Here is a 144179-nt window from a genome sequence, read left to right as displayed (position 1 = left end):
TCTAAAAGGATTTCCAAAAGTTTGTTGTGTACTAAGCACCATGATATGAAATAATGGACACTGGAGTCCCATAAAGTCTGACAATTTCACGAAGATACAATTTGGCATAGTCCTTCGCTGAATCTGTGGTCTTAACTGGTAAAAAGTGTGCTGACTTCGTAAGTCTGTCCACAATCACCGAAATTGAATCATGCCTCCTAGCTGAATGAGGTAGACCTATTATGAAGTCCATATTTATCATCTCCCACTTCCAAACGGGAATATCAATATTCTGAGCCAAGCCACCAGGCCTCTGGTGTTTGGCTTTCACTTACTGATAATTTGGACACTTAGCCACAAAATCAGCAACATTCTTTTTCATATCATTCCACCAAAAATTTCCTTAAGTTCATGATACATTTTTATGGAACTTGGGTGAATGAAATACCTGGAATAGTAAGCTTCTAACATGATCCGCTCCCTGAGTCCATCTACATCTAGGACACATAATCTGGCTTGGTATCTCAAGGTACCGTCATCTCCCCCTTATTCAAAATCCATCATCTTATGCTTGCGAATCCCCTCTTTCAGCTACAACAAGTAGGGATCCTTATACTGCTTCTCTTTAACTTCAACGACTAAGGAGGAAATAGACCTATTCTGAATAACCATAACGCCATCCTCGAAGTCCAAAAGTCAAACTCCACGACTGGATAAACGATGAACTTCCTTGGTCATGACTCTCTTGTCTGCATCAATATGAGCTAAACTTCCAATTGAACTCCGACTAAAAGCATCGGCCACTACATTCGCCTTCACTGGATGTTAGAGAATATCTACATCATAGTCCTCAAGCAATTCAAGCCATCTTCTCTGCCTAAGATTCAACTCTCTTTGCTTGAAAATATACTACAGGCTTTTATGATGGGTGAAAATATCCACATGCACTCCATACAAGTAGTGACGCCATATCTTAAGTGCAAAAACCACAGCTGCTAATTCTAGATCATGAGTCGGATAATTCTTTTTATGAGCCTTAAGCTATCTAGATGGATAAGCAAAAAACTTTACCATGCTACATTAAAACACAGCCAAGGCCAACTCCTGAAGTATCACAATAAACTAACAACCCCTCAGTTCCTTCTGGTTGCATCAAAACTAGAGCAGAAGTCAATCTCTTCTTCAACTCTTCGAAACTCTGTTCCCATGCATCTGACCACTGAAACTTAACCTTTTTCTGAGTCAACTTCGCTAATGGAGCTGAAATAGAGGAAAAACCCTCCACGAACCACTTATAATAACCTGCCAAACCCAAGAAACTTCTGATATCTAATGCTGATATAGGCCTGGGCCAATTCTTAACAGCATCGATTTTCTGAAAGTCCACTTTAACACCTTCGCCTGAAATTACATGGCCTAAGAATGCCGCTGACTTTAGCCAAAACTCACACTTTGAGAATTTTACATAAAGCTCACGATCCTTGAGTGTCTACAATACTATTCTGAGGTGCTCTGCATGCTTAGCCTCAATACGAGAATACACCAATATGTCATCAATAAACATAATGACGAATAAGTCAAAATAAGTCTTGAAGACTCTGTTTATAAGATCCATAAAAGTTGTTGGTGCATTCGTCAACCCAAACGACATGACAACAACTTCAAAATTACCATAACGGGTTCTGAAAGCGATTTTCGGAATATCAACCTCCTTAACCTTCAACTGATGGTATCCTGATTCGAGGTCAACCTTGGAATAACACTGAGCACCCTGAAGTTGATCAAATAAGTCATCGATTCTGGGAAGAGGATACTTGTTCTTAATGGTGACCTTGTTCAACTGGTGGTAGTCTATACACATACGCAAGAACCCATCCTTCTTTCGTACAAACAAGACTGATGCACCCCAAGGTAAGACACTTGGCCTTATAAATCCCTTGTCAAAAAGATCCTTTAACTGAACTTTTAACTCCTTCAGTTCTGCTGGGGCCATTCTATACGGCGGAATAGATATCGGCTTAGTGCCGGAAAGTAAATAAATTCCAAAGTCAATTTTCCTATCAGGAGAAACTCCAGGTAGATCATCAGGAAAGACTTTTGGAAATTCACTGATAACTGGAACTGACTAGAGAGTCGAAGTCTGGGCATCTGCATCCCTCACTCGGACTAGGTGGTAAATATACCCCTTGGAAATCATCTTTCTAGCTCTAAGATAGGAAATAAATCTGCCCCTGGGTGCTACTAAATTACCTCTCCATTATATGAGTTCATCAAGAAAATCAAAGGTTACTATTTTGGCTCTATAACCTACTGAAGCATAACAAGACTTTAACCAATCCCTACTCATGATTACATCAAAGTCTATCATTTCTAATTCTACCAAGTCTAATATGGTTTTGCGATGATAGACTAAGACTGGACAGCCCCTATAAATACGTCTAGCTATAACTGACTCCCCAACTGGTATGACTACTTCAAAGGGTTCACGCAACTGTTTGGGTTCTATTCCAAACTTCTTAGCAATATAAGAAGTTACATAAGATTGAGTGGATCCTGGGTCCATAAAAGCAAAAACATCAAAGGTGAAGACTCTTAGCATACTTGTGACAACATCTCCATGGGCTTATGTATCTTGACGTCCTGATAGTGCATACACACGGTTCTGACCAGCACCCGTATTTCCAGAATTTGCTGCCCCACGCTCCTGTGGCTTAGGAATTTTGAGAAGCTGCTAAATTAGTGGACTAAGCTATATTACTGTTATCTCCGGTATTCTATCTTGCTGATGGACAATCTCACAGAAAATGACCTCGCTAACCATACCCAAAACAACTATCCATGCCCGAATGGCATGCTCCGGAGTACTTCTTACCACAAGTGTTGCAAGTAGGGTGTTGGAAGCCACGGTTGGTCACGCTGGCCTGTGACTTTGAGTCTGTTGTTCCGAGTTTCGGCCTTTTTTATTAAACTTGGACCTCTGAGATGGGGCATTAGTTGTAGAGAGAGCAGGTCCTGATGACCTATTCTTAATGAACTGACAGTTCCCACCTCCTTGAGATCCTCTCTGACTGAAATTACCAACAGATTTAGCCCTCTTGTTGAACTCTCTATCCTTCCACTTCTTTAGGGCTTCTTCTTCCTTCAACCTAGTCTCGTTACCTTGCACGAATGCCAATATCTTCAAAATAGTCATCTTGTCATTTTGAGCAGCCGTATTGGCATCCCTGTGCTGCTTGGGTTTAAGCCAAAGTACGAACCTCTTAACCGTGGCCCTCATATCAGGAACCATGTGAGGGGCATGTTTGGACAATGACACAAACTTGAGATAATAGTCCCGAATTGTCATGTCATTCTTCCTTAGATTCTCAAACTCAGTAGCCTTGTATCTGACTTCGATTGGTATGAAGTGCTCAATGAAAGTGTCTGCAAATTCGTCCTAAGTAGCAGAAGGTGCATCCTCCCCTTGGGACTGTTCCCATGTCTTATACCAAATATGGGCCACATCTTCCAGTTGGAAAGCTCCATATTCCGCTGCCTTTGTATCAATAGCATGCATCACACGAAATACCTTCTGGAGTCCATCAATGTAATTCTGCAGGCCCTTATCCTTCTTTGACCCTGTGAACACTGGCGACTTCATCTACATAAACTCCTAAGTCCTAGAATTGTTTGACCCATTACTAGCACCTGAGCTAGGAGCTGTTTCTTGTCTCTAGGCCTGGCTTGCCAAAGTCTAAGTGATCAATTGAATAGCTCCTCTAACATCCGCGTCTGAAGCATTGGGAGGTGTAGCTGTAGCATTAGCTATGGGGGCTGTCTAAGCCTGAGTGTTCTCTTATGTTGTTGTATCAACGGTAGCCCCCTGGCTAGTAGCTGTATTCCTCTTGTTGTACTTTCTTTTCAGAGCCATTTCTGAAATAGGTAATTCACACGAGTTAGAAAAATTTCCAAAAGTACTGCATGAACTAAAGTATGAAAGAAGTGAAACAAATCTTGAATGTCCTGGTGGTCCATTTTTTATATGTGTGGGGCCCTCACATATATAAAGGCGACCACACTAGACACGGCTTCATAGACTCCCTAAGACACTTGAACCTAGTGCTCTGATAACAGGTTCTGTTATGCCCCGAACCATGGCCTGAGCGTAACACGGCACTCGGTGCCTAACTATATATGACGGAGCGAACCCATAGGCTGGCTGAATCAACATGTGATATCAAAACATACAATAACAAGGAAATAAAACCAACACATACTGATCCACTAAAAGGTTTGACTAAAAATATATATAAATGCGGACATACTGATTAAGTCTGAACATCTGAATAAGTAGCCCATAAGGCTAAAACATAAAAAACTGCTAAAATCTAACTAACTAGACTATATCTATGAAGCCTCTAAAGATAACTATCTAAATGCTGGAAAGACTGAAGCAAGATAACACCCCGACGGAACTGGGGCTCACCAATAGCTGATACGAGTGGGTCCTAGCTAGCTGGATCGTCAACCTGTATATGTAGGCCCCCAAGTAATGAAAGGGACATCAACACATTTGAATTGTACTAGTATGTAAAGCAACTGAAACAAAGAATATAAGTACTGAAACTGAACTAAAAAGGGAAGCAAGAGTCTGAAGTACTCCCGGTTCTGAATGAAGAATCTTATGTAAAATTGTACATATAACTGTGGCCTAGATCCCAAATAATGTGCACAAAACTGTGGCCTAGGGCCCAAATAATGTGCACAAAATTGTGGCCTCAGGCCCAAGCAATACGTATGCATAAACTGTGGGCTAGGGCCCAAAAATACAGATACATGTGTTTAACATTAAACAATTTACAAGACTAAGACTAGCTATAGCTGATAGCATGATAACTGCTTTTATTATGGAACTACTGATTATACACTGACTGAGACACATGTGATGTCAATACACAAGTCTATAATGATTACGTACTGAGTTCATGATATTCAAAATGATCACCATGAACGAATTATGAAACTATAACCCTAAAAGACAGCAGGTCTACAAGTGTTCAAGAAACTAGGCCTAAACTGTATTTTGAGTCAAAACACTAATAAGCATGTAGAATGAGGCGTAGGGATAATCATAATCATTTCCTCATGTAGAAATTTAGGCTCAAATACATGTATATGCTCCAAGTCTTGTAACTACTAGTCTGAAATTGAGAAGAATCCCAAAAGTCTAAATCTTGAACCATTAGGTGGGTTTTCTTGAAAACCCTAGGTTAAGAACAATGATTCCCTAATTAGGTTATATTAACACGTGATTTAATCCACTTGGAATAAGCTAGGATAGCTTACCTTAGTATTATTGATGGTGGAGGAAAAGAGCAGGTCGTTCTAGGGTTTAGGGACTTGTAAAAAAAAGTAGAACTGAATCAGGTATTTATAGGTTCTGGTGCGGGTTGGGAAATACAAACCAAAATACAGTTCGTATTCCAAATTACGGTCCATATTCTGGACCGTAATTTATCATGTTCCAACAACAGAAGCACTGCCTTAATCCTTTCCTCAAATAAGATCGAAATTACGATCCGTAAACCAAATTACGGTCAGTAATTAACAATATAATTTCCCAAGCAAAATTCCAAAATGTACAGTGAATTCGGATGACGTTTTACGATTTGAAATATGGGCCGCATTCTGAAATACGGTTCGTAAATTCGGGGCGTAAATTCCCATCTGATAACTATAGAGAATTTTCCAATTCCAACATTCTCTATTTGATTATGTAGGTCTAAAATTATGGTCAAAGATTAAGTTAAAGGTTTGAGGTGTTACACTAGGATACCGTACTACGGACAGAACTTCAATAGAAGCAGCTCCATACCTGCTGGTTTATGGTACTGAAGCAGTTATACCTGCTAAGGTTGAGATATCTTCCTTAAGGATCATCCAAGAAGCAGTATTGGACAATGCTGAAGGGGTCCGAGCTCGATATGAGTAATTGGCATTAATTGACGAGAAAAGAATGGTTGACGTATGTCACTGTCAAGTATACCGACAAAGGATGGGAAGAGCCTTCACCAAGCGAGTCAGGACTCGGTTTTTCCAATTGGGCAGCTGGTGCTCAAAAGAATTTTCCCACCTCAAGATGAATACAAAAAGAAATTCGCTCCCAACTGGAAAGGTCCTTATGTGGTCCGCAAAGTACTCTACGTAGGAGCGGTAGTACTGGCAAAAATAAATCTACAAAAGTAGCCCAAGCCGACCAACTCAGACGCAATCAAGCGCTACTATGCACAAAGACGAGTTTCTCAGTTTGTGATAGTACCTTTTACTTGTAATAGTTATGTTATTTACTTGTATTAGCTATTTTGTTTTGCTTGTAATCATTTTGTAATGGATAGGAAAAACAAAACAACTTTTGTAATATGAACTACGCAATGACCTGACTTCCCCACAGTGGGATACGTAGGCAGTCCGTTTGGGACTCGATCGCATTATTAGTAAAATCCAAAAATTCATTCACTTTTAATCCGAACTGCATTTGAATTGATTCCTGCTACGACCGGATATGTAGGCGCTCTTTTATCTCAATCGCACCAAAAGAGAAACCCAAGAACCCCTAGGAAGCCTCAGAGATAAGACTGCATGAAGGACGCAATGCTTGCCACACGTCCAACTGGAATAGAATGTTGAGAAGATCTCAAAAATTCGCTCCATCAATCCATTACAAAGAGTCAGCTAACCCAGAGTTTTAAAATGGGGCAGAAATTTTAAGAAGATCTCAAAATTTCTCATTTATTCAATACTGTAAACTAGGGCAGAAATTTGAAGGGACCTCAAAATTTCCTGCAACTCAGAAGATTCGGCACGAGAGTTCATCGATCAAGATTTAAACTAGGGCAGAATTTTTTGAGAAAAGGTCTCAAAAATCCCGCGTAAAGAATAAAAGAACCCTAGTCATAGAAGAAGGGATATCCTTCATTAAAAGCACCTGTCATGACAATTAACCTTACAGTTTTCAAAACAATGCATTTTATTTCCCTACAAATAGATATCTTTATGGAAACTTTACAAAAATGATTTTTCGCATAAAGAAAATAAATTCATCTTTCGAATACCGGAGCCGAAGGGGTTTCGAGTCCAAAAAGCCAAAGATGCGACAGCGTCGGCAACGCGAATCAACTTTAAATAGGAAAAAATTAACCCCTTTCTGATGCAGGTCTCCAGGACGTTGGAGGATAATCCTTTTCTAACTTTGCTTCATGTGCAGGAAATGGTTCGCTAAAAGAAGGTCAAGACCGATGCTGAGGTCAGGCTTTCAGAAAAAAATATCCAGTCATGAAGGCTATGAAGTATCTGAATGCCGCAAGGGAAAATACCTAGCCATAAAAGCTACAAAGAGATTTGAATGCCACAAAGGTAAATATCCAGCCACGAGGGCTATAAAGATGTAATGTCACATAGGGCAAATATCTAGCCACAAGGGCTACAGAAGGACGAAAACGCCTTGAGGGCAAACACCTGGCCATAAGGGCCTACACAAAACAAAAGGCCATAATGGCCAAATCACTGATCAATGGGGTCATAGAAAAACAACACGGCACACCTGACCAATAGGGTCACAACCGGCATAAAGGATGAAAGAACGACGGTTTAGCCGAAAGGGCCATATTTGTCATTCCCATCACTTTTTCTTACTTGTCATGAGGGCCATTGCATATCTATTTTTTGTTGCCGAAAGGGCCATCACTTCTTTGTATTTTCCATGAGGGCCATTCGATATCTATTTTCCTGTTGCCGAGAGGGCCATCACTTCTTATTATTTGCCATGAGGGCCATTGTATATCTATTTTTCTGCTACCAAGGGGGCCATCACTTCTTCTTATTTTCCATGAGGGCTATTGCATATCTATTTTCCTACTGCCAAGAGGTCCATTCATACAAACATGCCGAGAGGGCCATTCATACAAACATGTCGAGAGGGCCATTCATACAAACATACCAAGAGGGTCATTCATACAAACATGTCGAGAGGGCTATTAATATTGTTACACCTCGGAAAATTTTTCGTTCATGAACAGTGGATAGATTGACTAAGAGTACGACTTATGCGATGTTTTGATAAGTAAGAAATAGCATTTGACGATCCTAATCGAAATTCTAAAGACATTGGAGGTGAGGGGAGAAAGTTGTCAAGGAAGCCAAGACATACGTTGTGTACCGGAAAGAATTATGAGTAACGAGTTAATGATGATTTAATGATGCTTTGGAGAAGAGTAATAACGTCCCTTAGATTGGTATTGAAGTGTCAAACAAGTTTTTAGAAGGTTCCAAAAGGATTGGAGATCAAACGAGTCGACGAGAACGAAATCGGAACAGGTGGGCATTATACGGCCCAACATACTGGCCGTATAAATTATACTGGTCGTATGTTAGGCCGTATATTTAGCCAATAGGGGAAAAGTTTACTGGACCAAACATACGGCCATACATACGGCCCGTATAAAAGATACGAACCGTATGTTGGTCCGTATATCCTTGTCGGGACAGATTTCATGATTTATATAAGGGACCCAAGTTCATTTTATTTCATTTCCCATTTCACTCCCCTTCTCTATAGAACACTCTAGAGTTCTCTCCATTGTTCATCTACAATAATCCAAGGGAAATCCATGATCAACTACATCAAAACCACAAAATCAAGTGTATGAAACCTATTAAAAGTTCATCTACATCAAGAAATCCCAAAGGAAGTGAGCTAGAGTTTTGGTGCAAGAAGAGAAGTTTCACTCAAGGGTTGTTCGTCCATCATCTAAGGTGAGTTTTATGGTCATTCTTGGTTGTTTAAGGTGTTGAAAGTTAAAAACACTTGGATTGTAGAAAGATATAGGAAATGGGTCATAAATGTGGGAATAGTGACATTGTAGGGTGAAGGTTTGGATTGAATTATGAATATTGGTATGTTGTGGTTGTAAGTATGTTGTGAATTACATTTAGACCATGGAATAAGTATTATATATGAGAAAACGCGATAGTGAACTATAACCACAATTATGGAGAAATTGAAAAGGAATTGTGAAATGCGGATAATGTAGATGAATGATAATTGTTGTCTATTATATTGTGAATGTTGTTATGAATGTTTGGGAGTTGATATAGAATATGGGGAAAGTAATAGAAACAAAGGAAATGCTGCCCAATTTTCCCTAGAAATAGTAACACGTTCTTATAGTCGATTAACTAATGTTGATGCGAATTCTCTTGAAGGTAGAAACGTGGGCATCAAAGGAGAACAAGCAAGCGATAGATTAGTTAAACGTAAAAGGTATGTGAGACTAGTCCTTTCTTTCCATGGCATGAATCCTATGGTATGATTTTTCTTCTTCTCCATCAATCCTCTATATCTTGGAAAACTAATAGCCTATGTTCATGAATAGCCATATGAGATGAGAGATATATTATGAGTTCAATAAATGATGATGATGATGAGTTAAGTATAAAGATTCTAGAGTTCATGATATTATGTTCCTATAACGCCAATGATGTCATTTATCGTATACACTCAACTTATATATTATTTCCTTCAAGGTGAGGCAGAATACCATTAAGTTAATGATGTCATTTATTGTATACACTCGCCTTATATACTATTTCCTTCAAGGTGAGGCAGAATACTTATAAATGTTCTATAATGAAATCGGGGGTTCACGACCTTATGTCACCTCGATAAAGTATAGCTATCTTTGAGTTATTATACATGCATTATGATGAGTATATGTTGATGATATTAGACCGTGCCTATATGGCACGGGTAGACACACCGCTGCAGTGGGCAGCTTATACCCCGAACGCGGAAGGCCTGGACGCAGATTATTGATTATCACACCGTACCTATATGGACGGGCAGCTTATACATTTATGCATACATGATATGATGATGACTATGAAGTAAGCCGGCATACATTATTTCTTTTATAATTGACAGTCAGATGCAGTTGCTCCTTATTTGATGCTTTCTTTATCTCATTGATGTATTATTATCATTTATGCCTCTCATACTCAGTACAATGTTCGTATTGACGTCCGTTTTCTTTGGACGCTGTGATCATGCCCACAGGTAGACAGGGAGATGATCTTGATCCAGACTCGTAGGAGCTAGTAGCTGATTTGAGAGCACTCCATTGTTCTGGAGGTGCCTTTGATTATTCTTTTGTGCACACATGTATATTTTGGGCACGGCGGGGTCCTGTCCCATCTCTATGTCTAGCACTCTAGTAGAGGCTCGTAGATACGCATGTGTGGGTTATATGGTCTCACAAAGTTGCTATTGTACATATATATATATATATATATATATATATATAATAATTTTGATAGTCGAAAGGCTTATGTATATAAAAGTATTTATGTTTCCAAATGAAAAATGATTTGAGTATGAACTTGATAAAAGAACGTTTAATGAGTATGATGAGTAGTAGAACGAGTGGTACTCGGTGGTTAGCCACGGGTACCCGTCACGGCCCCTAGTCGGATCGTGACAAATACAAACATGGTGAGAGGGCCATATGTGTAGGAAATGTCGAGAGGGCCATTCATACAAGCTATGAGGCATAATTAAGAAGGAAAGGCGGTGTAAATCCTATGAGACAACCGCAGTATTCGCTCCAAAGATTAAAGGCGATGTAAATATGGTTAGATGGTCGTAGTATTCACTCCAAAGATTAAAGGCGATGTACACCTGATCAGATGATCGCAGTATTCGTCATCAGAATCAACTAACGTTACTCAGCAGGTGGAAGCAGATTCACAGCAGTCAGATGGAGTTGGCTGATCAAATCAGATCCAGACATATACAGAGCAAACGTGGAATTTTTTTTACGCAACCGGTTGAGATAGGGTGCCCATGAGAGTCAAGTTGTCCGGCCATGACTTGGAAGATCACTTCTCACCACTCAGCCATATAAGAATGCTTATTTGCTCATATGCTTTGTTTGTTTTTCATTTATTCTGCAACCGGTTGGACACACACTGGCACACACACAAAGGCATTCCCGCATAAGGGATACCCTTTTCCTCTGATTGAGTCGAACTACAAGTGACTTGATTCCCAAAAAATAAGAATATGTAGGCGGACTTAGTACCAGAGCGTCAGTCACACTCCGATCAATCAACCCGGACTTCCCAGTTTGATAATCGGGAAATTCGAGATTTACTCAAATTTTCATTTAGAAGTCATAATCGAGTCGAACTACAAACGACTTGAATTCTCATGAAACTGGAGATATGTAGGAAATCCAGAAATCAGGGTCCAGCCACGTATTTGAAAATCGTATAAAATGAGAGGTAATATTAGTTAGGTCAGTCAAAAATTAGGGTTAGTCAAATTTCATTACTCAGAGATGGTCCCACCATCCTCGAAAACCGAAAGAGAAATTGTTGACACCTAATTTTTGACCTCCCATATTTAATTTTAATTCCCCAGAGTCCTTGAATATTAAACAGAGTGAAATATGTATTTTTAGAAATCAAAATGATTTTATAAAAATTATTTAGATAATATTTTACCATTCTTATTTAGTAAAATAATTTCCATAATGTTATAAATCATTTGGAAATTAATTTGCAACAATTATGACATATTTGCTAAATAAAATCAAGGAAATACTTTAAAATAATTATTTAGTAATTGTTTGAATTATTAGAAATCAATTGGCAAATATTTTACCCTGCTTAGTTCAAGGAATCTGATCAATCAAATGAATTAATCATTCTACCCCTCAATTCTTAATTTGGTATTTAGTTGTGATTAATTCTATAAATCATTTACTATATGGAAAATAATGGTTACAATTGATATAATCAGTTGTTAATCTAATTCTGACCTTATTCAAAATAGCCTAATTCGTGGCTAAAGTTTAACTAAGGTCATTTTTTTTCAAATTAGCTTTAATTAATTAATTAGTCATGCTTGACCATGATTAAGGGTCTAAAATAATTATCCTTTGCTTAATTATGATTATTTATTAAAACGAGCGTCAAAACCCAACACACTCTCTCTCTCTCTCTCTCTCTCTCACACACACACACACACATATATATATATATATATATATATATATATATATATGCACGGATATGCATGTGATATACATGTATATCACGTGTATACATGTATAAGTATTGGGACTATCTCTTAATTCTTTAAATTGGGACCGAGCCCAGCCCAACCAAGGCTAGACCTGACCCAACGATGCATTAAGAGGGGCAAAACCCATAAACTGCCTCATTGTTTTTTCATTTCAGAGCCTAAACGACCCCTTACTCTCCCATTTCCCTTTTCCCTTTGTGAAAAAACCCTAGATGCTTCTATGTGATCTCGCTCTCTCTCCTACGTCACCTATGCCATTTTTGGAAAAGTTTCACAGAGCTTTTGCTTTTTCCAAGCATGTATGGCCTTAAAGAGTAAGATAATTAATGCTCTCAATTATTTCCACTACAAATCAACCAAACAAGGTATTACTATTGCTCGTTTTTTATTTTCTTTCATGTTTTTCTGGAAATCAAACGATCAACACTGTATTTTTTTAATTGTTCTTGTTTGTTTTCGATTTTGAATGTTTCGTTATTATTGGTTCTTGAAGAACTTTTGAGATCGATTTATGTAGGTCAAAATCTGAGGAGGAAATCCCTAAATTGGGATTTATCCCACATAGGCTGAACTTAGGGTTTGGGGTTTTGGGGATTTCTATATAAAGGACCCTAAATGTTTTATTTATAGAGACCAAATATCATTGCATATTCAAAAACTCACAATACTTAAGTTTTAAGGGTATTTTTCTTTTAAAAACTTTAATAGTTTGAGTTAAGTTAAAAAAAAAAATAAGTTATTTTCTGCTCTTGCGTGGGTTCTGCGTGATTCTGAGCATTTGGGGGAACAACCCAAGTCTTCAAGTTCAAATCTCTTCATGGCTACAAACAAAAGAGGTATTTCCCCTTTCTTTTTTTATATTGTTATGCATTTTTAGTTATTAGGTGTTAATTTAGTTGTTGTTCTACTTGCGTGGTAGATAATATTTTTGTTTAGTTCTGTTTAATAGCATGCTTTAGATGCTTGTTAAGTTTAGTTAAGTATGTTTGCCATAGTTTAAGCTTTTGCAGTTAAGTATTAGCTTAGTTGATTTGAATATGTTTTGGTTACATGTTGTTTAAGTCTACTGCCTATGTATGCTAGTTTGTCATTTCCTTTTGTGATTGAGGAATGTTAACTAATGTGATATAGTCCAGTCCATATACATTTGCTTATTAATCAGAGCTAGTTAGTTTAAATGTGTCAGTCTGGCTAAGCATGTTTCTATGTGATTTATCCCATTCGGTTAAGTATGACTATGTATTAATTACGTCAGTCTGCTCTTGTGTTAACTCATTAACCTGCTCAACATGATTAACTGGTGGATTAGCTTAATTTTATGTCAAGATTAGGCATAGCTATGTGAAATCAAGGTCTCTTATTATGTGGTCAGCATGTATCTAGTTGTGGCATATGGATATGGCTTTGTTTACAGCATTGTTAAACCCCACTATGTTAGGTGCTAGTTGTGTTTTCATGGTAAACATTTGAAGAGGATATTAAAGTGTAACGACCTGTTTGGTCATTATAGTCTCTTCGGCATTTTTGCCCGTTCCCGAGCATTGATTAGCTCACTTTTGACCCAGGGAACCGTTGACACGCTTCCCGAGATGTCTAGACCGGATTCGAGCAACTTTGGTGAAAATTGGGCTTAAAGCGAAAAAGGGTTGACTCAAAGTTGACTTTTGGGCAAATGGACCTTTTACGAAATTCCATCGATTTCGAGAGGTTCGGATGATCGTTTAGAGGTTGTGTGTGTGTTTGGTTTGGTTCCCAATGCACTTGAATGCATTTCAGGACATGGGATGGGAAACTATAATTAAAGCACTGGGGTTTAACTCGGTCAATGAGACCTCCGTTGGGAATTCCGAGGCCACAGGCATGTTTGTAGCGTGTTTTTATATGGGACTATGTGTCTGGTATGTGAGTAGATGGCCTGGGGAATTAGTCAGAAAATCGGATTGAAAGGAGAACTTGGGCTAAGTTTCTGGTGTCTGGTGCTCGTTTTGGCGGCACCAGCACCACAGAAGAGGCACCGCTGGGGCGGTAGCCCTGTCGCTGAAGTGGTCCGAGCCATTTAGGCTTGACCACTGAAGTGGCCAGGTGGTCGCTAGGGCGGTCCCAGTACTGCTACAGCGGGTGACGGGCAGTTACTAATATTAATAAAGTGTTAAAATCCCTAGACCCTCATTTTACCCCATATCGATATTTGAGCTTGAAGAAACTACTCTTGAGGATATTTGGAGGAAAACCTTGGAGGTAATTCCTACTAATTTCTTCATTCTTCCTTTAAACCATAATCATGTTAGATTCCCCCTTTTCCCTTAATAAACCCATGATAGTAAGAGTTGAAAGAGGGTTTGGAAGAACATTGTTCCTAGGATTATTAATGAATAAATAGGTGATTTTTTTTGTCAGATATTGACTAATCTAGGCTTATTAATCATAGATCTTCCAATTTTACCATTGAATTTTGAAATTAAAGACTTAAGGTTTATACCCAATTTGGGGGTTTTGCTTGAAATCTGAAATTAGACTAATCCTTGAGCTAAATCAACAATTAATGGTTGGATTATGATTTCCTAGTACTTAATTTGGTATTTTTCCTGCGAATTTTCCGTTTTGCCCTTGTGGGCCCGTTTCCCTAATTCTAGGGTCAAAATAGACCGAATTGAAATAGTAGCAACATTAGTATCATTCTTCATGATTTCTAATATAGAATTCAATTATGCTTAGACTACTTTGGTTCCGAGGTTCAGCAGAAGGGCAAAGCAAAGGAGTGAGTTGTTGGTGTTGCGGTTCGGCCATCCAAGTAGGTTATGATTTACCTTTGGTGAGACTTCGTATAGTGAATCACATATTTATATTATAATGTCGGAGACAGCATGTGAACCTTCAGGTATGAAGTTAAGATAGATATGACCTTAGGTTGGGCCCTGATGTGTGTTGGGACTAGTCACCCCGTTATGTGTGCTTGATTGTTCAATTGTGTTGGCTGGATGCCATGTGTAGTTGGTAGATATCTAATTCTGTTTGACTTCTTTATTTGGATAGAATTGACATACCTGTTGTTGGTATTTGTGTTTGGATATATTGTTGGCGTACCCAATAGTGGTACTTGAGTTATTGATATATGTTGGCATACCCACTGTTGGTATTGTGATGCGATACGTTGTTGGCGTACCCCGTTGTGGTACTTGTGATAGTGAACTTGATCGACTTATATATGCATTGCACGCATTCTCTCATATTCATGATGCATGGCCGATACCCGGTAATGATCCGGTGTTGTTGATTGAGCGAAACTGATATTTTGATAAACTCTTTACTTGAGTGATTGTGAAAAGGCCGATGTCCGAAGATCCATTCCAGAATCGTTGATTATATGAAACTGATATTTTGATGAACTCTTTTACTTAAGTGACTTTGAGAAGGCCGATGTCCAAGGTTTAATTCCGGAATCGTTAATTGTGTGAAACTGATGTTTGACAGGCTCTTTTACTTGAGTGATTGTGAGATGGCCAATGTCCAATGTTCTATTCCATCATCATTGTTGCTTGGCTGATTCCGATGATATCCCGAAATCGTTGTTAGTGTATGGGCTCCGCGGGTCCCCCAGGGTGGTGCCGGTGAGACTCCCCATGTGAGCAATTAGCCAGGGTCCCGTCTATCTATTGGGCAAAGATTCGAGACTGGTGGCACTTAGACGTTACGAGTCACGCTGGGTTGTGCTGCAGAGACGACAATATTTCCGTCCGGAGTACATGTGTACACCTCATTTGCATGGCATGGCATTGCATTCATACCATTATTGCATAGCATTGTACCATGACTTGATTGAGATGTTTGGTGATTGGATTGTGATGATTGAATTGGATCGGATATACTCAGACTTGACATATTCGGGTCTAGATGCTTACATAGGTGATGACGGTTACTCGGTTGCGATTATATTGTCTCATGCTTGGTTGGTTTATTTGCTTATCTGCCTTATTATCTGAATTGTATTAACTATGCTTAGTCGGCCGATGATACCTACCAGTACTGTTGTTTGTATTGACCTGCATTTGCTGCATTGTTTTATGAATGCAGAGTACCAGGTCGGATCCACTTCTGTGACTCGTGGTTGATCGACACTTCAGCTTTTCTGGAGTTTCCAGGGTGACCATGGTGTCTGCCGACCTTGAAAACTTTTCTATCATGTGTCTTATTTTTACTTCAGAGACATAGACATTTATGTATTAGTATTCCAGACTGTATTATTCTCCTTAGATGCTCTTGTATTTTTCAGACTAGACCCTGGGGATGTTTACTGTCATCCGCACTTTCTACTACTTATATATAGATATATCGTGACACTAACGGATTTGTTCTATTCTGCTATTTAAATTCATTCTTCGTGTATTTGTTCATTGATGGGTTGAGGTTCGTTTATCGAGGTGGGAAGGTAAGTACCAGCATGGCCTAAAAAAATGGGTCATGACAAAGTTGGTATCAGAGCCCTAGGTTACCCGATCTTTAATACAAGAGCATGTCTAGTATAGTCTCGTGGATCGGTACGATGAGCTTCGTACTTATCTGCGGAAGGCTATAGGACATTTAGAAAATCTCGCTTTCTTTCTTTCCGTCATGCTACTTTATTCAAATTGGTATTAGAAAGATCAAATTGGTATCTGACTCTTATCTCTTCGCTCACAGATAGTGAGGATTCAAGCTACCACGGCCCGAGGTCAAGTGGCAGAGCCCACAGCTACGGCTAGCACTCAAGAGCGAGGGATAGCCCGAGGACGCGGTAGAGTGGGAGGCCATAGGGCTGCCCCAGCCAGGGGTAGAGCTTCTACGGTGGGCCAGCGACGAGAGAGGTCTCCATCTCCCGAGCTGGAGTATCAACCGGGTAGAGACCAGGCCGGAGAGGATGGCATGGTCCCAGTACGGACACAGCCTGAGGTTACTTCTGATCAGGCCATACATGATACTATGGCCATAGTATTGCTTTATCTCGATGCCCAGCAGGCGGTCGCCAGCGTTACTACAACCGAGGGGGGTTCACAGGCTAGGGTTGGGGTGCAAACCCCTGAGCAGGGACCTATGCAAGTAGCACATCCCGCCGCAGCTATGGCTCATCGCATTGATGCTATACCCGCCCCTGGTGAGGATATTAGGCCCATGGATGGTGCCGTTATGACTGCTAGTGATCAGGACTGGTGGGGAGATTCAGGAAGTTAGAGACACCGAGATTCTCTGGTACTTCGTCTGAGGATGCCTATGAGTTTATTCTTGATATGCATGAGTTGCTGCATCGTATGGGGATAGTGGAGACCCACGACGTTGATTATATGTCCTACCAGTTTCGCGGCGACGCGAAGACGTAGTGGAGTTATTTCATGGTGTGCAGACCTGAGGGTTCTCCTCCTTTTACTTGGACTTAGTTCTACCGGGCCTTCCTTGAGAAGTAGGTGTCCGATCTTTGAGAAAGGCTCGTAGGGAGAAGTTTTTACACCTTGAGCAGAGGGGCATGTCCTTAGAGTCCTATGTGACCCGTTTCCTCTATTCGCATGTTACTCTACTCCGTTGATCCCTACCACGGCTGACAGGATAAGGCGCTTTGTTGGAGGACTGGTGGGCTCTCTACAGATTCCTTGTCTTCAGATGGAGTCTATTGAGGATTCCTTCCAGTCCATTATTGAGCATGCTTCTATGGTTGAGGGCGCTAAGGCCCGTGCTTTTAGTGGTGGTGACAAGAGGCTACGTCAGACTGAGTTTTGGGGGTTCTGGTACGAAAGGCGCCAGTCAGTTTTCGAGGCCACCTTAGCCCTATTCTGGTCGTCCCATGCATTCAGCATTACCGGCTTTCTTTAGTGAGCCACCTAGGTCGAGAGTTTTCGAGAGTTCGTTCTCCAGACCAGTAGACAGGGCTGCTTCATCCGGGTCTTTAGCTTCCGTGTTTCAGCCCTCGACTCCTCTTACCTGTTTCTCTTGTGGAGAGGTTGGGCATGTTTCCAGGAGATGTCCCCGACCTAGGCGGGATTATCAGCCGCCGAGGACTCATGTACCATCCGGTGGGCGAGGTGGGACTTCTCAAAGAGGTGTTGCTCAGTCAGGCCGCGGTACTTCCTATAGTTTTAAAGGTGGGTCCTAACCATCTAGAGGTGGTACTCAGAGTACGAGAGGGGTATCCTAGACTGGGTATGGTGGAGCCTATTATTACTCGTTTCCTGGTAGGCCCGAGGCAGAGGCCTCAGATGCTGTGATCTCAGGTACCATTTCTGTCCGTCATAGAGCGGCATCTGTGTTATTTAATCTTGGATCCACTTATTCGTATATATCTGTATTTCATGCCGTTGGTTGGGATTTGCCTTGTGATAGCATAGATATACCTGTTCATGTGTCTACTCCGGTCGGACATTCTGTTGTTGTTGATCTAGTCTACCGGTCTTGTTTGGTTACATTTATCGGGTACGACACTTGGGTAGATTTGATGATTCTGGATATGATGGACTTTGATATTATACTAGGTATGTCCTGGCTTTCACCTTACTATGTGATTTTGGACTGTCACGCCAAGAAAGTCACTTTAGCCATGCCGAGCATTCCTAGGCTTGAGTGGAGAGGTACTCCTAGTCCCGCTCCGAAGAAGATCATTTTCTTCCTTCGGGCGAAGAAGTTAGTAAGTAAGGGGTGTTTAGCGTATTTGGCGCATGTTCGTGATACGACTGTTGCATCTCCATCCCTTGAGTCTACCCCTATTGTGAGTGAGTTCGCGGAAGTGTGTTTTCGTCAGATTTGCCGGGTATGCAACCCGATCGCGACATTGATTTCTGTATCGACGTGGACCCAGGCACTCATCCCATTTCTATCCCACCATATCGGATGGCACCTACCGAGCTAAGGGAGCTTAAGGAACAATTACAAAATTTATTGAGCAAGGGGTTCATTAGACGAAGCGTCTCCTCTTGGGGTGCTCCAATTTTATTCGTGAAAAAGAAAGATGAGACTATGAGGATGTGTATTGATTACTTCCAGTTGAACAAGGTCACTATGCAGAACAGTTGTCCTATGCCCCGTATTGATGATCTATTTGACCAACTTCAGGGTGCTTCGGTGTTTTCGAAGACTGATTTGCGTTCCGGCTATCACTAGTCAAAGATCAAGGCGGAGGATATTCCGAAAATAGCCTTTCGGACGAGATATGGCCACTATGAGTTTTTAGTGCTGTCTTTCGGGCTTAGCAATGCCTCGACAACATTTATGGCTTTGATGAATGGCATCTTTAGGTCATTCCTTGATTCCTTTGTGATCGTGTTTATTGATAAAATCTTGAAGTATTCCAAGAGTAGGGAGAAGAATGAGAGCCATTTTCATACCGTTCTTGGGTTGTTGAAGAAGCATAGCTTGTTTGCTAAATTTTCCAAGTGTGAGTTCTGGTTGGACTCTGTAGCATTCTTGGGCCATGTGGTGTCCAAGGAGGGATTATGGTTGATCCACAGAAGATTGAGGCTGTGAGGGGTTGGGCGAGGCCCACTACGGTTACTGAGATTCGTAATTTTGTGGGTTTGGCCAGTTATTACCGTCGCTTTGGCAAGGGTATTGCTGCCATTGCTTCATCTTTGACCAGATTGACTCAGAAAGATGTTTCTTTCCAATGGACGGATGATTGTGAGGAGAACTTCCAAAATCTCAAGCTACTTTTGACCACAGCCTCGATCCTAGCCTTACCCGTGAAAGGCAAGGACTTCGTTGTCCATTGTGATGCTTCCCGTATGGGTTTGGGTGCGGTGTTGATACAGGAGGGTAGAGTGATAGCTTATGCTTCCCGTCAGTTAAAAGTTCACGAGAAGAATTACCCTACCCATGATTTGGAGTTGTTGGCCGTAGTCTTCGCCTTGAAGCTTTGGTGGAATTACTTGTATGGTGTCCATTGTGAAGTTTTTACCTGTCACTGAAGCCTTCAGCATGTGTTTACCCAGAGAGATCTTAATTCCAAGCAGCGCTGATGAATGGAGCTCCTGAAGTACTATGACATCTCTATTCTATATCACCCTGGTAAAGCCAATGTGGTGGCTAACGCCTTGAGTTGCAAGGCAGTGAGTATGGAAGGTTTAGCTCGATTAATTGTTTCCGAGTGTACATTAGCCAAGGAGGTTCAGACTCTGGCCAACAGTTTCGTCCGTCTTGATATCTCAGCCCCGGGAAGGATCTTGGTTTGTATAGAGGCGAGTTCATCATTATTGGATCGGATCAATGCTCATTAGTTTGAGGATGCTCAGTTGAGCAAGTCCGAGGTAGGGTTTCGAGAGGGGAGGCCAAGGAAGCTGTGATTGATTCTGAGGGCATTTTGAGGATTAGAGGACGAGTGTGCGTTCCTCGTGTTGGTGATCTGATTCAGTTGATTTTATCTGAGGCCCATAGCTGTCACTATTCCATCCATTCGAGAGCGACTAAGATGTACCGTGACTTGAGACAACACTATTGGTGGCGTCGTATGAAGAGAGATATAGTTGATTTTGTGGCTAAGCATGGAAATTGTCAGTAGGTAAACTATGAGCACCAGTGGCCCGATGGGGTGCTTCAGAGGATGCCCATTCCCGAGTGGAAGTGGGAGAGGATTACCATAGATTTTGTCACAGATCTTCCAAAGACCCTTGGCAAGTTTGATTCTATTTGGGTGATAGTGGATCGGTTGACTAAGTCCGTTCACTTTGTTCTGGCTCAGGTTTTCTATACCGTGGAAAAATTAGCCAAGATGTATATTCGGGATATTGTGAGATTGCATGTGATCCCTATTTCTGTTGTATCTTATCAGGATACTATATTCACTTCCCGATTCTTGAGGACATTTCATGAGGAGTTGGGTACCCGATTGGACTTTAGTATAGCTTTCCATCCCCAGACAGATGGCCAGTCCGAGCAGACCATTCAGATGCTCAATGACATGTTGAGAGCGTGTGTTATTGACGTTGGTGGTCATTGGGATCAACACTTGCCCTTGGTATAGTTTGCATACAATAACAGTTATCATTCGAGTATTGTTATGGCGTTTTTTGAGGCCTTATATGGTAGGAGGTGTAGATCTCCGATTGGTTGGTTCGATGGTTTCGAGGCTCGAACTGGGAGCACGAATCTATTGAGAGAGTCCCTTGATAGAGTGAGAGTTATTCAGGCCAGGCTCGTGGTAGCTCAGAGTAGGCAGAAGATGTATGCGGACCGGAAGGTCCAAGATTTGAAGTTCGCGATTGGTGACTAGGTTCTATTTGAAGTTCGCTATTAGTGACCAGGTTCTATTGAAGGTTTCACCTGTAGAAGGTGTTATGAGGTTTGGTAAGAGGGGCAAGTTGAGCCCCAGGTACATTGGTCCGTTTGAGATAGTAGATTGTATCGGTGATGTAGCTTACGAGTTAGCATTGCCACCAGGCTTGGCAGGAGTTCATCTGGTCTTTCATGTTTCGATGCTGAAGAAATACCATGCCGACAGTACCTACATTGTCCATTGGGATTCTATATTGCTTGATGAGAATTTGACTTATGAGGAGGAGCATATCGCGATCTTGGATAGGCAGTTTCGAAAGTTGAGGTCAAAGGAGACTGCTTCTGTGAAGGTGCAATAGAAGCACCGTCCTGTTGAGGAGGCTACCTGGGAGACTGAGACCGATATGCGTAGCCGATATCCCCAGTTGTTCCATGATACAGGAATTTCCCTAATTTCCTTCTTTTCTTCACTCGAGGACGAGCAACGGTTTAATTGGTATCTGATGCAATGACCCATTTGGTCGTTATAGTCTCTTCAGCGTTTCCGCCCATTCTCAAGCATTGATTAGCTTACTTTGGACCCGAGGGGACCATTGACAGGCTTCCCGAGGTGTCTAGGTCGAATTCGGGCAACTTTGGTGCAAATTGGGCTTAAAGCGAAAAGGGGTTGACTCAAAGTTGATTTTTGAGCAAACAGACCTTTTTCGAAATTTCGTCAATTTCGAGAGGTCCGGATGGTCGTTTAGAACTTTTGTGTGTGTGTTTGGTTTGGTTCCCAATACACTTGGATGCATTTCGGGACTTGGATGGAAAATTAGAATTAAGGCATCGGGGTTTGACTCAGTCAACGAGACCTCCGTTGGTAATTTTGAGGCCACAAGCGCATTCGTAGCGTGTTTTTATGTGGGACTATGCATCTGGTATATGAGTAGATGGCCTCAGGAATTAGTAGGAAAATCGGATCGAACGGAGAACTTGGGCTAAGTTTCTGGTGTCTGGTGCCCGTTTTGGCGGCACCAGCACCGCTGGGGCGGTAGCCCTGCCGCTGAAGCGGTCTGAGCCATTTAGGCTTGACCCCTGAAGTGGCCAGGTGGTGGCTGGGGCAGCACCGCTGGGGCGGTCCCAGTATCGCTACAGCGGGTGACAGGCAGTTAATAATATTAATGAAGTGTTAAAAAGCCCTAGACCCTCATTTTACCCCATTTCGATATTTGAGCTTGAAGAAACTGCTCTTAAAGATATTTGGAGGAAAATCTTGGAGGTAATTCATATTCATTTTTTCATTCTTCCTTTAAACCATAATTATGTTATATTCCCCCTTTTCCCTTAATAAATCCATGGTGGTAAGAGTTGAAAGAGGGTTTCGAAGAACATTGTTCCTAGGATTATTAATAAATAAATTGGTGTTGTTTTTTTAGATATTGACTAATCTAGGCTCATTAATCATAGATCTTCCACTTTTAACATTGAATTTTGGAATTGAAGACTTAGGGTTTATACTCGGGTTTTGCTTGAAATCGAAAATTAGGCTAATCCTTGAGCTAAATCAACAATTAATGGTTGAATTATGATTTCCTAGTACTTAATTTGGTATTTTGCCTGCGAATTTCCCGTTTTTTACCCTTGTGGGCCCGTTTTCCCAATTTCTAGGGTCAAAATGGACTGAATTGAAATAGTAGCAATATTAGTATCATTTTTCATGATTTTTAATATAGAATTGGATTATGCTTAGACTACTTTAGTTCTGAGGTTCAGCAGAAGGGCAAAGCAAATGAGTGAGTTGTTGGTGTTGCGGTTCGGCCATCTAGGTAGGTTATGGTTTACCTTTGGTGAGACTTCATATTGTGAATAACATATTTAGAATATAATGTCATAGATAGCATATGAACCTTCGGGTATGAATTTGGGATGGATATTGCCTTAGGTTGGGCCCTGATATGTGGTTGGACTAGCCACCCCGTTATGTGTGCTTGATTGTTCAATTGTGTTAGTTGGATGCCATGTGTAGTTGGTAGATATCGAATTCTTTTTTGTCATCTTGATTTGGATAGAATTGATATACCCGTTGTTGGTATTTGTACTTGGATATATTGTTGGCGTACCTACTGGTGGTACTTGAGTTATTGATATATGTTGGCATACCCACTGTTGGTATTGTGATGTGATACGTTGTTGGCGTACCCTGTTGTGGTACTTGTGATATTGTACTTGATCAATTTACATATGCATTGCACGCATTCTCTCATATTTACGATACATGGCTGATACCTGGTGATGATCTGGTGTCATTGATTGAGCGAAACTAATATTTTGATAAAAAATTTACTTAAGTGATTGTGAAAAGGCCGATGTTAGAAGATCCATTCCGGAATCATTAATTATATAAAACTTATATTTTGATGAACTCTTTTACTTGAGTGATTGTGAGAAGACCGATGTCCGAACTTCAATTCCGGAATCGTTGATTGTGTGAAACTGACATTTGACAGACTCTTTTACTTAAGTCACTGTGAGATGGCTGATGTCCGATGATCTATTCCAGCATCGTTGTTGCATGACCGATTCCGATAATGTCCCGGAATCGTTGTTAGTGCATGGACTCTGCCTGTCCCCCAAGGTGGTGCCGATGAGACTCCCCTGTGCGCAATTAGCTAGAGTCCGGTTGGTCTGTTGGGAAAAGATCCGGGACGGGTGGCACTTAGACTTCGCGAGTCACGCTGGGTTGTGCTACCGCGACGACGATATTTCCGTCCAGAGTACATATGTACACCTCATTTGCATGGCATGGCATCGCATTCATATCATTATAGCACTTCATTGCATCATGACTTGATTGAGATGTTTGGTGATTGGATTGTGATGATTGGATTGTAATGTTTGAATTGGATCGGATATACTCAGACTTGACATATTTTGGTCTAAATGCTTACATAGGTGATGACGGATACTCGGTTACGATTGTATTGTCTCGTGCTTGGTTGGTTTATTTGCTTATCTGCCTTATTATCTGAATTGTGTTAACTATGATTAGTCAGCCGATGATGCCTAACAGTACTGTTTTTTGTACTAACCTGCACTTGCTGCATTCTTTTCTGAATGCAGAGTACCAGGTCGGATCCACTTCTGTGACCCGTGGCTGATCAACACTTCAGCTTCTCTCAAGTTTTCAGGGTGAGCATGGCGTCCGCTGACCTTGAAGACTTTTCTATCATATTTCTTATTTTTACTTCAGAAATATAGACATTTATGTATTAGTATTCCAGACCATATTATTCTCCTTAGATGCTCTTGTATTTTTCATACTAGACCCTGGGATGTTTATTGTCTTCCGCCCTTTCTACTACTGATATATAGATATATCGTAAGACTTACGTATTTATTCTATTCCGCTGTTTAAATTCATTCTTCGTGTATTTGTTCATTGATGGGTTGAGGGTTCTCTTATTGAGGTGGGAAGGTAAGTGTCCGCACGGCCTAAGAAAATGGGTCGTGACATAAAGGGATTCAGAGGAAGTACTAGCCTCTTGTGAGTCCTTTTATCACTTATGCAAAATGAATCCATGCCTAAGATGATTAAGTTGTTGCTTGCATGTCTTGGTTTTGATTAGTGATTAACATAGACCAATATTGACTCCTATCTGTGCCATGCCTATGCATCTAGAATCATGTCTAGCCTCATATTTGTTTGAATATGTCCTGTAGGAATCACTTCTATGTTCTATGTATGATCATGAACCTTTTTTTATGCATAAAATCATGATTGACATCTCTAGTTCTTTACTTGATTAATAAAAAGACTGAAATGCTTGGTGGCTTGATGTTTAAGGTTGTTCATACCCCCTATTTGTGATACATTATACTTGTTATTTCTCCATGATGATTTGTTCGAAGTTTGGTACTGTCCCTGTAGATGTATCGCAAGAATAGGATAAAAATGAAGCATTTCTGCCATTTAACTTGGAAACGGCTTCTGAAAGTTAGGAAGATTCCTTCCCCCCCCCCCCCCCCCCCTCCTCCCCGTTTGAAAACTGAACTTGTATATGACCCTATCCCAAGCTTTAAACTCTGTGACATGAATCCTATTGCTTGACACTACATCCTGAATCCTACTATGCATGTGGAAGTCTTCAAAGGCTTCCAAAAAAAATGTATGGCATCCATGATAACTGTCTAGGGTTTTACATTGATAAGTTATGTCAACTGCTCATCATGTGATCAATCCCTATCAAAATTGAACTTGTTTATGTCCTTAATGATACTGTGAGTCCTCTACAGTACAGTGTTGATCCCTTGTTTTGAACTGATAAGCAGGTTTTTAAGGTTTGCTTGTATATCCTGTTTGCTTGGTGCATATTCATGCGTGGGATGGTTATGTTCTTGCCTATTTAGCTAGACCTGTGTATACCATTGATGTTAGGCCAAATTTGCATATATTTAGCCATTGTTGCCTCACATATTAGTACTTTTGATTGTCTTTTAAGTATTAATTATATTGATTTGTGTTTAATATTATATTTTACTGTGTAGATATAAAGCGGTGTGACGATGAAGAGATTTGGAGCAAAATTGAATAAAAAATGGAAGAAAAAGAAAGTAGAGCCAATGGAAAAATAAGAAGCAGGTTACGTTGAGTTGAAAGAAGAAGAAAAGAAAAAGAAAGAGGAAAAAAGGAAAGAAGTGGGGAACATTATAATGGGCTGATGATTGGAGAAAGTAACTTATTACAAAGTTAGAAATTGAATTGAAGCAAAAAAGATACGTGGCAAAAGAGCATACGTGAATTCACAACTTCACGCACAGCTATCGCGAGCAGAGGCGGTCTCCGAATATTATTTGGAGTCCGCTATTTTTTTCCCCGTCCGGATTCGATTCAGTTATTTTATTTGGACTTTTTTTTTACACCTAAAAATATTTCATAAGCTATAATTCTTAGACATCTTTGGCATAAAACTCAAGTTTGGAGGCTAATGTTCCTACGTAAATATTCTTTCTTTTATTTGAACATTGTTTATGGAAATTTCTATGTGACAATTGATATTGATACTCTTGTTTTGATTATTTATTCATCGACATTATTTTTAAACAAGTAAGTTCTTGTTATTTTAATTATTCTTATTCTTCAACGTTTCTCAAGGGAGTAGCTAACCCTAGGACTTGCCTATTTATTTTGTTTGAAACTCGAAAGAGGAAGAACGGGGTTGGGATAGAATAATTAACATGAATTTGAGGCGTTAACTCTCATCTAATGGAAACTGACCTAGGAATAGGCGATACCACTTGTAGCCATATTCGGGTGTTCTTAATGCTCCTAATTGCTTGAGGGATCTTCAATTGGGTAGTCTAGTTAATCTTCAGGAGAAGTTAATTCAGAGTCATTATCCGAGGCTAAATAACATAAACTTGCTATTATTTATAATTCGTGAAATATATTGGATCGTTACTTGAGAAGTAGTTTCCTTTATTCCATTCTTGTGGCCATTGATCAATTTACTTGCTTTCTAGATTAGAATTTATATTTCCGTCTTTTATCAAAACCTTATCAAAAACCACCATTGATGCGTTTGGTCTAGCTATTGTTAGTGATAATTCCTAATTTCCTTAAATTGCCTACATATTGTTCTCTGTGAGATTTGATCCCAACCTTGTTGGGTTACTATATTTGATAACGTCCGCGTTATACCATTAATAGGTGTAATTTGAGCGTATCAACCATCCATGTCCTAAAATCCATTTGACATCTTATCCTCTTTCCGAACTTGTTGTTACTGGCAACTATGAAGTATGCATAGTCTGAAGTATATTCTCATTTTTTACCCTTCGCATGATTAGTTTGTGGCATATTGAGTGAATACGTTTGTGTATACGAGCTATATTTAGTCTCATATACACTTTAGTATATACGAGTCGATATATCCAACGTATATTTAATGTATCACTCTTTACTATGGGCTGCTGTTAAGAATTTGCCCTTTTATTTAAGTTTTGGACCTCCTTTCCTTCTTCCTATATTGAGCCTCTGCTTGCATAAGGGACTTAACTTGAAATCTGGCCCAATTTGTCTTTTAGTGTTGATTCTTTATTTGGGCCTTAAACTGTTATATTTAGTCAATTTTCGAACCTAATCTGCTTATTTGATTGTATGACTGTGTTTGAGTTTTTCCTTTCTTTAAATTGTGAACTTTTGCATTGTTAAGTACTTGAACCCTTACTAATCTTTAACATTTTTCTGTGCTTGCGTGAATCTGTCCTGGGCCACTTAGGCCTCCTTTTCCTTGCATTAAGTCTTGTTGGGCCAAAAGCCCAACACCAGTTCTTCATCGAGTCCGGTAATTTGAATGAAAGGGAACCTAATATATTGAAGGCCTAACCATGGGTGAAAATAGTGAAGACCCAACTATGGGTGAAAATAGTAACTAGTGGGCTTAGGTAGGCCCACCAACCTAAACTCTTCCTTCATTTCATTAGTTTGTGTAAAATATATTTGTAAAAACACTTGATAATTATTGGAACCCATTATGTGTGTTAGAACTTAGGAACAACACCTAGTAATTTAGGCAAGTTGCCAAAAATGATTTTGAAACTCGGTTAACAACCATTTTTAAGCTTAATCCCAATTTTAAGATCAAAAACTGTTTCTTTCAAAATGCTACGGCTAAGTGGAAAGGCGGAAAAAATGGGAATTTTTTATCAAGATGTAAGACGATTTCTCAAGTAAAAATTAATGAATTCTGGACTTTGAACCTGTGACAAAAGCTATGAGTTTCTTAATAAGTGTTGCTTTTAAAGTTTAAACTAAGCCTAAAAGTAAATTGAGAACTGCTTCCCTTTAAGATAATTTTCTAGAATTAAAATGGCCTTGCTAAAACAGAACAACTTGGACATTTTTTATGAGACGGACCTATGGACTTGGAAAATTTCAGAATATTGGGCTGAGAATGTTTTTAGGTCTGGAAACCCGTAATTCGGATGGACTAAAATAGAAGAACAATTTGATGGGCCCAGTTCAAGATTAAGATGGATTTGGACTTAGACTATGGACTGATTCTATGAGCTTAAATGATAGAATTGGACTTAGAATTAAATAATTGTATCTTTATACATATATAAGTATAAAAATCGGAGATATACTCCATATTTTGTCTATATACGTATAATAAACCCGTAAGCACTAAACTTATTTTATTAGGACCAGAATAGTTGTGACTCTACTTGGGAGAAATCCTGGGTGTGTCCTAGTCCGGCAATAAAGTGAGTTGAACACTTACGCGGATTTTCTAAAATAAAACCTTCCTTTTAAAAGGGGACTTTTTGCCAAAATTTTCTTAAAATTATGATACGAAGAGAATGACATTTTTGCGGAAAATTTAAACAAGTCTTAAGCAAATAATTATAAAATCATACATTGAAGCTCGTAGGTCAACCGTATTCTATGGATCCTTAATACTAGGGTGCAAACCTTCACTAGGGGATCACCAGAACCCTTACCTCAAACTCTTGTCCAAAAAGACTTTTTCTCTTGTTTTGAAAAACTCTTTTAATCCCGATTTTCCTAATTTTCCTTAAATAAATTAGGTGGCGACTCTAAAAATATTAAAATCCAATTACAGCACCAATAACCTTGTAGTAACTTTTATGCTCTAACCCGCGTCAAAGCAAACTGTAACAAGCTTCATTTTAGTTTTTTTCTTGTTTTGACAATGGGCTTTTTAACGTCTTCACTTGTGTGGACTGAGATATAGAGAACATCACAGATGATATCCCAAAGCTCTGAATCTTCGGCCATGATGAAATCATGTATTCTTGTCTTCCACCACCCATAATATTTTCCATTAAATCTAGGTGGCCTGGTGAAAAACTGTCCTTCTGCCATATTTGGTGGGGCTGCCATTTCAACGATACTTTCTAGGTGTTAACATTTTAGAAAGTACTTGCTCTGATACCAATTGATACAGGCGATGCGTCCACCAAACACAGCATGGAGGGACCTAATTGAGTACCAGTTCCCTTATGCAATGCAGTATGTAAAGGACACAGGATGTTATTGTGGAAAACTCCTTGCTCAAGGGATTAAAAACCACGACCTACTCCAGTAGGATTTTAACTCCACTACACGAGTAACTTCTAATTACAATCAATTATAAGCATATAATTAACTCTCGTAACCCGTCACCCTTGCAATGACTCTTTTGTAACCTAGGAACTAACCCCCGTAGTCGATTGCAAGAAACTCCACTTGACAAACTCTAGCCAAGGACAACTAATACACCTAGACTAACTCTAGCCTAATATACCACTAAAAAGCTGCTGGAAACACACTTCCAGCAAGTGCACTTTGAGACTTTTCAAAAAACCTACAAACAACTTCTTAACACAGAAGAGTAGGTTTAAAATTTAAGCACAAACAAACAAAGACTTACAACAACATAAATAACTTTAGACTAAATCTGTGTCTGGATCGGGTTCTTCAGTTTTGCCAGTGACTTGTTCTTGTGAGAACTTGAGAACTTGTTACGACAGGGATTTACTCTATTTTGATTAGGTTTTCAATTCTACCAAAAACGTTTCCATGATGTTGTATATATAGTGGGAGCATGTGGGGTGAAAAGAGACCACTCTTCAATTTTGACTTAAAGCATGGGCCAACTCACTGCTGTACTATGTGTACAGTGAGTGGCACAGCTTTATAGTTGTCTCTGCCGACAATGTAAGGTGCACAAAGAGCATATTACAGATCAGATCCCTATCTGGTTCTGAAACAGTCTGAAAACTATCAAAACACAAATACACTTGGAACTATCAGTTAATTCATCCATCAATAAGACAAATAGAAATAGGCTAAGGGTTGATACCTGGTGCAAGCCCATCAAGACCGGAAAGTGTTTTGAATCACCTCCCACTGTCCTACCCCGGGTCATAAAGACCATCACAAAGTAACGACATGAGTGCCAACTAAGGGTGGCAAGTGGGCCGGGCCAGCCCGGACCTGGCCCGGTAAACCCGGCCCACCACCGGCTCGGCCCAAGCCCACTAAGAGGTGTAAGGGGCTGGGCTAGGTGGGTTTTATTAGGGGGCTGGGCCGGACAAGGTGGACAGCCCACCAGCCCGGCCCACCAGCAGCCCGAGTAATGGCCCACCGGGGCACCGACCCGACCCACTTCAAATTAAAAAAAAAAAAAAGATAAGTACTACATTTATTACTAGGAATAAGTATTTTAAAAACATTGTATCCCAATAAAATAGTTGTAGCTATAATTGTGGGATTCTTAAAATTTTGGAAGCAAATATATGAAATATTTATTAATTTTTCAAACCATAGTTAGAATCTTACTTTAGTTAATTAAAACTTAAACCATTAATTTTAACTCATGTAATGTGTCTCTTATTCAAGTAAGAACTTGGGGGAAATGGAGACAATGAAAATGGAGAGGAGTCGGATCCGTTAATATTTAATTGCTACTAAATGAAAACTAATTAACTCTCCTTTTAAAAAAAAAAAATAGTTGTCACTGGTCAGCTGAGCCCCACAGAATTAATAAAGTGAGCATTGATAATTAAATTCAAAAAGTATTTCTTTCTTATTCCTCCTATTTACTTAGTTGGTGCTATATTAAATCCGTGTATTAAATATATTAATATGTCAGAATTGACCCGTATTATATATACTTCTTTAGGTATTAAAACTACTGAGGAACCATCCCTTCTTAAGGCTATGTGTGATGCAAATGATTGCGCACAACAATTATATAACCATTATTCTACATTACTTGATAATGCTACACCGACTTCTATCCCATGTGGTCCTTCTAACGAAACTTCATCTACTAAAAGACAGGCACAAAGTGTGCCTATCATGGGTGTTCCTAGATTATCTATTTGGTCTCAAATAACACCTCAACAAAGTAATACAAACTTTGATGAGCTTCAATTTTTTTTGAGACAACCATTAGAGCCTTTCGAAGATGGAGTTAATGCACTGGATTGGTGGAGGAACAATAGAAGACAATTTCCCGTTCTTTCAACAATGGCTAGAGATGTGCTAAATGTTCCAATGTCAACTGTTGCATCAGAAAGTGCATTTAGCTAAGGAAGGCAGCAGCGCGGAGACAACCGACACTCATTGGGCAGCAACGCAATGAATGTTTTAGTATGTTTCAGAGATTGGATTAGATCAGAGCGAAGAAATCAAGGAAGAGAACAAGATCCAAGAGAATACCAGCAACTTGAAGATATAATGTCACTTAGAGATCCATTGGTACAAACATCTCCAATGTATGAAGATGTCGATTATGAAAATTTTGAGCCAATTCCTCCTAATGTTAATATGGAAGAACTGAATAAAATGGTGAAAAATATGTAGATTTAAATTTGAAGAGTTGTCAAATTGAATTTTCTTTTTCTAGTTTAAGTTTACGAAATCAAAGAAAAGTAAATGTAAGTTTGTAAGCTTTAAAGTTTAAATTCGACTTTGCAATTATCGATTAATAAAACTAAAGGCTCACTGAGCCTTTGAATTTCTTTTCAAATTTGTGTTATAATTTTATTTACAAGAATAATAATCTGTACGCAGTCAAAATAGAACTATAAATGTAATTGTGTAAAACTAATCCTACACAAGCAGCAACTCCAAGATAAATTTCTGCAAGGAGGGATAAACATTGATCAGTGCCCAAAAGCAACAAGACATTATAAGAGGCTGACAAAATCAGTGAAATGACAAGCCTTTGAAATTGCTGATGCGTGAAATAAATCAAATACCCCTTTTAAGTTACTATCTTGTTGTTGGCTTACACAAGTTCAAAAATATTTCAATAGTTTATACAGTATATAATAATATAAACTATTAGTTATATATATATATATATATATATATATATATATATATATATATATATATATAATATATTAATAAAATCTTATTAGTTTCAAATATTTTATATGTAATAATAATTAAATATATTTTAGCATATTGAAATGTCTCCGCCGATGATGGAGGTGTGACAATCTGCACATGACATTAAGACTTAGGATCAGATGAGATAATTAAATTAAGAACTTTGGTTTAGTATCAAAACTCATGTGCATTGTTCCCATTTAGATGAGTAGGAAATTTAGAGAAAGAGGAGAGTAGGGAATTGTGAGATAATATGGAGAGGAATGAATGGTATTTATAGATTGAAAATACGGCCAAAGTATAATTTAAGGAACTTGATGGTTAAAATAAAGTTGACAACAACTAGATTTTAAAGTATCAAACTTAATAAATTTTAGTATTAGAATTTTTTTTAAAATAATTAAAATCCGGCTCGGCCCACTAACTAAAACCCGGCCCGACCCACTAACTAAAACCCAGCCCGACCCACTAACGGGCCCGGTTAGCCCGAGGTGTAGCCCCTATCCGAGGTGGGCTGGGTCGGACACCCTTTCCCTCTCCAAGCCCGGCCCCTTAACTTACGGCCCGGCCCCGACCCGGCCCCTTGTGGAGCACGTTAAAATGGCCCGGCCCGGCCCACTTGACACCCTTACTGCCAATGACCCATTTATATTTAAAGGTCAAGGGCACGCAAATTATAGTGATCATCAAATATTGATTTCTTGATGCTTTGTGACTTGCTTATAACAATAATTAAGGCAGTAAGAAAAAATAAATTGTAAATCAATAGAACAATAAAGTAACGAAATTCCTATTCAGTAGAGCCCCCACGAAGCTGTCTAGTAGTCTAGCTGGAAAAGTAAGTGCTTGCTATCTTTGTTACAAAGTATGAGCTTATCAGTAGTAGTGATGAAATCAGATGGGTCACAAGTGAATGGAAGGGATATACTTATAGTCTAAATCCTAAGTAACGTTTTGCATGTATTCAACTCTCATAATGATCATTGTATGTATGTTGAGGTTGTTAAGTATGTAGGTGTATATGCCGGAGTGAATTCCGAATTTTCTGAAATAAATTATTGGGTAAATCTTATCTTGGTCAGTCGCATATGACGTACCGGTCATATTATTCCAGATTGAGGAAAACTATCACTGTTGCATCGGGTCTAGGATGAACTAGAATCTTAACCCGGGTGTGACGATCTAGTATCTTATCTGGAGCCGTCTCTGCTGAGTTGAATCTGACTAGACTTTGACTGCCACGTGTCATCTTCTAATATGCTCATCTATGAATTTGTTTTGACCAATATAAATAGTCCCCTCACTTTTTGATTAGTCGCTGAGATCTGTTGGGGAAGTGAAAAAGTCTACCGTTTATCGGGAAAGGAGATGAAAAGATGTCTGACATATGTGAAGTGACATGCGCCTCCTTACATTAAATTCTCGGGACACGGGTCAAACAGTGATTGAACAAAAAAAATTCGCCAGTTATCGAGGTGATCATTGGTTTTTACTTTCCGAAACCAATAAATACCCTTCATCTTCTTCATCTCTTTCACTTTCTATTTTCAAACCTTTTGTCACTCCCCAAACCTAGGGAGGTGTGGCCAACACCCGGTGCCTCACTAGGCCCGAGCATACCAATTTTTAGCTCGTATAACCTGTGTCTCAAAAAATAGTTCAAGTCAATGCAGCTGATCTATGAGCGTGGTATCGTAACTTAGGCCGACAAAGCCATACAGTAAAATGTCTGTAAACAACAATCAACTTAACCAAAGAGGGATCATCCCGTCATATATAGCATAAGTATCGCTATGCGGGCCGACAAGGCCACCATACTAACACTACTAGACATATATGATACGTCTACAAGCCTCTAAAGAGTGACAATTGTACTATGGTTGCGACAGGACCCCGACCTACCTATCATCCGTATATACACAAAACTCTAGGTTGGGTAACTCTGAATGACATGGAGCTTACCACACTAGCTGGTACTGTAAATCTACTGAGGCGGTCTCTCCAGCTACCTATTGGAACCTGCGAGCATGAATACAGCATCCCCAGGCAAAGGTACGTCTGTCACGACCCAGCCCCATAGGCCGTGACTGACGCCCTAGTTGGGTACCCTGACGTATTTATTCTATCAAATCACACACAATAGCATATACGGCCAGAAATACTCTATGCCGTCTCAAACCATATCAAACTGTTCAAACACATCTCAACGCAACCGTATGCGGATATATATATATACACACCCCAACAATTAAACATGATACAAGAATTAATTCATCAATCCAACACCACACAACACACACACACTTCACACGGCCAACATACCAAACACACGACCCAACTTCAACATTCCATATTTCATGATTTTTATCCATTTTAGCATACTACAATATGCATACAACATTTATAACTCATAAAACAAGAGAAATTCTCACCTTTCCTCTTCAACTCCACAATGGGTTAGGGTTTGCAATCTCTTAAATGAATGACTTGATCGCTCCAACGATGTTTCCACATTACTTAGGGACCTCTAATTAGTTGATTTGTACCCAAGAAATATTTTTAGAGTGGCTTGAAATGGGACTTGGTTTTCCCAAGTCTTGGCCGTGAGTTTGGTGGAAATGGTGCTCTCCAATGACTTCTTATTTTTTCTAAGTGTTGAAGTGTGGAATGAAAGAAAGATGACTTGGTCTTCATCTTTTTAAGTCACCACAATATTTGTCCATGTGTCTTTGGCCCACACATGTGTTGGACCAATTAAAATTGGCCACAACAATGTGTGGGACCATTTCAAGACCACACGGCTAAGGCCCCTTTTTTCTTTGTGCAAGATTTTTAATTCCAAATTTATGAATTGTGGTCCCAATTTTTCCTAATTGTTCAATGCCCACAATTTCATATATAACTTATGTCTCAAAATAAAATCAAAGGTCAAAAGTCCTGACTTCAAATCCCGGAATAGTCTTGGCCTTAATTTATCATAGTTAATCCGAGTTGTCCCAATGTATAAAAATACGGGACGTAACATCCTCCCCCCCCCCTTAAGAACATTCGTCCTCGAATGTTGGATTTAATGGTCAGGATCTTACTCAAATTCGGGGGAGTTTCTTTTATAGTCATCATATACAATTCATTCACAACTCAACATAGGCAAACAAAGAACTTGGATTACTTGAAGGTGCCGGAAATAGGCGAGGATACTTTTTCTTCATCTGCTCCTCAGCCTCCCAGGTCATTTCTTCCCGGTTATTATTCTGCCACAACACCTTAACGGAAGCCACCTCTTTATTCCGCAACTTTCTTACCTGATGATCCAATATGGCTATAGGTTGCTCTTCATAAGATAGCTCCTCTGTAACCTGCACATCACTTGTAGGAAAGATTCTGGAAGGGTCACCAATACATTTACGAAGCATAGAAACATGGAATACCGGGTGAACCGCTCCCAAGTCAGCAGGCAGATCCAATTCATAGGCCACCTTGCCTATTCTACGAATAATCAGATAAGGCCCAATATAACTCGGACTGAGCTTTCCTTTCTTGCCAAATCGCATGACACCTTTCATAGGTGACACTTTCAGGGACACCCAATCGCCAATCTGAAACTCTAACGGTCGACGTCGTTTATCAGCATAAGATTTCTGTCGACTCTGGGCCGCTAATAGTCGCTCTCGAATCAGTTTCACTTTATCGACCGCCTGCTGGACCACATCTGGACCAATTAACTGAATCTCACCCACATCAAACCAACCGATCGGCGATATGCATTTCCTACCATACAAAGCCTCATAGGGTGCCATCTGAATACTGGAGTGGTAGCTGTTGTTATAAGAAAACTCAACAAGTGGCAAATGATCATCCCAGCTGCCTCTGAAATCAATAACACAGGCCCGCAACATATCTTCTAATGTCTGAATAGTGCGCTCGGCCTGTCCGTCGGACTGAGGGTGAAATGCGGTACTCAGACTCACCTGGGTCCCCAATCCCTCCTGAAATGATCTCCAGAATTTAGCTGTAAACTGGGCACCTCTGTCGGAGATAACAGACACTGGGACCCCGTGCAGTCTCACAATCTCCTTAATATATAGCCTGGCATAATCTTCAGCTGTGTATGTAGTCCGAACTGGAAGAAAGTGGGCTGATTTTGTCAGCCGATCGACGATAACCCAAATGGACTCGTACCTCCGTGGAGTGCGAGGCAAGCATACAATGAAATCCATATTAATTATCTCTCACTTCCACGTTGGTATCTCCATCTCCTGCAATAACCCACCGGGTTTCTGATGCTCAATCTTCACCTGCTGGCAATTTGGGCATTGGGCAACGAACTCTGCTATGTCCTTTTTCATACCGTCCCACCAATACAGACATCTAAGATCATGATACATCTTCGTCGACCCTGGATGAATAGAATATCTGGCATAATGTGCCTCACCCATAACCTGTCGCCGCAGTCCCGCAACGTCAAGTACACATAATCTGCCCCTGTATAATAATACTCCATCGGATGAAATCTCAAACGGGGTCTCTTCTTTGTCACGGACTGTGTCTCTGTACTGCATCAGAACAGGATCCTCATACTGACGCCGCTTTATCTCACCCAAAATAGAGGACTCGGCCACTCCTCGAACAGAAATCCCAGTATTTCCAGAATCGACTAAGCGGACTCCAAGACTGGCTAACTGATGAATATCACGAACTATTTCTTTCTTACCAGACTGTACATCGATCAAACTTCCCATGGACTTGCGGCTAAGCGCATCTGCTACGACATTAGCTTTCCCTGGATGGTATAGAATATCAACATCATAATCTTTCAGCAACTCTAACCACCGCCTCTGCTGCAAATTCAATTCTTTCTGTCTGAAAATATACTGGAGGCTCTTATGGTCCGTATAAATATCAACGTGGACCCCATATAAGTAATGCCGCCAAATCTTCAAAGCATGAATCACCGCGGCTAACTCCAGGTCGTGAGTGGGATAATTCTTCTCGTGCGGTCTGAGCTGCCGAGAAGCATAGGCTATGACTCGACCGTGCTGCATCAACACACAACCCAAACCCACACCAGGGGCATCACAATAAACCACATACCCATCTGACCCTTCTGGGAGAGCTAAAACTGGAGCTGTAATTAATTTTTCCTTCAACATCTGAAAACCGCGCTCACAGGCATCAGTCCACTGAAATTTCGCTGCCTTCTGAGTTAACTTTGTTAATGGCGCCGCAATAGAAGAAACATTCTCTACGAATCTTCTATAATAACCGGCCAAACCCAGAAAACTGCGTACCTCTGTAGGTGTAGTAGGCCTGGGCCAATTCTGTACAACTTCAATTTTCTGCGTATCAACCTGAATACCATCTGCTCTGACAATATGCCCCAAGAATGCCACAGAAGTCAACCAGAATTCACATTTAGAAAATTTATCATATAATTGCCGCTGCCGAAGAGTGCCCAGCACTGTTCTCAGATGATCCGAATGCTCCTCTGCTGATTGTGAATAAACCAATATATCATCAATAAACACAATCACGAACATATCAAGGAAAGGCCGAAATACCCGATTCATCAAATCCATTAATACCGCTGGAGCATTAGTCAGCCCGAACGACATAACTCTGAATTCATAATGCCCGTACCGGGTCCTGAAAGCAGTCTTCGGAATATCTGCCTCTCGTACCCGTACCCTGTGATACCCCGAACGCAGATCTATCTTCGAGAAATATTTGGCACCCTGCAACTGATCAAACAAATCATCAATCCGGGGGAGGGGATATTTATTCTTTATGGTCACCTTATTTAATTGCCTGTAGTCAATACACATCCGCAGTGACCCGTCTTTCTTTCTCACAAATAATACCGGCGCTCCCCAGGGCGATGTACTGGGTCTGATGAAGCCTTTATCTAATAAATCTTTCAACTGCTCCTTCAATTCTTTTAATTCTGCCGGTGCCATTCTGTACGGAGGAATAGATATTGGCTGCGTATCTGGCAACAAATCAATAGCAAAGTCTATCTCTCGCTCAGGCGGAAGACCCGGAAGCTCATCTGGGAATACATCTGAAAACTCATTGACAACCGGAACTGACTGCAAAGTAGGTGCCTCGGCTGTAGTATCGTGCACCCGGACCAAGTGATAAATATAACCCTTCTGAATCATCTTCTTAGCCTTGAGGTATGAAATAAACTTACCCCTCGGCGATGCTGTACACCCGGACCACTCTATAGCTGGTTCTCCTGGGAACTGGAAACGAACTACCTTCTTTTGGCAGTCAACATTAGCATAACAGGAAGCTAACCAGTCCATGCCCAAAATAACATCAAATTCCAGCATATTTAACTCTACCAAATCAGCTTTAGTGCAACGATCATATATAATAACAGAACAATCTCGATAAACCTGTCTGGCTATAACAGAATCCCCTACAGGTGTAGCTACCTCAAAAGGCTCTATCGGCTCAGATTCTATCCCAATTTCATTAGCAACAAGTGGAGAGATATATGATAAAGTAGAACCAGGATTAATCAGTGCATATACAGATCGGGAGAAAACCAATAAGGTACCTGTAACAACATTTGGCGAAGCCTCCTGATCCTGGCGGCTAGCCAATGCGTATATGCGGTTCGATGGACCGCTAGAACCTGAACCACTGCCACGGCCTCGACCGCGGCCCGCCTGTGCCGGTATACCTCGCCCTGCAGGGCGCATAGCTGAGGGAGTAGAAGACGAACCCGCGGCTGATCCTGTCGGCCGAACTGTACTGCCAGAACCACTCGCCATCGGACAATCACGCATAATATGGCCCTGACGGCCGCAAGAAAAACAGGCTCCTGTAGCTCGATAGCACTCCCCCTGGGTGCGATTTCCCGCAATAAGTACAACGGGGCCTGGGTGGTCTGGAGTGGCTGGAACCTCTGGCTGTCTGTGAACCTGATGCTCTGGAACTCTGACCGGCCCCAGATGGTCCTGCACTATCAAATCGTCTGCTGGCTGACTGTGTACCCCGGCCTGACGGAGGAAAATATCTGCCTGACGACTGCTGCTGAGGCTGTCCGCCCCGAGAATCTCCAGAATACCCCGCGGACCTGGCCCTCTTGGGCGGCCTCCTGTCACGATCTCTGCCCGACCGGTCCTCTCTGTGCCGGTCCTCCATACTCTGAGCATAGGCCTATAACCGGGCGATGTCCATATCAGTCTGCGATGCCACCGCCATGCAGCCGTCAACTAAATAACGGTCCAGCCCTATCACATACCGGTGCATCCGGTCAGCCATCTCAGCCACTATAGCAGGTGTATATCGAGCCAGAGAATCGAACTCCAAATTATACTCACGAATACTCCAACCTCCCTGCCGCAACTGTAAAAATCTATCAACCCGCGCCCGTCGTAACTCCGGGGGAAAAAAGTGGCGGAGAAAAGCGGCCACAAACTCATCCTAAGTAGCTGGGGAAGCACTCTCACCCCTGGACAGCTCCCAAGACTCATACCAATTGGCAGCAACATCTCGTAATATGTGCGAGGCCAACTCAACGGACTCGGTCTCTGAAGCCCTGACCAAATCTAATGAACGTCGCATCCCCCGAATAAAATCATGGGGGTCCTCCTCGGGCTTAGACCCGAAAAACTCTGGGGGACCGCAAGTCAGAAAGTCACGAACTCTCAGGCTATCTCGCCTGTCATCATCATCATCATCCCTCAGCCCGCGTCTGCGAGCCTGTCCCGCTACCAAAGTAGTCAATAACTGTACGACCTCCCTCAACGTCCTATCCTCCACCCCTGGCTGAGGAGCTGGAGGCGCGGCCGCTGTAGCCTCTGGAGCTAATGGTGAAGCCGCCCCCTGATCCATAGTGGCAGCGGCTGGTGCTCCAGACTCCTCCGATGATGAAGACGTAGCAGAGTCTGTTGGCCGGGGCGCAATATCACGCATCATCTGAACAAGGGTCCGAGTACCCTTCCGAGCCCGGCTAGTCTCTCCTACCACCGCCTTTTTCTTCTGGGCAGCCGTTGCCTTTTTCGGAGGCATCACTGAAAGAAAAACACAACAACTGATCAGAACAGAGTCATCCTAATAGCACAGCTCTATCGCACGATCTAAGATTCAAAGAAAGGAAACACCCTAAATGTCCTGTAGCTTCTTGTTTATAGATGTGGTGCACAACACGCCGATAAACAAGACTCTACTAGACACGGTCTGTAGACATTCCGAGGACAAACCGCTCTGATACCACTTCTGTCACGACCCAGCCCCGTAGGCCGTGACTGGCGCCCTAGTTGGGTACCCTGACGTATTTATTCTATCAAATCACACACAATAGCATATACGGCCATAAATACTCTATGCCGTCTCAAACCATATCAAACTGTTCAAACACATCTCAACGCAACCGTATACGGATATATATATATATATATATATATATATATATATATATATATATATATATATATATATATATATATATATATATATGTGTCAAAAAGCCGGCAAGGCTATCAAATGGCACAACGGCCCAAAACATATACAGAATGCACGCCGACAAGGCTGCCATAACCATATAGGATCATACAATCGCATATGGTGGGACAGGGCCCCGCCGTACCCCTGATCAAATATATACATACACAGCGAACAAAATATATATACCAAAATGTAGGCTCTGGAATGAGAAGAGCACTCCAAATAGCAGAAGAGGGTGTCCTAGACTGGTGGATCACCAAACTGTGCGTCTGTACCTGCGGGCATGAAACGCAGCCCCCGAAGAGAGGGGGTCAGTACGAAATATGTACTGAGTATGCAAAGCAGAATATACAGAAGAAAACCTGAGACATAAACGAAATAGTAGTACAAATCCAACGTATCAAAATGTTTACTTTAAAAATATGTAAGTCATGCAGAAGGTACAGAAGAATATGGTCGCCCGCCCGTCGATGGCGCCATAACACAGCATAACACCGGAAAGGTTTCTAACCTCCGAACCCCCGTCACATATCATAACACAGCATAACTCCATACACACCATAACATCATATATAAGTGGAACCCAATGACTTGGCCGTGAGTTTGGTGGAAATGGTGCTCTCCAATGACTTCTTATTTTTTCTAAGTGTTGAAGTGTGGAATGAAAGAAAGATGACTTAGTCTTCATCTTTTTAAGTCACCACAATAGTTGTCCATGTGTCTTTGGCCCACACATGTGTTGGACCAATTAAAATTGGCCACAACAATGTATGGGACCATTTCAAGACCACACGGCTAAGGCCCCTTTTTTCTTTGTGCAAGATTTTTAATTCCAAATTTATGAATTGTGGTCCCAATTTTTCCTAATTGTTCAATGCCTACAATTTCATATATAACTTATGTCTCAAAATAAAATCAAAGGTCAAAAGTCCCGACTTCAAATCCCGAAATAGTCTTGGCCTTAATTTATCATAGTTAATCCGGGTTGTCCCAATGTATAAAAATACGGAACGTAACAACGTCAGTACGAAATAATGTACCGAGTATGTAAGGTGAGTGAAACTAATATTGAAATGGAATATAAGATAACTGAACATAAACTGAAGAGTCAGCTGTACTTACCTGCCTCTGACGTCTATTAACTAACAACACGACATCAAACTACTTAGCCTTGTATAAGGCATCTAGACATGCTTGATTAGCCCCGAAGGCACTCAATGTAGCCTCGAAGGCAGTCTGTATGTACAGTCATAACCCCTAAGGCAAGCACACGTCTGTACAGGCCTGAAGGAATCTATATGGCCAATAGCCCTGAAGGCAAACATCACAGCCCCGAAGGCAACTATCATAGCCCCAAAGGCAAATATCACAGCCCCGAAGGCAACTACCATAGCCCCGAAGGCAAACAACATAGCCCCGAAGGCAAACATCATAGCCTGAAGACAACTATTATAACTCTATACGTTCAATAATCATGCTTTCTATCGTTCTAACTATTTAGCTAACTCGGCTAATCATAAGCTCATTCCAATAAAGGAGAAGTACTATAATAGGGCCATGTTAATCCAAGTATGACCATTACGAATAACACATCTTTGTGCGAATAGTTATAGGTAGCTTGATAAGGGATAATCATGCCAAAATGAGAAGAAGTGATAGCCTTTACATACATGTCACCTGCCCAGCAACTCAAGGAGCTCAACTCGAGCAGCACTTTAATCTTATTTGCTAAGAACTCCTCTTCTTCCACCTTAGTTCACTATGAAGTAGACTTCGATACGCTAAAAATAGGAAACGTTGCTGCACGTGAAATAACGTCCCTTGCTGCCATACATCGTGCTAGGTATACCTTTCCAAAAAAGAGTGGTGTTGTATATTGTCTTTATTTCTCGTGCAAAGAAGTGATTCCCAAATATTCAGTTTCCTCATTTCCTTTTTCTTGTCAGTTCTATACAAAGTGATTCCAATTATGTATTTCGCCACCTCTCCCCTATAATGAACTTGCTGCCTATATATATCTATTTGTTCTTTCATGAGAAGCTACCAAAAAGAATCTCAAACAAATCTTTCTTGGTAGACTGTGGGGTCCACCCCACTTATACACTTTACTACATGCTCCCTATGTTTCAATTTATGTGAACCTATTTTCTTTTTAGTCCGTACCAAAATAAATGACCTCTTTCCTAATTTGAAAACATATTCACTTTATGAAATGATTTACAGCCACACAAATATTCAAGACTTATTTTGAACCACAAGTTTCAAAAGTCATCACTCTTTCTTAAATGTCGTGCACAGTCAAATGAGTTCACATAAATTGAAACGGAGGGAGTACTAAGCATAATTGTCCCCAAAACGTGTCCACCCACCGGATCTTATATAGGATAGTCATGGGTTTCTTGACATGATAATTCTTAATCTCATCCACTTTGTTTCTTAACTACCTCACTTATCTCCCACTATAATTAGGCCCCGTTTGTCCATAGAAACAAAAAAAAAATCACTTTTTTTGGAATTTTGGAGTTAGAGTTGGAGTTGGAGTTGTGTTTGGCCATAGTTTTTGAAATTGTAGGTTTTGGTGAAATTTAGTTGTAAAAAAAGTGAAAAAAGTGAAAAAAATTTAAAAACAAGTTTTTGGAGTTTTTGGTATTCCGGAATACAACTTCAAGTTGTATTCATAATTCTTATGGCCAAATGCTGAAAAGTGAAAAAAGTGAAAAAAAATCCGGAATAAAGTGAATAATTCTTATGGCCAAACGCCTACTTAATAATTAATTCCTTGTTCCCAATTCACTCAAACATTTGTCACTTTTAACACATTCCATATACTCGTTGTCAAAATCATGTGATATAACACTAGTCCATAGCCTCTTTTGCCACACACAAGATATTATTTCCAACCATCATCGTCACACTTTAAGGTTGAAATCATTTCGGGACTCCATATTTTTATACACCAAGCTCTTTATTTGCATACTTGAATATGACCACGAAACTCCAAAGATCGAGTCTACTTACATACGTCGAGCAGTTCAACTCATAGCCCGAAAGCACGGGGTAATATATTGATGAAACTTATACTTTTCGATTCGCTTAACCTCTAACATCCAAGACACTTAATTATCACTTGTTAAGCATAGCATAAATACTTATAACCTCAAAAATAATCTTGTCCTTGAACTTATGTCGATTAACTTACGACAAACCCAACGTACAAAAGTACAGGATGTAACACCTTTGAACTTCTCCACAACTTTCAGTTTCTCCTTTCCAATTCTTTGAACTTTGTCAGAGCTCATCATCTTTCTCCGGCAGCTTCTCCGTACGTCTTTTGTTGTTCGAGCATGAGGCATGGAAAGATCAACCTTGCTTCTTCATTTGAAGATTTATCATTCGTTTTCGGTGGAGCCACCTCTGCCACCATAGTTTTGAGGACCTATCCCGCCATCGAGGAGGCAATTATGGAAGAAGCTCCATTGTTGTCCAAGAGGAAGTTGTCAAAGAAGGGTGAACAACGTGAGCGAATGACTATAGAGGTTTTCCCCATAAGTGGAACTTTATTTTTTACTGCACCCTTCACTCACAAATTGAACATCATGCGAGCAATCATAGTAAGCTGGGGGTTGACTATCAATCTGTCATGTGGCCTAAACACTTACAGGGTGTGCGAGAGGATTTTCACTAGGACAACTCCTTCCAATTATCCACCCCAGAAGAGCACGAAAAGATAACTAGTCAAACGATAAGATGAAATTCTGTCTACTCCAGAGGCAGAGCTACAGTGTAACATACAGTGGCGGAGCCAGGATTTATGCTAAGGGGGTTCAAAAATATAAAGAAGCCATAAATGAAGAAGCTAAGGGGGTTCAACGTCTACTATATATACATAAAAAATAATTTTCACCTTATATATACAGTGCAATTTTTCGCCGAAGGGGGTTCATCCGAACCCCCTAGGGTCTTACTAGGTCAGCCACTGGTAACATGGGGGTTCGGACGAACCCAGTAGCTTTTGCGTAGACCCTGTATTGTATTAGAAAATCCAGTAAATGTATATAATTATTTAAGTGCAAACACACTTACAAGGTTAACCTGATGGTTCAGTAGTAAGCAAGAAGGCAGACAAGCCTTCTGCGTCCGAGGGCTGGGTTCGAACCCTGCTCTCAACGTCCTTTTCGTTTTTTGCTAAGCACACATAAGTACATACACTTTTTCCCTTTGCTACACATTTTTCCCTTTCTGCTATTTATGCAGATTTTTTAAAAACATAAGATTGACAATTAAAAACGCAAAAAGAACGTTTCATTCTAAAATAAAAGAGGTCCTCCGTTTCATTCACAAACATCAAACCAAAAATCAGATTCTACAAAGACCCAAAACCTATTCGATCTGCTTCTTTTCGAACCCCCAAACCCCAAATCTCAAATCCAGGCTCCGCCTCTGATCTACGCTTAACCTTTTACTTTAGGTTTTGAACCACCCATTTATTAGGTGCCCTTTATTCTTAACCACCTGATTAGGCTATACGTCCCAAGGACTTTTAGGGTTGGTGTCTTTACTTTGTCTGGCCATGGTCAGAGAATTATTCTTACCAGCACCAACAATAACCATGACCGGGGCTGGATGGGGACGTTCGTGGTGGTGGCAACTGCCATCATTATTCCTCCAGCCAGCATGCCCTTTTCGACGATCTTTAATGATTCCTTTAAGTACTCATACCAACACATAGTGAATCTTTCCCCCTACGTCACGATACTAACTTTTCTGCACTTTCAACTGCGGCATGTGTTTACCCCAAAAACGGTACAGTTGAATTTGTTAGCGGTTTAAAGGACACGTGAATTGATTTGTTATAAATAAGAATAAGTAAATAACAATTGACAGTTCAATCAACTAAATATAAGGCAAGAAAATAGTAAAATAAGCTCGGGCCATATGAGCTCGGAGGGAATCTTTAAACCTTGATTCTTGGATGTAGACACATGATTTTTTACCATCTCCGGGGTGTCTCACCTTCTAGCGTCTAAATATTTCTTTTAATTTTAGTTTTGATGTGTCGATTTTTCTATTTTTATTTAGTAGGTTTACGGAAATGAAAAAAAAAACAAATCACTACATTTAGAGTACAAGTTTGTGTCTCAAAGAAAGAAAAATTACAAAAAAAGGTTTCTTTTATTCTAGTATTTTTAGTAAATTACTTTTGAGTTTTAATCAGTATAATTATTTAGGTTTTCTTATTTTTGATTTAAAAATAGTTGATTAATATATTTATCGTAGTATTTTTATTTATCCGTTTAATAAAAAAAAAGTAAAAATAGGAAAATCAATGGTGTTTTTTCACTTCGCAAAATTCCATCTTATCCACGTCAAAGAGCACAATATATTTGGAAAGAGAATATTCCATTCTCCTTTCCAAGATATTTTTATTCAAAAAGAATAGGTTGGAAATTTGACTACAAATATGTATGCTATAAATAGAAAGAGACCTAACCTATACTAAGGACAATGATCCACTACACAATGGACCTACCACACAAATCAGCCGTAAGCACCTGCATAAAGAAAAGCCTGAAGATTTTACACATGATAATCAGCCGCAAGAACACATTCACCTAAGGAATGGACACACTCTAACGTGCACACACCAGCACCCTTTTCCCTTCTGCTTTTTGGACATTTTCCTTTTGCTTTGTTTATTCTTCTTCTTTACCAGACACAATACACAACACACACATCCATGTCTAAGTCAAATCCCTCCACCACCAAACACCACGTGAGCTCCATCTTCTTCTCCATGAAACCATCACTGAAACAGCCCCTTTACCAACCAAAAACATCATAAAACCAGCTGAAATCGCAGCAGAAACTTTTTTTTTTAAAAAAAAAAACAGTCATTTTGGTCGAAGAATTTCAGAGGTGTTGATTTCAAGTTCCTTGACATAAAGGTCCAACTTTTGCCTTGTTCTTGTTCAATACGTGTAATTTGGTGTCCTACGTTGTGCAATTAATTGAAGTTTGAGTGAGATTTTATTTTAAATGGCTAAGTTAATGCTTATGATTATCATGTTTATCTAAGGTAATATGTTAAAGTGGAATGTTAAGCTGCTGATCTCCTATACGTTTTCTGTTTTTGTTTAACAGTGGCACATTTTCGTTAGTATTGTTATCATATTCGGTTGAACTTATGAGATATTTTTTTTCCTTCTAGATTTGATGTGTATGAATTGATCTGTAAACAAGTTTATAGTAGTAATATTGTGAGGGGTAAGTACTTGATAAGATTTTTTCTTTGAAAAATGGGTAGGTGGGTCGTGGTGTTGAACCGATTTTTCGCAGAAGTTTTGGCTCTTTACGTTAATGAGTATGATTATCATGTTTAGCTTGGGTTTGCTTCAGTTAATGTTGATTTTAAGTGTAACAATGGCTGAAGAGTTTAGAGGTAAAATTGGAAGAGATGCTAATACTAGGAGGATTCAAAGTTTGGTTAGGTGTTGAGAAATAAAAGGGGCTTTGCTGGGTTCCTACATTATGCTCGACTATTTTGGTTTTTGAATGTCATTTTATATTGGTATCAAAGTCTGCAAATTTTTAATATTGTCCTTTTGATTATTAAATTTCATTTAGAGTTTTAGATTAAAGTTTTTGTGGGTAATTGTTAAATTGTTAACACCATTTACTTTAGTTTAGTTATGTATTCCATTCAAGATCTTTTTTGTTATATCATTACAACGCTATATTTGGGTTATGGTAATTGGCTAGGATTCAAAAGTTTGACGGACAACGAGATAACATAATCTGGGGGCCTAAACCATTGTTTAAGGCCCCATTAATTAAGTGATTGAGATGAGCGAGACGAGATGCAAATTATTTCAAATTTCGTTGCTACTGAAAAGAAAAGAATGGTAAAATCAATTGGAAGGGAGCGAGATGGTCACAAATTTATTAAAAACTCGTTGTCGAAAGAGTGAAACTTAATAATAACCAAATAATATTAAGTCTCAGATTTTAGAGACAAATAATTGCTTTTAACACTAGATGAGCTTTAGGCACGTTTCAAGATGTTTGTTTCGATTAACAATGTGGTTACGCATCTTATTTCCAGACGCTTTAAACAACTCAAGGATGCGGTTACGCACCTTGGCCAATCTAGTTTTAATAATTAATCTTGTTTCGATTGAGAATGCGGTTATGCATCTTATTTTGAGACACTTAAAAGATCCGGAATGGGGTTACGCATCTGAGTTAAGACTAATAAAAGTTCAACAATAAAAAGTACGAGCAAATCAAGGCTCGAAAACATAATATATCCAAAATTGATTTAAGCTAAGTATAAGTCGATAAAGCGATTGTGCTACACCATGGGACTCGGGGAACGCCTAACACACCTTCTCCCCGGTCAACAGAATTCCTTACCCGGCCTTCTATTTTCGCGGACCATAATAAAAGTGTCATTTCCTTTTGATTAGGGATTCATAAGGTGATTTGGAAAACCAAAACTCAATTCCAAGTGGTGACTCTGTAAAATAAAATAATCCCTTTTCGAAATCGCCACTTCAATTGGAAAAACCTTTCAATAATAAAAACCTTTGTGTTTCTACGCGCGCGGATGGAAAAAGGAGTGTGCCATTGGGTTTTTAGTTTTCCCCAAAACTATTAATCTTTAAATCTTGACTCTTGGGTTTTTAAGTGTACCCAAAACTGTTAATCTTTAAATCTTGACTCTAGAATTTTTAGTTGTATCCTAAACTTTTCATTGAGTTTTGACTCGTGGGTTTTTAGTTGTACCCTATTTTTAGAGTTTTGACTCTTTTTTATTTTAATCGGGATAATTCATCCGACTTTAGTTTTTGAAGTATTCAGGGCCTGACCTTTATGCTTATGAAGAGGACGTCTCATGTTCATTTTAGGCACATATTTTGTTGGAATAATATTCTCAACTTTTAAGCTTTGGCATGATTTACACGACCAAGCATATTTTCACTGTTTAAAGACTTGTTCATCATGAGAGACACATATGAAGAAAAGAGTATGACATATTTGCCTTTTCATTCTTCGTAATTTTCCATAGAAAATGAATGTGATAGGGATGAATCAATTGTTACACCCCGCAATTTCAGAGCATGAGCATGCCAAGTACTTCACCATAGTGATGGAGTATCGGAGACGTCCCATGAAGTTTTGGAAGGTACAAACCATGGGAAGTACGTAACAATGAAGTAAAGGATGAATTACGATCTCGTAAGTCGTAACCAGGCAGGACAGCCTTGAAACACAAGAACGTGACTATTATCAAGTATAATAAATGGTAAATATCATGTAGGGGGAGTTTTGGAAGATTCCGGGACCAAGCAAATCGAAGAAAATAAGTTTGTCGAAAATTTGGAAAAAGTTGGCAGAATTAAGGACAGAATTTTGGGTCAACTTTGGAGGGGTATATCTCCAGGTATATTAGGAGTTTTAAGGTGTTTTAAAAGCCTAAAATGAATTTCGTTGAGTCTAGTTTCCAACGCAACAAACCGCCTATCGATACAACGTCGGAGTAGAGAATTATGGACATTAAAACTTAGGCGGGCAGAGCAGGGCGCACTGCTACAATGCTGCTACAGTGCTACTGCAGTGCTGCTACAGTGCCACCGACTATGGCACACTATATAAGGGTTAAAACCCCTCTTTTTTGTCATAATAATTCCCCAAAAAATTCAGCATCATATGAGAGCTTAGATATAACATAAAAGTGAGGATTTTGAGAGATTTCAAGTTACGGAGTATTAATCGAGGTCCGGACAACTTGTAGTCGCGCTTATAGTTTCGTTTTGCGTTGAAGTTGGCTTGGAATCAAAGTAAATATTGAAGATCTTCCTATTCTAGCAAAGATAAGGTATGAATTTCTCTTTATTAATATTGATTTAAGGATATTTACGAGAATAAGAGCTATGGATTGTGGTGTTGGTATTGTTGGCTTGTGGATTGAAGTTGAAGAAAGGATGCAATTATACATATTTATCTTGTAGAATCTTGATGATATTGTTGTTGGTATTGTTTGGGAGTTGTTTTGGTATTTGGAGGAGGTAAAGAATATAGGAGAAATGCTACCCAAATTTTCGTAAACCAAATTAGTCTTCAATAATTAGTGCTTATAAGTTGATGGAAATATGATAAAAGTATGATTAAAGATGTATTTTTCGATATATAGGTTCAGGTAAAGGGCAAACACCGAAGTAATGGATCCTTTGAGTGGTGGCTTGACGGATAAGGTATGTAAGGTGTTCGTTTCCCTCTTTCTTTGGCATGAATCCAACTAGGACATAAACACGAGTGTTCCATAACAAATCCACTCCATTCCTATGCTTTGTATTTCAACTCTTAATGTCTTGTTATTTGATTGAATCTTAAAATATTATTTTACTTATCATCATCGATTACTTCTTTGGACTCGAAACAAATTCCATAACTTATTCGAAGGCTACCGACCTTATGTCACTCCAAAAGGCCAAGGTCAGCTTATTGACTCCTCATGCTTTGTATACATATATATGTATGTATTGCACTATTTTACTACACCGTGCCGCGCTATAGTCGGCCGGGCATGGCGCGTAGATGCGCACACCACTGCAGTTGGCATGTTATGATATCGCCCCGGACGCGGGCTAATGATGATAACACCGAGCCTTAATGGCCAGGCATGATACTATACATATAAAACCGAGCCTTAATGGCCGGGCATGATACTATATATATAACACCGAGCCTTAACGGTCGGGCATGGATACTATTTATTATGTGCATATATATACATATACATACACACACTTATGCATAAAAATGATTTTTATCATGCATTGCTTTCGTACTACTTCCAGAGTTTCAGGTTTCGCTTATCCTTATTAATGTTACATTATATCTTACTTTGTTGTTGCTTCCCGCCTTACATACTCAGTACTTTTACCCGTACTGACATCCCATTGTACAGGACGCTGCATTTCGTGTTGCAGGTCCTGACATGATTATTGAGGAGCAACCGCAGTAGGACTTCCAGCTTCAGCGATGTTAGCAAGTGCCACTATTCCCGACTTGCTATCTTGTGGTACCTTTCTGCTTATGTAATATATGTTCATATGTACACTCTTAGAGGCTCATAGACATAGTGGGGTATGTAAGCATGGTATATGGTCATGTTGGCATTGTTTTTCGGTGATACTTTACTGTTAGTCTTACCGGCTTTTGATATACGTTATGTTGTGGCGACCTTGTCGGTCCGCACATGTACATATGTGCTGAATAATCGGATATTTCTACGTTAGGCCTTTTCGGCGTTCAGGTGCTCTTTAAGTTATGGTTTATAATGTTCAAAGTAACGGATAAGTCAGGTGGTTCCCGGCCTACGGGTTGGAGCCCGTTATACTCCTCACAAGGGTGTGACATCAACAAATCGTGTTGCCGATCATGTGGCTAATCGGTGATTTTGTACATAATTTTGGATATCATTTGTCCGGTGTCTTTCTTCTTCTTCTTCTTCTTCTTCTTCTTCTTCTTCTTCTTCTTCTTCTTCTTCTTCTCTGGTCTTCTTCGCGTGACAAACCCCGGTGTTTCAAGTTTTTAACTTTTACTTTTCTGACGACAGTTTATCTGGGATTGCTGACGGCAGTCCCCAGCATCTGGAGTTGTGATTATATTTATTTGTCTTCTTAACAGTAATAGCGCTTCAAATGGCTGATATTCTAATTATGGGGCAATATATTTTCATCGTTGTCTTCCAGCTTGTGCGAACCTTTACCACTTATTCCTATAACTCGGTAAGGGCCTTCTCGGTTTTGACATAGTTTTCCTGTGTCCAAGTCTTTTATGTTATTAATTACCTTCCAGAGAACTAAATCCCCATTGAAAAACGTCTAAGGTTCGTTCTCCACTTGTAGTATTTTTCTATCCTTTTTTTGAGCTGCCATTTTGATCAGTGCCATCTCCCGATGCTCCATTACCAAGTCTAACTTGATTGCCATAGCTTCGGCATTATCTTCTTCGTCGGTCCTGCTAACTCGTGGCCTAGGTTCACCTATTTCCATCAGGATTAAGGCCTTTGCTCCATACACTAATAAGAATGCAGGTTTCATCGGTGCTAGATTTCACAGTTGTTCAATATGCAAATAGGCCTTCGGGTAATACTTCTCGCCACTTTCCCTTAACTACATCTAGTCTTTTCGTTAAATTTTGTACTACCGTTTTATTTGTCGACTCGGCTTGCTCGTTGGCTTTGACGTGATTCTCTTCTTTATTCTTTGAACGTATATAAGTGTTTATAACTTTGAATATACGACGCTTTATAGAAAATGAACAAAAATACATTGCCCCTGTTAACTCATCCTCGAGCCTCTTTAGTACTATTTTGACCCATGGGAGCCGGTGGCACAGTTCCCTAGGCACTGTTTTGGGTTTTGGAATGACTTTTAGAAAATTTGGTCTTAAAGCGAAAATCATTTGACTCGAAGTTGACTTTTGGTTAAACGTGCTCGTAAGTGAATTCCGACAGTCCCATTAGGTCCGGAGGGTGATTTAAGATTTAGTGGTGTCATTGGTTTAGTTCCCGAAGGGTTCGATTGTGATTTGGGTCATTGGTTGAGAAACAGGTTAAGTTAGAATTGGAGTTGACCACAGTCAACACCGGGTCAAGATGATCTCGTGTCTATGTTTTGAAAGTTCCAATAAGTTTGTATGATAATTTTGAATATGTCCACAAAATTTGGTCAGATTCCGATGAGTTTTGGATAAGTTTGGGCTGTACGGTGATTGTTTTCGGTTTCGTCGTCGATTTGAGCATAAAGGGTGCCATATTGAGCAAATGGCATTTGATTCGTGTTTCGACTGAACCATTATATCTGTATTATAATTTTGGAACCATAGCAACTGCAATCATAAATCTTTGACATCGTATGAGATATGGTCATTTTACTAAGAATTGGGTTTCCAAAGTTTATTTCAGATTAATTACGAAATTGCCACTGAATTCGTATTTAAAAATCTGCACTATTCCAAATATTGAAACTTCCATATCTCCTTTATATAAGGTCAGATGGAGTGATTCAAAAGCCTAACTTAACTGGAATTTCACAAGGAATCCATTGGAGGTATCAAAAGCAAGTTTTGGGATCGTTTGGCATTATAAACGAGGCAGAATAGCTAGGCATTTTTGCTATTTAATGTTGTTTGGGTTTCTTCATCTTGAAAGCTTGGGTTTGGGAGAATTCAAGTATGTTATTCAAGTTTCTTCCATGGGGTAAGATCTAAATCATAATCTAAGTATTTCCCTTTAATTCATTCCCTTGGTTTAAGCTTTAATCCATCATTTCTAAAGTAGGAAATTGGGGGTTTTCATGAAGAAGGTTTAATGAGTCTTTCTTGAGAAGTTCATAAAATTGGTTAGACTTCCTAAGTTGCTTTAAATGATGAAATTGATTAGGTTTAGGCTAGAATATGATGTATCTAAGATTGTTAATCATATGTCTTCCATTATTAGTGATGAATTCTTGAATTTAAGAGTTATGGTTTACACCCAAAATTGGGGGTTTTGCTTGGATTTCGAAATTGAATGAATCCTTGAGTTAATTTAACAATTAGTTGATGGGTTTTGATCACCTAGTGTTTAATTGGATAATTTACCCCTCGAATTTCCTGTTTTGCCCTTGTGGCCCCGTTTTCCCAAATTTTAGGATTGGTTTTGACCCAATTTTAATGATAGTAATATAGGTATTGATCTTTATGATTTCTAATCTAGATTTGGAATATGACTAGACTTTCTTGATCTTGAGGCTCGAAGGAAAGGAAAGGCTAAGGAGTGATTGTTGGTGTATTGTTGTTCGGCCATCTAGGTAGGTTATAGCTTACCCTTGGTGAGACTTCGGGTAGCGAAGCATATATTTAGGTGATATTGTCGGAGACAACATGTAAACCTTCGGGTATGAAGTCGGGTTGGATATTGTTTAAGGTTGGGCCTTGTTGTGTGTTTGGGGTTAGCCATCCCGTTCTGTAGTGGCTTGATTGTTCTATTGTTGTTGGCTTGACGCCACGTGATGATAATAGATATTGGGAACTGTTGTTACATCTTGATTGTGATATTGATATATTGTTGGCGTACCCATGTTGGTACTTATGATATGGATATATTGTTGGCCTACCCATGTTGGTACATGTGATAATGATTTGATTTTTTATGTTGACACATGCATTGCATGCATTCTCATCCTTCATGATATACTGTTGAAACACTGTTGGTACTTGATGAGATACTGTGATAAGCTGGGCTCGATTTTTAAATGAGAGTGATGTGAGAGTCTGATACCCAATGTTAGCCTAGAATCATGAATTGAGTGAGTTCAAGGACTCTGCGGGTCCCCCAGGGTGGTGTCCGTGAGGACCCCTTGTGGGCAAAGATCCAGGTCTCGTCTGTCTGTTGGGCAAAGATCCGGGACGAGTGGCACTTAGACTTCACGAGTCACCTTGGGTTGTGCTACTGAGATGTCGATATTTTCGTCCGGAGTATATGTGTACAAAGTATTTGTATGGCATTGCATTGCATTCATACATTATTGCATTGCATTACACCATGGCTTATATTGAGATGATTTGGTGTTTCACTTGTGATGTTGGTTTCGGATTGGACATATTGAGACTTAACACATTTGGGATTAGATGCTCTACTTAGGTGATGATGTGTACTTGGTTCTGATTATGTTAGGCTTATACTTGTTGATTTATCTGCCTATTTACTTATTGTTTGAATTATGTTAGCTATACTTAGTTGGCCGATGGTACCTACCAGTACTGTGATTTTGTACTGACTTGCACTTGCTGCATTCTTTTATGAATGTAGAATTCCAGGCTGGGTCTACTTCTGTTTCTCGTAGCTGAAAGTCGCTCCGAGATTTGCTTGGAGTCTAAAGGGTGAGCAGGAGACATCCATCGCCTTGAAGATTCTTCTTATTTATGTCTTATTTCCTATTCCGAGACATATTCGGACTTGATGTATTATTGATATTCCAGACTTGTAGATTTTAGTTAGATGCTCTTGTATGACCAGACCAAATACTGGGGCGGATTTCATTTACTTCCCCATTTTGTTATTTATATTATAATTATGAGACTTTCGCTATTTTACTTCTTCCGCTATTTTCTATTATTTGTGAATGTTCAGTTAAAGGTTCGCCTACCGAGGTGGGAAAGGTAGGTGCCCGCATGACATAGTAAAATTGAGTCGTGACATTGGGTCTAACCGCTTCTTGACTTTGGTTCCTTGAGCATACACAAGTGTTTATAACTTTGCATATACGACAGTTTATAAGAAATGAACAAAAATACATTGCAATAGAATTGCGGCCGTACTGACATCTATTGGGTCTAGCCGCTTCTTGAATCTGGTTCCCTCTCTCTCTCTCTCTCTCTCTCTCTCTCTCTCTATATATATATATATATATATATATATATATATATATATATATATATATATATATATATATATATATATATATATATATATATATATATATATATATATTCTTAGGAGATGATCTGGCAGTCCCCAGTCTTTTTCTTTATTCCGAAGCCAGCTCGGGCTATCTCCAGTATCTTTTCCTAAGCACGAAGTATGAGGATTCAGGCATGGTGCCTTCAGACATAGGCTTTCCTTTAACTCCGTTTTGGAGCCATATTTATATGCTTCTAGTACTTATTGTTGTGGTTTCCGCTACTTTGATGCAACATTCCCCAGTGTTCATAGACACTATTGTTCTTCATCTAAGTTATTTTCTAGCGACTTGCTCAGAAGACGGTCCTACCTCCTGCCAGCCTGTGGTCCTGACAGGTATGGTTCAAATCAATGTCTAGAATGCCTCCGACCAAAGCTTAGTTGACCTTGATTCCGGGCTGTAGAAGATGCCGATATATCTACCTGATTATCTTCTATGCGAATCTTTGACTCAAACCTATTGTGAACATCTGATCAAGTTGTCGTGGGAAATTCCAACAAGTTTTCATTCAACTGCAATGAAACATTTGAGCTTTTTGGGTTTAAACCCTTAACGAAATCTTTTGTTGCCCATTCATTTGGTACTGAAGGCACCCGCATGCGTTCCTTCTGGAATCTTATCACGAATTCCCCCAATAGTTCTTTGTCCTGCTGGGCTACTTTGAATATATCTTCCTTTCTTGCTGACACCTTTTTTTTTGCCCCCGCATGTGCCATTCCATTGTCCCTTTGGACAATGTTTCCCCAAACTATTTTAACAAAACTGTTTCAATTTCGTCTGGTTGCATATCATTACCCTTCATGGTGCTAGTATATGACATCACGTGCTCTTGAAGATCTGTGGTTCCGTCATATTTGGGTAGATCTGGCATGTTGAACCTCTTAGTTATCAACTGCGGTGAAGCACGTGGTAGGAATGACAACTTGACATATCTTTTGCAATCTATCCCCTTTAACACCGATGGATCCCCCAAAATCCGATCTATTCAAATATTGAATGCCTTTAACTCTTTCTCTTTGAGATTCTGTCGGTTGGTTAACTCCATTTCATATTTCTTTGAACCGACTATATAAAGCTTGAAGATACTTCATGATTCCTAGTGCTTCATTGTTACTGGAACCACTTCCGCTACTTTCTCCTTGATCGTCAGCCCTAAATGTTGTGTTACCATTACCCAAGTCTGCACTGATTTCACCTTTCTTTTGTAGATTCACAATTGCCTTCTGTTGTGTTGTAATAAGTCCATGATTTTTGTTAAATTTGATCAATGGCCCTTATTTCACCTTCAGCGTCACCTTTTCTTCACAACAAAAATACTGCTGCAACATGAATGTGCCTCGATCATTTTCAAAATACTTACCAACTGAGATTTATTCTCTATGACGAAGAACTTTTGTCATCCTTCAAAACCTCGTCACCAATATCTATGTCGAAGTATCAACCTTGTTCATTAAGCACGAGTCATTTCTTATCAATTATTTAGCAAAAAATACCTCATAATTAGAGCAAGAATAAACCTCAAAATATAGTGATTCACAAGTGCAAATAATTTGCTCTAATAATTTGCGACAATTCATTAGTTCATAAATTGAACATGAATATTTTCTAGATATATATATACACCATTCTCTAAATACTCGTCAAGCCCTTTTCCTTTATTATGAAAGTTTACCAACTAGTTTTGAGTTCTTCTAAGCAACTTTTAAAGTTGACTTTATCACATTTTTCAATCTCTTTGGATGAGAATGAAATACTTCATGGTACCGCTAGATCACAATAACACAGGACACAAATATATCCTTGTAGAAATGTAATTGTTCTCAATTATATTGAAATATTAATGTATAATTTCAAGCTTAGATAAATCACCAAACTCAATTAATGTACATCTTTTTTGTCAAACACACAAAATACACAAAGTAAAGGTATATTGTGCTTCTCTCAAGAGACATCAATTTCACACTAAACACTTTCAAGTATAAATTTGAACTATCCAATTTATGTTCCTCCATAACTTGAAAGTAAATTCCACATAATTTTTACGTAATGGTCTAACAAATCACTATAAACATGTCAAATATGTTACTTCTAAATTTATCATGCATTTCAAGATCATCACAAAGTTGGTTATCTATCCCAATATTTATGAAACACACCTCCACAAAAATTAGAAACTCATAAATAAGAGAAGTTAAGAAAGTAGAACCTGCTTTTGTTACTACTTTATCCTTGAGTCATCACCTTAATGGTTGCTCTTACGGTGATTGGGCTACAACCTTTACATGTGAACAATACTTGTTAAAATGCTCCCATGGATTTTGTTTGTATCATTGGTTAGGAATCAAAACATAGGGCTCAAATTCCTTTTCTTTATTTGCTATCCAGATAATATAATTCGTTGATCACACCAAATATACTTACATCCTGAAGTGTCATATTACTGAACATATCTTTTAATTAAGAAAACGTTAGTCCCATCAAACAAATTTTAAAGAAATAAATCTTTCGTGAGCCAAAAATATAAAACATATTTTCATGATCTCAAGAATGTTTTCAAGTATTAATGTAAGTCTAATCCATGTCTTACAACCTTGAAAATAAAATTCCATATATTTCATGCATATATACTACCTAATGGTATATCAATAAACCAATTTCGTTTGGTAAAAGAATTAACTACCATACTAACTATAGTTAATCCAAATCACATTAGGCATATAAGACACAATGTATATATTACGAAATCAATCTATCTTATAATATTTATATATTGATTTCATAAACCATGAAGGATAGATAATTAAAAAAATTAGTAAAGAAAGTAGCACCCAATTTGCAGAGTAACTTTCTTCTTGATCCAGTGCTGTGAACTTGCCATCTTTTCGCACCTTTATAATTTGCCGAGAAGGCGCATGATCATTTCACAATTTGTACTGAAAAAATGTGTGATTTTCCCTTCAAGTCTCTTTTCGAGTTTGCTACTTTTAGTATATCCGTCAGCAGTGCTATATTTGTTTTTTTTTATTATTTATTTTTTTATTTTTTATATTCTCATAGTAAAAAGTGATAGACTATATATAAGTAGAGGATTTGGACAAATGGGTATAGAAAGACCCCGTAGTAACGTTCTGGTAGACAACCATAATAATGTTATTCAATTGCATGCTGTGAAAACTCCAATGGTGTAGAAGATTAATGCCAATATGATTAATGACAAAACCGAAGAGTCAATGCTTATGATGAGCAAAAGGGTCTGTTAATAATTCAAAAAGTAATATTGGAATTATTGAAATTATAAAATATATAGTAAAAACGCATTAAGAAATATAAGGAACCTAGACAAGAATATGAGTACTTCTTTTTGTGATATTTTAATTATTTTCAACAGTAACAAGGTATCTCGAAGCCAAACAAAGATCACAGAGCAAAATTCCAACATAGTATATAAGGAACAAGTTAAAAGAAAATTAAATACCTCTGTGCTGGCCATAGCTAGACCCAATATTTTATGCATCCGCACTCTAACCCGATATCTTTCCCTTTTAGTGTGATAGGATTTGAATCCATCATTTTACCCTTAACCAATGGTATAATAGGCCAGAATGTAATAGGACTCATCCTCAAACCTTTTAAAAATTACCACTTTGTGATTATAGACAAAAGTGAATTAAATTTTAACAAGACATGAAATACAACAAGTCGAATATGTTTTTTCTGTAAATTGCATTAGAGTTTTAAGTATTGGATCATAAAAAGAATGTCAATATAAAAATTCATGTACTCGTAGCCAGTCTTCTAGCAAAATTGGAGATTAAATAGTAAAGCTAAAAAGATAACAGTATCGATTATTATGAATACCCTTAATTGAACTACTGTCTAAACAGTGTTTTAAAAGGTATTTCTGGGGTGAGCCCCGGGGCGAGAAGTACCAAAAACGCACCGAGGCGTATAGGCAGGGCGTAAGCCACAACCTTCAGGGCGTTCGCCTAGGCGTAAGCCGCAACATTTGGGACGTTCATTTGGGGCGTAAGCCCCGGGAACTTTAACAAATTTGAGCCAAAATTGATTAATATATTTTTAAAAAATGTTAAATATCTAGTAATTAACCCACAGTAAATTCTCAAACTATCTCAAAAAGTCCAAAGTTTTTTTCCAATCGCTTATCCTAATTTCATTAGCTTTTCTCATTGTTGTTTACAGAGTAACATATATACTTTACGCCTTTGTATGCAAAGTAAACTACAGAGCAAAGAGTTTTGTCCTCCAATTCTTACTTTCTTCCATGTTTGCATTTTCCTTTTTTATGCTTTATTTTCTTCAAGATTTTTTTAGCATTCTTCAATTTATCTTTTTCAAGATAGTTTTCAGTTTTAGAATTTCTTTTGATATCACTCTAGTTTAAATAATGTTTTGAAGACTCTAGTGTAGCTATTTGTATTATAATGAGTATTAATTTGTATCTAGTTTTAGGTTTTAAAATAATAACTTTCTATTATTGTCAATTTTATCTTTGAATTATTAGGACAGAGTATCGTTTTGTCAACTCTAATTATGTTTCATCATAGTCATGTCATTGTGTAATGCATCTTTACATTCACTTTTTCAAGATATTTTTACTAATTCATGCATATGTTAGCATATTAATAATAATAATATACGTTTTTATACTAATTCTTTTATATTTATATAATTTTAATATATTTTTTACTTATATTTTTATTTTATTAATTTAGAAAATATTAAAATTAAATACTCGTGGGGCTTACGCCCCGTGCCTCGGGGCTTACGCCTGGGCGAGTCATATGTAAAATGTCTCGCCTTACGCCCGCACCTTTTAAAACATCTCCACGGGCAATTAGAGCGGAATGGTGATTTGTATGTTTATGAGCTAAATTTTACACTTTTAGTCAAAATGGACACATCAGGTGCAATTTTTGTTTCTCAAAATCAATTCAAGCTGAGGTAATGAGTCAAATGAAACCGCAGATGGAAAGTGTTAAACCAGTTCAAAGGGCACACATCAGAAAACTAAAATCAAGATATGTTTGTTTGAAGGGCAGTCCACATATGGGGCTATCAACTAACTGCCCAAATTTATGTGTGCAACTGGTTGAACATGACCAAGTCATAATCGAACAAAAAGTCGTCTGAGTCATCATACGTTCACTAAAAGGATTTGCAATAAGCAATTTAAAAGTAGAATGAAGTCCAAACATTAGGATTAGAGTCCATTTATGTGAATTAACAGGTAATGCATGTACCAATGAATAAAGATTGTATTCCAATTCCCACAGACATTTATCATACAAATACAATTTTTAGTACTTGTGCAATAATATTTAAGAAAATTAGATACTGCGCCTGAGCAAAATGAGTTGTTCAGGAAAGTAGCATTTTTCCTTATTAAATTTTAAAAAGAAATTATTTTTCATATGGAGAAAAATAAGTCTCCCAACATGAACTAGTAATATTGATTATGCACAACAAACGAAAAGGGGTCTAGATAATCCAATCACCTTAGGTGATAGGAAAGAAGCAAGAAGATGTAGCAAGAAGATGTAACACATTAATTTAAGACAGTAACATACCTCCTGATTTTAGCACTCAACCATCATCTTATATCATAGTCATTGTCATGTGTAGGTATTAGTAGAACTCTAGCAATATCAGTAGTTAGAAATATTTTTCAGAATAATATTACATAAACATGTTGAAAGAAGACCCTGTGACATACTGGTAAATAAAACTAGTTTGTACTGACTTAATAGACATATAACATACCATCACGCAAAAAGTCTGGAAGCCACATTAAATCATTCGTAGTGGCAGATTGCATAACCGAGCTCTTGAACTGATTTGCCACAATACCACAATCCTTAAGGGTAAAATATTTTCTTATCATATTTGGATTTTACCTTTTTTTGAAGGTAGGGCAAAGAGTTTACCATAATTGACTTTAATTTTCCTGAAATTATCTTCCATATTTGGCTAGTCCTTCTCTTGGAGGAACAGGTTTTGGACCTCTATATATTGAAGAATCCCTATCATACAATAATAACACAGAAAAACATCCACAATCTCGTCGTTTAAAGAGTCTTGTTTAGGGGGAGATTTTTCTCTCAATAGATTTTATGTTTATATATATTAGTTTTTCAATACGTAGGTCAATTGACCAAATTCATATCATATTATTAAAGTTTTTTTTATAGTTTTTATTTGTCATCTGATTTATCGTGTTTAAGGTTTGCGATTATTAGCTTCCGCATGATGCCCTGTTATTTCGATCCCAACAAGAGTATCCGAGTCAATGGTTCAGACAATGATTCAGCGACGTTCAGGATATGTTCAAGGCGGTTTCAAATCAAGAACAACCAATTTCATGATAATGAAAATTTTATCCAGCAGTACTACATGTGGAGATGAATTTTAGCCATCATTTCAACATCCTTGCTGCTGCATCTTTAAAAATAAAGCAAAATATTTTTAAACCAATTTTTAACCCATAATATTTTTAACCTTATTTTGAACAATGGCAAGCAACAGTGATGAAGATTACGAGAAGAAGGCGGATCAAATTTTGTCAAGAAAATCCACGCCAAAAGGAGAGATTTGTTAGGATTTTGCCCTGATTTTCTTATCGTATTTGGATTTTACCTTTTCTTGAAGGAAATGCAAAGAGTTTTACCATAATTGACTTTTATAATTGACTTTATTTTTCTTGAAAGGAAACTATAATTCTCTTTCATATTTGGCTAATCCTTTTCTTGGAGGAAAATGTTTTGAACCTCTATATATTGAAGAATCCCTCTCATATAACAAAAACACATAAAGTATCCATCATGTAGTCATTTAAAGAGTCTTGTTTAGGGAGTGATTTTTCTCTCAATAGATTTTATGTTTATTTATATTAGTTTTTCAAAATGTAGGTCAATTGACCAAACTCATATCATATTATTAAAGGCTTTTTTATAATTTTTTTTTGTCATCTCATTTATCGTGTTTAAGATTTACAATTATTAGCATTCGCATGACGCCTTGTATTTAGATCCCAACATCTTCAACTAGGAAAACAACCTGAATCCTCCTCCAAAATCTCTGAGGAAGTCTTTACAAGTCCCCAAAAAAAGAAGCAGAAGCTAAGAAAGATGAAAGAACAATCTGGCCTACGGGATGAATCCCTCAAAATTGTGGACCCAGTGGATGAGAAAGAAGCGGCTCCTACTAAAGTCGAAAGAAGATACTCTTGTTGAGGTCCAAGATAGGGACATCGGGGCCTTCGTACCTAGCCTCGAGAAACTTGAGGGTTTCTTTAGAGATGGTGGCTTTATGGATCTGATGACTCCAATTGTATCTGGTCATCGACCCTATATCCACTCGATTCTCGGGAACGTTGTCTTGGGTACTGTGTCGCCTTTGCCGTCTCCCCTATACAGGGTCCCATTTAGCCGCTTCATTTGGGCTCTCTAATGAGCTTAATACTCGGGTCGGAACCGTAATGATCTCGGGAAAGATATCAGTCACCATTGAGGTTTCCACCAATGTTAACGTTTTTCCTAGCCGATGTTGGGCTAACTAGCTCAAGGAATTGTTCGAGCCTAAGGACTAGGAGAAGATGGACAAAATTTCCACCACCTGAAGCAATGAATGTATTAGTAAAGGTAAGATAAAATTTATGTCCCATTCTTCCACATCTTAATAGTTCAAATGTGTATTCAGATTCAGACGTCTTAATCTTAATGAAAATAAAAGAGGTAATGTTTATCTTAACCAGGGATTGAAATATATTTATAACGAAGCAGATAATCAGCAACTATTAAAGTGATGGAGGGAGCGCAAAAGGCAATTTTCGATACTTTTAAGAATGGCTCAAGGTATAATAGGTATTCACAGAGGCAGATCTTGCCAAGGAGGGAGGGAGTGCCACGTCACCCCCACATCTCGATCCAAATGCTCCATATATATGTGAGTGTATATAGGAAATCATATAAATAGATAAAATGGCACTTGGACTCATGTATGGTTGGCTGGTGCCATTGGCATAGGGCTTAATCTTCTGCCCACAGCGCATGGGATCGAATCACGCTTATTCTACCTTTTTAGAACTATTTTGTTTTCTACGTTTAAGAAGCTTACACAGCAGATTCACTCTCCTTTTTTCTTTTCTTTTTGTGTTTTGCTTCTTCTTTACCCTCTTTTCCTTGTTTCTTCCTTTCCTTTTCTTTATTTCCTGTTGACTCTTTTTTGCTTATGAGTTACATATTGACTTTTAAAAATTTATTAATCATTGTTTCTGTTTAATTTTATTGTTCACAGTATTTATTTGTAGTGAGTTTATTTTGAGTATCTAAAATGCATCTACATTGAGTTCTATTTGAGTACTTTTGAGTTGGACTATAGCTCCGGAATATGAAAATTCGTCGGGGACAATTATAATGAATAAAATAGTTTGCTGATATTAATAATACTATTAAAGCTTTATGCTTTATTTAATATTGTCATAATTATTAAATTACTTTGTTCAATCAATTTGTCTAAATAAACCGAAAAGAGGAATAATCCGACCTAAAAGTTCAAAATAAATTAAGCCGAAGTCCATAATATAATAGTGTGACAATCAGTTTGTCTATATAAATCAAAAGACAAGTAACCTGAACCGAAGCTCAAAATAAATCAAGTTGAAACCCAAAATAGTGTAACAATCAGTTTGTCTATATAAACCGAAAGACGAGTTCGAATGGAGATTCAAAATAAATCAAGTCAAAGCCCAATGTGTGACAATCAGTTTGTCTATGCAAACTGAAAGACTAGTAACCCGAATCAAAACTCAAAATAAATCAAGTTGAAGCCAAAATAGTGTGGCAATTGGGTTGTCTATATTAATTGGTTGATGATTAACTTGAACCAAAGCCAAAAAAAAAAAAAAAAAAAAGTCAAATTGAAGCCCAAAATAGTGTGGCACCCGGAACCTCAAAATCCTGAATCCGCCTCTGGGTATTCAAGTATCTTCAGTAAATACAGGCAGCGCTTTTAGTGTGATAACATTTCAAATTGGAAAGCACCGTCATTAACTAGCGGAGAACAAGTTAGAGATTTTCATCTTATTCAGAGATTGGATCAATGTAGAAAGAAGAAATTTTGGCCAGCCAAAATTAACTGAAGAAGGAGACTAGGCCTATATGAGACTGATCAACAATGGAAGCGGATGACAACATGGAACTCATGGAACCATAAAAACAAGCATTGCCAATTTATTATCATAATATTATTTGATAAAATTGTTATAATTTACAACATGCTAATTGCAAATTTAAAAATTAAAGTAAAAAAAGGACTTGCAATTGTACAACTTTGTGAAATTTCAAATTCGAAGTTTGATTTAATAAACCTAAAGGCTTTAGCCTTGAACTTTTTCTTAAGAACTGTCCTAATTGTAGTCTTGTATCACACTTTCATCTTTTTCTAACTTTAGTGCTTAAATAATTGAATAATGACAAATTAAAAGAATTCCACTAAGGCCCCCATCACGTCTCGTCCCTACCCATCTCATAAGCTTAATGGGATGGGATGGGCCTACTATTTCGCCCCCCCCCCCATCCCGTCCCTCCCCGGTAACTCCTTAAGTCCATCCCTCATCCCGTCTCGTCCCACTTAAATTGTCTCGTTCCATCCCATCCCATCCTTTTGGACAGCCATAATCGCAAGTGAGAAAAATCAGAACTTTCTCTCATTTCTTCTTGGACCAGAAAAGAAATAGTCCCATTTCTTATATTTCGTCCAAATTGTTTAATCCAGAAAAATGATTTCACAAAAAGCACAATACTGATACTTGTATAAAAAGTTGGGAGCAAATTAGATTTCAAGAAAGTTTGTAACAACTTTTCGAAAACCCTAATCCCTTGCACCTCCTATATATAATGATTTTAATCAGTCCCTCTCATTCTCAAGGCAAGTCAACCTAATGCAGCTGATATGACGAGAGCTAACAACAATCAAGAGAACATCAATGACGATGATGATGGAATTTGGTTCCAGCAAGAATCTTCTTCATGAATTCTTCAGAGTTGAATCAATCAATCAACAAGATTGTAAGTTTTTCTCTTCATTTCCTTTCTTTATATGAGTTTATACTGTTCATTTATGACTTGCTGCTTGAATGAACTATCTCTTGCCAATACTCTAGTTCTTTTTAAAAATTCACACTTGATAAGAACACTCTAGTTTTAGTTGTATCTGATTTAACAGAAATTAAGTCATTTAAACTTAATTATCTTCTAATAAGATCTAAAAAGATTTTCTTGTCTGGAATAAGTGATTAATTCAGCATTGATTAAATGAGATATAATTTAGCTTCCAAATTTGCAAATTTAAAAGAAAAATCTGCGGTGGATGGTTCAATTTATTTTATCAGTTTAAGTATTCATATCTGGTAAGGTATATATTCTTAAACCATCTCAATCTACAATAGTGGAAATAGTAACACTAATACTTAATGAATAGGCTAAAGATACTTTTCAATTTAAAAAATGTATGGAAATTAATAAATGCATATTGAAGCAAGACTAAAATTATATAATGCATTGTATACAAGTGATAAAATATCCAAGTAGTTTAGGTTATGGTTCCTTATAGCATAAGAAGAACTTCTCTGACCTGTCTCTTGTGAAAATGTTTGGAAGAATTACAATTAATTTTTTTTTTAATTTAAACTTTAGGTAGGTTACTTCTGCACCTCTGAAGAAGTGCAAACATTTTCACCGTAAATAAGGTAATTATTCTCGCCGAGAAGTTTTGCCAGCCAAAAAGGATATGATTTATATGGTCACTAATAAAGACGGTTTCCACCATTTGGAGCCAATTAATGATGATATTCCAAGAAGAAATTAAAAAAAAAAATCCCTGAAATGGTTCGAAAATCATGTGAATCCTAAATATTTGCACGTGATAAACATTTTTATGTTAGTAATTAGTGCTTTTAGTTAATTTTGAAAGCTTACGTAGGTAGTCTCAACCTGTGACTTGATCCACGTATCTGGATCTATATAGTTTTTCTTCTTCCTTACGTGAATGGCCTTGAATAACTACATCTTGAGTAAGTTTCTTCTTATTTTTTTCCTACAAACGAATTAAGTTGAGTTAATTCAATTTAGTCCAATATAGTTAATTAAAAAAATATCGTTTTAAGACTTCGGAAAAACATCAATCTCCTCTTAACCGTCTGTATGCTGACAACACCCCCATTGTGCAAGGAGTCACCCATCTTAGATGCTTTCTCTTTCTTTGTCAGTTCACTCCTCTTCTTAAACTCCTCATCATAGTTCCAGTATCTGCATAGGTCTTCCCATATATTTGGTTGACACTACTTGGGCTTTGTACCTCACCTATGAGCAGTTGAATATAACTTGGATAGTCTACAACTTGCTTTCTATTTAAAGTTAAAAAACATTAAATTCCTCATTATTAACGAACAATTTAGAAATAATTCGAAAATCGTGTGAATCCTAAACATTTGCACTTGATAAACATGAATCCATTTTTATTTCATATCTATTTTTTAAGTTACACACCAAAGGATTTCATAATAAGCTTTTTGGTAACTTATTGATGATATATTTCTTTCATTAACACTAGTGAATAGAAATGTAAAAATATGTGTGTATTTTCTTTATGTAGGTGCTGATACTTTTGTTTTTGAAATGAATTAGATATAGATAGGTATACAATATTAATAAGTTTTATGTGACAAGTGAATTATTTGAAGGCCTTTTTAAACAAAAATTTAGTGGAAACGACTTATAAATTTCTTTTCAAAATTTTCTTTTGTTGTTTTAATAAAATCCATTCAAGTTACGGAGGATCTTGATAGACTATTTGATGCTTCAGCTATGTGATATGAAATGAATCCCTTTAAATTCAACAACAAAATTCTAACTTCATACGAATTATTTTCCTTTTGTGCACTAATAGAGGAAAATTCATGAATGTTTTCCTGAAGTATGAGACAGGATGGATCTGATGATGAGCACCAATATCATAGGGAGTTGGAGATTCATGGAGTTGAAACGGATCAGGATAATGTTAGGGAAAAATACAAATTGGGGAGTTGAAAAACTCCAAAAGAATACTGCGACAAAGAATAAGAGCACTTCCATTGTTGAGAAGCAGAAGATGAAAGATGAGATTTTGAGTAAGAAGCAAGGAAGGGAGGATAGAGATTTAGATAGAAGGAAACACAATATTGATGTGAAGATTATACCTGGTAAGGAGAAGAAGACTCAGAATGATAGCAAACTCATGGACACAAGAGTATAAATAGAACCTAAAGAAGATTCAGATAGTAAAAGTTATTTGATTCATGCCAAAAAGGTAGTTATAGAAGACAATGATCTTTATCCACAAGGTTTTTTTGCAGGAATCAAATAACTCTTACTATTAGAATCTTCTTTAGGCTCTATGTTTACTCCCGGGCCCATGAATTTGCTACCATTCCGAGTCTTCTGCTCCTATACCAGGTATATTCTTCACATCAACATTGTGCTTCCTTCTATCTAAATCTCTATCCTCCCTTTCTTGCTTCTTATTCAAAATCCCATCTTTCATCTGCTTCTCAACAATGGAAGTACTCCTATTCTTTCTCGCAGTATTCTTTAGATCCCCAATTTGTATTTTTCCCTAACATTATCCTAATCATTTTCAACTCCATGAATCTCCAACTCCCTTTCATATTGGTGCTCATCGTCAGATCCATCCTCTTTCTCATACTTTAGGAACACGTCCACGAATTTTCTTCTATTAGTACACAAGCGGAAAACAATTCATATGAAGTTAGAAATTTGTTGTTGAATTTAAAAGGACTCCTTTTATATCACATAGCTGAAGCATCAAATTGTCTGTCAAAACCATTCGTAACTTGAATAGATTTTACTAAAACAACAAAAGAAAATTTTGAAAAAAGAAATTTATAAGTTGTTTCCACTAAATTTTTGTTAAAAAAAGCCGCCAAATAATTTCACTTGTCACGCAAAATTATTAATATGGTATGCCTATCTATAATTCATTTCAAAAACAAAAGAAATTTGCATCTACATAGAGAAAATTCATACAGATTTTTACATTTTTATTTGCTAGTGTTAATGAAAGAAATAGATCGTCAATTAAGTTATCAACAAGCTTATATGAAATCTTTATGGTGTGTAACTTTAAAAAAATAGATCTGGAAAAAGAAATCAATTCATGTTCATCACGTCCAAATGTTTAGGATTCACGTGATTTTTGAATCATTTCTAAAATGTTCGTTAATAATGAGAATTTTAATATTTTTTAACTTTAAGAAGAAAGCAATTCGTAGACTATCCGCCTTGTATTCAGCTGCTCATAGGAGAGGTGCAAAGCCCAGGCAGTGTCAACCAAATATATGGGAAGAGCTATGCAGACACTGGAACAATCATGAGGAATTTAAGAAGAGGAGCGAACTGAGAAAGAAAAAGAAAGCATCAGAGAGGGTGGCTCCTTGCACACTGGGGTATTTTCAGCATACAGACAATTAAGAGGAGACTAGTATTTTTCTGAAGTCTTAAAATAATTTTTTTTTTTAATTAATGATATTTGACTAAATTGAGTTAACTCAATTTATTTCGTTTGCAAGGAAAAAATGAGAAGAAACTAACTGAATATGTAGTTATTCAAGGTCATTCACGTAAGGAAGAAGAAAAATAATATAGATCCAGATACGTGGATCAAGTCACGGGCTGAGACTATTTACGTAAGCCTCAATACTAACTTAAAGCACTAATTACTATTTTTTCTAATTTATATTCTAATTTTATCTTTTAAATTTAGTATTGATATCAAAGTTCCTTGGAGGAGTTCCTTCGGAGTCATTCAATCAGTGATTAGGGTGATCCAACACAAATTTCAGACGAGGATACTGAGAAAATTTGGTTGTAGACTATTGGTGGCCCAAGAAAGGGGAGAGCTTATGGCATTTCACTGTGAAATTTCACCGCTATCAGTCTAGGCTGCAAGGTATAGAAACTTCCTCATGGGTTGAGCGATGAATAAGGCAACCATAATGGTTATGGAGCAGAAGATAGCTAAAATATCTAGCCAACTTCAAGTGGAAGAACCTTAGAGAGATGTAGAGATAAGTAGGTAGAAGGGCTTAAGGTCAATTAGAAGTTTTACTTGCTAGTGGGGCATTTCGATTCCTCTGTGTACTGATGATGCTATCATCGAGTCTCAACCTCTACGTGATCGTTCTATCCGTTTTGCAGATGAGTATTCTTCTAATAGTTCAAATGATGTGGTGGAAAACACCCCTTCAGTTGTACTTCTTAAACTATATAGTATTGATGTTAGTTAGACTGACTATATGATATTTGTTAATGTAACGACCCGTTTGGTTATTATTGCATCTCCGACACTTTTAACCCTTTCGCGAGCTTGGTTAGCTCGCTTTTGACCAGAGGGGACCGTTGACGTGCTTCCTGAGGTGTTTAGATTTGATTCGGTTGACTTTTTGTGAAAATTGGGCTTAAAGCGAAAACCGATTGACTCAAAGTTGACTTTTCGGTAAACGAACCTTTTTCGAAAATCCGTCGATTCCGAGAGGTCAGGATGATCGTTTAGAACTTGTGTGTATATCTAGTTCGGTTCCCAATGCACTCGGATGCATTTTGGGACTTGGGTTGAGAAGTTGGTTATGAGGTATCAGGGGTTGATTCGGTCAACGAGACCATGAGTGCGTTCGTAGCGTATTTTTGTATAGGTTTAGGTGGTCGGATTATGAGCAGATGGCCTCAGGAATAACCCTAAAATTCGATGGAAGACTTAGGGAATTTGGGGGATTTTTGGTGTCTAGTGTCCGCAACGGCGACACCAGAGCCGCCCCGGCGGTAGCGCTGTAGCGGTGTAGTGACCGCTGGGGAGGTCATGAGTAAAGGGTCCTTCACCGCTGCAGCGGTGTCCCAAATGCCGCAGCGGCAATATCCTCGTCGTGGCGGTCACGGGCAGGGGAATTTCATTAAATGTGTCTTAAAATAAGACCTAGTCCCTCATTATGTCATAACTCGATATTGGAGCTTGGGGAGGATGTTCTTGAGGATAAATTGAGGAATTTCTTGGAGGTAAAGCTTTGTCTAATCACTTACTTCTCTTTAATCATTATCATCCTAGAATCATCCCTTCCCTTTTTAATCCCTTAGAAGTAGAATTTGAAGAAGGGTTTTGGGAGACTTCTCCCTAGGGTTATAATTGATAAAATTGATGATGCTAATACTAAAATGTGACGAATCTAAGCTTAGTAACCCCATATCTTCCACTTTTAATGTTGAATTTCAGATTTGGGGAATCAGGGTTCATATCCAATTTAGGGGTTTTACTAGAAATCAGATTTAGGGATAGTTCTTGAGCTAAATCAACAATAAATGATTGGGTTATGATTATCTAGGATTCAATTTGGTATTTTACCCGTGATATTTCCCATTTCGCCTTTGTGGGCCCATTTTCCCAATTTCTAGGGTTAAATTGGACCTAATTGATATCATAGCAATATTAGTACCACTATTCATGACTTCTAATTTAGAATTCGATTATGCTTAGACTACTTTGGTTCTGAGCTTCAGAGGAAGGGCAAGGCGATAGAGTGACTTGTTGGTGTTGCAGTTTGGCAGTCTATGTAGGTTACAGTTTACCTTTGTAGTGAGACTTCGACTAGCGAAGCGTATATTTAGATAATATTATCGGAGATTCATGTAAACCTTCGGGCATGAAGTTTGGGTTGGATGTTTCCTTAGGGTTTGGTATTGCTTGTGACAGATAGAGCTTGTGGCCTGTAGACTCCATAGGACCTTGTTTGGTATGTTGTCTATAAATTGGTAGATTGTTTGTGAATTCGGAGTCAAACGGAAGGACAAAATTTCTTGATATTGATACTAGTACTTAGTGTACGCCTTGTTATTGGTATAGCAATCTTGGGATATTTGATCCTTGTTGTTATGGAAATTGGAGATTCATTATGATTACTCTGTGGATCATTATTGATGATATTGGTGCGCTTTGTATGGCACGGTTGTATGTCATTTGTGATATTAGTGCGCTATGTTTGGCATGGCTTGAACTTGATATTGTTCACGGATTGTACTTGCATGGTTCCATATTCATACTCATATTCATGGCATATAGATTATTGAGTCATCCTAGGCTTGGGACACGGGATGACAGGTTATGTAGGCTGTGTGATACGGAATGACCAAGGTGGAAATACTTATACTAAATTGTTAGGCTTTGTGATTGCTACTGATCATAGAAATGAGAAGGAACCATTGATGACTATGATATTGTAAGACTTGATTATTAGTAGAATTGAGAGTTGTGACTCTATTGTGGTTTATCTTGTTGCCTTGATGATGATATTACTTGTGTGCCCCTGCGTGGCACGGTTGGTTGATATGATTCATTGATATTATACTTGCATCATATTCATACTGCATACATTATTGCATGGGATATTGAGTCATCTCTGGGCTGTGTGCAGAGTGACCGATATTTTCTGAGACATATTGGATATTGAGTCATCTCTGAGCTGTGTGCAGAGTGACTGATATGGAACACAGATATTATGAGATTTTTGAATATTTGGTCCTCTGAGCTGTGTGCAGAGTGACGGTGCTTGGACTTCGCGGGTCCCCCATGGGTTGTGCTGCTGAGGCGTGGAGGTATTCCGCCGTCGGAGTACAAGAGTACAGGCATGGCATTGCATCGCATTGCATTCATACTTCATATGGCATTTCTTTGATTATACTTCTTGGTTGATTATGACTTGGTTATGGTGTTGGTTATACTTCTTGGCTGTTTATGAGTTAGACTACGTTGGTTGGATCGTACTAGTAGACTTGTTTGATATATGTGAATAGTTGGGACAATTGAGATTAGTTGCTATAACATAAGGTTGGATATGAACGGTGATTACGTGGAAAAGCATGACTTGTGCTCTAACGTTTTCTTGTTTTCTTTTACCTTATTGTCTTTATATATGCCAACTAGTCTTAGTCGGCCTATGATACCTACCAGTACCGTTGTTTTGTACTGACCTACGCTTGTTGCATTCTTTTATGGATGCAGAGTATTAGACAGGTTCACTCTTTCCCATCGTGGCTGATCGGCGAGGCTGCTGTAGAGTTATTCCAGGGTGAGCACGATGACGGCCGCTGCACGGATGTTCTTTCCCTTACTTACTTGTCTTACCCTATTTCGAGACAGTTGTATGTTGAGACTTTTTCATCTTCAGACTCATAGTATTTGGCTAGAGCTCTTGTATGATCAGACCAAATACTGGGGTGGTTTCATTTACTTCCGCACTTTTCTATATTATACTATATTGTGAGACTTACGTCATTTACTCCTTCCGCTTTATATTATATTTATTGATTCTGAACGTTGAGTTAAGGGTTCGCCTACCGAGGGGGGAATGGTAGGTGCCCGCATGACCTAGGCTAAAATGGGTCGTAGCAAGTTGGTATCAGAGCGCTAGGTTACCCGGTCTATAATACAAGAGCGTGTCTAGTAGAGTCTCGTGGATCGGTAAGATGAGCTCCGTACTTATCTGCGAGAGGCTATAAGACATTTAGGAAACTGTGAATTCTTTCATTCCTTTGTGCTACTCTATTCAAATTGGTATCTGGAAGGATCAAATTAGTATCTGACTCATATCTCTTCTTTCACAGATGGTGAGGACTCGAGCTACGATGGCCCGAGGGCGAGCGACAGCCAGAGGGCGCGGCAGAGCGAGAGGCCACAGGGCTGCCCCAGCCCGGGGTAGGGCTCCTGTGGTAGGACAGCGGCAAGAGAGATCTCCATCTTCCGAGCCTGAGTATCAGTCGGATAAAGGCCAGGCCGCAGGGGATGGTGTGGCCCCAGCGCGAACACAGCCTGAGGTTACTTCTGATCCGACTATTCATTACACTATGGCCAAGATTTTATGTCATCTTGATGCCCAGCAGGAGGCAGCCGGGGTTATGACTTCTGGCAGAGGTTCACAGACCAGAGTCAGGGCGCAGAACCCAGAGCCGGGACCTAATAGGGCAGCACACCCCGCTGCAGCTATGGCTCCCCGCATTGATGCGACACCCACTCCTGGTGATGATATTAGACCCATGGAGGGCGCTGTTATGACCACGTCGGATCAGGATCTTGTTGGGCGATTCAGGAAGTTAGAGCCGCCGAGGTTTTTGGGTACTTCTTCTGAGGATGCTTATGAGTTTATTCTAGATATGCATAAGTTGCTGCATCGGATGGGGATCGTGGAGAACTATGGGGTTGACTATGTGTCCTACCAGTTTTGCGGCAACGCGAAAACTTGGTGGAGGTATTTCGTTGCTTGCATACCTGAGAGTTCCCCTCCCCTGACTTGGACTCAGTTTTGCCGGGCCTTTCTTGAGAAGTATATGCCGCAGTCTTTGAAAGAGGCATGTAGGGAGGAGTTTTTACATCTTGAGCAGAGGGGCATGTCTATGGAGGCCTATGTGACTCGTTACCTGTATCTGGCCCATTATTCCATCCCCTTGATCCCTACTGAGCCTGATAGGATTAGGCGTTTTGTTAGTGGGTTAGTCGATCCTCTTCAGATTCCTAGCCTTCAGATGGAAGCCATAGGGGCTTCCTTCCAGTCCATCGTCGAGCATGCTTCTTTAGTCGAGGCCGCTAAGGCCCGTGCATTTGGAGGGGGTAGTGAGAAGAGGCAGCGACAGATTAGGAGATATGGTGGTTCTAGCTCGAGGCGCGACGGTCAGTCTTCTAGGTCGTATCAGCCTTATACTGGCAATCCCGTGCAGTCAGCTTTGCAGGCTTTATCCAGTAGGCCCTCTAGGCAGGGTATTCCGAAGAGATCTCATCTCTGACCTGTTGGTAGTGTGGTTCCATCTATGTCTGCAGTTCCTATTCGTTAGGTTCAACCTTTGAGGATCTATTATGCATGTAGGGAGCCGGGCCACTTTGCTAGAGAGTGCACTCGACCCAGGCAGGATATCCAGTCTCCGAGGACTCTGGCACTATCTGGTGGCCGCGGTAGTGTTTCATCTAAAGGAGGTGCTCAGTCAGGCCGGGTGGTTCACAGGGTCCTCGAGGTGGATCTCAGGCAGGGCAGTCAGGTCAAGGCAGATTTTATGCATAATCGGATAGACCCTAAGTAGAGGCTTCAGATGCAGTTATCTCAGGTACCGTTTCTGCCCGACATAAGTTGTGTCTGTATTATTTAATCCAGGGTCTATCTATTCATATGTTCCTGCCTGTCATGCTATAGGTTGGGCCTTGTCGTATGATTTGGGGCTAGGCACCCTGTTGTGTTATGACTTATCTTATTCTGTTTGTTATTGGTTTGTTGCCACATGGAGACAATAGGCATTGGTGACTGGTGATATATCTTGGTCACGATATTGTAGTATCTTACGTGTTGACGTTGGATGCGAGGATAGTGTTCTATTATGGCCTTTTTGGCGATATTCTTGTGATGTATTGCGATATACGGGTTCAGATTGAGTAATTAGGAATTGGCACAATTGGGTTTAGCTACTAAACGTAGGTGATGACGTGTACTAGGATCCGGTACTTGCTCTATTTCTTTTCCGTTATATCGGATGGCACCGGCCGAGTGAGAGAGCTTAAGGAGCAGCTACAGGATTTATTGAGTAAGGGATTAGTAAACTTGGATACTTCAGCAAAGGGTTAACTGAGTTAAGTTCGGGATAACATTCTGGGAATTGAGTGAGGTAATTCGGGCAGGGATGCTTTAGTGAGATACATGAGGATATTAGTGAGACTGTTATGCGATACGCAGGATTTAAAGAGTGTTCGGTTTAGACTGGTAAGCGTTAAGGAAACTTAAATGGATATAGTTTGTGGCCTACTATTATCTCCAGGTGTGATTTGTAAGAGATTCATGGTTATGTGATATGTTACTGAGTGTGTTCGAGTAATGGTTAGACGATGGTCGTATAAGTGCACTGATGGAAATTGAGGGAAATTCCATGAGATTCGTGATCGGCAGCTAGTAATAAGTATATTTCAGTAAACCGACATGTTGAGATTTATAAAAAGTGGCTTAGTGGTACGCCGTTGGGAAAAGTTTGTAACTTTCTACAGCGGATGAGTTAGCGTGCTTTAAGAGAAAGGATTGTGAAATTCCTATCATGTGAAGCTGAAGTTATATTTTCGGGGTGGGACCCTACTCGCGGTAATTCAGTATGATTGCAAGTAATATTGACTAGACAGTTTGGGTAAGCGCTCTTGGATATTAATGACCTGGGAATAATTACGTGAGATTTAGAGCGGTAGTTGTAAGATTGGATATGGCATATCGAGATGTTACAATGGGGCATTCTATGGTTAAAGGGGTATTTTATAAGGCTGCAGGTTTTGTGTCAAAAAGTTTGGAATCGTAAGGTATAGCTCTTCGGTACTAAGATGATAACTTGGATAGGACTCAACTTGTGGAGTCGAGGGTAACAAACATGAATTTTTATGCGTGGTATGACTGTGATTGGTTTCCAAAATTTGGAGTCAGTTCTAACGACTATCGCTAACATCCGAGAGTTGTGCATTCATTCAGGGTCAGCGTGGTTCGAATTTAGCTTAATGGTCTATGGTTATAATTCAGGAAGACATTTAAGGATTTGATGTGTTTCGGCTCAGGTTTGAGGTATGACAGATTTACCAAACCTTGTTAGGATTTCCTAATGGATTTGACGATATTTTCTGAGAATAGTTACTTGGGTAGAATAACGAATTGCAATGAGTTTAGTACAAATTCGAGGAGAACTGTTGTGCGAAAGGTGATCGGTTGTTTGCTCGACGATATATTCAGTGGTATGGTTCCTGTATTGTGATTTGAAGGATTAGGAAGATTTGGAACTGGCCAAGTTGGCTGCTGGTAAGATCGGTTTTGATGGAATTGCGTAGAGATCGCAGATGAATCAAGGATTCTTTCTGGAGAGAGTAAGTTATGGGTTTAGAATTTTGGTATGTGTGATCATATGTTTTTAAGGAATCGCGGTACAAGAAACGACTCTAGTAAGTGCGAAAGAAAGATTAGCGAAATCAGATTATTTCATCGGTTCGGAATGGGCTATGGTCTGTGGTCATATTTCAAAGGATTGTGATTAGTTTGGGATTCAGTTTGGTTCGATGAGAATCTTTCATATTATGAGAAGCCAGATATGTGTTCGAGATACCCCCAGTTATTGCGGGCTCAGGTATCGTCCTCGTTCCCTTTCTTGTTGCTCGAGGACGAGCGATCGTATAATTAGTATCTGATGTAACGACCAAACTGGTCGTTATTGCATCTTCGACACTTTTAATCCTTTCTCGAGCTTGGTTAACTCACTTTTGACCAGCGGGGACCGTTGACATGCATCCCGAGGTGTTTAGATTTGATCCGGGTGACTTTTTGTGAAAATTGGGCTTAAAGCGAAAAATGGTTGACTCAAAGTTGACTTTTCGATAAACGGACCTTTTTCGAAAATCCGTCGATTCCGAGAGGTCTGGATGCATTTCGGGACTTGGGTTGGGACGTTGGTTTGAGGTATCGGGGGTTGACTCGGTCAACGAGACCTCCGTTGGAAATTTTAAGACCCTGAGTGCGTGCGTAGCGTATTTTTGTATGGGTTTAAGTTGTCGGATTATGAGCAGATGGCCTCAGGAATAACCCGAAAATTTGATGGAAGACTTAGAGAATTTGGGGGATTTCCAGTGTCTGGTGTCCGCAACGGCGGCACCAGAGCCGCCCCGGCGGTACCGCCGTGGTGATGTAGTGACTGCTGGGGTGGTCATGGGTAAAGGGGCCTTCACTGCTGCAGCGGTGTCCCCGACGCTGCAACGGCTCCGCTGTAATGCCCTCGTCGTGGCGGTCACGAGCAGGGGAATTTCATTAAATGTGTCTTAAAATAAGACCCAGTCCCTCATTATGTCATAACCTGATATTGGAGCTTGGGAAGGTTGTTCTTGAGGATAAATTGAGGAATTTCTTGAAGGTAAAGCTTTGTCTAATCACTTACTTCTCTTTAATCATTATCATCCTAGAATCATCCCTTCCATTTTTAATCCCTTAGAAGTAGAATTTGAAGAAGGGTTTTGGGAGACTTCTCCCTAGGGTTACAATTGATAAAATTGATGATGCTAATACTAAAATGTGACGAATCTAAGCTTAGTAACCCCATATCTTTCACTTTTAATGTTGAATATCTTTATTGGGGAATTAAGGTTCATACCCAATTTGGGGGTTTTACTAGAAATCAGATTTGGGGATAGTTCTTGAGCTAATTCAACAATAAATGATTGGGTTATGATTATCTAGGATTCAATTTGGTATTTTACCCGTGAATTTCTCGGTTCGCCCATGTGGGACTGTTTCCCCATTTTCTAGGGTTAAATTGGACCTAATTGATATCATAGCAATATTAGGATCATTATTCATGACTTCTAATTTAGAATTAGATTATGCTTAGACTACTTTGGTTCTGAGTTTCAGAGGAAGGGCAAGGCGATAGAGTAACTTATTAGTGTTGCAGTTTGGCAGTCCAGGTAGGTTATAGTTTACCTTTGTGGTGAGACTTCGACTAGCGAAGCGTATATTTAGATAATATTGTCGGAGATTCATGTAAACCTTCAGGGATGAAGTTTGGGGGATGTTGCCTTAGGGTTTGGTATTTCTTGTGATTTGTTTGATCGGGTTGGTGGCTTGTAGACTCCATAGGACCTTGTTTGGTATGTTGTGTATAAATTGGTGGATTGTTTGTGAATTGGGAGTCGAACGGAAGGATGAAATTTCTTGATAGTGATACTAGTACTGAATGTACGCCTTGTTATTGGTATAACAACCTTGGGATATTTGATCTTTATTGTTATGCAAATTGGAGATTCGTTATGATTACTCTGTGGATCATTGTTGATGATATTAGTGCGCTTGGTATGGCAAGGTTGTGTATCATTTGTGATATTAGTGCACTATGTTTGGCACGACTTGAACTTGATATTGTTCACGGATTGTACTTGCATGGTTTCATATTCATACTCATATTCATGGCATATAGATTATTGAGTCATCCTAGGCTTGGGACACGGGATGACATGTTATGTAAGTTGTGTGATACGGAATGACCAAGGTGGAAATACTTATACAAAATTGTTAGGCTTTGTGATTGCTACTAATCATAGAAATGAGAAGGAACCATTGATGACTACGATAGTGTGAGACTTGATTATTAGCAGAATTGAGAGTTGTGACTCCATTGTGGTTTATCTTGTTGCCTTGATGATGATATTACTTGTGTGCCCTTGCGTGGCACAGTTAGTTGATATGATTCATTGATATTGTACTTGCATCATATTCATATTGCATACATTATTGCATGGGATATTGAGTCATCTCTGGGCTGTGTGCGGAGTGACCGATATTTTCTGAGACATATTAGATACTAAGTCATCTCTGAGTTGTGTGCGGAGTGACTGATATGGAACACAGATATCATGAGATTTTCGAATATTTAGTCCTCTAAGCTGTGTGCGGAGTGACGGTGCTTGGACTTTGCGGGTCCCCCATGGGTTGTGCTGCCGAGGCGTGGAGGTATTCCGCCGTCGGAGTACAGGCATGGCATTGCATTCATACTTCATATAGCATTTCTTTGATTATACTTCTTGGTTGATTATGACTTGGTTATGGTGTTTGTTATACTTCTTGGTTGTTTATGAGGTAGACTACATTTGTTGGATCGTACTAGTAGACTTGTTTAATATATGTGAATAGTTGGGACAACTGAGGTTAGTTGCTATAACATAAGGTTATATATCAACGGTGATTACGTGGAAAAGCATGACTTGTGCTCTATCGTTTTCTTGTTTTCTTTTACCTTATTGTCTTTATATATGCCAACTAGTCTTAGTCGGCCTATGATACCTACCAGTACCGTTGTTTTGTACTGACCTACGCTTGTTGCATTCCTTTATAGATGCAGAGTATTAGACAGGTTTACTCTTTTCCTTAGTGGCTGATCGACGAGGCTGCTGTAGAGTCATTCCAGGGTGAGTACGATGACGGCCGCTGCCCGGATGTTCTTTCCCTTACTTACTTGTCGTACTCTATTTCGAGACAGTTGTATTTTGAGACTTTTTCATTTCCAGACTCGTAGTATTTAGCTATTGCTCTTGTATGACCAGACAGATACTGGGGTGGTTTCATTTACTTCCGCCCTTTTCTATATTATACTATATTGTGAGACTTAGGTCATTTACTCTTTTCTCTTTTTATTATATTTATTGATTGTAAACGTTGAGTTAAGGGTTCGCCTACCGAGGAGGGAATGGTAGGTGTCCGCATGACCTAGGTTAAAATGGGTCGTGACAGTTAAAGTTGTTTATGAGTGGTACATTTTCTGAATGTCTTATTTAGGTTTTTGTTGGATGTTAGTGGGGTTTTGATTGAGCATTGATGGACCTTTGGTTGGAGTTTGATGTAGTTTGGGTTGGAGACTGTTATATAGTTATTTAATATTTCTGCTGATTGATTTAAAACACATAGTGTTGGAATTTGCGATTATTTGTGTTATTTTTATTTAGCAGGTGGTGCAGCTGTAAAATAGGCACTGACTTTCAATGTTTTTTTGCAAAAAATCGACCTACTTTGGTAGATTTTTCAATATTTTCTTCTATCAGCTTTTTCTTAAAAAACAAAATTCTTGAAAGACGACTAGGTTGGTCGATCCCCACAGAGAACACGATGAAAAACAAGTTAAGTGTATAACCCGACCCAAAATCATTTATTTCTATCGAAGGGGGCAAGAAATTAGATGCTTCTACTGCTACTATTTATAAATTACAGAAGAATAAATTAATTTAAATTTTAAGGAAAGAAATTGTTTTTGGTTTGGTAATTAATTGAATTGGAGCTAGGGTTGTGGTCCTCAAAATGAGAGCAACGCAAATAGTTGTGATTATGGTCTTATTATAACGACACAATGCTCAGAATATTGATTTCTTAGGTCCCAACAAGTATCTCTCGACTCACTCAATGAATTTCACTCTTAAGCTCTCTCGAGTCTCAAAGTGTGCGGAGTAAAGCAATCAATTTTATCCCAAGTTCAACTTTCTCTATGTCTATGAAGTGAATGTTAAAGGAACATGAATTGGTAGGTAAGTTTGATTGTGTCGTATGCTACTGGGGGGACAATGATCGACTAATGAGGATGGCTCTAACGATGGACAAGTGTGAAGAATTGTTACTTAAAGAGTTGTCAGTTGTTGCATCTAATTTTTACAAGAGATGTGGGTGTTGTATGTGTTGCCTACGACTCGACAAGTTTCTACAATTATTAGTGATATGACTCTGTTAAGTTGACGAAATGCAAGGGATAATCATATGATTTGTTGGAGGCTTTCTGGTAGGGCGAAATAAGAAAAGAGCTGGTTCTTCATGGTAAGCATGACTTAGTAATATCAAGGGATGTCGTCAATAAGGACATTTAAAGTGGCAGATTAATGGTAGATGTTAACTAATTCAAGTTGTGAAGTGCATTTCGAAAATCAAATTATGGATCAGTAATACCGGCTGAAACCAAGAGAAATAAAGTAACAATAGTACATTTCGGTATCGATATTGGGTTGGTAAACTTGTAAACCAAGATGGAAGAGGGGTTCAGTAGTTAAAATATTTCAAAAAGGGTACTTGTATGAAGCTATATGAGAACGTTGGAAGGATTGTATGTATAATAGTCAAGGATCTCTCTACAGATTATGGACCAGTACGATGGTGGCTTGGGATATTATATCGACAATGATAATTAAATTTATTGGAGTAACTATAGTTTGTATGTACTTCTAGTGGAAAGGCTTCATGAAGGATTGTACCTGTGATGCGCTTGACTCAGAAGAGTATTCGGTTTATGGTTTGAGTAAGGCAGGGAAGACTTTCAGACGCTCAAGATTATGGCTTACCACTATTGGATTGATATTTCGATACATCCCTTGAGTGGATTGGGATGAGTTTCGGTTTATACTAGTAAAAGTAATTGTGAATGAAATATTATTATAAGTTGTGCATCCATTAAACACCTGGTTGTGTACCAGTTCCCTTATGCAATGCAGTAAGTAAAGAAGGCACTTTTTTTACCAACAGGAGGAGATAGGGAAACAAACCATCACATAGCATCACAAAACTAGACAACAAATAAAAGGAAGGACAGAGACTGGAAAGAGTTTTCTTAGGAATGGGTAAGTGGGAATGATTTAGATCATGAAAAATCCCGTCAATTCTATCAATAACTTAACCCTGATACTGTAATGACCCGTTTAGTCGTTATAGTGTTTTGACCCATTTAACCTTGTTGACCTTTTCCCCAAGTCCCGTTAGTATGAGCTATGACTTAATGAAGTCATTCGGCTGGTCTCCGCAAGGTTTGAGTGTAAATTGAGTCTTTGAGGGAGAAGCTAGTTAAGTTAGCAAGTTAGAGTTGACCACGGTGAACGTCGAGTTAGGATGACCCCGTGTCAATTATTTGAAGGTTCCAACATGTTAATATGATGATTTGGAACTTTTCCACAAGTTTTGGTGAGGTTCCAAAGAGTTTCGAATGGGTTTGGGTTTTGTCGCGCTTGTATTTGATGTTTTCGCCGGAGGTTTGTGGATAGAAATGGCTCCAGATTGAGCAGCCGATCTTTGTTTTGAGTGAGTTATGAACCATTAGATCCGTATCGAAATTACGAAGCTATAGGAAAAAGAATCAACCTGTTTGGCCTCCGTATGAGGGGTTGCTGCAGCGGTCTGGAGACGGTCACAGCAGCTAACGGGGCCAGAATGTCTATATTTTATACCCCAACTTTGAACCCTTAACCCCAAGACCCCAAAGTCAGTTTTCAAGAGAGAAAGAGGCAAAATGTATCCCATTCATTGATGAAAGCATCTTGGAGGGTAAGTCCCCATCTTTATTTATTCCTTTTCCCTTCTTCTTCAAGCTCCATGATTATTCTAAGAGGTCCATCAATGGTGGGTGAAAATCCTAGAATTAGTAAACCCTTAAATAATTTGTGGTTGTTTATTTTATTGTTGATTAATCATTTAGGAGTATATATTATCACTTTCTAGGAAAGGAATTTGATTTCTTATGGTTGAAATTGCATGTTGAGACTTAGGGTTCTAAAAAAAATGGAATCTTTGTTCTAAAATCTATTGGAAAGGGTAAAATTGATTAGAAACCCTTGAATTGAAGGTTAATGATTGTAGAGATAGAAGTTATGACAAATTTACCATTAAAGGATGGTTTCATCCATTGAAGAGGGTAGAAGTAAGTGGGTCTTCTTCCCCAAATTGTCGTTTTTGTTTGAATACATGGATTGTTGCTTACTTAGCATCTGATGCAAGAAAAATAACGAAGATAGAAAGAAGACACAATTTGAATAACAATTGGACAATAACTAGAAGAACTAGTCCTAGTTACCTCCCAAAAGGATCAAAAGGCACCTATCATATTCGAACAATCCTCAAGAGAATAGCCATCTCTTGCAAACTGTTACATCAAACGGGGGTTGTTCAATTTGGACTCCCCCAAATTAACATTAGTCATTCAAGACTAAAGGATTTCAATAATATTCAATATTCAAAGATAGGTTTCTTTCAAATGAATTACAAGCACCTTTAAATAAGGTTCTTAAAATATACTAGTCAAAAGAAATAAATGGAAGTGTAGTCTTCTAGGTGCATAGAAGACTACAAAATGCATTCTCCTAGAAGTCTAGAAAGCCACTACACATATTGAAAGTCAAAATAGCCTTTAATAAGCCTAGAAAACACAAAAAGGGAAGCTTCCTTCGTTCACATTAGTCCAGCCCCTCATGTTCAGACTAGAGCTTTTAGAAGTCCTAATTTGGGCTGCTAGACTCGTTCTTTCTGTGGGGCAGATCTTAGGCTTCAATCCACATCATTTCGGGCTTCAATTTGGGTCTTCTCGGCTTGAACACTTTAGTCGTCACCATGGTAATTTAGATTGCATCATCCTCCCTTTCTTGGAAGAATTTCGTCCTCGAAATTACAACATTAATATCAACCTCGACCGCAGCATCAACCTCAACCACATCATTATGGCATAGTTGGATCATCATTATGGCTATGTGGATTACATCATTCTCCCTCTCTTGAAAAGAATTTGTCCTCAAATTCGATCCCTGCAAAACATGGACGAGAATGAGTATGTGTAGCTTCCAAGTCTCAATCGGGTAATAGTTAAGTAGCAACATGAGTGAATAATCATGATATAAAACAAGAGTGCTACAAAACTGCCCAAAGATAATAGAGATTACCGTCATGGATTTCGAAAGCCCAACAAGAAGCATGAGCCAAGAAAACCTACCATCTTCATGGAGTTTGCAAGTCGTGGTTGCATACCACAATGATGTCCAGGGAGGATCTTTGCAATGTCTTTCCACCTGATTCACCTTAAAATACACTAAATTCTTTCCAAGGCTAAGTAAAAAACAAGTAGAATAACTCAACTCTCAATACCGAAGTAATGTACCAGCCCACCCCAAAGTCATCAATTCCAACAAGTTATAAACCTTATGATCAATTCCGGGGTCAAAAACAAAAATGGTCAACACATCAAGCTTAGCATATGTCTCAAGCATATCTACTAGTAACTCAAATAGTAACAACAAACAAGAATGCCAATGATGTATCCAATTACTACAAGAGTACTCTAGAGAAGCATGAATCATGAGGTAAGAATATGTGCCATCATTGATCTTAGAAACATCAAAGGGATCAAACCATGTGTAATGACCAGATTTCTCATACTTCTCTCGTCTTTCCTTTGACAAGAACTCACAAAAACGTCAAATAAGCAATCAAACTTATCAAAAGGAAGAATTTTACCTCTAAGATCGTGACTACTATCCCAGGATTCAAATGCATAACTTCCACATTTCAAGCTAAGGAACTTGGTATAGCCTATCTCAAGTGAGTGATCCATGTAAGGATCACAATAAGTAAAGTAATAGACACTAGAACTAGCATCCACCATTCTACTTTCCTTTTCTGCTTCAAGCATATTCACACCTAGAGATTTCAACTCAAATTATGCTCCTAGTGAAAACTCATCCTGACATTCTTCTTCACTATTAAAGAATTCTGCACTACTTTCCCAATCCTCTTCAAGATCACTTCCTACACGTCTAGCACACTCAAAGTCACACTTTAAGTCCTCCACATCACAAAAGCTCCTAAAACAATCATGACCCTCATCATATGCAAATAAATAGTAAAGAAAAGTGCTACTTAAGGTCACTTCACCATCAGCAAGTTCACTTTCACAATCATGAATACTATTAAGCACAAGATCACGATTTGGACCACATAAAGAAGATTTATTACTTAAGCAACTTCCCACACTTTCCTTTCCAAGACAATTTCCTCTATCAAGTGAACTATCCAACAAGGAATTAATTCCATCACAAGAAAGAGTATTAAGAAACTCAAACTCATCATTAAAGAAACAAGCATATCCAAGTAAAAATAGTTTCACAAGAAAGGTCTCACCCAATTTCACATCATCATTGAAGTCCACATGTTCAAACTCATCATTCAAGTCAATTTCATTATCATGTGCAGATTCAACATTAGAAAGACTTAAAGATGAATTGCTTTCTTCCTTATCAAACATGGATGGTGTGCCTAATTCCAAACAATCACATTTATCAACTAATAATGGAATATTTCTCTCACATACACAAGGTTCAAGATTGCTTTCTAAAGACAAGACACTAAAATCAATCAACTTGTTTTCACTCCTTTCACCCACAGAAGTTGTGTCTTTTGCATTAAGACTCCCGTCACAAGTGTCAACACTAGTTTTCATCACATCAAACGCACAAGTAGTTTCAGTTTCAGGATCACAACCTAGAACAACTAGTGTATCTCCACAAGATTCATTCAACTCATCACATAAGACAAAGAAGATTTTAAGCCCATACAAGATAATTCCTTACTCATACTCACAAAATCAACATGCTCAACATTGGCATCTAAAGTAGTGAGTTTAGTCAACTTACCTTCAAGTTCCTCTTTTCGGCAAATCTGCTCTTCTGGAGTCATTGCATCCTCTTCATGAGTTTCCATTGTCGGAGGCTCATTCTCCAGCTTGTTTTCACCGGTACCTACAAAAGAATTCAAGGAACTAGAGGAAAAAGAAAGATTGTGAGTGTCAGAGTGAAGAACTTTCTCTCCCGCATTCTTTTTCTTTTCTTCTTTCTTTTCTCTCATGTTCTTTTCAATTCCATTCTCTTGTTTCTTTTGTGACAGCCCACTCACTCCAGTAATCCCAAATTTCTCTTTTTGCATGGCATTACACTCCCCTATAAGCGTTGAAGAGACATATGCACTATTGGAATTTTCTTTCAGAAGTGGGAATGGAAAGAGAGGCCATCCTTCCTCGTCCATGACATACCTTATCCAATCTCGTACATTTGGAACATTGTGTTTTTGAAACCAGGGCTATCCAAAGCATAAGTGACTTATTTTTAGGGGAAACACATCACATCGGACCGTTTCAAGGTAATCTCCATGAGATATTACCACCTTGACCATCCACTTAACTTGATACCCATTATATTCATATGGATATCTCTTTTTAACCCATGTCAAATTCAACCAATCAGCCACATAAGGAGAAATGACTATGGAGTCACACAAATCCTCAAGCTCTAGCTCAAAGCCATTATACCCACAAACATTCACCTTCAATTTTTGAAACCTTGGATTAGGCAATATCTCTCCTTTTCTTGGAAATAGTGGTCCTCTCTTTTGAGTATGCCATCTAGTTCTCACTTCCGATTGAACGGGCTTAGTTCTCATTGCACCTTGGGTTATTGTACCTGCATAACAAAGCTCAAAGGAAAGGTTATGAGTTAGAAATCACCTTACTCACTCCCTTACTTTATTTGGGTGGCGCTCGATTCACTCAATGATACAATAGGTTTGGTTCACTCCGTCTTGTAGTATTTGGCTTCCTCGAAATTGACCAACTCCTATTCAATCTCCCAGATTATACAAAAGATGCTACCTCTTCGGGATTGGAATGAGATTATGGGACTCCATAGTCGGACGACTCTTTTAATTGTGGCGCACTTGAGTCAAACAATTCTTGACGAGTTAAAACAAGAAAAGCTTGAAAAAATTAGCACAAAAAAAGTTATAGGTGAAGAACTAGTAAAATTTGAGTAGATAATTACTCAATGTGTACTAGCTAGAAGTTATGTTGTAAAGAAAGGATTAAGAAGACTCCCAACCCCCCTTAAAACGTGCTAGGCAGCCCCTAATTCTCACTATTCCTTTGATCAACTTGTCTTGGAATTTAGAAATCTAATTACTATAAGTTTCAATGATAGCTTCTCGTCTTCCCGAAAGATGACTAGGGACTTACACACTTTACTTCTTGTTTTCCCAAGAGGTAATTAGGAACTTGGACACTCTTTTCTCAATGTGATTGTTAGTCTTCCCAAGAATTGACTTGAGAACTTATGTCAATGAATGGTTTGACTATTTGTTTACCTCTACACCCTTTCACACACCCCAAATTGATTTTTTACTTCTCCTAATTAGTGCAGCCCTTTCTCCACGTTTTGGAGGGGTTCAATGCACCAACTCCTTGGGAATTAACTCTTGACTAGTCCCTTTGACTTCCCAGACAGCTTTCACACTCCCTAACACCTTGAAAGCTTAACTTATCACCAAAATTAGATCAAACAAAGTTATTAAATCTGAAATTATCAAGAACACACATGAACATTCACAAAATATTTATGAACACTCCAGAACACAAGTATTCAAAACATTTCAAATGATATACCAAAATGACCATCTTGATGTCTAGTTTCCAAATATCACCATGGATCACCCAAGACACCTAAACTAATGGCATGATTGGAGACTTTAGAAATAATACTATTAGATTAAACGGGGGTTGTTCAATTTGGACTCCACCAAATTAACACTAGTCATTCAAGACTAAAGGGTTTCAATAATATTCAATATTCAAAGATAGGTCTCTTTCAAATGAATTACAAGCACCTTTAAATAAGGTTCTTAAAATATACTAATCAAAAGAAATAAATAGAAGTGTAGTCTTCTAGGTGCATAGAAGACTACAAAATGCATACTCCTAGAAGCCTAGAAATCCACTACACATATTGAAAGTCAAAATAGCCTTTAATAAGCCTAGAAAACACGAAAAGGGAAGCTTCCTTCGTTCACATTAGTCCAGCCCCTCATGTTCAGACTAGAGCTTTTAGAAGTCCTAATTTGGGCTGCTAGACTCGTTCTTTCTGTGGGGCAGATCTTAGGCTTCAATCCACATCATTTCGGGCTTCAATTTGGGTCTTCTCGGCTTGAACACTTGAGTCGTCACCGTGGTAATTTGGATTGCATCATCCTCCCTTTCTTGAAAGAATTTCGTCCTCGAAATTACAATATTAATATCAACCTCGACCGCAGTATCAATCTCAACCACATCACTATGGCATAGTTGGATCATCTTCATGGCCATATGGATTACATCATTGAAGTCCACATGTTCAAACTCATCATTTAAGTCGATTTCATTATCATGTGCAGATTCAACATTAGAAAGACTCAAAGATGAATTGCTTTCTTCCTTATCAAACATGGGTGGTGTGCCTAATTCCAAACAATCACATTTATGGCCAACAATTCCATCATAACTAGAATAATCATCAACTAATAATGGAATATTACTCACATACACACAAGGTTCAAGATTGCTTTCCAAAGACAAAACATTAAAATCAATCAACTTGTTTTTACTCCTTTCAACCACAGAAGTTGTGTCTTTTGCATTAAGACTCTCATCACAAGTGTCAACACTAGTTTTCATCACATCAAACTCACAAGTAGTTTTAGTTGCAAGATCACAACCGAGAATAACTAGTGTATCTCCACAAGATTCATTCAATTTATCATCACAAGACAAAGAAGATTTTAAGCCCAAACAAGATAAATCCTTAGTCATACTCACACAATCAACATGCTCAACATTAGCATCTAAAGTAGTGAGTTTAGCCAACTTACCTTTAGCCTCACAAGATTGATCTTCTTTACTTTCAAGTCCCTCTTTCGGACAATTCTGCTCTTCCAAAATTGTTGCATCCTTTTCATGATTTTCCGTTGTATGAGGCTCATTCTCAAGATTGTTTCCCATGGTACCTACAAAAGAATTCAAAAAACTAGAGGAAAAAGAAATATTGTGAGTGTTAGAGTGAATAACTTCATCTCCCTCATTAGTTTTCTTTTCTCTCATGTTCTTTTCAATTCCATTCTCTTATTTCTTTTGTGGCAGCCCACTCATTCCAATCAACCCAGACTTCCCATTTTGCAGGGCATTATACTCCCCTATAGGCATAGAAGAGACATATGAACTATTGGGATTTTCTTTCGGAAGTGGGAATGGAAAGAGAGGCCATCCTTCCTCGTCCATGACATACCTTATCCAATCTCGTACATTTGGAATGTCATATTTTCGCAACCAGGGCTATCCAAAGCATAAGTGACTTATTTTTAGGGGAAAGACATCACATCGGACTGTTTCAACATAATCTCCATGAGATATTACCACCTTGACCATCCACTCAACTTTATACCCATTATAGTCATATGGATATCTCTTTTTAACCCATGTCAAATTCAACCAATCAGCCGCATAAGGAGAGATGAATGTGGAGTCACACAAATCGTCAAGCTCTAGATCAAAGCCATTATACCCACAAACATTCACCTTCAATTTTTGAAACCTTGGCTTAGGAAATCTCTCTACTTTTGTTGGAAATAGTGGTCCTCTCTTTTGTGTAAGCCATCTAGTCCTTACTTCCGATTGAACGAGTTTAGTCCTCATTGCACCTTGGGCCATTGTACCTGCATAACAAAGCTCAAAGAAAAGGTTATGAGTTAGAAATCACCATACTCACTCCCTTACTGTCACGCCCCGAATCATGGCCTGGGCGAAACACGGCACTCGGTGCCTTACTGCATGTGAATGAGCGAACCACATGGCTTGCTGAATCATCATGAGGCATAACATGAGCGGAATTTAACGTGAATGCCTGATGAGCCTTTATAAAATGCAATAAGTCATAATACTTAACCAAAATACTTGTTTAAACATAAGTGCGGAAATAACATGAATGAGCCAAAATGGCTATACGACTCCGAAAGTGTGACATGACATAACTGACTTGTCTAGTCTATGAAACCTCTAACATAAGTCTTAACATGGAAAACATACTCGCTGGGACAAGGCCCCCAGCATACCTTAGATGCATAGCTAATCATAAAATAAAGAGTTGACTAAACCCCAAATGAGATGGGGCTCACCAATAAGCTGATACGAATGTTGTCCTACTGAGCAGATGCGCCATACTGTAAATTAGTACCTGCATCGTGAATTGCAGGCCCCCGGGCAATAAAAAGGAGACGTCAGCACACTGAATGTACTAGTATGTAAAGCAACTGAAAGAAATAACATGGGACATGGAATAACATGATAAGAACTGAAACTGAAAGCATGGACATGAACATGAGCATGAGCATGAGCATGGGTACATATATATATAACATAAGTAAAACATGATAAGTAGGGAGAGCATTTCATAAACCGACCATGTGATATCACCACGTGGGTACGTGGAGTCTGGTACCTCGCCGGACCAGCAGAGCCCCCATACCTTGTCAGGGTATAAGGTGGTAACGTGCCTGATGGATCCATTCAGTGTAAAATTAAGAAATCGTCCTAACTGGGCGGAGCGATCCTTGTCCTATGATGGCTACGTAGTTTCAGGCTATCTGAGCCTTCTCAGTAATTCGTGCAACTCCCAAAAACATGAACATGATATAATTGGCTAAGAAGCCTATGATTTTCGTGAATTAACTTGTACTTGACTTGTAATCATGATTTCACGAAATAACTTGTAAACATGGTTTCATTAAATAACTTGTAAACATGGTTTCATGAAATAACTTGTATTTAGCATGTACATATCTTGTATCGTAGCATGAAAATAATTATATAATATAGTTGCATGAAAACTTGTAGACATGTAGGATATTCATGAAATAATCATTCTTAGTTAAAAACATGCATGCAAGAACCCATGGAATACAAGATATGGGTTTTCATGGATTATGGACTGATTCTCAATAATCATATGGAGTTATTAAGAACACAATGATAGAATAATAGCAATTCATACATAATCTATTCATGGACATGGACCTAGGGTTTTCATGAACATGGTGTAGAAACCCTAGTTTTAGTAGAAAATCATAATTTATGGATTATGAGGCGTGGGGAAGAACAATGATGTTCCCACACTTAGATAGTAACTCTACATACCTGGTAATGCTCCAAACTTGAATTAAAGATTTTAACTTTGAAGAAGATTTCCAAAATCTTGAATTCTTGAACCTTGAGATGGGTTTTCTTGAAAACCCTAGTTTAGAAAAAATGATTTCTTGCTTAGATTATTAGAGTATATGTTAGAGTTGAGTTGGAAGGGTTTGGATTGACTTACCTTGATGTTTTGGATTGTTGCTAGGGCTTGGAATTGTGAATAATGAAATAAAAGAACTGAACGCTTGAATTTATACAAAAGTGAGGTGGAAGTTATATGGACATATTATACGGTCCGTACAATATGACCATATTTTATCATGGCTGAAAACAGAACGTCGACTTGATGTTTCGTGAAGTACGGACGAGTTATACGGTCCGTATAAAATTATATGGGTCGTATAACAAGTTCGTATAACATGACCAGTGAACGGACTGCTCTGTAATCCTTCAATAAAATGGCCATAACGTTTTATACAGATGTCCCCTTGACCCCTATAATATACCGTTGGAAAGGTATTTTAAAGGGCTACAACTTTCAAGAAGGAAGTTTTCACAAATTCCTAACGCAAGTACCCGAAAACAGGCCATAAGTACAGACTGTCCTAGACTTAGACGAATTTAGAAGGCCTTAAGAACTTCACTTTTTGGTTTAACTTCAAAACGACTGTTTATCACCCGAGTTCATCCAAAATAGATTCGTATAGCTAAAATATCACCTTTATACTAGATTCATACATTCATACCTAATTCGGATTTACGGGATGTTACACTTACTTTATTTGGGTGGCGCTCGGTTCACTCAATGATACAATAGGTTTGGTTCACTCCATCTTGTAGTACTTGGCTTCCTCTGAATTGACCAAATCCAATTCAATCTCCCAAATTATATAAAAGATACTACCTCTTCGGGATTAGAGTGAGATTATGGACTCTATAGTCGGACGACTCTTTTAATTGTGGCGCACTTGAGTCAAACAATTCACGCGAGTTAAAACGAGAAAAGCTTGAAAGAATTAGCACGGAAAAGGTTATAGCTCAAGAACTAGTAAACTTTGAGTAGGTAATTACTCAATGGATACTAGCTAGAAGTTATGTCACAAAAAAAAGGATTAAGAAGCTTCCCAACCCCCCTTAAAACGTGCAAGGCAGACCCCTAAGTCTTACTAATTAATATTCTTTGACCAACTTGTCTTGGAATTTAATTACTACAAGTTTCAATGTAGCCTCTCGTCTTCCCAAAAGATGACTAGGGACTTGCACACTTGACTTCTCATTTTCCCAAGAGGTGATTAGGAACTTGGAAACTCTTTTCTCAAGGTGATTGTTAGTCTTCCCAAGAATTGACTTGGGAACTTGTGTCAATTAATGGTTTGACTATTTGTTTGCCTGTACACCCTTTCACACACCCCAAACTGATTTTTTTACTTCTCCTAATGAGTGCAGCCCCCTTCTGCACGTTTTGGAGAAGTTCAATGCTCCAACTCCTTGGGAATCAACTCTTGACTAGTCCCCTTTGACTTCCCCAACAGCTTTCACACTCCCTAACACCTTGAAAGCTTAACTTATCACCAAAATTAGATCAAACAAAGTTAGTAAATCTGAAATTATCAAGAACACACATGAACATTCACAAAATATTTATGAACACTCAAGAACACAAGTATTCAAAACATTTCAAATGATATACCAAAATGACCATCTTGATGTCTAGTTTCCAAATATAACCTTGGATCACCCAAAACACCTAAACTAATGGCATGATTGGAGACTCTAGAAATAATAGTTCATGAACTTTTTCTTGAACATATGAACATCCAAGAACACAAGTCTTCAAACACCAAAAATCAGATTCACCAAATAGATCAAGAACACCGAAATACTCCAAATCTTTCCAATTTTTGGATTCTTGCCCTTCTTAACTAGGAGAAATCAACCCAACAACTTTCAACCCTCAATTTCAACCTCTTCTATAAGACTCACTTTGAGCCTTCAAGTTTCAAGGTCTAACAATGGTGGAAATTGAAAATCTAACTTCAATTGACTCAAACTTCAGATTTAGAACCTAAGAACTCTAAGGAACTCGAATCTAACACTAGAATCAACAACAAAACAAGGAATTCAAACGAATTTTGGATTATTTTTTCCGGTTTGTTTTTTTTTTTTTTTTTTTGTGAATACCAAACCTTATTGCACCCTTTTTTAGTGCAGATTGTGTTCCAGAGATTTCATCCAGATTACATCTCTAGCTTGAAACTAGTCGCTCGATCAAATCCGGGGGTGAGCTTCTATCCATGCCATGCCACCTGAAGATCTCTCTGTCCAGATGTCTATTTTTATTCAACACATTCTTTGTTATTATATTTGAGATATACTTCATTCTTTAGACATTGTTAGTTAGAGTCCTTGTACGATAACTTTCAGATCTTGGGAGTGTAACAGTTAAGACTTCCGCACTTATACTATCTATTAATTATGAATTGTTTTATTTACTTATTTATTCATTCACATGATCATTGCTTGTTGAGTATAAATGGTTAAAGAAGTTAAAATTGGCTAGTGATTAATGGGTTAATGGATAAGGGTTCGCCTACTAGTGATAATAAGGTAGGTGCCCACACGATCGGTAATTAGGGTCGTGACAGATACTGAAGCATTTGGTACCGGAGTTCTTCCACTCTTGCTTTCAACTAATCCTTCAGGAGAGCATTCTCATCTTTTAGCTGTTCGATTTTAAAATTTGCTGCCTTTAGGGCTTCGGTCAGGACAGAGATGGTGGAACCCGTTCCTTCAGCGACACATTCGCAATCTTCTAGATTATCCATAGAGAGTGTGAACCGATGTGTACCAGAGAAGGCATTATGTAAGAGAGAGAGATTGATGGTGAAAAAACGAGAAAGCCTATAGTTGTTGTTAAGGTGTCAGAGATGACTGTTCAGAGCGGATATAAAAGAAAGGGTATTGGTTCAGAATTGAAGCGTTGATCCAGGGGATTTTTTTTTTTTTGAACTTAGAAGTAGGAGACACTTGACAGAACTACTAACCCGAGTCACAGGGAGATCGGGTCTTTAGACAATTTGACAGTGCTGAGCAACAGTTCTGAAAACTTGTTCATGCGTTGTACCGCACTTCCCATGTGTGCATACCCCCTTTTATGTCACATCCACCTTTTGACCCAGTATTTTCACATTCTGCTTATTTTCCTTCTTGCTTCCCTTAGAGCGATTGAGTTTTGAAATGCACCTTATGATATTAAGATGTGTCCTTTCCATTAGATGACAAAGACACACATCCTGATGTAAAGGCTTTGAGGAGAGACTTCTCAAGTTATCTCAGAAGATTAATTAACTATTTCCTTTCTTCTCTTTCTCCTCAGCCTACACATGATATCAGTCTTTGGATTCTGGAACCCAAACCAGCTTGGGTCCCTTATAATTATAGAAGGGATGGATCAGGCACCTTTTCGCCCAAACAGGCAGCACATTCCCTTTCTCCTTCTGAGGTCCTTTCTTTTGAGAACCAGTTTCTCCCAAACTTACCCTCCTTGCGATAAACTCTTTGTTCCTCTTAACTAAATCAATTCTTGCTTTGCAAGACTCTTGCAGTGACCTGCTCGTCCACAATGGATGCACAAACAATTTTTAGTGGTGGAGACATACTTGTGGGGATTGTAAGGGTCTTCTCTTTCACAAAATCACTTTCTTCTTTTATCACTTCCCTTACTCTTTTACGTAGAAGTGATCACATTAGAAGACCAGGTACACTTGAGAGCTCTATCAAGATCAAACTTGATCTTATTGAAGTCTTCCTTTAACTGTCTTCTCTCAATCTCATTAATGAGACTTGGTTTTGCCTTTTTGAGTTCTTCTTCAATTTCCAAGTGAGCTCTATTGGCTTCGCCCTTGAAGATGCGCTTTTGTCTCATCATAATATTCAGCTGATTAGTCTCATCAACTTGTCCCCTCATCTCTCCAATTGACACCAACATATTGTCTCTTTTGAGTTCAGAATCACTTATTTCATGAATGAGTGCACCTTTCTCAGCGATAAGGGCATGATATGCATTAATTAGCATGCCTGACAGTTACCTGAGTTTATTTTGAGAGTAGGCTTTCCTGTTCTTCTTTACCTCAAGAAAATTTATCTCTGCATCTTCATTACTCTCATCACTATCATCTGAGTCTGATTTTGCCACGAGTGCAAAAATTGACTTATACTTAGAGGCTTCATTTTCTATGACCACCATTGATGTGTTCCTCTTGTCATCTTCTTCTTCAGACTCACTGGAAGATTTCGTCAATGCAGCAAGTGCATGTTTTACTATAACATTGATAGCTTCCTTTCTTCTAAACTTTCTATCAGAAACTGCTTCCTTTTTGCAGCTCTGTCATAGTTGTCCTGCTTGTTTAGAGGGCTCTCTTTAGCAAAGTAACCGGGTCTTCCACACCTATGGCAAGCTATTCATTTCCTTTGAGATTTTTGCTGAAGGTTCCCATCTTCTGGATTCCACCATTTTTCCGAATCAATTTTAGGGATCTTTGTGTGAGATATGCCAACTCTAATTCATCGTCACTTCAGTCTTCCCTAGCCGGTTTGAGAGCTAGGCTCCTTTCCCTTTTGATTTCATTTTTTCCTTCCTTTTTCATCGACATCTTCATCTAATGTGTCTTAAGATTTCCAATGAGCTCATCGATAGTCAACGTGCTGAGATCTTTGGCTTTAGAGATGGCATTTACCTTGCTATCCCAAGAATCAAGTAACACATCCAGAAACTTTCTTACCAGTTTGGTGGTTATGATGACTTCTCCTAGAGAATGAAGCTCATTTATAATAGAGGTGAATCTAGTGTGCATATCGTGAATAGATTCTTCCTCTTTCATTTTGAACATTTCATACTCTATGGTGAGCATGTCGATCTTGGAGTTCTTCACCTGTGTTGTTCCCTTATGGGCAGTTTGAAGAGCTTCCTAGATTTCTTTAGCAGCTGAGCACGCTGAGACTCGATTATATTCATCAGGTCCTATTCCACACACAAAGATCTTCTTGGCTTTACAACTTTTCTTTACTGCCTTCTTGTCAGCATCATTGTATTCTTTCCTTGTCTTGGCAGTGGCTTTTACACCATCTTTACCTATGTGTACTAGAATATAGGGGCCATCATAGATGATATCCCAAAGCTCTGAGTCTTTATCCATGATGAAGTCGTGCATTCTAGTCTTCCACCACCCATAGTATTTTTCGTTAAATTTGGGTGGCCTGGTGAAAGATTGACATTCTTCCATATTGGGTGGAGCAACCATTTTATAGATTCTTTCTAGGAGTTAACCTTTTAGAAAGCACCCGCTCTGATACCAATTTTCATTAGTTGTTCGTCCACCAAATAGTGTATGAGGAACCTGTTTGTGTACCAGTTCCCTTATGCAATGCAGTAAGTAAAGAAGGCGCTGCTTTTACCATGGAAAAATCCTTGTTCAAGGGATTAAAAATTACGACCTACCTCAGTAGTATTTCAACTCCACTACAAGAGCAACTTCGGGTTACAACTATATCGTAAGTTAGGAATTAACTCCTATAATCTCTCACCTTTATAATAACGCTTATGCAACCTAGGAACTAACTCCCATAGTCCCTCCACCCTCACAATACACTGATTATAAGCACCTCTACTTGACTACCTCTAGCCAAGAAAACTACGTTTGATCACCTCTAGCCAAACCTAACTAATACACCTAAGCTAACTTTAGCCAAGGGTACCACTTAATAGATTGAAAGTTAAACTGCCTAACAATTACTAAAAATTTGAAATAACAACAGCTTCCTTTTTGGGAAGAGTAGGTTTACAATTTTAGCATAACAGAACAAAGACTTACAACAACATAAAGAACTTAGACTAAATCTGTATATGGATCTAGTTCTTCAGTTTTGCAGGTGACTTTGTTCTTGTGATCACTTGAAATCTTGTTCTCAAGGTTTTTATGATTGTGAAATGAGAAGTACGGGGTCGCAGGTCTTCATAGTGGTGAATGAGTTGAGCGAAAGCACAAGGAGAACTTGATATATTTAGATCCCATGAAGTTTTATCAGATTTGCGGTGTGTATTGAGAAACATGAAGATTTACGTCATAAGGTATAGTTCTTTGATACTAAGTTGATGAGTTCGGTGAAATTCAGCTTTTGAAGTTGAGAGTGACAGCAAGACAAAACTCTTTCTTATAGATTTGTAAGAAATTTGATTTCTCCAATTTCCACATGCATCAGTCCGAGAAATGCTAGTCAACATTCAGTGTTTGCACCATGTTACATTAATTTATCATAGGTTAAGTTATAACTTGGTAAGAAAATACGTACATGTTAAACTATAGTGATAAACAAGCATGCAAATAATATGTTATATATTATTCAATAATTTGGCGTGAACATGGAGTGTACGCGAATTGTTTTCTTTATTAGTCCTCTAAATCAGAACGGTTATAACTCTATCAGATTACAACTCGGAGAACTTTTTTTGTACTAAATTTCTCTAATTAACGGAAGACATAAGGGATCGCAAATGTCAGTTTTACAACTATATTTACCTTAGGATGTTGATTGTTTAATTGGCACTTCACAGAAATGTATAGGAAGATAATATTAACACTCACTTAGTCAGATAATATCATTTATCATTTTTGGTAAGTGTGGTTGGTACACGTTGAAAACACCTGAACGAGACAATATATAAAATTCGAATAAGATTAAAGGTGATTTGGATGTTTGACATACGGGGGTAGATTATTGCTCTAATTCGCTGTGAGCATGGGCATTGCATTGCCGAGCAGAGGGCAGAGAGAAGATTGTCGCAAATTTTATGACGTTGAGAGGTTGAGAATATATTGATTTTTTTGGCACATCCTGATATCAAAGAACATGTTTTTGGCAGGTAATCAGAAACGAACTCCTGCAGTGGCACAAAGGAGGCATTGGCAATCGATATGGTGGGGCAACGGTGGTTACAACAGTGGTATTCGATTGAAAGAGATGAGGGGAATTAGGGATACCATAAAGAAAACAGGGCTAAAAGGAACAATAAGTTGAGATTTGAGCCAAAATGGCTACATATTCAGTTGAGAATGCCAAGCCACGCAAAATTTCTCTAATTTAATTTACTGATGGAGTAACTTTTTGAGTAAAAGGTCAGCCAACTCATTTTGAAGTAGGCCCGAATTAAAGCCTCAAAGAAAGTTCAAAAGATATGAGGATAGCTTGCCACAGTACTTGTTAAGAACCGAACGAATCACTAACTCAACATTCATACAGATGAATCACTAACTCAACATTCATACAGATGAATTACCATCATATGACTCAACCAACATCACGGCTTATCTCCTCTATCTTTAGTTATATATAAATGGAATGACAAGATTCAAATCCATAGTCAATACTAATTGCTCTCATAAGACAGATAATATCACAATCAATGGTACAACGGCAAGCAGAATAAAAGATAAAGCCCAACGTGCATTGTGATTCACCCATACAGGAAAGTGATCCAGATCTGTGCAACAATTGTCTTATAGTCCATCCAATTCATGCTCAGAATTAAATATAAAATGGAACTTTAAGAAACGACGCTAAATGGCGAGTTACTAACATAGGAATCAAGGTTAAATACTGTTGAACCCATGCCAGCAAATAATAGATGTAGCACTAAAAAAAGGCTAATGCACACAATCCCTTATCTCACATGCTAACATGCTTGAACAGCTTATTTAAGATAAAATCCCCTCCCAATTAAGAATGAAAATAAAGTTATAAAAATGATACCCAGCCAAGAAGCCTAGGCATTCAGCATTGAGTTCCTCCTGCAATCAGACAACATGTCCATGTAGAACTGACACTTGCCAATGTCACTTCCAGAGCTATTGATGCACTGCAAGTTGAACCAAAGAACAATACATTATCAGGATCTTCTAGTTAAAAAAAGACAGGTCAACCGACTAGGTAGGCTGAAAGAGCAATCTCCATTTTGCAAATAATAAGTGGTTAATAGGTGGAAAACACTTTTTTTTTTTTAATAATGAAACGGTGAAGTTAACACTTACGTCTTGGAATGCTTTAGAATGCATACTGCAAGCATCTGAACCAGCACCGCTGGTTGTTGGAGCTGCTGCTGCAGCAGGTGCCTGGGAAGCAACAGTTTCATGTTGAATGGTGCGTGGACCCATAACAGAATCTATAGCCCTGTGTGCTACAGCACTTCCAGTACCAAAGGCCATCCCTGTAAACACAATAATCATAAAACATACAAGGGACTTTGCCCAACAAAATATAATTGACGAACCGTGACTTAATTTCTCTACACAGTACATACTGCAGGATATACTCATACCTTGAGCTATGGTAGAACCAATACCACTAAGCATGCCACCGCCACTACTTTGCATGGGAGCCGGTGGGGGAGCATGGTGCACTGCAAAAAAAAAATGAGATAAAATATGAAAATGCCAAAGCAAAGGAATGAGATCAAACCACATCGACCAAAAAGACTGCCAACCAAATGACATAAATAAGTTGCAAAGAGATAGAAGTCTGACTACCAAAAAAACCAACCTGGAGCTGGAGCAGGACGAGGGGCTGCACGAGAGGCAGGACGAGGAGCAGATCTTCCTAAACAACAAAAACAAGGAAAATCAAAAATCATAAACCAGAATAAAAGGGGGGACAAAAAGCTGCCCCTTTCTCCTTTAGCGAAGAATGAAACTAACAAATTACAATAGAAGACTACAGCACAAATGGTAAACTACCAAATGCAAACATTGATGGAGAATTAAAATGAACTAGAGTAGCAAACCAATACAACAATAATAGTATAGAATTGGGTGGCAACAATATCATAAAGACAGCCAGAAAAAATATTACTACCTCGATCCTATACATTGAACAGGAAGAATGCTGCACTAAAAGAAAGTGCGATAATTGAGCTTTTAAGTGCGATAATTGAGCTTTTAAGCAACTAAAGTGCATATAATTGAGCTTTTAAGCAATTCTGCATGCCCTATCGTAAGAAGTTTAGTCTTTATCCTGTCCCTTTTAGCAATTGTAGAATTTCATGACAAAATTTCTGGCCTCATTAAACAATACAGATATCAAAGGACACAATTAAAAATAAAACTATTGTCTCTTAACCACAAATAAGCTGTGGCTCTTTGGTGAAAATACAATTCAAAAATCAATGCTACAAAAATCAATTCCTCTCAACGCCGAGCAGAAATACAATCAACCTGATATTCACCTAACTTGAGCTCAATTGAGTGCCTCCAAATATGAAGTCACCCCCAATGAAATAAAATAAAAAGAAGAACGGTCTTCAATTTACCATAACAAGAAATCAACTCGTATCAACAAATCAAATTTGTTAGTACTATCACTCATCTAGGTTCTAATATTGATAAATCGATTTTACTTAGCATGTTTGACAATATTTGCACTAATGGTACGCAAATGTATCTCGTTATTCAAACAACTATTCAGAGTAATCGCCCTTTGCTGTTCAAACTGAATCGTTTCGTTTTTTTAATTTTCTAATAATTGTTCCAAAGTCTTAAAAGTTGAATTAATCAAATTCTTCTTTGTACAGCCATTTGCAGGAGTAACCAAACACTGTCAATTCTTTTTGGGATTAAGGAATAATTCATATTGTCATAAAAACAGGAATTTTTATAAACTCAAATGACAAGAAAAAATCAAAACTTTATGATGAATTAATTTGCCTCCAAAAATATCAACGTGGAAAGTAAATAAATTTAAAGTGAGAAATTTACCTGTGCTTCGGCGAGGCATGATTTTTACTGATAGAGGCGGCGAAAGAATTGGGATTGAAAAAAAAGCCCTAGAAAATTATGTAGTAAAAATTTATTGGGGTTGATGATGATGGGGGCTTTTAATTAAAGGTGATAAATAGATTTTTGTTATAAATATTATTTAATTATGATGTCTATATGTAGAAAAAAATTTAGGGTCTTGTCATTTTGGCATCAAGTTAATTTTCTCTTATAAATAGAAATGTTCTTTTTATTATATTGAATCCCTAACAAAAAAAATAAAAGAATTCCTCTTTTCTTTCTTTCTTTATAATATTCTTCTTGTTTGCTTTATTATTTTATAATACATTATAGGCTCTATCACTCTTAATCTAGAAATTCAAAATTGATGAGTTATTTTTTTTTGGTTGGAATATGCTATTGTTCGGTCCCTCTGACCACAAAAGGCTTTGCTGAGGCAAGATTTGAGCTTTGACTTTATAGTCTTATTTTCTCACCCTTACAGGTAAGTAATTTTCTCTCTGGTAAATCTATTGCCATATTTCCTCAAAACAGTCTAGTGGACATTATGCTTACGTACTATATGTTAAAGAACAACAATATTTTCCATGACAATGAACTGCATAAAGGCCTTGAATATTTGTATCCATTCTTTTCAGTGGATATTTAATTACAGGATAGCAAAACGTTAATTAGTTTGCAAGGCCTCGTATATGTACTATTTGAATTATCTAAAATTTCAATTATGCTTTTACATGATAATATTATATTTATGTTTATGAACACTGGGAAGTGGTGATATTTAGAGAAATATTTGGATTTATGCCTCGATTTGCTCCTGAAGTAGTAATATCTTAAAGGAGGTTCTAAGTGATCACAATTTTATATGATTAAGGCAAGTTCAGATGATTATGATTCGTTCATGAAGAATAGAACTTTTGATGGTATAAACACAGATTCATTCCCTAAAGTGAATGACAATAGTTAGTAAAGACTATAAATACAGACGTCTCTAAGTAGTGAGAATATCACGTCTCACCTCTAGAAGAGGTAGAATAATTGAGAAGAAATATCTGAATATTGTATTTTTAAAATCCTGAAGTAGTAAACATTAAAATTTACTCCTGAAGAGGCAAATTTTGAAATTACTCCAGAAGAGATAAACTTTGAGATTTACTCCCGAAGTGGTACCACTATGAAGTTTACTCTCGAAGTAGTAAATCTGAAATTTATTTTCAAAGTGGTAAGACTCTGAAATCTACTCCAGAAGTAGTAGAACTTTTAAACTTTACTCCTGAAGTAGTAAAACTTTGAACTTTACTCTCGAAGTGGTAAGACTTTGAACTTTACTCTTGGCTTTGTAGGATATGTGATCTGGCTGGTTATCAAAATTTGGCATGCTTATTTTTACCTTTTTCATTCAAAGGTAATCGTATTTACCAAGCCAAAAGCTTATGTTACTGCTACAACTTAATGTATATGAAATAGTTACAAAATGTATGCTTAAAAGAATGATCTAGTCACATAATAATTATTTTTCCTAAAATCATTTTAAATGTTCTAGCAGATTGTTATGCCTATGGTATATTTTTGTTGGGTAATTATTACCTCAATCTGATTAGCACCAGTTATACTATTTGTTCAAAGTGAAGTTATAATATTATAGGATGCATGTTGTACTGCTGCGTGATAAAGTACCGACTATGATGTGATAACATTCTTGTGAAAATAATGTACTGCTTAGTGAGTTTAAATTATTAAACACGAATATGGAAATTGATTAGAGCAACTACTGACGATAATTATTTAGTATGAGTCCTTTTCTTTACGGGTATAGGAGATACATATGGTTACCCATTGAAATGTCACTAAATTAACATGATGTGTCAAAATTTATCTTAGATGGATACAATTGAGTTGGATTAAAAGTCAACTATGCTTTTCACCAAATATTTTGATAATTGTTGTTCTTTTATGATAAAAATTAATTGCATTCCTGCTTGATAGTCCATTGTCCCACATATTTTGTAAGAGCAAATGAAAAAGGATATAAATATTATTTTGTGGTATGAAGGTCAATGATACACGTATATGTCTTACGTCAAATTATCTTGGATACTTTTATTATGTATCATTTTAAGGAAAAGAAAATAAATTTTGTAAAATACTTTCAATTATGACCACATTAATATATTATATTTACTTGCTGAATAAAGAAATACTTATGTGGTTGCCTCTTTGATACAAACTATTCGGATGTTAATGGGTATTCCCCTGAAGGAGATATTTACCAAGAAGTTGATGATAGAAGTATCAAAGACTGTATAACTTAACGTTTACTTTTTGTCATGTATGAATTTAAGAATGTCTTTAAATATTCATTTGGTTGCATTGTTTTTTTGTCATGACACTAGCGATGTCAATGTAATATTTAACAATACTAAATCAATTAAGGGTTCCAGAAGAGCTAATTATTTATCTAGAAGATCACGACACTAGTAGTGTCCAAACAATATGTGATTATGGAGAATAAATTAAAGACTCCTGAAGAGCTTATATACTGTTTTGTAATTCTTTCTAGATTGTACTACACAAAGTTGTTATGATCGAAACACAAGTTGTAGTAAACCCGAAGTTTACTAAAGTAAATCATGACTATCATATTGAAGCTATAAATGATGGGAGAATTAAATATCTTCAATATTATAGTATGTGAAAGGTTACACGCCTTGTTCTCCAAAGTGTACTACAATATAAGCATGATGAAATCACATGTCACGGTAACCAGAAGTTTATCGATGCGAAAAATAATTCATGTCTTAGTAAATCAGAAGTTTACTAAAACAAATAACACATGGCATGGTAAATCTGAAGTTTACTAGTATAGATAATTTTATCAGTTGGCATGAGCAATTTGGCCATCCCGATTCAAATATGATGTGCAGATTGAATATTCGACATATATTGAAGAACCAGAAGATTCTTCAAGAATTTATTTTTGTTGCTTGTTCTCATGTTAAGTGGATTATACTGGCTAATGTTGGGATTGAATTTCCCAAATTCTGAAAATATAGAAAAGGTGAATATGGGTCCGTTCACCTGTTATGTGATGTCTTAAATACATGCATTGATAAGACAGTCACATGTGTGTTTATTGTCAACCTACAGTTTGACATATGCAAAGTTACTTGCTCAAAAATGATTGAGTTGAGAGCGCAATTTTCATATTATGTAATCAAGATAATTAATCTTGTTAATGCTAGTTTATACCAAGCTGGTTTGACGTTGAATGCCTCTGATAAATAGCTAAACCATTGTTTATGAGAACAAAACTTCATGTGGTGATCTGAAATATGATATATTGTATACAACATCACTTGTATGCTTCAGACCAATAAATTATGATAAATTCTGTCCTCACAATTGGTTCAGGGTTAGGAACCAAATGTTTCCATATAACAATTTTTTATGTGTGGTATATGATTAATGAATCTACCATGATGCGCAAAGATGGATTCCCCCAAAGAAGATGGGATATATGTTAGTTTTTCTAACATAAGGGGGAGAGAATAGGCAGCTGAGGAATATGCTATGAATTATCATTAGTATGATCCTCATTTAAAGGATAATTCAACTCAAATAGAAGCATTTACTGACCCAAAATTAATTTCTAATTTCAGCTGCAAAATGCTCCTATTTAATTCATGTCGCTGAAGGACATAGTCTACAACATGCATAAAGCGTGGTAAACTAATCGGTTCCAAATGCAATAATCATTGAAAAGACAGAGGAGCAAATGGTCAATGATCATTATAAAGAGGCAATGTGCTCTTGAAGAGCCTACGACATAATACTTCATGAAACCTCATGAGAGGTTTAGGTACCTAAAAATAATGGAAGTGATGAGATCTCAAAAAGTTATGTCACATTGCGAACCGATATAAATGATATACCGTCGACGATATTTTTGGTACAATATAACGCAATATTGTAAAAGATTGTGAGGATCTAAATTCTATGTATATTAAAGCATGCTAACATAGAAATTATTATCAAGTGAAATGACGCATCTTGGTAAGCGTAAAGCTTATAGGACCTGCTGTCCATACACCAGAAAATGTCACATCATTTAAATAGAAATAAATGTTGTCACAACCTATATGAATTACTTGACAAAATTATATGAGAATTCCTGAAGAATTTTAAATGCTTGAAGCATATACAAGTTGTAGAAATTTGTTCATAATTCTTATATGAATTAAGTAAGGTGAACGCGATTTTATCGCCTTAATGAATATTTACTGACTAAGGGCACAAATGACTCTATTTATCCTTACGTCTTTGTGAAAATCAAAATTTGACATATTGGTTAGTGCAAGTTGATGATTTGAGAATTATGGAAACTCTTGAAGAGTTTTCAAAAGAAATAGATTATCTGTTGAAAGAAGTTGAAATGAGAAACTTGCAGAATTGTTTGGTCCTGAAGTGCCATATATTTATGCAATTAATGCATTTATATATTTTGCTATGACTATGGGGGATTATAGTCATACGATGTTGTTCTACGTGACAGTCAAGTCATATAAAGATAACATCTATTTATAAAGCAAGTCAGGAATGCACTTGGAGTGATTTCAACAATACAACTCTATTCAAAGACTGAAGATACAGCAGCATACATAGCCCAACTAAAGAGAGGATTCATAAAATCACAAAGCTTGTTTCACAAAAGTTGTTCTTCACACATAAGATCCAGAAGAATAGTGATATCAACGTGCAAGATATTTGTTCTAGCGATAATATGATTGATTTATTCACCAAGTCTCTACAAACTACAACTTTCGAGAAGATGGTTCACAAGATTGGAGTGTGAAGATTCAAGTTTTTGGATTGGAGTTCTCATCAGGGGGAGTTAATACGCGTTATACTCTTTTTCCCTTTCAAGGTTTTTGTCCCATTGGGTTTTTCCTTGTAAGGTTTTTAATGAGGCAACCAAATAGCGTATTATTAGAAATGTGTACTCTTTTTCCCTTCACTAGATTTTTTTCCCACTGGGTTTTTTTCGAGTAAGGTTTTAACGAGGCACATTATCTACCAAATAGACATCCAAGGGGGAGTGTTATAAATATTATTTAATTATGGATGTCTATCTTTAGGAGAAACTTTACGGTTTGTGACTTTGGCACTAAGTTTACTTTCTCCTATAAATAGAGATGTTCTCTTCATTGTATTGAATCCCTTCAAGAGAAATAAGAACTCTCCCCTCTTCTCTCTTTCTCCACAATATTCTTCTTGCTTGCTTTATTATTTTATAACAGTTTTAAAATTGAATTGGGTAACTCTAGTTTTTTTAATTGAGTAGGGGTGATAAATTTGAATTAGTGATTAGGGAGTTTTGAATTTCCCCAAAGTTATATTTTTAACACTTGATCTCAAGCTTTGTTTTTTACACTTTGCGCCCAAGTTTTATTTTTAACACTTTGACCCAAGCTATATAAACCCTACAGAGACAAAAAAAAAGTGTCAATTTTTCTGCTTGCCTGCGCGGTTTCCACCATTTTTTGCTCTTCTTTTTTGCTTCGTTTCTTCTTCTTGTTGTTGCTTCTTCTTCTTATTCTGCTGCTCGTTTCTTCTTCTTCTTTGATCAAGAAAGAAAAAAATAAGGCCACCAGATTTTGTAATTTTTTGACTGGATTTCATTCCTGTAGCACTGGGAATTACTTCATAAGTGTTTCCTCTCATTCCATTGTTCTGCTTTCTTCTTCTACTACTATTTCTTCTTCTTCTTCTTCTTCTTCTTCTTCGTCCGCCATTGTTGCTCACGAAAGAAAAAAACGTGACCACCCGATTTTGCAATTTTTTGACTGGATTTTGTTGGTGTAGCACTGACAATTACTTCATAAGTGTTTTCCGCTCATTTGGTAAGTACAACAATGCTGTTTTATGTCAATTTATCATCTGGGTATAAATCTACTGATTTTCCAACAACTTACAGTAGCTGTTGTAGTTGTTGCAACAGATAATGTGGTTGTTGCTACTTCTACAACAGATTATGAAGTTGTTGTATAAATAACCTGCAACAACTGAGTGAGTTGTTGCAACAGGTATTCCACTTGTTGCAACAACTCAACGATCTGTTCGAATCAGCTTCAGTTTTTGTTTGAAACAGAACCCAAAAAAACTGAAGCTGCTTCCAACAGATTATTGACTTGCTGTAACAAGTTGTCTACTTGTTGCAACAGGTGTTCCACATGTTGCAATAACTCAACGATCTGTTGGAGTCAGCTTCAGTTTTTGTCTGAAACAAAACCCAAAAAACTGAAGCTGCTTCCAACAGATTATTGACTTGCTGCAACAAGTGGAATACCTGTTGCAACAATTATCCAACTTGTTGCAGCAAGTCAATAATCTGTTGGACATCTTAAACAGTCTGAAACAGAACCCAACAAACTGAAGCTGCTTCTAACAGATTATTGACTTGTTGTAGCAAGTGTACTACTTGTTGCAATAGGTAATATACTTGTTGCAACAACTCACTAATCTGTTGGACATCTTCAACAGTCTGAAACATTACCCCAAAAAAACTGAAGCTGACTCCAACAGATTAGTGACTTGTTGCAATAATTTTATTACTTGTTGCAACAAGTAGTCCACTTGTTCCAACAAGTCAATAATCTGTTGGAACAACTGCTGCAGCTGTTTTATTTTGTTATAGATTGGTATGTACTCTCATGACTAATTTTTTGTTAAACAAAATATCTTCAGGTACCTCGAACACCACTAACGGGGGAATCAATAACAATTGGGGTTGATTGCCATGGTGAATGGATCGAGAAGAACAATCGATATATTTGGCGATGGAAGGGTAGTGACACGTTAGAGACGATAGCGATGACTGTCCAAAGAGATGTTATGTTTGATGATTTTGTGAACCTAATCATCACCTATTGCGAATTAACTTGTGAACCAAAAGATCTTGCCATCACTTACATGCACATCTCTTTTGAAAATCAGAGGGTCTTGCCATTTAAGATAATTGATGAGGTTCGTTTGCGTGCTTATTTGAATGATGTAGCTAGGCCCATTTTAAGAGTATACGTTGTTGGAAGCTCGGTAGAGAACCACAATTTATCTTAAGACCAACAAGATGTGTTAAATAATGAATTAGATGGGGTGGATATGAATATCCCAGATAATGAAAGTGGGGCTGACCCGATTCCTATAACCGAAGTTGCAAGCAATACAGTGGGCACTACACAATCAATAGAGTCTAGCCATGTTCAAGATGATGAAATAGGTTTTTATAAAAGAATGTCATTCAAGAACAAGGAAGCACTAGCAACTTCGTTGAAACTTGGTTGCTTGAAGAAAGATTTTAGAATCAAGAAGGTGATTAATTCGCGTACTATGTATTGCTTCAGATATGTACATCCGGAGTGCAAGTGGTGGCTGAGGGCTGTGAAGCTTTTAAGTTCTGACAGATTTGGTATCAGAACCTACATAAAGCATCACACATGTGGTTCTGAGCACATTACGAGACATAATCCACACGCAACTGCGAAAGTCATTGGTGAATACTTCAAAGATAAGTTTGCTTACGGTAAAGGCCCACCTATAAAAGATATGAGTCTATCAATCCGTACAGATTTGGGTTGTAAGGTAAGTTATTGGAAGGTCTGGAAGGGCATGGAGATTGCAAAGGCTTTGACAAGGGGGACACATGAGCACGGGTATACGGTGCTTGATGCGTACCGTTATATGCTTCGTTATGCAAATCCAGGAAGTAAGACGACATTGAAAGTTGATGAAAATGGGAAGTTCAAGTACTTTTTTATAGCCTATAAAGCTTGGATGCTTGGTTTTGCGCAAATGAAAAAAGTCATAACTGTCGATGGGACATTCTTGAAGAGCAAGTATGAAGGAGTGTTGTTGTCAGCAGTGGCACAAGATGCGGAGAATCATATTTTTCTAGTGACATTTTGTGTAGTGGACAAGGAATGTGATGCTTCGTATAAATATTTTTTTGAACAAATGAGAAGCTATATAGAGGATACCCCTGAGTTGTGCATAATTTCTGATAGACATCCAAGTATCAAAAAGGCGGTTTCAATTGTCTTCCCTACATGTCATTATGGTTTTTGCATGAGGCACCTAGGGGAAAATCTGAGAACTACCTTTCACAATGGGGCAGTCGTATCTCAAATTTATAAAGCAGCAAAAGCGTACAATATTGATGTCTTCAATGACCATTTCAATCAAATCAGAGATTTGGTTCCTGGGGCCGCCGAACATCTTGAACGTGCTGGATTCCACAGATGGAGCAGGGCATTCTGCCCCAGAAATAGGTATTTGCACATTTCTGTTTCCAACAAATAACATATCTGCTGCAACTATATGTAACTTGTTGCGGCAGATATTGTACTTGTTCTGATTTTTGACACAACTGATCCTCAGCCACCTATTCCAACACTAATATGTTTGTTTTGTCAGGTATATTTGTATAACGACAACGCTGCTGAGTCGGTGAACTCACTGTTCAATGTTGAAAGAGGACTTCCCATTATTGCTCTATTTGATTCCATAAACATGAGGTTTACTGAGAAATTTCACGAGAGGCGTATGGAGTTCATCGACTCACCAACCATCTTTGTTCCCTTAATGGAAAAAAAATATCAAAATTTTATCAACTTGGGTAATAAGTTATTGGCCCATCAAATTGTCAACTACAAGTTCAGCGTCATCGGCCACGGTTCAGTTGCAACAGTCGATCTGCAAAGAATATCTTGTACTTGTAGATTTTTTGATTTGGACAAAATACCTTGCCCACATGCTATGGCAGCGCCTCGAGTCCAATATGGTGAAGACTTTGGAAGGCGGATTTATGACTACTCATCTCCATATTATAGGGTGGAGAATTACATAATTGCATACTGTGAGGAAATGAATCTCTTGCCTTCTGAAGAATCTTGGGAAGTTCCTATGGAGATTTTAGAGAGAGAAATACCTCTTCCAGATGTTGATCCGAGCAAACGGGGAAAAAGACGGACAAAGAGGAGGCGTGCAATCAGGGAATCATTTGCAACGAGGAAAAACAAATGCTCCATATGCAAAACAGTTGGCCATAAAAAAACTACATGCCCAAACCGAACTGTTCCATAGTTGTTAAATTTGCAATGTCTTGTAATAATAATTACTATTGTTTGTGTTTGTGAAATTGGATTTTATAACATTTTTATGTTGTTTCTATTAGCGAAATTAGTTTAAATGATATGTTAATCTTTCTCAAATCACCAATGTATGTTCTGTGGTTTTGCAATTTCTAAACAGTTTCCACCAAGTAAAAATTCTATTGCAACAGCTTATGCAATCGGACTTGTTGCAGCAACTAACTTAACTTGGTTTTCCAACAAGTGACATGACTTGTTACAGTAAGTTATTTGGTGTTTTGAGTTTTTACAACAACTGGAATGAGTTGTTGCAGAAACTCCTTAACTTGTTGTGTTTTATCCAACAAGTGATATGACTTGTTTAACAACTATGTTACCTACTGCAACAGATTATGCAATTGCTGCAATAGATTATATACTTGCTGCAACAGGTTGTGCAATTGCTGCAACAGATCATGGAATTGCTGCAACAGATCATGCAATTGCTGCAACAACTAGGATATAAGTCACGTATATTTAGTGATTAACAGAGGGAACCAATGATATTTAGTGTTAAACAAAGGGATTCAATGATATGCAGTGATCAATATATTTATCCACTAACTTCCTTAATGGATTAGACTGTAATTTCATTGATTAGATGGGTAATTCTAAGCGTATACTTCCCAAATCGAGCGATCGTTGGAGTAATTTGATGAGAACTACTTGATTCGCCCATATTTAGATGTAAACAAAGAAAACCAATGATATTTATTGTTTACTATATGTACCGAACCAATTTGATGGTATTCTGAGTCAGGACATATGATCAACTAAGCGTATTCTTCCTAAATCGAGCGATCGTTAGAGTAATTTAATGAGAACTACTTGATTCGCCCATATTTAGATGTAAACAAAGAAAACCAATGATATTTATTGTTTACTATATGTTCCTAACTAATTTGATGGTATTTTGAGTCAGGACATATGATCAACTAAGCGTATTCTTCCCAAATCGAGCGATCGTTAGAGTAATTTGATGAGAACTACTTGATTCCCCATATTTAGATGTCAACAAAGAAAACCAATGATATTTATTGTTTACTATATATACCTAACCAATTTGATGGTATTCTGAGTCAGGACATATGATCAACTAAGCGCATTCTTCCCAAATCGAGCGATCGTTAGAGTAATTTGATAAGAACTACTTGATTCGCCCATATTTAGATGTAAACAAAGAAAACCAATGATATTTATTGTTTACTAAATGTACCTAACCAATTTGATGGTATTCTGAGTCAGGACATATGATCAACTAAGCGTATTCTTCCCAAATCGAGCGATCGTTGAAGTAATTTGATGAGAACTACTTGATTCGCCAATATTTAGATGTAAACAAAGAAAACCAATGATATTTATTGTTTACTATATGTTCCTAACTAATTTGATGGTATTCTGAGTCAGGACATATAATCAACTAAGCGCATTCTTCCCAAATCGAGCGTTCGTTAGAGTAATTTGATAAGAACTACTTGATTCGCCCATATTTAGATGTAAACAAAGAAAACCAATGACATTTATTGTTTACTATATGTACCTAACCAATTTGATGGTATTCTGAGTCAGGACATATGATCAATTAAGTGTATTCTTTCCAAATCGAGAGATCGTTGAAGTAATTTGATGAGAACTACTTGATTCGCCCATATTTAGATGTAAACAAAGAAAACCAATGATATTTATTGTTTACTCTATGTAAGTTTTTTAAACAGGTTACTCATATGTTGCAACAGATAATGCACTTGTTGCAACATATTATCAACTTGTTGCAACAACTAACCCATCTGTTGCGGCAGATTACAAACTTGTTGCAACAGATGTGTCAGTTGTTGCAATTTCTTCAACAACTGGTAGATTTGTTGCAATAACTGACTCATCTGTTGCAACAGGTCAGAAACTTGTTGCAACAAATTATCAACTTATTGCAACTTCTTCAACAACAATTAGATTTGTCGCAACAACTAACTCATATGATGCAACAACTGAACCATATGTTGCAACAACTTACGCATCTGTTGCAACTGATTACAAATTTGTTGCAACAGATTATCAACTTGTTGCAACTTCTTCAACAGTTGTTAGATTTTGTGACTTGTGTAAAACTACTGAAACTACTGAACATAATGTATTGAACACAACTTAAATACTGAACACCTAATATATACTTAACAAAATTTCTTAGAAAGGTACTGAACACCTAATATATACTTAAATTACATAATGTCATAAAAAAAACACCTAATATATACTTAAATTGTTCAACAGGCCACATTGGGGTTCCAAAAAACGCAAAATCAATAAATTGTTTATCAGCCCATCTTAGGGCTCTAACACCTTTTCAATGACAGGTAATGCCCATCTCCATTGCATCCTCCCTACAGAGTTGTCGCTGATTAGACTTTCGGATTTTGTCACAGTTGTGCCGGTAAGCAAAGCCTCCATAAAAGTAATTGACCACGAACCACACGCCCTACTAGTGACATTGCAGGGGAGATTCTTTAGCCTAGTAAATTCCCACGATTCATTGAGTAACTTTGCAGGCAAGTGTGCGAACATGTTACTCTGTTTCAATAACTTGGGCCACAATTCCATTACCGGCTGCATGAAACAAAAGAAATCATCATTTTCGTAGACAGGAACGTTGCAGTCATACACATTTACCACTCTCTTTTCAATCATGAACTCGAGAGTGACAAAATGTGTGACGTCAATATTCATCACTATTAAAACACTCTTTGCACCAGCCCACGAGCAGCCACCCAGGTAAGGTCTAAAACCCCTACAATAATCGACCATATTATCATCCCACTTGAATTTAGCAAGTCTAGCCTTCATAGGCACGGCATTCGGAACTGTACTCTCTTTTATCAATTCTGCGTACTTCTTGAGCATGTTGTTATAAAATTTGAGGTCTAGGATTATGTCAGTGGAATCATAGTACTCAGGGAAATAGATTTTCCTCATACGCATTAGAAGCAGGACTTCATCTACATACTAAAGTAAAAGTAGTAAAACAGTTAGTTACTTACTGCAACAGATTCAACAGATTATCTACTTGTTGCAACAGCTAGTTAACTTGATGTAACAGATTGAACAAAATAAAGGAACTGTTGCAACAGCTAGTTAACTTGTTGCAATAGATTATCTACTTGTTGCAACAACATACTGAATTAGATAGGTATATACAAGTGTTGAAACTTACCCAATCCTCCCACTAAATTTCCATGCTTGTCAAAGCCTTGAAGTCTGCTGCTCCAAATTCATGCATTGAGTACATGGTTTTTCCACTCTTTTTGGATTTGATTGCAGTGTCAACCTTTTTCTTTCTTCGGGCATGTACAGACTTGAAAATGTCCACCTTCTTTAGCACTTTAGGCCCAACATCAAGAAGAGGAGTTTCAATTGACTTACTCGGAGTAGCAACAAATTTTCTTGATCTAACTGATGCAAGTGCCTTAGCAATTTCTTTGCCCCTCCTCCGAACATGAACAGGAGTATAAGGTGAGGAAAGATTCTTTGATGGATTGATACCTCTCTTAGATATCAACATCTGGATAGAAGTGTTTGTGGCTTCTTGGGCCTACACTAATTCCTCCACCTTTCTAATCAAATTATCTATTTTGTCCTTGCAAGTGGTGCACTCACAAGCACATGAGGACACCTTAGAGGTACCGGCACCAACATCAGCAAATTTTCTACCACTCAATCCACCACCACTAAAATTACCACCAAATCTGAAAAAATCATTAAATCCAGCAACTGGAGTAAATCCACTAATATTAGCATCATCATCTCTTAAGGGAAACATCATCAACACCACCACCAACAACAACAACATCATCAGGCTGAACAACACCACCAACAGCATCAGCACCACCAACTGCATCAACAACAACATCACCACCAGCACCAACAACAACATCACCACCAGCAACATGACTACCACTACCAGCAACAACATCATAAACCCTAGTGATGGCTGTCACTCCAGCCAATTCCCCTTTGAACCTATCAATCAATCTGTCAGGCACAGATTCTATGGGCACAAAGGTGACAAGGCATGGCATCTCCAACTCTCTTATATTTAGGACAAGCCATGGGTTCACAAGCTTCAACAAGAAAGTAGATATATCAAAATGGTGCTAAATCATAAAAAGCAAAACCTATTTAAAATAAGTTATCAGGTTGTTGCAAAAGGTTACACATCTGTTGGACAATGTCCAACAGATAGGTAACTTGTTGCAGCAGGTATCTCATCTGTTGGACATTTTCCAACAGATGGGTAACTTGTTGCAGCAGGTTACTCATCTGTTGTAAAAAACTAGTTGCATGTTATAACAGATTCATCTGTTGGGTAACTTATTGCAACAGGTTAATCATCTGTTGGACATTGTCCAACAGGTGCATGTGTTGTTGCAGCAGATTACAAAAGCTGTTGCAACAACTAGTCATTTGTTGTGTTCTAATGGTTACAGCTTCCTTAGGGGGGTTGAAAAGGTCAACACTCAATTTTGTGTTGTTCCTGGCAGTGAGCCATCTAAGAATTCTTGGATAGGTAACTTCTTCGGAGTATTCCTTGACTTGATGCCTGAGGTGAGGGAATAGCTTCAAATGCCCAAGCCTAGAAAAAAAGATGCCATCAAAAATCAAAATAGTGATTGAAAGACAAAAAAAAAAAAAAAAAAAAAAAAAAAAAAGAAAGAAAGAAAGAAAGAAAAAACATTGAAGAAAATTTACCATGAAATCCCAAGGGAAGCCATATAGGTTTTGTGTCTTCCCCCTTGGCTTCAAATCCTTCATCAAATATTCAACAGTCAAGCTAAAGCTTTTAAAACCCCAGGCATAGTTGTTGAAGGCATCATAGTCCTCAGCAAGTTTAATCAATCCAAGCGGTACGTTGTTGTTTACGTCTCTTGCCCAAAGAACATTGTGCACAAACCAAACTAAGCACAGTGCCTCCTTGTGCTTTTTTGAGAAAGTTTTGGACTCCAAATCATGCAACAATTTCTTTTGAATGTAGCTCTTTCCCACTAAGTTTACCAAAGAGACATCATTCTTAGCTTTGGAACCCTTTGGTTTCTTGGCTGCCTTGGGAGTCCAGGCTGGCTTGGTTAATACAACAGTAGGAAGAGGCTCGCAAAGATAACATCTCAATCTAGTAACTATGGCAAACTCCTTCATGCCAAAACAAATCGGCATGCCATAGTAATTGATCCAAACCTCATCCTTTCTATCACAAATAATCCTACGCTTCAAAAGCTCAGACACCATTGTCATTTGAAATCGGGCACCGGTATTTTCAGGCAAAGCTAAATAGAGCCAAAAGCAACTAGCCCTAAAGAAATTCTCCAACCCCTGCTGCCGGAGAATGCCCCTAAAGGTGTCAAAGCCCTTGCCCATGCTTGATCTAACCACAAAATCACCGGAAAAATCATTATTTCCATTCAGCGGCATCGTCACGCCATACTTTTCAATGTTGAAACTCTTGACGACCTCGTCAATGGAAGGTCTAGAAGACTCAACAAGATTGGCATCCACATTATGTTTCCTTTTTCTTTTTAACTCGGCCAAGGTCTGATCTGTTGATTCTTCTTCTTTTTCTTCATTACCCTTTTCAGTTTCTGCATCTTCTTCACCTCCTTCATCTCCTTCTTCTTCATCTCCTTCAGCATTTTCTTCATTTTCTTCATCTCCTTCAGCAGATTTTTCATCATCTTTTTCACTTTCTTCTCTAGTTTCTTCACTTTGTTCATTTTTGTCACTTTCTTCTTCATGCCCAACAGAGGTTTCGTGGGTTTCCTCTCTTTCTGAAGCCCCAGTTTCACTAACTCTTTCCTCTAGATTTGTTGATTGACAAATAGCAGTCACAAGTTTATCTAATAGTGTTTGCACCTTGGCTCTTTTACTACTTTCTCCCTCAGTTGGTTTCTCTCTTTTTCTTTTAACTAGAGCCATTTTATCTACACACAAGAGATAGAAAAATAGTTTTAATTGATTAGTGCAACATTCACCGTAAAAAGGGAAAAGGAATATGTTGCAACAAGTAATAAGTTGTTGCAACAGATTAAGAATATGTTGCAACAACTTATTACTTGTTGCAGCAGAATCTTAAGCTGTTGGAAATAGAAAAACAGTAGCAACAACTTAGCAACTGTTTTGATTTTTTACAACATCTTGTTAATATGCTGCAACAAGTGCTTCAGTTGCAGCAAAAACCTCAACAATTGTTTTGATTTTATCCAACAGTTGTTGGATAAAATCAAAACTTTTCCTAAACCATACCATGACAGCAACAACGACAGCAAAAACATCTAAATTTAACTACAAAACATCTATGTTTCACTACAAACACACAACCATCACAAATCTCACTCACAACTTAAACAAAATACACCAAATAGGGGTTTTTTAACCATGCAACCTCAGCAGATGTTTGCAACTGTCAAACAAGTGCTGAATTTGCTGCAACAGGTAACCTCAGTTGTTGGAAAACATCAACAAAATTGCAAGCCTTTTTTTTTAAAACAAGGAGAAGAAGAACAAAAACAGCACCAAAACCATAATTTCACAACCACAACCACTATTTACAAACTCACAAACCTCAACAAGTGCAACAAATACCCGAAACTACAACAAAACAAACAACATTCAAGACTAACCCATATTCTTCTTCATCTTCTCTAACCAAAATCATCATTTTCACACTCTGATTTCAAAACCCTAACTTTTGAACCAAGTGAAAGAAAAACTTTACCTGAGAATGAATAGAGAAGCAGCAGCAATGGAGAGAGAGAGAGAGAGAGAGAGAGAGAAATGAGCAGCAGCAACGATGAGGAAGCAGCAGCAATGGAGAGAGAGGAACGAGCAGCAGCAACAATGGTGGTCGCCGGTTTTTTGCCGCCTGAGGAACTGCCTTTTTTTTTTTGAAATAAAATGAAGAAGTAGTTGGGGTCGTGGGGGGAAGTGGTTTGGAAGAAGTTTTTGTATAATGTGTGTGGGCTTTTATGTATTTTGTAAATGATTATAAGTTTTAAAATTATAATTCAATCCCAACTTAAGTTAATCACATTTTTAAAACAAGTTTGACCTTGGACCATTTCTAATTAGGAGACTTTTGTCATCAGTTTATTCTTCCATCATGGTGCGTGTCACTCGACCTCTTGTTATGTTTTTTATTGAGTCGAGGGTCTCTCGGAAACAGCCATCCTACCTTGGTAGGAGTAAGGTCTGCGTACACTCTACCCTCCCCAGACCCCACGTTGTGGGATTTCACTGGGTTGTTGTTGTTGTTGTTGTTGTATGGTGCGTGTCACTGTTTAAATGGTTGATGACTTATTATTGAAGAGGTCAGGTTTGTTTTTTCCAGAATTTGCTTTCCTTTGTTGTACTATATTGACTAGGCAAATATCTTCTTTATTTTTTTTTATTTTTTTGACAAACACATACACAGACATTAAAACTTATCCGGATATTTTATTTAACCACATAAAACTAAATATATGACTATTTAAATACTTATCTTTATTCAAACTGTTGCTAGAAATTTTTTTGAAATTATAGTCTAAAATAAGTCATAAATATTTATGTTATTGTAAATTATTTTATTAAGAGTAAAAATAAAGTTTTTAGTTAATTTATTTTTAAATATAAAAATGTACTTTTTTTTAGACAGACTAAAAGAAATATCACATAAATTGGGATAGATGAAGTATTACTTAGACAGCTCTGACCCAAATTAACAACAAACTAAAATACATGTAACTTACAACATCAAGACCATTATCTAAACCTTCCTTAGGTTTTAATAACTAGCTTCCAAATTGGTGAATTTAAAAAAATATGCAGCCTAGCACAGTACTTTGTCCTAACGTAGCCATGTTATTTAGTTTATACTTGCGTGATCCATTTTCTTGCCATAGTTTGAGTGTACTTACCTTTGTAATATAATTACCTTATATTAGAGTGTTAACACATCGCTAACTATAGTGATGAATTCTCTGTGCAATTTTCAGTCGCAATTCTTGTCGAAAATCCCATTTCAACTCTCTACTAAATGACTTCAAAATCTTGTAGATAATCTCTTAAGACATGTTTTTAACGAGTATAAACGACACCCACTCTAAAAATTTCTCACAAAATCATATTTGAAATTCACAAACCAGTACTTCAAGCTTGATCGACAATAGTGATTTACCTTTTTCACCGCTTGAATATTGCAAAAACGTTACTCTTAACCACTATTTTAGCGCCTAACAAAATAACAAATCGAGTATGTAATTAACAATCAAGAGGCGGCCGAATTAAAGAAGAAACTTAGGGGTAATGTTTTTAGTACTGACGTTCACATAATATACTATGGACCAATCCGAATAAGGATTGACAAATATGATCCATTTTGATAATAAGCTTTGGCCGAATAATTGAGTGTAAAAATTCCTCCTAAATTTTAGTCCAGGGTTCTCGTTGTCAGAGATGTGGTTTATTAGGGTTGACCAAAAGATGTTTTTGCCTAGGCACAAGTAAATCTGGAAAGATAGTTTTAACTTTTAGAAACACGTCTTGGTTCTTGAATTGGTCGCTGAATAGCCATGGAACGTAAATCAAAGTGGCCTCACATGAAGTAACATCACTATTAGATTGCAACTAGAGTACAAGTTTAATAACTACCTCTACCTTTGCGTGTTAATTTGCTTGTTTTACTGATTGAGTAGTTTTTAAACCCAAGGTAGGCCTATTAGTAGGACCAAATTAAAGCCGCAAGGAAAGTTTAGAGTCATTATACTTGTTAGCTGTTAAGAACTGCGAACAAAGCAACTGGCAAGGTTACTCAACACACATCATTCCACTACAAATTACTTGAGAAATAAGCAGAGGGGCAAATTACCATAACAAATTGACTCAACGCGGTCATAATGATGCGGACGCACCATATAGGAAAGGAATCCAACTCTTTGTAACAAACCTCTGATTATTTAATTCAGGATCAGTTGAATATAAACAAACCATTTAAGAACACCGCACTAACTGGCGACTAATTAGCATAGGTATAAATAACTCTAAATACCTCTCAAAATGGGAATAGAGGCTGAATACTATTGTTTTCAGAACCCATGCCAGCTAATAATAGACATAGCACTAACAGACAGGGTTTTGAACATGATCCTTGTTCTGAGAGCTTTTTTATGTATTTTCAATTGAGTCATCGTATTTCTAATACGGAAAGTCTATTTAAGATAGAACTCCCCCAAGCAGAGAGTTATACATAGCTGCACTTGAATTTCATGGAAATGATTGGCAGAAAAGATAACCCAAGGACAATAACAGCAATCAGGTAGGGGTTGGCGTTCGGTTTTTCGGTTCGGTTTGGCGTTCGGTTTTGCGGTTCGGTTTTATCAAATTTCGGTTTGGCTATTTCGGGTTCGGTTTTTTTAAGGTGGACACCGAACACCGAATCAAACTAGTTCGGTTCGGTTCTTTCGGTTTCGATTTTTTAAAGTTCGGTTCGATTCGGTTTCGGTTTTTTCAATTTGGTTTTTTTGATATGTATTAGAAGCGATTCCCTTGACGCTAATTCATACTCTCAAAAGCAATAAAACATAAAACTGATAAATTAAAATCAAAATCAAACAAACAGAATATACAAAAATAAAAAACTATAACCATGATATAGGATTACTATACATACAGAATAATTAAAAAACACATAAAGGACATACATTAATCCTAAAGACACATCCTAATTGTCTTCCTTAACATATTTAATTTTCTCAACTGAAGTAGAAAATTAGAAATACAAATGCAAAAGAGAATTGATTACAATTGAATTTTTTTGACTTTAAACTTAATAAGACTGAATTATTTTAATCTTTTTGGGTAATGTATTAAATTTCAATGTGTTTGATTTTTCGATTCAATTTTATCAAACTTCGATTCGACTATTTCAGTTTTAATTTTTTAAAGGTGAACACCAAACACTGAACCAAACTAGTTCGGTTTGTTAAAGTTTCGGTTCAATTCGATTCGATTTTTCAATTTTCGGTATTTATGCCCAGCCCTGCAATCAAGTAGGCACACAATCTAGAATCTGATATTTAGTTTCATGCATTTTTCAACTAGTTAGTCAATTGAATTATACTCACAGAAGGACTTGGGAGTTCTCATATAGTAAGAATTGGATAGTAACTAATTAAGCCAAAGGCAGATGCATCATGGCATAAAAAGCGAACTGAAATATAGTATCATAGACAGGTCTATAGAAGTCCCAATACTTCAGGCTCAAGCCTATAATTATTAGGGGAACAGCATATCAAGAACCAATTCACTTGCCAAAAGCCAGCTAGTTCTTGATCATAATATCATCATTGTTTCAACAATCGGATTAAGAATGGAGTTCAAAAATATTAAATTGACACCCAACCAACAAGCTTAAGCATTCAGCATTGAGTTCCTCCTGCACTCGGACAACATGTCCATGTAGAACTGACACTTGCCAATGTCACTTCCGGAGCTGTTAATGCACTGCAAGTTGAACCACAAAAATCGCATCATCAGAATCTTCTTGTGAAAACAAGACAGGTCATACTGACTTGAAGGCTGATAGAACTTCCAATTTGCAAATTATTAGTTAAAAGGTTTGAAATTAACACATACGTCTTGGAATGCTTTATTGTGCATACTGCAAGCATCAGAACCTGCACCGCTTGTAGTGGCCGCTGGAGCAGCAGCAGCTGCCTCAGCAGCGACAGTTTCATGTTGAATGGTGCGTGGGCCCATAACAGAATCTACAGCCCTGTGTGCCACAGCACTTCCAGTACCGAAGGCCATCCCTGTAAAACATATCAGACGAGACATCTTTAAGCAGCTTTCCCCAACAAAAAACAATTGACCAACTGTGATTTAAGTTATCTACATACTGCAGGATATACTCATACCTTGAGCTATGGTAGAACCAATACCACTAAGCATGCCACCACCACTACTTTGCATGGGAGCTGGTGGGGGAGCATGTTGAACTGCAAAAATGAGATAGATTATGAAAATGCACGATTAAAGGAAGATCAAACCACATCGACCAAAGACATGAATAAGTTGCCAAGAACTAAAAGTCTGACTACCAAGGAAACCAACCTGGGGCTGGAGCAGGACGAGGGGCCGCACGAGGCGCAGGACGAGGAGCAGATCTTCCTAAGTAACAAAACAAGGAAAATCAAAAATCATCAACCAGAATATAAGGGGTGCAAGAAGTTACCCTTTTATCCCTTTTTTGACATTGGTTGCCCTTTTATCCTTTAGCGAAGAATGAATTACAACAGAAGACTACAGCACAAGTGGTAAGGAGAATTAAGATGAACTAGAGCAATCAACTAACATGGCAATTATATTACAGAATTGGATAGAAACCATATTCCAAAGACAACTGGAAAAAGATTACTACCTCAATCCTATACATCGAACAGGAAGAACAACACAATTAAAACAATATTCCTATAGTTGAGGATTTAAGAAATTCTGCCGGCGTTCTACCCTGTCTTCCTTAAGAAACTCACTCTAAATTCCATTCCTTTTAGCAATTGTTGAATCTCATGTCAAACTTTCTGGTCTAATACCAGATACACAAATCAAGAGGACACAATTAGAAAATAAAAATAGTCTACATAACCATAAATGTGAGAATGCTAATGCAAAGGATCGATGCAGCAATTAGCTTTTCAATGCAACTGAAACTTATTTTCTTCTAAGCCCACAAAGCCAAAAATACGATCAGCCTTAGCAGAAAGGACTGTGAAATATTAAAGTTAATTTTTTGAAAGAATAAATATCATAGATATTAGAAGATAATCTAGAAGGTTATATTGGACTATCTTAGATATTTAGTTCTTAAGAAAAATCTAGATGCTCTAGAATCTTAGATAATTATAGAAGAGGATAGAATTGTCTAGATCTTTTTAAATAGGATCATGTCTAGAATCATCCATACACAACTATAAATAGGGTGACCTTAGTCATTTGTAACCAACCCCAATTGTAAGCTAATACTACCAATACAAGCCAAGTTAACCCAACACAACCCACTTCAAGCCAATTCAAGTAAACTTTTCCTTTTCATAGCTTCCTCTTCTTTAGTTGAATCTTCCGATCTTAGTTAACGATCTTGGGCTAGCAGAAGGTCTTCCCGATTTACCTTTCTTCTGCTATATTTCTCTATATGGTATCAGAGCCATAGCTGTAGTTGGCTTCTGAATTTTATTTCAAGATCGGGTTAGAGGTAGATTCAGCTGGTTTCTCTATATGGATTTAAGCGGCCGTGTTAATGGACTGGGGATGGAGTTGTTGAATCAGTCCAATTACAAGGTATGGAAGACATGTATGGAGTCATACCTTGTGGGAGAGGATTTGTGGGATGTTGTTAATGATAGTTACACAAGTCCTTCTATTGACGGAGCGAAAAATAGCGACGCATGCAAGAAGTGGAAGCAAATTAATGCGAAGGCGGAGTTCATCCTGAAGAGGTCCATTTCTCACAACTTGTTTGATCATATTATTAGGTGCAAATCAGCTCATGAGATATGGAGGACCCAACAAGAAGGATGAAGCGCGGCTACAGATCTTGGAGAATGAATTGGCTAACACCATTCAAGGTAATCTTTCTATTGCCGAATATTTTTTGAAGATTAAGAACTTATGTTCAGAGATCTCATTATTAAATCCGGATGAGACTATCTCTGAAGCACGAATGAGAAGAATTATCATTCGTGGTTTGAAGAAAGAATATATTCCTTTTGTTACATCAATTCAAGGATGGGCTCAACAACCATCCTTGGAGGAGTTTGAGAATTTGTTGTCATCACAGGAGCTACTAGCCAAACAGATGGCTAGTGTGTCTATCAAAGAAGGGGAAGGAAATGCTCTTGTAGCTGACAAGAGGAATTTTAAAGGAAGACAAAAGCGAAGTGGCTCAAAAGAGATGACACATTCTCAATTCCATGAGGGGTCAAGCTCGCCAAGACAAAAGGAAGAGTCTTCTAATAATGGTAAGAAGACTATTAAATGTTATCGATGTGGTGAAGTAGGACACATAAAAAGATTTTGCCGAGCCAAGGAAAGCTACATGGCTCAAACTGAGAGAGCTCCTGAAGAAGAAGATTGGGGAAGGTGCTTTGTAGCTGAGACTCGAGTAGTAGATGCCTTGGCTTCTCTCAATTTCGAAAGAGGCTGGATCGTGGATTCAGGATGTGGGCACCATCTCACTGAAGATGAATCTAAATTTTTCAACTTCCAAGAAAATAATGGGTGATGTCATTGTGACAGCAAATAATACAGTCCATCACGTGGAGAAGGAAGACACTGGTGTCATCAAAAAGCAAGAAGATTCCAAAGACGTTCAGACTAGTGACGTGGTAGCTGCTACCGAGGAAATCAACGAAGCAGATCCTGAAACTGGTAATAAAAGTCTGGACGTAGAGGGTGTTGAAGTAGAACCGGAGCATGAAGTTTCTGAAACTATATATGACAATGGTGACCATTCTGGAGAAAGCATTGAGGGAGTTGTAGTGGAAGTTGAAGTCTCTGGTCAATCATCTGCCGTATCAAAGTCAATCACTAGCTCGGATCAAATACTAGAAGCAGATGGAGAAGCCGACAATCAAATAAATGAAGAGGTTGACCTTGAAGGCTCAATTTCATATGGAGAGACAGATAATATGGTTCTCGGATGCTCTGAAGCTGACAAACAGTTCATTGAGGAGCTGAAAAAGGAATCTGGTGGTGGATCCTACGGTAGTGCTGAGTCTTCGCAGGAAATTAATGGTCAGATCATCACCGACTCAGGTATTTCTCCAGATAACACAATTGTTAAGGAGCTAAGAGAAAGCGGGAGTTTGGAAACTCAAGAATGTAAAATTCAGCATGAAGATGATTCACGTGGTTCGCAAAGGCCAAAAAGAAATAGTGGCAAGACTGCCCGCTACAGAGATGAAAATTTTATCAAGACGTATTCATGTTTCTTTGGAGGCCCAATTATCAGCGGAAAACCATCATCATTTGAAGAAGGAAGAAGTGTCGGGAAAACATTGCTGAGATCTTCACCAAGGCACGTCCAAACGATTCGTCTAAGTTCTTCCACGACAAGTTCAGGATAGCTTCCAAAAAATTACTTTAAGGGAGAGTGTGAAATATTAAAGTTAATTTTTTGGAAGAATAAATATCATAGATATTAGAAGATAATCTAGAAGGTTATATTGGACTATCTTAGATATTTAGTTTACTTAAGAAAAATCTAGATGCTCTAGAATCTTAGATATTTAGTTTACTTAAGAAAAATTTAGATGCTCTAGAATCTTAGATAATTATAGAAGAGGATAGAATTGTCTAGATCTTTTTAAATAGGATCATGTCTAGAATCATCCATACACAACTATAAATAGGGTGACCTTAGTCATTTGTAACCAACCCCAATTGTAAGCTAATACTACCAATACAAGCCAAGTTAACCCAACACAACCCACTTCAAGCCAATTCAAGTAAACTTTTCCTTTTCATAGCTTCCTCTTCTTTAGTTGAATCTTCCGATCTTAGTTAACGATCTTGGGCTAGCAGAAGGTCTTCCCGATTTACCTTTCTTCTGCTATATTTCTCTACAAGGACATCCACCTAATATATGCTCAATTGAGATTATTTAACTGTCATATGATTAAGCCACAAAAAATAACTACTAATAAGGCAGCAAATACCGTATCAATATCTAAACCGTTTACAGTTTTCTTCACTAGAAGAGCATACATTCAAGCTCTAAGAGAAAAAAGAGCATTGTATCAATACTCAAACCTTCTACAGTTTTCCCCATTAGATAAGCATACTCGCAAGTTCTAAGAGAGAAAAGCATGTATCCAGTCCACCGCCAAAGGAATGAGGGGGTTCAAAGCATCAAGGGTGTCTTTGGTATGTCGGAAAACATTCTGAAATTGGTCAAAATACTTTAGAAAACAATTCCTTAAAAATGAGGAAAGTTCCCTAATGAAAGTAGAAAAAACACATTCCATAATAATTCAAATTCATTTAATCTTCTCCCCACCCCACCCGACAGACCCAACTCCCACCCCTCCACCATCCTACCCCCCACCCCCACACCCACACCCATCGTAATGTTTTGTTAGATCACCTATACATGCTCTAGAAATTATATTCTTTAGTAAGAACCCCACTTGTTTTCCAAGAAAACATTATTTAGGAAAACATATTCCATGAAGAATATTTTCCTTCATAACAAACACACCCCTAATCTGTTTCAATACAATAGCAACATATTTAGGATTTACAACTAGTATAATCACAATTACTATTTGTCTTCCCAAATACTAATACAGTCATTCTTTTTGGGACGTAAGGAATAATTCTTTATGTCGTAGAAGCATGTATTAACTCAAATAGAAAGAAAAATCAAAACTTTATGATGAATCAAATCAGTTGCATCCAAATACGAACAAATAAGTCAATATGATTAATCCTTCGATTTCACTGTAAATTGAATCCATTTCCGTTTCAATTTCCAGAAGTAACCAAACATCAGAAAATTAACAGGAAAAAACCCTAAAAAAAAAAAACGAAATAGATGAAAGTAGATCTGAATTAAATTTTAAAAGATAAAGTGGATCGAATTACCAGAGCTACGACGAGGCATGATTTTTTTCTGGTAGAGGCGGCGAAAACCCTAGAGAGAGAGAGAGAGAGAGAGAGAATTTGGGATCACAATAAACCCTAGAAATGAACGGATATGTAGATGACGATGAGGTCCTAAATTTTTATTTATATAGTGGGGAAAATGTTGTTGGGGTTGATGTAGTGCTACGTGTCACTATTTGAATGGTTCGCGTAACGTGATCAGTGATGATGGAGGTCACAGTATTTGATTTTGTTGGAATTTTCTAGAATGTGTTTTATTGCCTCAAGCCCTCGACTAAACACCCACCACATTTTCGTCACTCAATACTCCATGCGTCTCATATTACTCGGCCCCTCTTCCATTTACGTACTTTTAAAAAAATTATAAATAAAAATATATTTTTATAATATAATTCTTAGCTCTCTCGAGTAAAATATACACTAATTTATATTGGTTATTTTAAAAACAATTAATATTAAAATCAAAATAAAAAAACTTTAATAAATTATTTTAATTTTATAAATGGATAAATATTTTGAGACTGATAATTTTAATAATGTGGACACTAATATGGAAAGGAGGAAGTAAAAGAAAAGATTATGTCTAATCACATAGAAATATTAACAATAACAAAAATTGCTCCTAGGTTTTTAAAGTAGTCTCTTAATTTATATATTCATGAGCACTTTTGGTTCTTTAAGTATATCAGTGCGAGAATTTTTAAGTTTCGTCTAATATTTACCAAACCTTGTTTGTACAATTTGAGGAAAACTGAAAAAAAGAAATTAGCTAGAAATTTATATTTGGATGTGCATTTTTTCAACTTTATTTAAGGTCGATGTGCATTTATTTTTTCAAAGGTGCATTTATAACTTTTTTGACCCATTTTTGGTGTAATAATTGTAGTTTATGGTTAATAGCTAGATGGCTCGTGCCCGTGCACAGCACGGGCGTATGCTCGATATAGTTGTGCGCATTACAAGATCACAAAAAAAAAAAAAGGTTCAACACAGATGAATAAATTAGTTAAGGTAACTCTATAACTGAACTGCAACAATATAGATAAAAAGTACTTGTATTCTATCACTTTAGTTACAATTACACAAACGGGAGAATATTCAAACTAATAATATCTTCTACTGTTAACGCAAAGCCATTTTCATCCATCTAAATGAATGTTCTGCTTCAAATACATGTGACGGAGGAAACCATCGAGGATGAAAAGATTTGAACTTTTTCCTACAAGGGGTTAACCTGCAAAATATAAATTACAAGGTTTCTAACACAAATCAGGAGACCACAGGTATGAAACATTATTGTCTGGGGAAATATGGAAGACAAAGTTGAAGATTCCAACTGATAACATAGATTACGCTGGAAAAAAATTAAAACATGTAGCAATCAAATATAACCTAGCGTTCACTTCACTTCCAACACATCCAAATTATACCTACCTTATGGACTCTGGCATCCTTCAATGTCTAAAAAATCAAAAGGCAAGTATGCTCTCGGGAAAAATATATATTTTAAACACAAGATCAACCAAATTAGAGAAATCCAGTAAACATATGTGAGTTTATAGTCCTAGCATGGAGGCGTTCTCAAAGATCTGTCAACTGTGTAAATACAACTTGACAACTTAGAAGATTTGACGAAGTTCAGGATATAGTTTCTCTGAAAGCGCTTCAACTGTTGTTGGGAGTAGATTCAAACAGTTCCTGACACGGTATGAGACACTGGGCAGTGTTATGAATTATGTTAGCACTCTTTACAGCATTAGCATATTTTCTAATAGTAAAACAGCCAAAGTGCCAAGGTTAGTCATCTAAGAGCTAAAGATGGCATTCCATCAAAACAAAGGAATAAAATGCATTGTATGATCTTTGACCTCCTGCCAAGTAAAGGACAAATAACAAAATAAATTTTCTCTTATATAAAGCTGTATTAATTCTAAAATGTCTCCAAGGTGGTTGAACACAACACCGAAGATTAATGCACCAAATATAATTGAAGAAAACCAAAGGGTACAGAGGTAGATTCTTTATCCCAAATATACTCTGCCATAACTCTCTTTTTATTTATGCCTTTTCTAAGCAGATGGAGTGGTAAATAATTTCCACAATACCTGATTCTTGTGTCCTATCCTCTGGGTAAAACATGTATAGAAAGATATATATCGAGTAGCTGAAAAGGTATAAAAGCATGTACTCAATGATTTTAACACACAGGGAAAATAAATACATACAAAAGCCTTTTCAGTGAAGTCTACTTAAATACTTGACACTTAGTAATTTGTAGTACACTTAGTAATTTGTAGTATCCCCTTAAACGGATAGTGCTAGACAAACTATCATCTCTTACATGCTACTCGATCTTAGCCCACTTCTGCATTTAGAATCTGCCAAAAACCAATAGCTATGACCAAACAATTATCATACATTGATTCATATCAGCTCAGGCTCAACCTGAAACTATACTTTCTTAAAGCGGGATTAGGATTATTCTGCAAATTCACATCACGAGATTATCAAAAGAACACCTTAATTTTCCCAACACTTCATTGGTCATTTTCCCCAGAGTAAGTTTTAACATTCTAAATCTCTATAAGAAGGAAAAAAAGAAGGAAAACAGAAGTACTTTTCTTTCCTCAACATTTAAAAATAAAAAGAACGAATTTGAAAGTTTAGTTTGCAAATTTCAATTATGTTGAAGTAGCTTTGTAAAACATTGAATTCTGATAGCCTAATATACAATCAATTTATGTTAGAACAAAAGTCCCGTGAAGCATGCATCAATAAACCATCAAATGTCAGATAACTCTTCCGTTTCCTCAAGCTAGTTCTTAGTTCTCACAGACAAAAGCATGTAAGAAACTATGCAAATATGTTAATAGTCCACAGTTGCAAAGCTTAGGTTAATTGTATATCGATTATTTGCTACAAAACAGATGCTAAACTGTTGGTTATGCCAGTTCATCACCATCCTGTCATCTTGCCATCTTTGAAGGTTTTTGGTTTTTACGGTATGTCTGTCTTTTTTCCTTTTCTTCTTTTCTGATGGAAAGATAAACTTCATTGCTACGCACCAAGCTGGTGCCAAATATGTATAGCAAATAGGATTTTGCTTAATTCTCTACAAAAGGATTTTCACCCTATCGTGTCTTTAAAGAGTTAAAAAAAAAATCTAAAAAGAATGGTTACATACTAGGCATCTTTCAAATTATACCAAGAATAAACTGGCAATGATTTGAACTGGATACATGGTAAGGGCCGATAACTATTTTCAAAACGCCTATAATTTCTTTCCACGTTTAGCAAAAAAATGCATGACGGAACCTATTACTGGATGTCTCTGTGAATGGATATAATATCCCATCAGGTACCAACATCTCAAGCAAGTTAAATACGTTGGTACAAACGGTCAAAATCAACATTTAGCATCGAAAGCCAATTGGAACACAACTGTCTTCTAGACAAAAACTCTTATAACAGTACTAACCAGAAAACCTTTTTTATGAGACAAATCTTATTAACTATGTCGTGTTTCAGTTTGTCTTCACTTCTCAGCCTTAGTAGTCAAGCTTATTCTGTAACTAAAATAACCAAATATATGATAAGAGCACAAGTAGTAGGGGTGAATGAGTACCGGTTATACCACATTATAGATTGCTATTGTTTCTTGGACAGAGGTAGAAAGGAATGTCTCCTCCTTTTGATTTCCTAACATTAAGTCAGCGCAAAACCAATTTGTTTATAAAAAATAGAAAGTCTGCACCAATAAACACAGATATTTCTGATTGTGAACTGATGTTATGTACCTGCAAAGCATCTTCTATTTCTCTCCTTCCTCAAATAGATTCATCTTGGCCAAGTTATCTTATGTTGAACTCTGTTGCTTGGAATATACATCTTGTTTATGAATTTCTCCCCATCTCAGACCCTTCCAGCTCCAACTCATAATACAGTTCTTTCCTAAAAGATAAACGCAAATTAAAAAATAACCAGATGCAGTTTTACATAGCATCTATAAATACTCAAATTGGCAGAAAAATACGGCCGACATTCTGACGTAACCCCGCAGGATTCAACTTCAACTTTGTTCGCTAATTTCAATTTGAACCTTAAGATAAACCTAAGGATGAAACTAATCACAAAATGAAAAATGAAAAAAGTAGAGAGGAAAAGCAGGAGGGGGAAGAGAGTTAAAATTCCCAAAACAGTAGCACTTACCGGTGAATAAGCAAGTTCAGTGGCAGAAACCTCTGTAATAGATCTTCTCAGCTTCCATGGCTTCAATGCTTAACCAAACTTCACTTCAAAATTTATTCACTGTCGGCCCATAAACAACCCTTGCAAAAACAAAGAAAATTAGGTTATCTAAATACCCAAACGACACACTGTGCACGAGGAAAAACAAAAATCAGTCTCATTTACCAGAATTCCTTTAATCTTAAGAAATGTTTGAAACCTTCCAACTCCCTAGAAAAGAATTAACAGCAGCAGGACGTCAATAGAAGCATGGCCATCTAAAATTGATGAAAGCAAACCACAAAAGTAGAAATTGAAGTGAAGATGAAAGGGCCAAAGAGGATAGAGTAACTCAAATGGAAAAAAGAGAGGAAATTGATGAAATTTGTGAATATATGGAAACAACTTCAGAATAGTGGCAAAAACAAAGAAGCAGAAATGGAACAGAAAAATAGAACTCACCAGAAAGTAGAGAGAAGAACGACATGCAAACAGAGAGAAATTAAAATTTTACCAAAGCACAAGCACATGAAATTAAGTTGACGTGGGTCTGCAAATAATAGACACGTACATCCTCTACAAAGTCCACATAGTTAGCTAGTAATAGTTAGGATTGAATATAGGTACATCGCAAACTCATGAACATATGGGTTATATGCTAAAAATGAACAAATCTCAAATGACATGCCAAATGCATGTTCACATGGAAAGACAAAAAGCTACTTGCTTTAGCTGGAGGTATAATCTCATATGATACAACAGGAAACATGCATTACTCTATACCTTTTTGCCTTTATTACCCCTAATGTTGGCTTCATATTCCAAAAAACACAGCTACATGATTACAAATAAATTTAAAACCAAGAAGATATGTCATTACAGAACGAGCAAACTAAAAACTTACAATTAGATTAACATTTTCGATAATTTAAAGTCACAATAGCTGTCAACATTAGTTTTTGATGATCAAGCAAGCAATAACTTTCTCTTTTGCACCTCACTGGTCTTCTTCTCGTCAGAATCTCCAATAGAATAACACCCGAAGAATAATTATATGTCACTATAATCGGTAAATTACTTATAAATTTGGTGAAGAATGATCAAGTATGTTGCCTTAAAAAATCTAATTAGAAATGTAGTTTAGACAATTCATTTTTTGTTGATAGGTAGTTTAGATGCACAAACTATAATCAATAACATCTGAAGGTAAAAATACATTTTTTTTTCATTTAACATAATTGATGGTTAAATACTTCACTGATCAATGAGCTTTTGCATCATTAATACCTTTGTTTAATCGAATACTGAGACATTTTTGTTTTACCTTCTCAAAAACAATAAGTTAACTTCGCTCTGTGTTTTTTGGACAAATCCAGTGACAATTCTCCACTCATGTCCTTCCAGAGCTGGGCAAGTGATCTTTAAGGACATCTCCCCGATCCTCTTTTACTTTACATAGCTTTTCGTCTCCTTAATAGCTTGGATTTCTCCAAAAAATGGGTTATCAAAAAGATCAAATCACTAACTTCGAAAGTAGTTGCTTCAGCTTCAGGCACTCGAATTTTCGGTATTCCTTTTTACTTCTCATCTAACGAATGCAACTTTATGCACTCAAAGAAGAGGCTACATACCTCCTCTAAAGAATTCTTGACTAAACGCCTTAACGACATAATTCAATTCGGCATACACTAATAATAAAATTCGTTTGCTAGATTGACGTGCTTAACTCCAACATCTGCAGAGTTAAATAACAAAAGATAAAGAAAGAATAAGGGTGTAATCAACAATACACTAATAAAAGCAAATAAAATAAGCCATCCGAATTTTATAGTGTGTTGGTCCTGTCCCTTGAAAGTCCAAAAGGTAGAAGTCCTCACTGACCTAATCGATTTGATTGACAATCATATTTGTATTTGTCCACTATGTGCCTTGTCATTATTTCCTTTGGTTGATTTGAGTGAATACCTTCGAATTGGCCTTAACTAAATCACGTAATCTACACGTGAAAGCAATTCTTTATGAAAACCCAGTGAACCCGAAAAACATCTAGCATAAGCAAAAAGCATAAACAAAGATACCAGACAACGTTATAATCATTCAAGTTTTGTAGTCTACAATATATAAATATGTTAAGAGGACGAACTTGTTTAGCACCTAACTTCCAAACTCGAATGGACACTGGAAAAGGCAAATACCAAACTCAAAAGATAGATCTAGAAGTAATTATTTCAGACAATAATTTTCCTTTTCTAATTTCCTATGAACCCTCACTACATGAAAATAGTAATATGCATTCCGAACTCATTAGACCAAACCAACTCATCATCAAATTTCAGCGAAATCATCAGTAAGTTCATAACTTAAGGAACAGTAGCAGTAGAACCTTGATGCAAGAATCTCAGCAGTCCTACACTTAATATTTTTTAGAGGAACATATCTTTCTGAAGTAAGTACTGAGTAGTTTTATGAATTTAAGTAGGAATACCCTTGCAAAAGGAAGACCGAGAGTAAAAGACACAACTTTTTTTTTAAACTATTTTTTAGATAAACATATCTTTCTGAAGTAAGTACTGAATACCCTTGCAAAGGAAGACCGAGAGTAAAAGACAACTATTTTGCCTCATTACTATTATATATAAGAGCCAGTATGGGACTTTTTGTAGTCCTCACATTATGTTTTATCCTATGATGTTGCGCCACGTGGCGGATTTTATCCTACATATTTTCACTTTTGCTGTCTTTCATAGCCATGCCACTTGGGCCTTTGAAATTGGACCGGGCAATTCGCAGAATTGCCCTTCTTTTGGGGTGGTCTTTAAATTTTGCCCCTCATATTTGAAATCTTTAAATTTTGCCCTTCGCTAAATCCCATGGGTTTCAGGTTCGAACCCCCACACAGTCAAAATTTTAAAAAAAATTCGCAAGGCAGAGTTTAAATTTCGCTATGCCCCCATTGGCATACACTTGTGAAGGAATTAGCAAAGTTATGCCGGACCCGGCATACTTATGCCTTATGGGCAGACTTGGCATAAGTATGCTGGTTCCGGCATAACTTTGATAATTCCTTCACAAGTTTATGCCGGATCTGGCATAAAAGTTTGCCCATTAAAAGTATGCCCCCATCGGCATAAACTTGTTAAGGAATTACCAAACTTATGCCGATGGGGGCATACTTATGCCTTATGGGCAAACTTTGTCTTGAAGCATATATATGTATTTTGTTTTTTAACTTTTCAAGGTAAACCTTTAGTAATGCCTTAACTAAAAGTGTTCCCATAAAACATAACTAAAAGTATGCCCCATAAGGCGTAAGTTTTCCTTAAGACATAACTAAAAGTTTGCCTTATAAGGCAAATTTTAAATTTTGTATGCCCCCTCCGGCAGACTTTTAGTTATGTTTAACTAAAAGTCTGCCGGAGGGGGCAGACTTTGCCTTGAGGGGCAGACTTTTAGTTATGCCGGATCCGGCATAACTTTAACTTTTTCTTAAAGATTGTATGCCGGATCCGGCATACACTCCCCCAGTCCTGCCTTGCGAAATTATTTTTTTATTTTATGCCTGAGCGGGGGTTCGAACCCAGAACTTCATGTATTCGCCCATCTTTCCAAGCAAAGGGCAAAATTTAAAGACCACAAATATGAAGGGCAAAATTTAAAGACCACAAATTTGAGGGGCAAAATTTAAAGACCACCCCAAACGAAGGGCAATCCGCGCAAAAAAATGAATTGGACCATGTATTTTTTTTTTTAAATCTCTTGTTTTCCCTTATTAAATTATTCATTCCATTCGTTTTTACGTCATACTAAAAACATATTTTTACATGTCTATTTTAGCAAATCACGAAAGATTTAATAATTCTTCTTATATTACCGTTATCATTAAGTAACTTTATAGAGAATTAGTAGTCAAACATAAATAAATATTTTACTCCTAATAAATAATTTCTTAAGGGAAGTGTCAAGTCAACAAGAGACAAGTAAAAAAGAATCGAGGGTGTGCCTTTAACATTATTTGTTATTATAAATTTTGCTAAAATCTATGCAACTTTGGAGTCACTGTTTTGTTTTCAATCAGAACATTTATTAGATCTTACTACTTAGTACCCCAAATTCTACTCTTTGGGTGTGTTTGTGAAGGAAAATATTATTTTAAAAATGTTTTTCAGCAAAACAAGTGTGTTCTTACTTATTTTCTTGTGTTCCATATGTAAGCAAAATATATTATCCTAAAATCAATTGTATATAATCTAGACAAGTACTATGGGAGGTGGGTAGGGGTAAGGATGTGGTGGGTGGTGTTGATGGGGGCCATGAGGGTGGGGTAATGAAGATGAGGTGTATTGGAGGGCAGAGAAGACACAATAAATGTGGAATGTCATTTGTGGAACTTAATTTTCCTACTTCCACTAATGAAGTCATTTTTCTCATTTTTAATGATTTTATTTTCCTACAGAAAATGTTTTTCAAAACTTTTGACCAGCCCAATACGAAAAAATTGAAAAACATTTTCTAAAAAACCTCCAAAATTTTCTCCATAGTAAACACACCCTTTATTTGTTTTAAACCTCCAAAATTTTGCTTCTTTAGTGTAAAGAATATTGTGTCCCTTTGTATTTGCTAATTCTCCTTCAAAACTTCCTTCCTCATAAATAATTTGTTCTTTAAAAATTATTCAATTATGACTAAAAAAATTTAATAATTATGAAGACTTACCAACAAAACATGATTAACGTGCCATTAAAATAAATTAATTATACAATAAGAAAAATGTGATATAACTTATATTTTTATAATTGAATTTACTATGTTTTCATCATGAGTTGGGCCCCGACTTAGCACGGGCCTCATGCAACTAGTTCTTTGCTAAAAGAAGTACATTTTTATTTTGGTCCATAGATTGCATAGGCATTAATTGATGGTGTAGTCATAGTAATCTTTCACATATTCCCCATCCTTAACTGCACAAGATCTTGAACATATCCTATTAGCAAGCAACAAATAGAGATTTCATGAGAAAAGTACAAGCCATAATTCTCAAGATTTAAAAAGAACAACATAGATTTAGAAAGCAGATATTGCATGAATCCACTCTCTATTTGGGGGATGTTCGATGGAAAGTAGGAAGAATCCTTTGAACTTGGGAAAGCTTAAATCTGGAGGTACTCCTATGTTACCAAACAAGCTAACTGTGAACAGTTTAGTAGTGGAAATTCGAAGTTAGCGTTCCCTGTTGGAGGTGTTTGATTGAATGGGAATATAATGTGCTTTGATTTCCAACGATCAGTAAGAAAATAGTTGCTGGACTTATTTAGACCTCCTAAACTTGGGCTAGATTTTGATGGACGTTCTTACCATATTCATGTCAGTGCCAGTTCTAAAGAAGGATAGACTACTAACCTTCTTTGATTTGTTCAAATAATAAAAAGAAAAAAAAAACTCAATTTCGAAGCTCCATGACATAAGCTGATGCCATAATACTATGCATATACTTTGGTGTAACTATGTTATAGCTCCACAGAAAACAAACTGTATGATATTAATGCTTGAGATGGTACTGAACCAAATTATTTGGAAAATAAAGATTAACTTAATCTCACCAAAAAGAAGGTAAAGCTCACCAAAAAGAAGGTTGCATTTTTTTTTTTTTTTTTGAGATACATTAAGAAATAATCTGCATTGTAGAAAAATGTGGATGTTGTTTAGGATAGTAAAACTCATTAATTTGGAATTTGTCTTACTTTTTTCCAAGATTTTGTATTCCCATTGTAGTCATCAAGTAACGAAATCATTATGCCATCTTTATCACATAACTTCCAACACGAACTTACACCTATTCTCTACTATTCGCCCTTTTAATTTCACAAATTTCAAGTCTAACTCTAAAACTCAGTTTTTTTTACATGTATAATTGAAGAAACAAAGAATCTACAAATGTAGTTGAACAGTTCCACGAAACAAGTTATTTATTATAGGATAAAGTTCAACTATATGAAGCACATATATGGACAGTCCCTTTGAGCTTCCTTTGCCTTTTGGCCTACAAAATACAAAAACTAAATCTAAATAGTTAATGAAAAAACTGATTTCTTTCAGGAAACTTATCAAACACATATGACACAAATAGTATAACCTAAGGAGTTAACAATATCCAATTCTTATTAGCTCATATGGGAGAACAGAATGTTTGGATTTTTAGTTTAAACCTTTTCCTCTGTCGTTTCTTAATAGACAAATAATGTATTCGCAATAATACATATTATCAATAAAACTTTCTCATCATAGATGCAAGGAAGACAACGAATAAACAGCCAACTGATTCAATTTCAAAAAAAGGAGTCAAAGTAACGTTGTTGACAGAACGTCATCATCGCAGCAGAAGAAATTAAAAAATTACACCCAAAGTAACGTTAGTCCATGAAGAAGAAGTAGAGTGAGGAAGCAGAGGGAGCCAGGTGATACGCTCAAATTACACCTATTAATGGCGTAAAGCGGACGTTGTCAAATATAGTAACCCAAACAAGGTTGGGGTCGAATCCCACAGGGAATATGGAGAGAAAAGGGTACTAATTATATGCGATACTAGCCTTTAAAGGCTTTAATCCTATTCCGAACAGTTTGAAATAATTGTTGAGTAATGTAATTGAATACTTTGACTTGAATTGTACTTAATGCGAGAGAGAGACTAAGGTTGTGTTCCGCATTTTGATTAGATATTATGTTTCAGGTTTCAATGTGATATACTTCTAATGGTTGTTCTAAGAGTATGCACTTGATCTCTTAAGGACTTCCTAATATTTCCCAACAGTTAGGCCGTATTTTCTCTTTATGATTTTTCCAAATGTAAAAGAGTTGAAATCGAAGAGCGACCAATAATGCCAATTTAGACTTGTTCTTATCCCTAAGTTAGTCTATTAAACGAGAGTTAACGCCCCGAGTCATTGTTATTCAATCTTACCTATACTGACTCTCTTTCCCAAGAAAAGTAAGTATAATGGCTTAGGCTAATGCTTGCAATCATTACCCAACGCTAATGCACAAAGATAGAATAAATATCAACAACCATTATGCGTATATCAATAGTAGAAATTCATTCACATAATACCCATCATGGGATCCACAACCTTAGAATTAAAATTAGCTACTCATCATTTTGGTTAACAAAGAAAGCTTAAAAGTTAACATAATATACTTACGATGCTAATACAATATGGAATAAAAGTGAAGTTGGTGCTTTAAATGCTCCAACCACTTCAAATATTCAAGATTTAAGTTAATGCTCCAAAGAAAATCAGAATTCTGAATTAAAACCCTAACTTTAAGTATTTATAGGGCCAAAAATCGCGCTAAGTTTCTGGACAAAAACACCCTTACGCGGAAACGTTACGGACCGTAACACAGGTTACGGTCCGTCCTTCGGTTTCGTACTTTGTCAGCTTGACTAGGTCAACCGTCATGGCTTCTTGCGACGGACCGTAACACAGGTTACGGTTCGTATCTTCCAGCGGATCATGGCCTCAGTCTTCAGTGGCTAATGCGTTACGCCATGACGTTATACCCCGTAACCTAAGTTACGGGCCGTCCTTCTGGGCGTAACCTGTGACACGACTTAGGCTTCTTACTGGAAATTTTCCTCAGCTTACGGTACATGTTATGGCCCGTAACCTGAGTTACGGACCGTCCTTTATAGCGGCACGTATATGGATCTTCCTCTCTGGTACGGATCACGTTACGGTCCGTAACTCAAGTTACGGACCGTCCTTTTTGCTCCAAGTTGTCCGTTTTTCAGCATTTCTTATCATTTCCGTTCCTTAGTCAACCAACCCTACAAAACACCAAAATAACATAAGAAACGATGTAAAAACACTTAAAAACAAGCAACACTTCTAGTGACAAAGGCATAAAATGTGCCAAAATTCACGGCACATCACCAGGGCTAGTAGGGACGTTAAAGTGGAGCAAGTGGAATCCAGAAGGTCTTTTAAGCAGGGGTAATTACAAATTTACCCTTCGTCGTACCCAAAATCTACTTATTAATAGTTTAAATATCTTGCGCATTTCCAATCAAAACTAATAAATTGAGTTTATTAACTATTTGAAAAAAACATTCATTTGGGTTAAAAGGGTTCTGGTGGATCAGATTTTATTATTGGTTTTAATTTAATTTGAGTTGGTTTAAGTTGGTGATGTAGAACTCTAAGTGGATGCCACATTCAAAATCTGATATTTTAAAATCAGCTATTTGAGTTGCTAGCGATAAGTGATATAGATGAGTCATGTCGGTCCAACAATGACATAAATGAGTCCAACTATTAATGAGTGACATAGTTGAGCTCTTTCCCAAATATAAATCATGAAGTTCTTATAGAGGATGATCCAATCCAAATAAAAGGAAGCGACATATTTTGACTAGCCATCCTAATCTATTTTTGCCTCAAGTCCACCATCTCCGTCCTCATGAAAAGAATATATAAGTGAAACTTACGTAAACAACTACCTTTTAATAGCTTCTAACAATTTATAGCTGCAAGTTTAATATTTACAAACCGTAGCTGCTTTTAAAGGGATTCGGCAATATTTACTTTTTTTTAAATACATTGAAATACATATAAATACATGACCGGGTTGAGGAAAAATAGGCTCTATTTTTGGAACATATTTTTTTTTTAAATGGTAAGTCAAATTAAATCAACCATATTTGATGCATAACGGCTGATGTTCCATAACAACTCACGTCTCTCTCTCCCCTATTACTCCATTCCAAACTTTTTGGATTCAAAAAACACAATACGATAACTAGCAAAATACAAAAAACTTTCATCCAGCTTTGATTTTTTTCAACTATCAGATTCGAAGAAATTCGCTCGATAGTACACGAACGAGTGTATATAGAGTGTTATAGTGAACATCAGTTTTGAATTTCGATTTTCAACAAGGTATTTTTGAATTTTGGAATGATTTATTTGGTATTAGTTTTCGAATATAAATACTCTGTTTGATACGATCAAAAATTTTGACTGCAGCTGTTTTCCAGATCGCATTGTTGTATTTCTAAATGTAATAATGGCCAGCATAACAGCTTTTATCCGACACTCAGGATTTTGGAATGACCAAAATTGCTTTGTGAATTACACAATAGACGCAGTTGTATTCGAAGATTATTATTCATACGCTAATTTGGTTGCAAAGATTGTTAATCAGTTGGGAGTAGATACTTGCAGAAAAACAATATCAATCAAATATGCAGTTGAAGGAGACACTATGCCCATGGAAATACACAACGATATGGGAGTTAGAGTGTATGTTAAGCTAAAGAGAGAAAAAAAAGGTGTTTGGGATGTATCTGATGTGCGTTAGTATAACGGATAATGAAATTGAGGGTTGTGTATCTTGAGAATTTGTCGTTAGAGAAGATATGATTCAACTTGAATACAATGAAAATATGCAGGCTATGGATGTAGTTGGTTCAAGTGATTTGAATGCGTCAAATTGTGGTAAGGCTGTCATATTATTCGAGAACGACAACAACTTGATTATTTCCAACAAGGATCAAAAGGAAGTTGTTGTAGATCAAATTTACAAGGATAAGGATACACTAAAAACTGTTATGACGAATTATGCAATTTGCAAATGATTCAATTTCAAGACTGAGAGGTCAAATTCCATAAGGTATGTTCTTATTTTATTTATTTGTGTGATGTAAATTGATTGAAATACATTGTATTTATGCCAATGGTAATGTTTGAAAACACACATTTTTCATAAAGTGACAAATACATTGAAATACACTGTATTTCTGAAAATGAGTTCATTGGATTAATGTATGTTTCTATCAACTGTATTTAAATGCACGACTATATGTGATTTTTAACATGTACTATACATATCTTATTATCTTATAATTGATAAATAACTTCAAACTGATTGTACATGTTTTTTTTTTTTTTGGAGGGGGGGGGGGGGGGGGGAGTATTTGTAGCTATACACTTGTATGTATGTCGGCTGAATGTGAATGGAATTTCCGAGTATTGGAAAATCGGAAATGTTCAGGGTGAGATATTTCCATGACGAGCATACATGCCTATTGAAGGACAAAGTGTATTCGCAGAGGCAAGCAACAATTTAATTTATTGGGGCATCAGTTGTTAAGGCAAAAATAGCAAACCATAAGAGGAAATACAACCCTCGGGATATAGTAGACTATGTCAAAAATGAATTCAGCGTAGATGTTTCTTATATGATAGCCTGGAGGGCTAAAGAAAAGGCAATGAATAATTTGAGAGGGGAACCAGCTGATTCATACAAGAAATTACTGACATATGTGTGTATATCTTAGATAAAACATATCCTGGATCACTCGTGAGAGTGCATAAATCACTTGAAAATGAGTTCTTGTATTTCTTTGTACTACTCAAAGCATTCATAAAAGGGTTCGAGTGTTGTAGACCAATAGTGGCAATGGATGGTTCCCACCTTAAAACCACATATAATGGGACATTCGTATCAGCCAGTACTTTAGATGGTGCAGGTATATACAGTGTGAGTATATATGTGTGTGTGTGTGTGTGTGTGTACACACACACACACACACATATATACTCACACTGTATATACCTGCACCATCTAAAGTACTGGCTGATACGAATGTCCCATTATATGGAATACACTATAAATATACATTGCATTACATTAAAAATGCAAAAATGTTTATGATTAACCTTTTTTTGTAATGCAACTGTATATACAGGTAATATTCTACCACTGGCGTATGGTGTGATAGATTCAAAGAATGATAAGTCTTGGACGTGGTTCTTTGAGCAGTTCAAGCAAGCTTATGGGATTAGTGATAACATGTGTGTCGTATCTGACAGACACGAAAGCATAATCAAAGCTGTGTCTAGGGTGTATCCCACTGTTCCTCATTTGTCGTGCATATGACATTTTTGGAAAAATGTGACAAAGAAATACAAGTCGAATGATGAAGTATTGAGTCTTGTGTTTTATGCACTGGAAAAAGCATACACACAGGATGAGTTAGATAAACAGATGGATAAGATTGAGAATGTTGATACTCGGGTAAAGGAATACTTCGAATTAGTTGGAAGGGATTTACCTGTTAACAGAGGATGGACGATGACTTCAAACATAGCCGAATGTATTAATGAAAAACTAGTAGCAGCTAGAGAATTGCATGTTTACAATTTTCTTGAAGAAGTGAGGAAGATGTTTGGGAGATGGAATTGCACTAATAGGAGAAACGGTACATACACATTCCAGCAACTGTTATCAATAAACGAGTGCAAATCTTTATGTATGATGGTATGTTTCAATTTTAATTGGTTGAATTAATACAATACAAAAACTGCTTGTTTAGCATCAATGTATTTCTATGTATTTCTCTATATTTTTATGTATTTAATATCACTGATTTGTATCTGCAGTTTATTATTGTACTGGTTCTATCTGTGTTGATTCTTTTCATTTATTTCATGTATTTTTTGTTGATCCTAATATACAATTTATTTGACTCGTACAAGCTTCTTGTTTCTTAGGTTGAAGTATCAATTGAATATGTGTATACGACAAATGATGAAGCAAGGCGTTTCATAATTGATTTGAAAAAGAAAACCTGCAGTTGTCGAATGTTCCAAATGGACGAGATAACATGTCCACATGCGTGGGTTGTATTGAAGAGTAAAAATATTGTGCCTGATGAATATTGTCAGACCTTTTCAAACCGAAGATAGTGATGAAGACGTATGATGTGCCGGTGAATCCTCTCCTGACGAGAGTGAGTGAAATATTCTCACACACATATCTAATGAAGTTGGTTTGCCACCAAGATACAAGAGACCTCCAGGGAGGCCAAAGAAGAAGCGAGATAAGCCATTAATAGAGTTGATGATTGTAAACATAGAAATGCTTGTAGTACATGTGGACGTCTTGGTCACAATAGGCGTTCCTGTACCAATGAGCCCCATAAGAAGTAAATGTCTTGTTTCTATGTGCGTTCATTTGTTAAAACACTTATCCCAGGATGTTCGATAAATGAATTCAACTTGAATTCGTTGTATCTTTACTTTGATGTATTTTTTTTTTTTAGAGTTATGCACTGATATGTTGAAATGTAGTCATTTTACCTTGTCCATGACTTAATGTGTGGAATAAAATAAGAGTGCATTTTGATTCTGTGTGAATGGAAGTTACATTATAAATAGACAGATACATCAAAATACATATACACAAACAGAATCAAAACACAGCTTGTGTGCGTGTGTGTGTGTGTGTGTGTGTGTTTTTTTTTTACATACTGTTGACCCTATTGAAGATAAATACATTGGAATACAATGTTTTGCATCCTGAGTTCATTGGAATACATGTGACTGCACATGGTAAATACATTATCCACACACTCATAAAATTCAATAGTGTAAAAAACATTACAAATGAACTAAAATGTAGAATTAATATAAGTTTGAATACAATTATGTACTTGATGTAAATACATTAGCACAAAAACAGGATCACAAAAGCTTTACATAGAAATATATGTGAATCCTTTGGAAGAGAAATACATGGAAGTACATTGTTATTGCATACTAATTTAGGGGATACATGTGACTACACATTTACAAATTAGAAAATAAATTCAGAACTGTTTATCATAAAGCTTAAAAAAATATACATGAATACAGAGAATACATACATGTAAAACACACTGTATAAAAGTTGAAAATACAGAACCATCCAGTTTGCAAAGAATTGAAATCATAAAAACTTCTCAAAGTGCTATTGTAATATACATTATAATAGTTCATTCAAAGAATACACCATACTTGGTGTATTTTTAACAAAACGAAAAGTGTCAAAATGTACCAATTACTAATCAAAACACTATTGTGCATAAGAAATACACTTAAAAATCAAATTGAACTAATTAACGTCTATTGCTTCAACTGCATCATAATCTATGGCAGGCTTAACTGGTCTTGGTGGCAGCTCGTTATCGATGAAAGCATTCTAGTCTGCCTTCTGCCATGATAGTCACATAGAAGTGCACTGTATCTCTTACGGAGTAACTTTGTATCAATTTCAGTTGGAATGCCTTCACCCGAACTCAAGTATTCAGCAAAAGCTGCCACATACACACCACCATCCCTGAAAATTTTAAAAATAGTTCATTTCTAACTGTATATCAGTTAGTTTTTCCTAAGTTCCTTGAACTCATTGATGTTCGTGTGACGTTGCATCGATGGAGCCTCTTGAGGATGACTCTTAACATGGAATTTAGTTTTCTGAAAAAACATGTAAACACTAACATTTAGACAAGAACGAGCATCGAAAAAATTGACACCTATAATCAATATAAAATACATACCAAAAAATTACAGATAACTAAAAACACAGATAAATACATTCAACAACAGTTTTGCCATATATAAAATACATTCGAATACAGAAAAACATCAAAAATAAATACAAATACAAAAACAGTAGGCTTCATAAATACACAGAAATACATTGAATTCATTTAACCACAAAAAATATGCAATCAAAATACATATAAAAACCACAAAAATATACAGTCAGAATATAGAAAAACCAAAACACATCTAACACAGATATAAAATAGATAAAACACAGTGAAATACACATAATCAAAAACAAATAATTATAAATACACAGAAACACACTGAAATATATAAACAATAAAAATTGAAATACATTATATAAAATAGCTACCTCTTCATCCTCTGCCACATCAACTGATGGATTATCTTCAACAGCCTTTTTACCCTTACTTCCTGAAGCAGGCTTGCTTATTTTTCTCTTCTTTTTTTGAGGATCTTTAGAACCTTTTTTCACCGGTATAGCCTATTTTTGCTTTGTCGTTTTTTCAATTTCAGTTTGTTGAAATTGTCGCATTCTTTGCTAGGTCATGAATCTTCTTGCTATGCCTCTCAGCAGCAATTCTTTCAGAGGAACCTGCAATTGCATGTTGTTGCTGAGTAAGTCCTAAAGAGAAATTAGGACCATCGAATAGCTTTTGGATACCTCGAGTATTCCTGCTTAGAGTGTTCCTTTCAGCCATTAAAATGGATAACTGAATCTTCTTCTAAAAACCCTAACAATGGAGAACTTATAATCAATAAAGGATGAAATTGAATCACCCATAAATAAAGAAATTGAACCAACCAACTAAAAAACAACCAAAAATTTAAAAACTACCAAAATCACTTACCTATATTTGGTAGTACACGATTAAGGAATAGTAAATCGTGCAAATAAATGAAAGAAATTGGGGGAAGATGGGAGAGAAAGTGATTTGCAAATGAAAGAAATTAGGGGAAAATGGGATACATGAACTGTGTATTTAGGAATAAAAACCCAGTAAATTTCAGTTACTGGACCGTGTATTTAGGAGAATTAGAAACCCAGTAACTGAAAGTTACTGGACCGTTATGTAATGTAATTTTAGAAAAATAAAGCTACGAAAATTAAAAAAACTAAGGTAGTTATTATTCATAAATAAATCTTAAAGGTAGCTATGGCAAGTAGATTTTTCAATATATAATTGATATAATTGGTCCAACTTGGTTAAATTCTGGATCAAATGCATTATAATTAAATCTACACAAAAAAAAAAAAAAAA

The 144179-nt window shown here is 37.4% G+C and overlaps 5 protein-coding genes and 1 long non-coding RNA gene across 9 annotated transcripts; 3 read left to right on the top strand and 3 right to left on the bottom strand.

The window, feature by feature from the left end:
* The first annotated feature begins 31034 nt into the window (after positions 1 to 31034).
* LOC132608017 (zinc finger BED domain-containing protein RICESLEEPER 1-like) lies at positions 31035 to 31409 on the top strand. Its single transcript, XM_060322101.1, has one exon. It carries the CDS (start codon positions 31035 to 31037, stop codon positions 31407 to 31409), a length of 375 nt encoding a protein of 124 aa, XP_060178084.1.
* Positions 31410 to 64800: 33391 nt separating this feature from the next.
* On the top strand, positions 64801 to 79442 carry LOC132606438 (uncharacterized). The gene is made up of 4 exons (XM_060319937.1): positions 64801 to 65271; positions 72305 to 72371; positions 72907 to 74394; positions 79180 to 79442. The coding sequence occupies exon 3, from the start codon at positions 72907 to 72909 to the stop codon at positions 74077 to 74079; it is 1173 nt and encodes a 390-aa protein (XP_060175920.1). The 5' UTR covers positions 64801 to 65271; positions 72305 to 72371; the 3' UTR covers positions 74080 to 74394; positions 79180 to 79442.
* Positions 79443 to 89336: 9894 nt separating this feature from the next.
* LOC132606437 (uncharacterized protein C6C3.02c-like) lies at positions 89337 to 100572 on the bottom strand. 3 transcript variants are annotated; one of them, XM_060319935.1, is made up of 6 exons: positions 100416 to 100572; positions 99205 to 99261; positions 98984 to 99064; positions 98697 to 98872; positions 98419 to 98524; positions 89337 to 89656 (listed from the first exon to the last, which is right to left on the bottom strand). In XM_060319935.1, exons 1-5 carry the CDS (start codon positions 100432 to 100434, stop codon positions 98432 to 98434), a joined length of 426 nt encoding a protein of 141 aa, XP_060175918.1. In that variant the 5' UTR covers positions 100435 to 100572; the 3' UTR covers positions 89337 to 89656; positions 98419 to 98431. The 3 variants fall into 3 exon arrangements, with proteins under 3 accessions (XP_060175918.1, XP_060175919.1, XP_060175917.1); XM_060319936.1 differs by lacking the exon at positions 89337 to 89656 and adding an exon at positions 97867 to 98149; XM_060319934.1 differs by lacking the exon at positions 89337 to 89656 and having other exon boundaries at positions 98151 to 98524; positions 100416 to 100571.
* Positions 100573 to 119810: 19238 nt separating this feature from the next.
* On the bottom strand, positions 119811 to 125444 carry LOC132606436 (uncharacterized protein C6C3.02c-like). Its single transcript, XM_060319933.1, has 5 exons — positions 125282 to 125444; positions 120752 to 120808; positions 120556 to 120636; positions 120275 to 120450; positions 119811 to 120142 (listed from the first exon to the last, which is right to left on the bottom strand). The coding sequence occupies exons 1-5, from the start codon at positions 125298 to 125300 to the stop codon at positions 120050 to 120052; spliced, it is 426 nt and encodes a 141-aa protein (XP_060175916.1). The 5' UTR covers positions 125301 to 125444; the 3' UTR covers positions 119811 to 120049.
* Positions 125445 to 126296: 852 nt separating this feature from the next.
* LOC132605181 (uncharacterized) lies at positions 126297 to 130178 on the bottom strand. 2 transcript variants are annotated; one of them, XR_009569090.1, is made up of 4 exons: positions 129716 to 130178; positions 129512 to 129630; positions 129100 to 129253; positions 126297 to 129001 (listed from the first exon to the last, which is right to left on the bottom strand). It is a non-coding gene; the product is annotated as an uncharacterized LOC132605181 (long non-coding RNA). The 2 variants fall into 2 exon arrangements; XR_009569089.1 differs by having other exon boundaries at positions 126297 to 127680; positions 129716 to 130170.
* A 9806-nt stretch (positions 130179 to 139984) lies between these two features.
* On the top strand, positions 139985 to 141273 carry LOC132608016 (uncharacterized). Its single transcript, XM_060322100.1, has 5 exons — positions 139985 to 140054; positions 140274 to 140440; positions 140555 to 140845; positions 140968 to 140982; positions 141079 to 141273. Exons 1-5 carry the CDS (start codon positions 139985 to 139987, stop codon positions 141271 to 141273), a joined length of 738 nt encoding a protein of 245 aa, XP_060178083.1.
* The last annotated feature ends 2906 nt before the right edge of the window (positions 141274 to 144179 follow it).

This window comes from Lycium barbarum, chromosome 8, assembly GCF_019175385.1.
Source record: "Lycium barbarum isolate Lr01 chromosome 8, ASM1917538v2, whole genome shotgun sequence".
In the NCBI taxonomy this organism is placed as follows: domain Eukaryota; kingdom Viridiplantae; phylum Streptophyta; class Magnoliopsida; order Solanales; family Solanaceae; genus Lycium; species Lycium barbarum.
The sequence above is the reverse complement of the archived record's forward strand: the minus strand, read 5'-3'. Positions and strand labels throughout refer to the sequence as shown.

What these genes read in the sequence shown, in the direction of transcription:
- LOC132608017 (XM_060322101.1), top strand. Translation starts at nt 31,035, where the DNA reads ATGTGTGATGCAAATGATTGCGCACAACAATTATATAACCATTATTCT.
- LOC132606437 (XM_060319935.1), bottom strand. An exon ending in TCGTCCTGCTCCAGCTCCAG is followed by an intron (nt 99,065 to 99,204) that starts GTTGGTTTTTTT and finishes TTTTTTTTGCAG; the next exon opens with TGCACCATGCTCCCCCACCG. An exon ending in TGGTTCTACCATAGCTCAAG is followed by an intron (nt 98,873 to 98,983) that starts GTATGAGTATAT and finishes TTGTGTTTACAG; the next exon opens with GGATGGCCTTTGGTACTGGA.
- LOC132608016 (XM_060322100.1), top strand. Translation starts at nt 139,985, where the DNA reads ATGGATGGTTCCCACCTTAAAACCACATATAATGGGACATTCGTATCA. An exon ending in CAGTACTTTAGATGGTGCAG is followed by an intron (nt 140,055 to 140,273) that starts GTATATACAGTG and finishes CTGTATATACAG; the next exon opens with GTAATATTCTACCACTGGCG. An exon ending in TGTCTAGGGTGTATCCCACT is followed by an intron (nt 140,441 to 140,554) that starts GTTCCTCATTTG and finishes GCATACACACAG; the next exon opens with GATGAGTTAGATAAACAGAT.
- LOC132606436 (XM_060319933.1), bottom strand. An exon ending in TCGTCCTGCTCCAGCCCCAG is followed by an intron (nt 120,637 to 120,751) that starts GTTGGTTTCCTT and finishes TCATTTTTGCAG; the next exon opens with TTCAACATGCTCCCCCACCA. An exon ending in ACAATAAAGCATTCCAAGAC is followed by an intron (nt 120,143 to 120,274) that starts GTATGTGTTAAT and finishes TTCAACTTGCAG; the next exon opens with TGCATTAACAGCTCCGGAAG.
- LOC132606438 (XM_060319937.1), top strand. Translation starts at nt 72,907, where the DNA reads ATGGTGAGGACTCGAGCTACGATGGCCCGAGGGCGAGCGACAGCCAGA.